General features: G+C 39.2%; 1 protein-coding gene across 1 annotated transcript; it reads left to right on the plus strand.

The window, feature by feature from the left end:
* The first annotated feature begins 40,911 nt into the window (after nt 1-40,911).
* gabrr2a (gamma-aminobutyric acid type A receptor subunit rho2a) lies at nt 40,912-118,688 on the plus strand. Its single transcript, XM_041812796.1, has 8 exons — nt 40,912-41,007; nt 83,835-83,902; nt 84,822-85,045; nt 93,579-93,661; nt 99,711-99,851; nt 102,856-103,008; nt 108,853-109,061; nt 112,485-118,688. Exons 1-8 carry the CDS (start codon nt 40,989-40,991, stop codon nt 112,815-112,817), a joined length of 1,230 nt encoding a protein of 409 aa, XP_041668730.1. The 5' UTR covers nt 40,912-40,988; the 3' UTR covers nt 112,818-118,688.
* The last annotated feature ends 7,342 nt before the right edge of the window (nt 118,689-126,030 follow it).

The raw sequence follows: 126,030 nt of genomic DNA on the forward strand, positions 1-126,030 counted from the left end.
AATCATCTCTCTAGATGCTGAAAAGGCATTTGATAGAGTACGCTGGACATTTTTATTCTCCACTCTTAAAAGATTTGGTTTTGGTGAATCATTTATCCACTGGGTTAGGGTTTTTTACACAGCACCAATGGCCACAGTCACAACTAATGGAATCACTTCACAACGTTTCACTGCACAGGGGCACTCGGCAAGGATGCCCACTCTCTCCGTCATTGTTCGCCATTTTTATTGAACCACTTGCAGCAGCCGTTCGTCAAGCACCAAACATCTCAGGAATCCAAACAAAAAACGTCCATCACAAAATAAGTCTTTATGCAGATGACATACTTTTGTTTCTTCAGAATCCCTCAACATCATTACCTAAAACCATCCATCTCATATACACATTTTCTAAAATATCAGATTACTCTATTAACTGGTCTAAATCCACTAGCCTACCACTCAGCTCCAATAGCCTGAGTGTGGCAGCCCAAACCCACCCACACTCTGCGCACTGCTAACATCACCTACGTAGGAATCCACATTTCCCCCAGGCTGTCAGAGTTGGTCAATCTCAACTTCAACCCTCTCCTCAAAACCAAAGTAAATGACCTACAGCGCTGGATGCACCTACCACTGTCACTCGCAGGCAGAATTGCTACAGTTAAAATGACCATACTACCCAAAATAAATGATCTGTTTTCAATTATTCTGATCCAACCCCCATCCTCTTGGTTCAAATGCCTCGACTCCCACATCATCAAATTTTACTGGAATAACAAGACACCAAGAATCAAACTGGAAACCCTGCAAAAACCTAAAACTCAAGGAGGTCTACAAGCACCCAATTTTTTCCACTACTTCATCGCCCATTAACTAAGGTATATTCATAAATAGAACAACCCCCTGGAATCAGACCACCCCTGGATAGATACCAAGCAAACATTGTGCAAGGAAATACATACATCAGACCTTCCGTTCATAAGCTCCTCCATCAAAACCCATCCCTGTTTCAAAAACCCATCCTCTGACAGCCTGGTGGAAATTTCACGAAATAGCCAAAACCACAAACTTTCCCACCAAACTAACTCCCATTTGGAATAACCCTGACATTGTAATAAATAGAAAACCCATCCATTTCCCGTCCTGGATCACCAAGGGCATCACACACCTGGATCACATTCTTCACAATGACACACTAGCCTCATTCCCTCAGTTGGTCCAGAAGTACGGCATTGGGGAAAATCACTTTCTAGAATACTTACAAATAAAATCTGCAATAACCTCAAAAATCACATAAACTCATCTAACCTACAAATCCCCCCATTAACCTTAGACCTATTCAACATCAAGACAAGGAAAAAACTGTTATCAAAAATATACAAAATAATATCTAAATCCAACATGACAATCTCCCTACCCACAACAAAATGGGAACAAGACCTGCAAATAACCCCCAGTGCCGGCTTCTGGACCAAAATCTGTAGCAACACCTTTCTCATGTCAACCAACAGTAATCTAAAACTTATACAATACAAAACAATTCATAGAATACACTACACGGGTGAAAAAATGCACAAAATGGGTTTCACTAAGTCAGACAACTGCTTACACTGCACACAAAAAACCACAGACACATATTTACATGCAACATGGAACTGCACCCCCATAAAACAATTCTGGCAAAACATCACAGACCACCTCTCCTCCATCATGGGCTGCCATGATGGAGGACCTCTGATTTCAACACAATCTGGACTCCTTCATCAACAACCTTAATCCATAACCTTAACAACATCTCATCCACCAGCTCTCTTTGCCTGTGCTCCAACCACAATAATCATTACAATAACCAAATAAGCTTTACTTCTTATAGACAGCTGCTAAAACACTCATAAAACAATCATCATACACTACACCAGGCCGTCAGTAACCCTCCACACACCTTGTTATTTATTTATTTATTTATTTTCTCTCTCCTCCCAGTCATTCATCTGTCCCTATCTGTAACATTTTTGTCATTGTTAAAATATCGACTCACTCAATCTTTATGATTTGATTTTTGCTATTTTTTATTGCTGTTGCTGTTGTTATCGATATCATTGTTATTACTACCTTTTTTCTTTTATCATTACTCCGACAATGCAAGTTGTTATTGTTGTCATCAGCATTACTGTTATTTTTCTGGTGATGGTGGTGGTGATAAAAAAATAATTTTTGTTGTTGCTATCATTTTCATTATTTGAATTATGACTAATTATTACCTCATGGTGATAAAGATTTGGATGATGCTGATGGTAACAATGATCTTAATGATGGTAATCAACTCAGGATTTTACAATTACATTTAGTTTTGTTTCAGTTTTCCATAGGGAGATTTAATACATAGTTTTACTCAACACACTACTCTCACATTATTAAGCAAATAAGGATCGTTATCATTTACTTATCTTGCTAGTTTTTTTTGTTGTTGTTGTTTTTTTTCTCTCTTTCTCTTATTATCTTAATCTAATCTGATATACAGAGCCTTTTCCCATATCATAGTTTCAGTTTGTATACTAAATTTTCCATTTATTTATTATTTATCTATTTAATTTAGAGATGCCCTAACCCTAACCCTAACCCCCCCCCCCTTTTTTTAAATTTTTTATTAACCAACTAATTAATAACCTTCTCGATTTATTTCATTTTCTTCCTTTCTTATAATGGCTGTCCTCATTCGTTAGTCACCTGTTTAATAGAATATTTACATTTCTATACTTTCTCTCTGTCCTCTCCCGACTCTGTTTTCTCTTTACCAACATGGAGACACATACATGCTGACACACACGCACACTCACACCCACACCTATACACGCATACACATACATACCATGCACATACTCACTGTCACAGAAACACCCTAAAACTGTAATGCCCACTTACCTACCAACCATGCTAGAAACTAACCTCAGATTATTTCCCTCAACAACCACTTAAATCAATTTGGGAATTTTTTTTTTTTTTTTTTTTTTAAGATTTATTTTTGGCCTTTTTGCCTTTATTTGATAGGACAGTGGATAGAGTCGGAAACAGGGGAGAGAGCTGGGAGAGACATGCAGGAAACAGTGCCACGGGCCGGATCCGAACCCGGGCCGCCTGCACATACGGCATGCGCCTCAACCACTCGACTACCGGCGCACCAATTTGGGAAATTTTAAGGATGTTTTGGAGAGGGGCAACACAATTACCAACAGAACCCCCCCCCCCCCCCGCCATGCTGCATCGAGGGGGAGCTTCCTCCCCTGGGTCTGGTGGCCCCCCTCAGTTGTACACATGTCAGAATGACTGGGTCTCAATGGTACCACCCGTAAGAACGGGGGAAGTATTTGCTCCCCAGAAAGATTCTTCCTCTGAATCCCCTCTCCCATCCCTTTTAACCGTCTCTCATGGACAGTACAACTCTATTCATATAACTCCAGCAATTCCATATCACACAACATGACCCCCTGTCAAAGCCAAACATCTCATACCACTATTCAAACACACACTGGCACCCTTTCACACAAGAACTCACACATCACATATAAACTTTTCCTCTCAGTGCCAACAACACTACCTGTTCTTCCACTTCAACATTACTTCTGTTTTGCTTTCCCCCTCTCACTCTCTTCCCTTGTTTGTTTGTTTGTTTGTTTTTGTTGTTTTCTTTTGTTTGTTTGTTTGTTTTTCTTCTTATTTTCTTTTGTTTCTTTCTCTTATCTTAATTAATAATTGTAACCTCTCTTGGCTCATGCCTTGTCTTTGTTTTTGATGCCTGTATTCATTTAAAAATCATCTAGTTATCATCTCAGCACAGAAACTGTTTGTCATCCTTTGAATCCTGTCCTTTTATGTTTGTATGGTTTGTTTGCTTTATTTTGTATAGCACTGACATCACCTGTTCTGTTTTCACACTTTGCAAAAAAAAAAAAAAAAAAAAAAAAAAAGGAAATGATGTCTTTGCTCTTCTCCCTGTGGGTTTGCGATTGTTACGCGATCATGGATTTAGTGGCTGCTGCTGTTGTAGCTTTTAGCCCGGATGTAGCTGTAGGAAAGCGGCAGTTTTATCAGAACTGGATCCAGGGGTGAGCGGAGATCAGTCCATTAATGTTTCTTCCACGGTTCCAGTAAGTGAAAAGTCTTATGGTGTCAAGATTCAGCGGTAGGATGAGAGCAGGGCTCGTATCTTCCTTCTGAGGTGACAGAAGAGTTGAATAGTGGTGGGCTTTCTTCAGCACTCCTGGGTTGGTAAGGTGGTGTCCAAGGAAGGGAAGACTTGTACTCGACCAGCCAATCAATGACTGCGCTGAAACTTTAGCTACAAATATGCTTCAAAATAGAAAGCAAACTTAAAAGAAAATATTAAAAAGTAAAATAAAAGGTAGTGGTGTAAATATTTCTGCCGTCTGCGCATTATTTACTGCGATATTAAAGCATGCTTTTTCACACATGGTTTTAACTGTGAATACAATTTGAATGGTATGATAACCATGTGTAAATGTAATCACAGTTATGATTGAAAACAGGTAACATGTCATCTCTAATTTGACCCCTGCAGCATTAGAGTTCAACAGGGTATGGATGGAAAATAATACTTTAAGCTCTGCATCATAAATTCAGCCTGATATAATAGAAAAATATTCCCACAGGATTTAGACGTTATTTGATCTCCTTAATTACACAGCTATTTGGCATCATTAAGTGATTCATCATTTCACACACTGTAATTATGTAAATGATGTCGGGAGGCTGCTCCCTCAAAGAGTCCTCTCAGGATAACAGGATTAGAGCCTCTTATTGAACGCAGCACACTCATTGATCAGCCAGTTTATGATCAGCACAGAGGGTCATTCAGGAGCACAAACCGCGGTCAGTTTGTCATCATGGGAGCTGTCATAACTAGATGAGTGCAGACTGCTGTGGATGCTATTGAACGCACTTGGAAAAAAAGGAAATAAATGGGCCAGCAGCGTTCTGGGAAAGGCAGTACAGCCGAGCAAAGAGGACGGAGAGAACCCGCATCCCAATCGAAAGCATGACTGCAAGCTGTCATTAGGGTGTCCAACCTCTGCTCTGCAGCTCAGCCTGGAGTCATGTCGGGATTGGGCACGGCGTAAACACATCGCTGATACATCTCTGAAGTTACTTTGACAGTTCTCTGGACTGATTCAGGCAGATAGCAACAACTTCAAATACAGCAGAGGACTCTGTTCACAACATTCTCTCAGGGTTCCCACGGGGCCTTGAAAAGTCCTGAAGTCTTAAATCAGACGTTTGAAATGTAAGACTTAAAATTCATTTTTTTCTGTTAGAGGTCTTTAGTTTTAGAAGGTACTTCCTTAATTTCAAAGGGACATACTCCTATAAAGTAATGTGAATTTGATAAAAATATGTTATGTAAAATAAGTGACTGCATAAATATTCACCCTTTTAAAGTGTCTGACCTAAATCTACAGAGGAGCAGACAGTTGGTGCTAGTAGTCTCACAGTTAGTGAGATGGAGATCACCTGAGGTCAGTGAATGTGTCTCAGTGATTGTAGTATAAAGACACCTGTGTCTGGAAGGTCTAGTCACTGGTACATCAGTATTCCTGGCTACCAGTACATCATGGAGACAAAAGAACACTCCAAGAAACTCACAGTAAAAGCTTGTTGAAAAGTCTAAGTCAGGGAATAGGTACAAAAAAACCCCCAAGGCACTGAACATCCCCCAGGTTCAGTTAAATCCAATATTAGGAAATAGAAGGAATATGGTAGACCTGGATCAGGCCATCCTCACAAACTGAAAGACTCTAAAATTGGCTGTGCATTTTCTCTTACGGCTTCTACCACATCTCTGGGAGTAAATTTACTCATCTAATTTGCATATTCTGACATCACCAGGCAGCCTCCACCACCATTGGCTGTGCATTTCTCCTATGGCTTCTACTCTAGGCTTCTACCATGTGTCTACCTCCACAGTGTTTGTCATTCATCAGCATCATTGTGTTGGGATGCTTCTCAGCTACCAGGCTTCAAAGGTAGAGGGTAAAATGAATGCAGCAAAGTAGAGGAAATAATTTAAATGTCTTATATTGATGTTTGTGGGGCAGAAAGTGGAAAAAAAAATGGGTTACAGAAGCAAAATGGGCAAAATAGTGGTAAAAATTGAGACTAGAGTTGAAAAAAAAAGGTTCGAATGTGGTGAAAATACGTGCAAAAAGTAGTGTTAATTTCATAGTCTAAAACCATGACTAAAAGTGTTTGTCGACAGCCTTTTTTCCATGACAAAAACTTGACTAAAACTAACAAAAATAGTTTTAGTCGATTAAAACTAGACTAGAACTAAAAAGGATAGAAATTACTAAAATGTGACTAAAACTTAAATGCATTTCATTTAAAGACTAAAACTAAGACTTAAATTAAAAACAGCCGCCAAAATTAACACTCATGAAAAGAGGCAAAAAAAAAAAAAAAAAAACCTGGCATAAAAAAGTGGTGGGTTGAAAAATAGAGGCAAAAAGGTTAAAAAAAAATAAAGTGGCAAAATGTATGAAAAAAGGAAAGAAAAGGTTGAATACGTGTAAAGAGATTTGGAAAAGTGGTTAAATTGAGGCAAAAATGGGTCAAAAGTTGTCAAACAGGCAAGAATGGGTAAAAACTGGCAAAAAAAGTAACAAAAACATGAGACTTAAGTTGTGAAAAGGGATTAAAAAGTAGTGAAAATAGGTGAAAGGCTGCAAAAAATTTGCTGAAAAATGTGGTAAGAAAGTAGTAATTGTGCGGCAAAAATGGGATACAAGAAGCAAAATTGGTTGAAAGAACAGAAATGGTGATTGAAAAGGCAGAAAAAGGTCACATTTGTGCAAGAGATTGTAAAGAGCAGTTAAAAAAATTGGTCAAAAGGGAAGGGTTGAAATGAGGCAAAAATGCGTGAAAAGTGGGAATAGTGGGTTATGGAGGCAAAATGGTCAAAAAGTGGCAAAAGAGTGAGACTAAAGTTGTGAAAAAGGGTTGAATAGTGGTGAAAATAGGTTAAAAAGGCAAAAAAAAAAAAAAAACATTGGCTAAAAGATGCAAAAATGGGTGGACTCCAGTGTTAATTTTGCCAACTAAGACTGTGACTGCAAATATTGTTGACAGCCTTTTTTGCATGAGTAAATGTAGCTTCATCAAGTTGACTAAAACTACACTAAAATGTAATTTAGTTTTTGTCAAACATTCAAAATCCATGGTTTTTCTCCTAGGTGGGTAAATCTGTCAAAATACAACACATCTGTATCTATTCTGCCTCTCAGCTGTAGAAAGCAGGGACCCCAGGTTTGGCAGAGAACACACTAGCATGATTTACGAGATTCAGGCGGCCTCCATCGCCATTGGCTGTGCGTTTTCTCTTACGGCTTCTACCACATCTCTGGGAATAAATTTACTCATCTAATTTGCATATTCTGACATCACCAGGCAGCCTCCACCACCATTGGCTGTGCATTTCTCCTATGGCTTCTACTCTAGGCTTCTACCATGTGTCTACCTCCGCAGTGTTTGTCATTCCCAATCTCTGTCACTGTTCGTGGTGTCTTGAACGCTCCGACTCCTCTCTTCAACCAGGCATGCATCTATCAAGTTCTAAAAACTCCAAAACTTTGAATAGAAACACACCCAAAAATGCTGCTGGGATTGAAGTTACTCATGTCCGCCATCTCCTGGTGTGAAGTAGTAATAACAGTAGAAAAGCACACGGAGAGCGCAGACCTCTGCCATTAGCCCTATCTCCTTATAGTAAAGAATCCTTTCAAAAATTCCTGGATCCAGACCAGAGCCAGCCCGAGGCATAAGTGACATAAGCGGCTGCTTGGGGTCCCGTCGCAATCAGGAGGCCCCCAAGAGCGAGGAAGTGAATGTTCACAAGCTGTTCAGAAGCAAACTATAGTGAAATCAGCCAGGCTGTGAAGGGGAATGAGGTGCTGAGAGTAAAAGTCAGGAAGAAACAGAGCCCCACCTCAGATTCAATAGTTCAAGTTGATGTTTTACATCGGAGGACTCGTATAACGCCGTTTTAGGCTGTTTCTCAAGTCTCTTCATTAAAACGATTATTTACGTAATGTTCTTGAACGCACCACACAACAATCGAACAGCGTCTCTGCACCGGAGAAGTGTTAACAGGGCATGCTAAACATGAACTGGAGTCCCATTAAACTCGTGATTTTCTTAAGTTTCTGTCACCAAATGACTCCACACAGAGTTTAGTCTCTTCTTAGCGGGAAGCTGAGCTGTGTAGGGTTTTAGTACGGACCGGGAGAAAGGACATAAAGAGGATAAAAGTTAGCAGACTCGTCGACATACCCTCCTGACAGCGCTGCAGACCACTGGGATAGATAAATAAGATCACAGATAAGACACGGTTGAATGAATTTAACCAGACTATAATTAATGAAGAAAACGAAGCTTGCATCAAGTCATAATATCTGACTGTAGGAGGGGATTTCATGTTAACCCTGATCATTAAAGAGCTGTAAAGTAAATGTCTATAGTATAAAACTAGCTGACTGTTACTGCAGTGGGGTTTATGGTTGAGGTTAAATGAACTACTAGCCTTCTGTATTGTGTTTTATGGCTCTAAATCCTTCTAAAATGTGATGTTATTTCAGAAAGAGGAGGATGTGTTTTAAAAGGGAGGGTGTAGGACATCAGCAGGTTTATTTCTGACACAGGTGAAAAAGTACTAGATTATTGTACTCAGGTAAAAGTAAAGTTACTTTGGATAAAATATACTTAAGTAAAAGTAAACGTAGTGATCTGTAAATCTCCTCAAGTAAAAGTAAAAAGTAAGTCATTTAAAATTTACTTAAAGTACTGAGTAGCTACTTTTGATACCTGAGGTGGTTATACAGTAAAATATGATCTTTTCTTAATGTGAAATAACTACAAGAGAATATGAATTTATAACCAGGTTGTTGTTATAAGGTGAGACTTATCCTAAAGTCAAATGCAGCAGCTGTTTTAGGGTGAAATGTGAAACCATTCTCTCTCTACTGACCGTCATGTGCTGTGAGAGTCAAACTTCAGGCCATTTTCTTGTTGGCTGAAAGCTAAAATTGCCTCATTTTGGCTTTTAGTGTTGCTTTTACTCAGTACTCAAAGCTTTTTAAAATGTAGTGAGGTACAATACTTCCCTCAAAATGTATTTATGTAAAAGTAAAAGTACTGATTTTGAAAAGTTCTCAAAAAAGTACAAGTACACAAAAAAGCTACTCAATTACAATAACTTGAGTAAATGTAATTAGTTGCTTTCCACCTCTGATTTCTGTGTTTTGTACATAAATGTAAGTTATAACCAATAACACATTAAAAAGATCGATTTTATTTTTTAGGTGGATGCATGCTGATGAGGAGGGTCTCCAAAAGAATGACTGGTAGATAAGAAAAAGAGGAAGAAGTCCATCTCCTTCTCAAGTGTCCACTCCTACAGACTTCAGGACCTTCAGGGACTCCAGCCATCTCCTAACAGACAGTCCAGAAAAGAGAGGGGAGACAGGGAACTTTCTTCATCTGTGTACATAAAGGTAAAACCCAGAACATCCCAGCAGACAGAGGAGTGGAGGACTTCCTGATCTCCCAGAGACAGTCACAGTCCTCTGCAGATCCACAACAGTCCAGCTGACAGCTCAGTGCATGCCAGTGGGCCCAGAGTCTAAATCTGATAGTCACTACCATTATGTACAGGGATGATCATCAGTGGACTAAATAGACAGTTCATACACACTGGTCAAATACATGAGTCTAGTTTAACTAATTTAAAGAATCAACTGAGACAAATCACTTCAGGTTTAACTAAAGTAATGTACATGACGTTATATGTTGAATTTCTCTCAATATCTAAAATGTGATTTGAAATAAAATGAACATAATGTCAAGTGCTGTTACCCCATTTTTCCTCCACTGGGGTTTAGATTAGTTGTACAGTGCTTAACAAATTTATTTGACCACCTGTCATATTTGTCTCAAAGACCATCCAGCATCATGAAGTGCTTTAATGTGGACTCTTTCATTTTCAGTCAGCGCTCCACGTTTAACCATTTTGAACAGGAATGAGGAATTTCAAACTGAATTCACCCAAATTTGAGCCGGCTCACTGGGCTTCTCTGAGACGTCAGAAATGAATCAAGCATAACATTCAACCACTAAAACTCATTTTTCTCTTCAGGAATGCAAGTAAATAACTATAATTTAAAATATAATCAAGAAATATTAATGTGCTTTACTATTTTTTCAGGTTTTTTTTGGTAAATCAGTAAATTTGACAATTCATGGATAACAATAATAATTATATTTTAACATTAAAAATATCATTTGGATAAAAGAGCTTTTACATATTAGTGTATTAACCATTGCAGAAACGTAAAAAATGATTTGGGTAATTACCAATGCTGTTAATTTAGGGCAGCTGTGGCATAAACCTTACTTTGGTTAGAGTGGTCTAATAAATTTTTTAAGCACTGTATTTTTGCAGATTATCTAGCATTGACTGCATCAGAAACAGTGATCAGCGGTTGGGGGGCCCCCAATCAAACTTTGCTTAAGGCCCCAAGTAAGCTTGGGCCGGCCCTGATCCAGACAGTGATCCAGATCACTCCCAAAATCTTGTCAGTTCTTCCTTATACCATTTCTGACATTTCCTGAAAATTTCATGAAAATCTGTCCATAACTTTTTGAGTTATGTTTCTAACAAACAAACTAACAAACCTTCCCGATCACACAACCTCCTTGGTGGAGGTAATAACAGCTTGACACACTTTCAGCTCTAAAACGAGGTAACTGTTAGCTTAGCCAGGACACTAGCACTAATACTACTGGTCAAACACACATGCACTGATAATAAACCACATCTGGGGAGGGCCCAATCACTCATATTTCAGCGACCCAGCCCAGCGGGCTTGTACCTAGGTCCCTAATGTAAACAAACAGTCTCCAGGATTAAGCCTAGCAGATAGTAGACATGGTTTAACAGTTTTACAGCTTCATAGTGAAAGCTAGCTTTGAGTTTGGACAAACCCAGAACAGTCAGACATCATCAACAGCCGAAGAATCAGAAAATACAAAAACAAGATGTCCAAAGTTTAAAGACAGCAGTTTGTGTCTTGTTTCCCCAGGGAAAGCCGGCATGTTCAGCTGTGTTTTCTGAAACCTGAGTGGAATTCTGAGATTGTTTGTGAAAAGTTGGAGGAGAAAACTTTGAAGCATCTGAAATGTGAAGCACTGTTTGATCCAGGTTTGTTTTTGATGAAAATTGGATGGCAGCCTGTCGTGTGTCAAAGATGATTGTATATCCAGTCTCAGATGAATCATATATGAGGTGAATGTGAAGGTGTGCTGCGTTCCCACAGTCACCATGACAAACCCTATTAGCAGCACGGTAACAGACAGCAGCGTGAGCTCTGCAGCTAAATCAAACAAAAGGCATCGTCCCTCTCTGGTACAAAGACACCAGACCAAACTTTTACATAATTCATCCTGTGGCGGTGTTGGCGACGGGCCGGATCATGTCGTGTCTGAATGAGGGGGAGCGGCAGCGGCGGGCACTTGGCAGGGAAATCCGGGATTAGCTGCGTTTAACTGAAGCTGCTCAGTGAATGATGGCTGAGTGGGTGATGAAGGGAGAAGGTTGTTGAGTCAGAGAATATTCGGTGAGTCATCACAGGAAACATCTGCATCCAGCTCCGCAGGTGCAGTTTTCACAGAGATGCCATCTGGATGCCGTGCTACCGAGGCAATGGGGAAAATGATTAAAGGGATAGTTCTGTGTTTTTGAAGCGGGGTTGGACAAGGTACGTGTCAGTTGTAAGTATATAAGTCACAAGAGGAGCCAGTTTAAGGAGACACCACCCAGAGCACATGGCTGTAATGACCACTGAGGGTACCAAGGTCAGGACTGTATCTCTAAAAATAACCCAACATTCCTGTGGCAACAGCAGAGATACGACAACACCAAGAGAAAGACTTGCTCCTTTGACAGCTGCATCATGGATAACAGTCAGAGGGCAACTGGAACCAAATCTAAGAACATTCCAGAGCACTCTGACCAACATGAGTGTTGATACGACAGAATAAATGTTTAATTCTGCACTCATCAGCACTCAGATATGCTTCATTAAAAACAACACAATGAAATATAATTTTAATCCTGTTTTAACTGTTTGTTGTCAGTTTATAATTCTGTGTATGAGTATGTGCCCCCTTCCTGATTTTTTGTTTTACATACAGTATGTCACACTTAAACATTTCAAATCATCCAACAAATGTTAGGCAACACCAGTGCTCAATTTGTAAATGTCCAGGTCCCGGAACGCAGACCGGGTGTTGTTCCAGCGGTAAGGGCGAAACAAAAAAGTCATGGAATACATCAAAAAACGAAAAAAATAAGTGCCATGTGTAAAAACGGGCCAAGAAGATCGTGTGACTGCAAACAACCTATTAACCTAAATGATTTTAAAAAATCAGCTGCAGAAAAGCACGTACAATCGCCCATCAACGGAGACCATCTTTCCCCCTCACTCTCTCTCTCAGTGGCAGCTGTCAGTCAAATCTGCCGTGTTTCAGCACCAAGGACAGCTCATTTAGCCTCTCTCAGCATAAACATTACTAAAATTTCACAACACACAGCTTATTCTGTTGAAATAATTATTTATGAAATTGTACCTGTCACTTAATTTAGTATTTAGTAGATATTACTGTTATCCAATCAGAGCTTGTCTGCTAAAACTAAACTTTTCTATCAGCTGATCGTGGATGACCCTCTGTCTCTGTCTCTGTCTTAGTGCCTTTTCATTCAAAGATCTGTGGACTGCTTCCACAGTTCACAGCACACATGCCTATGTTATATCTATGCCAAAACAGACAGCAGAAAGGCTGAAACTACAGCCCTGCACTGCTCACATGTCAGAATTCACATACTTCAGGCGTCACTGAATGATCTGCTGACAGCTTGTTTTATCTCATAATAATGCTATAAATGCATCCAAAAATAATGATAGTCAGCGAAAATTAAGAGCTCATATTCAAGCACGGCGGCCAAATTTATAATTATAACTTGGTCTTACCTTAATATAGCAATATGTGACACTTTGACACGGATGAACAGCTGCCTTTTTCTCTATGGGCTGTCCCGTTTGTCCTGCTGTGATTCAGGTACCCAGTGATAGCAGCCTGCTAGCGGGTGTTGCTAACTCTTCATCTCAGCTCTCAGCTGCCTGTACAGGTGACGGTAACTCAGTGTCCGCAGGTGTTGTTCCAGCAACTGCTGCTGATGACTCCTGAGTCGCAGCTGTTTTTATCTTTTACCTTCATAAATGTTCGTTTGTCCATTTTGTTAGCTGAAATTAACTCTTGCTGCTAGTGTTAACTTTGAAAACAGCACTTGATTATCTGTGATTGGTCGGTTGTTTACCGATATGATCCTTTTGCGCACAAGTCAGGATGTGATAGGCTACGTGGATATGATGCTTTTTTTGTTTAACCTGCCTACCCATAGGCTGCAACATACAGTCACACACAGTCAGTACTCCTCTACACACTAGACAACTAACTCACAATGTTATGTTTACACACTCGCCAGCAGAAATGTATTATGCACCCACCTCCCCTGGAGGTGCTGGATCCAATCAAATAAGTGCCGGTCATGATCTGAGAGGTGCCGGATCTTGATCCGCCGGGATCCGGCCCAAATTAAGCCCTGGGCAACGATAACCTGAATAGATAGGAAATGCAGTTTTAAATAATGATTTCATTTATAAAGGCAAATTCCTTCAATAGAAGCTGCCTCAAAGTGAAGTAGACTGAAAGATCTTAAAAAGAAGCATCATCTAAAGTAGATGAAAACAAAGTCAGACATCTACCAGTAACAAAGTCATTTCTAAGGCTTTAAGACTCCACAGTGCGAGCCATTGTCCACAAATGAGGAAAACTTGGAACAATGGTGAATCTTCCCAGAAGTGGAACCTACCAAAATGACTCCAAGAGCAAATGGACGACTCATCCAGGAGGTCCCAGAAGAACCCAGAATGACATCTAAAGACCTGCAGGCCTCACTGACTGCGTTAACCCTTTCAAGCTAGAAGTATGACTTCTGTCTGGATTTTTCCCCACGTTTTTTTTTTATTGTTCTAAACACATGATTAAAAAAAGACTTGAACTTCCATTTTTGTAACCCAAAATTTTCAAGGAGAAGAGATACTGTACTAATAATACAGTAATTATATAACATTACCATGTATTTTAACAAACTGATGAATAAATTGCCACTCATCAGTAATGCGGCAAGTGTCTGTCAGAGTGGAGGAAAAACTCAAAACGGAGGACCCAAAATGCAAATGACAAATGAACTGATTTAATAAAACAAAAGAACTCTAAATCCTAAAACTCAAAATGAGTTTTAAATGTTAAAATATGAAATAAAATTAGTGATAATGATGTTAAAAGTCAAAACTTTTAAAAATTTTAAATTGTGAGTTAAAATGTCTTAAAATCAGAATTGTGAATCTTAAAGCTCAAAATATTGTATGAGAAGTCAAAATTATGAGTTGAAATGTGCAAAGTATGAAATAAAAAGTCAAAATCCTAAGTTTGAGTCCTAATTGTGAGATGCTACATTGAAAATGTGAAATTAAAACACAAATTAATTTCTTTTCCCACATTCCTGAATTCTAATCTATATATTTTTAATCCTTTCTTTTTCATATTTTATGACTTAACAAGGATATCTTAAATCATCAAGGATAAATTTACATTTTGGGCCAGTTAAAACAGAAATGTGAGATAATCCTGTGGGCCAGATTTAACTGTTCCACGGGCCTGATTTGGCCCCTGGGCCTTCAGTTTGACACCCCTGCTTTAAAGGATTCTTTATGGTGATAGTAAAGTTTATAATGTTTTATTTATTCTTTTTGTCTGTATAAAGTCGTATTTATCATTATTATCAGTGGAAGCTCATTTTTCTGACATTAAAATATGGTAATGTTAACATTTAATGCATCAAATTTTCACATGCGTCAGACAAAAACAACATAAAATGAGTGATGGAGACGTTTGCAATTTATGTTGTACTGAAACGTGATTTCTACATTAACAAGACATTTCAGTTCTGCATTAAAATCATATTTCAGCCAAACAACGGTGACATTTTAAGAATGAGGAGGAGGCGAGAAGGATTCTGCCTGGCAGGAATCTAAAGAGGCATTCATCCATTTGTTATAAATGACAGCAGTCAAGCTGTATGTGTATTTTACCTGTGCAGTGAAAGTGATGGTTTTTCTGCACAACATGTTGAGAGGTTTGAATTAATAAAGCTTTCACCTTTTGTCACATTTGCTAATGTCCTTGGGATGGTCTCACAGCACATTGAGCTTTTAAAGGATATTTCTGCCCCATGGTTTCAGAAAAAATAAAACCTTCTCCCTTCAGTGTGCTCCGCTCTGCCTTTACAAGTAGATCTTTTTGACTTTTTTTTAAAGGTGTCCTGTCAAATCTGATGGATTGTGTTTTATTAAGCTTTTAGGTTCATTCATCATGGGGGGGGGGGCACCAGTCACCTGCTCTTAAAAGGCATCAGAGCATCGGATACAGTTAGCAAGCTCACCAAGGCTGAGAACCTCCTGGGTGTAGGGCTTGTTTTATGTGAAGTGACCCCATTTAACGGACTGTTGTTAAGTCCTGTGAGCATAATTTAGCTTCAACTTGTGAGTGTCACAATCTGACAGTAGTAGTTTTATTCCTCCGGTTACCTTAGAACAGTCATCTGTTTCACCGTGTCTCTGTTTGGATGGTACTTTGACGCACTTTTTACCCAGAGCAGCTCTTGGACTTCTACTATTGCGTGCTGTTGTAGAAGGAAGTAACATGGAAACGCCGTCATGCTTTCAAAGTCAACAGAGAGCGGTTAATCGTTCTCCTCTAGCAGGGGCAGGACTAAAGTGATTTAAAGACTCTCCGAGTGAGACTTTGACTCCAGGGACGGGAGGGAGGTCGGGATCAGGAGGTTGGATTGCATCAGGGTCAGACAGGAGCAGAGAAATCCACGTTTTTAACTGCTAAAGCCTACACCTCAGTGATACTATGAGTGTTGGAAAATTATTCAGAATAATTCCAACAATCACAAGTACAGTATCAATAAAAAGTAGTCACTATTGATTTTATAAATCAATTATGGTCAATCAGTCAATCACTCTTCAACAGAAGCACTCTCTGTGTTTGTTGTGTCTTTGCTTGTAAAAGAAGAAAAACAACAAACAAGATGCCATCGTGGGTCGGATTATGGTTGACAGTTATGGATGGATCAAGAGGACATGGACTGGCTCTCCTTCAGCTACAACTTAAGGCAAGCATGTGATAGCATAAATGAAATTAAACTAAATGTGTACACTAGTTCCCAAAGGGGAGAAACAGTAGGAACTCTTAAGAAAATTTATAATATGCTAGTCTTATCAAGTCGTGGTTGTGACTTGATAATAACACACTGCGAGTGTTTGTCGTTCCCGAAGTGCAACATCGGGCAAGAGTTTTGACAATGAACTGGAACGTTGCAGTTGGGTTTAAATCTGTCTGTGTTTGGCAGACACCAAACACTACACATCACCAGGCTTTAAAGGTAGAGGGTAACATGAATGCAGCAATATTTAGGAAAATCCTGGAGGACGATCTTACTCTGCAAGAGAACTACAGCTTAGCAAGACAATGACCTGAAGCTCACAGAGAAGCTACACAGAAATGGTTTAAAGACAACAAGGGGACCGTTCTGAGTGGTGGAGTCAAAGCCCAGACCTCAACCCAAGAAAGAACTTGTCATTAGACTTGAAAAGGGCTTTTCACACCTGATCCCTGTACAACCTGATAAAGCTTGAGCAGTTTAGCAAAGAAGAATGGAGTAAAATTCCAGAGTCCAGATGTTTGAGGCTGACTGGGACCTATCCACACAGACTCAGAGCTATTTATGCAGTCTCTTGAGATTACGTATTTTTACTCAGTTAACATTACTATGTAGAAATCTGGTTTCACTTTGACATTTAGGAGGGATTCTTGTAAAAACAAAACAAACAAACAAAAAGAAAAACATCCCGTTGACCAGGAATGAGTGATAAAATCCTAAAAGGGTAAAACATCCAATTGGCACTGTGAGTGTGAGTACATTTTTCTATTTCCTTAGATGTCTGCAGCCATATATTTCACTCTAGAGTACAGCGCCTTACCTGCTGAAAGACTGCCATTTACTACACTTACCTTGGCCTTAACATCAGCACCACAGGCAACTGTAGTAAAGCTGTAAATGGCCTTAGACACTAGGAAAGAGGGCTTTTTACACCATCAAAAGAAGGCTCAAATGAGAAGTTGCACTTCAAATCTAGATCAGAATATTGCAAAGTAGCTGCAACACCAATGCAAACAATTAAAGAAAGCTGCAAGTCACTGCAACACAAAAACATGTCACTGAAGACAAAAACACAACAGTGAAATACAACTACCCCACATCAGAAGACCAACAGACACAGTGAAATAAATAATAGGTCAAATAAATAAATAGATATAATGTTCAATTTACTTTCTCAACTTTATACACACGTACGATTGTCAGTCTCAAACACTGGTGACAGTCAACCCTCTCCAGATTCTGTTTGAGGCTACTCCACTGACTCTCATCTGTCTCCACATCAGTGTTAATTTTTTAGACTGAAAAACTAAAAATGTGTATTACCTTTAATCAATGAGGACGCTTAAACTAAAAGCAGCTAAAAATAGATCTGATCATGAAAATGCTGAAGAAAAGTAAGTTTAGTTTTCATCAAGAAGACTAAAACCAGAGTAAAATGTCTAAATCCATATTTCTCCACTCAGTATGTGCGGTACATCAGAGTTTTCATCAGTATAGATATCAGTATATATGCATTTATACTCATTTTAGAATTAGCCTGATTAAATAAATCTGAAGAAAATAAAGGTTGAGTCTAAAAGTAGACTGAAATGTTGACTAAAATGAAATATCTAAAGGTTAAAAATGTAATGCACATGTCATCTGTATATTCTCAAGACCAAAGCCCAAAACACACTGGCGCTGTCCGACTAGAATCCAAATCACCCCTATATTTTCTATGAAAAGCCCACAGCTGAAAAAGCAGCAGATTCACTGTGTCCTTCCTGCCACTACACCAGACTGTCGGCCTTTTTCTCATTCTGCAAGACCGAGCTGTAAAACACTGTTAAAAAATGAGTTGTTTCAACTTAAAAATCCAAAATAGCTGTTTCAGCTCTATTTTTCTGAGTTGGATAAACACATATTTTAAGTGTTTGTTATTGAACTCAGATTATTTGACAATTGTTGCCTAGACACTTTTGCACCATGAGTGAAGTTACCCACTGAGTTAGAGAGCCTGTAGGGACCAACATGAACATACAGCAGAAAGGATGGTGTACTGGATGTGTGGAAGAGTATTCTCTGGGTCAAAGTGCACCTTTCAGTCTTTGTCAATCAGATTAGCTGACTTTAGGTGGCACAGCTGTTGAAAATTGACATATGTGAAAAACATAACGGAAAACTGCAGAGGATGAAAAACATGCAGAATATATTTAAACTTGAGTCAAACTCAAAAAAACTATTTCCACTATTAAACATTTTAGATAATCATTTATGACAAATATTTGAGTATTTTTAACTTGTTCTGTTTTACAGTACATGAAACATACTGCCCAGTCTGTGAAAAATGAAACTTGGATCTTTATTAATAAATAGTTTCTCATCCTTATGTCAACTAGTCATCCTTACCTTGTTAATCAATAGTTACTCATTCCTCCCCTGGTTAAACAAAAGTTAGATACTCATTCACATAGCATAGGCTTCCATGTTAACTAAAAGTTAGTTTCTCATTCATTACCAGTGTTGGGTGTAATGCAGTGCAAATGAATGCACAACTGTAATAACATTACATTTGCCTGAAATGCAGTACTGCTGCTAACTTAGTAATCACATTGCATGTAAAATGGGAACAAGGAAAAAACAAATCAAGCGCCCCTTTTAATGTGCTCTCATGCAGGAATATAATATAATATAGGAGGAATATAATATGGGAGGAAAAGGGACACGGTGGAGCTGTTCAGTGAGGACATCTTTGGACACTTGGTTTTATGAACACTACTCTATAAAGGACAAGAATGTGAACACCAGAGAAACCAGGATAATCACTCAGAGCAGAATGAGCTGTTAGCCTTTCTCAGCCCCATGGACAGTGCCATGTTAGCACACATGCTATTTTAAGCACAAACATCAACAATCTCATCTTTTATGACACAAATCCTCACCAGTACACTGTATCTTACATTCATTACAATAAAAAGCATTTAAATCATCAAATTCATCGGTCTTCTAAATAATAATGAGGACCTCACATCAGCAGGAGAATAACAATAAAACGTGGGCTGACCTGTTTATTTGGCTTCAACAGCTCTCTATTGATCAGCTCCTTTCTCTCTTTCTTCACCTGACTGAGGATGTTCAGTTTTCATGCTGCTAACATGATCACCACTATTCTCAGCTGGCACTACTTCAGTCTGACACACAGATTTAACATAAAACTTATCAAAGTTGATCCTCTTTTTCACATCTCCTCTGTTCTTCCCGCTGTGCTAAACCAGACCGCAGGTATTTAAACTTAACTCCAGTGATGTGTGCAAATGTCCCGCTTCAGGTATCCTGACCTTTGTTTCCATAACAGGAAAGCATCAATATGTGATTCAACATAGACACATGGCATGACGCCGTTGGTAAAATATATATATTTCATATATATATAGTGCTTTATTAAATGTATTCGACCACCTGTCATATTTGTCCCCAAGACCATCCAGCATCATGAAGTGCTTTAATGCAGACTCGTTCATTTTCAGTCAGCTCTCCATGTTTTACCATTTTGAACAGGAATGAGGGATTTCAAACTGAATTCACCCAAATTTGAGCCAGCTCACTGGGCTTCTCTGAGAAGTCAGAAATGAAAAATGAATCAAGCATAACATTCAACCTCTAAAACTCATTTTTCTGTTCAGGAATGCAAGTAAATAACTATAATTTGACATATTGACCAAGAAATATTAATTTGCCTTGCTATTTTTTTCTTTTTTTTTTTTTTTTTTTGGTAAATCAGTAAATTTGAAAATTCATGGATAACAATAATAATTATATTTTAGCATTAAAAATATCATTTGGATTAAAGAGCTTTTACATATTGGTGTATTAACCATTGCAGAAACATAAAGAATGATTTGGGTGATTACCAGTGCTGTTAATTTAGGGCAGCTGTGGCATAAACCTTACTTTGGTTGGGGTGAGGGTGGTCTAATAAATTTGTTAAGCACTGTATCCATCTATCTATCTATCTATCTATCTATCTATCTATATATGTATATATATATATATATATATATGAAACATAAAATACTTTCCTGGTTGGCCAACATCTGTGATTATGTCTTGATCTGTGATCTTAATCCTGTTTTATCGCAGTAGTCGGTAAACACATATTCCAAGCTGCTTGATGGCAAAAACTCAGACACTATTATCCTCTCCCCAATGGCCACAGGAAGTTTATCCGTTTTTGATATCCATCTGCAAAAAGGTGCAGGTTATTTTGTTGTGTCACACCTTTAACTGTCTTAAAATCATGCTATTACATTAAATTACATGAATGTGGGAATATGTGAGGTTTAGCTACTGTGTTTTTCATCATCATTTAAGTTACAGAAAATCTCCAGGGACAAGCAGTAATACAAAAGTAATGTAACTAGTTACTTCTTTAGAAAGTAGCTAGTGAAGTGTAATAGATTACTTTTTTACCTTGTAACTATGCCAGCTTGTGTGTACACTGTGTTGATGAGATTCTTTATAGTCTGTCATGCATTCTCTGTCACTGAGTTTAGCTGGAGGACATTTTGACACGAAAGCAGAAAATCCTAAAAGTGATGCTGTGAGAAATAACCTCTGTAGGATGGAGGCTGCCTCCTTCTGCTGTGAAATGTTGAATGAATGTGCGTCAGAAAGGCTCTCTGGGCGCGTGCATAGAGTAAGAACTGCAGCTTTAAACTGCAGCAGCATGTCTGTGAGTGGAGTGAAACGTGATTCCTGTGATGAGGTTTTTATTTACAACAGCGGGAAATAATCTGCCCCTCATGTGCCACGCGCCCGGCTGCGACTAAATAATCCCTATGTGTGTGTGCATGCAGGCTGCAGATGCTCTCTCTCTCTCTCTGAGTGAGTGAGTGAGTGAGTGAGTGAGGAGGATAAGTGCAGACGGAGTGTGATCGCACACACACTCGTTGATGCCATGACCGTGGCTGCCTCCCTCCTCCTCTCTCGCCGCTGAGCACGATGCGCTGCCGGCTGCGCGCTGCTGGAATGATCCGACTGAGGGGTGCTTCTTTTCCGGGACTCACCTGTGGATTTACGCCGTCAGGATGCCTTATGTGACCAAAGCTCTGATTTTACTGCTCTGTCTGCTCGTTACCGGGGAATGCAGGAAGCACGGGCACCGAGTCAAAAGATGGACTGGGACCGTGGAGACCCAAAAACACGGAACGTAAGTGGAAGACTCATGAAATACAACAAATGTGCGGCTTTAGAGCAGGAAGAAGAACCGATATGATTCAGATGTTAAGATTCAGCAGGCTGGAGATCCAGGGGCCAAAAGAGAACTAAATCCTCCTCTTTACTGTTAAACCTTAACGATGGCAGGAGTACGGTGGTTGAATATGAACTGTTGACCACATGCACATCCTTCCTTTAAGGATTGACTGAAAATATTCACGTTCAGATTTGAAATTTATCATTTTTATAAAGATATTAATGGTTGAGAGAGAAAATTGAGTCAATATTGACATTTTGACAAAAATATATTTTATTAAAGACAAATGGATGAATTTACTTTACCGAAAGTCAAATGCTTCTCAAAAATGCACAATTATTGAAGAGTGCTTATTCTAATATATAAGAGAGCAAATTCCCTTTAGGATCACAAATAAACAAATCATAGGATTATTTTGACACCAGGTGTAACCAAAAGACCTGAAATCCTTTACGAGACTTCTGTTTTAGGGATGAATGTTTTATTTTAAACCAGAAAAAGAGAATATAACTCAATTAAAAGATTAGTCAGGCATGTTGCCGCTGATTTTGGACAATCTGTGACTGTAGTGACGGATGAATTCAGAATAGGGCTGGGCATCATGGTCCAAAATTTATGCCTAAGAATTTTGTACCTGAATAAAAAAACAATATATGGTAATAAATATTCTTTACAGAAATGTTTTTGCCACACTTCCAGAATGTAGGACTGCTCAATTTTAGAAATTTTAATGGAGCACAGTTACTTGCTGAATTTACAATATCTGCATGAGCCGACATGCTTTTATTGTACTGTACCATCTTAACACTTGAAAAACAAGAACTCAATGAATATAAATGGGTAAAAAATATATAAATATGTAAAATAATGACAATCAAAAAAACGTGTCACCAAAAGCAATGAAACATTTACTACATGCCAGAACCTGTGGACAGAATGCCGTTAACAGCTTTGCATTTTTTTTTTAAATCATGTTCATGTTGTTTTCATGAAGCAAAAATTGTGACTGAAACTGAAACTCGATGAATGCAGAATGATTAACATTATTCCAACCTTTCAAAACTAGAAGTCCTAAACTCCTAGTGTTGGGTTATTTTGTTTTTTTTTAATTTCTATTTATTATGAAAATTGCAGACAAACTTTTATGATGTCTAATTCAGCGGGTGGTCAGTAGGGGGTGCCAGATTATGGCCCACTACTCTCCACAAGGAGAACAACAGACAGTTCTCTGAATGGAATTTCTAAACTTTTTTTGAAACATAAATATATAAATCTCTAAAAAATATAGAAAAGATTATGATATAGTTAAATGTGCAATACGAAATATTGTGGATTTATAACATTAGTGTTTAAAGTTACTTCCTGGTCACATGTTTCTGTCTCAGACTAACAGACTCTGACTCAGGCTGTCCGCTGCCTGTTGTTATAAATTGCACATCCCTGACATCGTGCCAAATCCTCCTATCTCCAAAATTACTACATGTCAGAGAATGAAGAAAAAATGTAGTTTTTCAACACATTTATCGCTGAATGGCATTGATCAGTATTTTTTAGACGCTTTTTTTATTTAATATTTGTCCAAACCCAGTGACCGATACAAAAGGTGACTAATGGCACTGATTTGTGGAATAAAAAATGAAGTAATGAAAAAGGAGATATGAGGTTTTAGCTTGATGCCACTTCTCCTCTTCAACACAAGAGACTGATGCTCTAAAAATCACCTGCTAGACTATGTGGCCAAATTCTACAGTCGATGCACGCTGATAATCACAGCCAACATATCAGATGCAAATATCAGCAGAAATTTTTATATCAACCGATATCAGGCCGATAATATGGTGCAAACCTAGTGCATACGATGTTGTTTGTGTATGTTCTAGGGCTTTCCAGTGTAATCACATTAATCACTCTTAATTAATTAATGCATATATTATTAAATCGCAGTTAACCCTTATGCTTTCTTGTCCTGTCTTGGTCCACCCAATGTCAAAGTCTCTCTGCAGCTACAGTCATGTGAAATTAGTCCACCACTGCTTCTTAGGGCACTTTCACATTAGGCCCAGTTGTTTTGAACCGCGCTGTGGCACGATTCCTCCCCCTCCCCTTCCCCCTTTCACACTAGCAACATCAAACCATGCCAGGGTGCACTTGCATATTTACTCGGTCTGAAACAGCAGGTGGCGGTATGCACGTAGCTGGTTTACATACCCGCAAAGGAGGAGAGAGAAGAAGAAGCTGCCGTGGCAACCACTGGGGTCATGACCTGAGCGAAGATTATTTTTGTTTTAACCGGGCAAAAAGTCCATCCTGCAGCCATGGATGATTAAAATCACTTTTAAGATGCCACAACTTCGCTCTTCGTATCTGCACATCTACTACAGCTCAGAGGATTAAATGGGCTCCCGCTGCGCTGATACGGCGATTTTTGGGGTGACAGGAGACTTTTATTGCGTTTGCACCTCCTCTCACTGACTCCAACTAGTGTTCATCTGTAAGGTGAGTCACAACAGACCGTTTATTGACTGGATTCTGATGATTTCCGCCCTTTATTGAGAAAAAATGTGAACAAACTGCCGAGCTGTGGAAAGCAGTTAAGTTTTTATAATGGCGTCATAAAGCTGATAGGATGCTCTGTCCTGTATCCGAGCGCGGTTGCATTCACATCTCATCCGAACAGGGCCAGAGTCCACCTCCCCAAGTGGGCCCGGGCCCGGGTGCAGTTCGTTTGCATTCACACTACCCAAACAAACCGGGCATTGGGCTCAAGTGCACTTGGATCCGGGATCGGGCCCCTAGTGTGAAAGCCACCTTAATGTCTCATTTCACTTTCAAACTCACAGACAGCTCTGTCAGTCAAAAACATTATCAAACATTTACATTTTTACTGTTACTTTATTTTCATTTTAATCCATTACTAGTTCCTTTTTCTGTTGTCCATGTTAAAATCCCTCGACCCTGAGCTCAACACAGTAGAAAAATCCAAAACATATTGGCCAATGCAAATAACAGTGGTGTGGATGCTTACTCAGCATTCCCACTAATAAAAGTCTCCTGTCACCTCAAAAAATGCTGTATCTGCAGAGTGTGAGATGGACTTTTTGCTGGTTTAAAGAAGTAGTGAACACTTAAACATTTTTTTTTCAGCTGTACACTGAGGTATCTGGCTGAAATATTATAAAACACATCAATGCTGCTGTTATTTCTGACATTTGCGCCAAACTGATAAAAATCTGCATTTTACGTCTTTTACTCAGCTCAAACGCACATCTGCCGTGAAAAATCTTTTCTAAAAAAGGTGGGGCTTATGTAACATAGAAATAGGTTTCTACGTCACAAACTCTATATAAGCAGTGGAGCGTTATCGCCTCTAACTGACTTTACCATTCAGAAACCACTCCCATCCTCTACGGCACTACTTTGGCTCCGAGAGCTCTGGCTTTAGTAATGCCTGTGTTGGAGCAAACAGCGCAAACAGGTAGTGCTCAGGACCACCACGGTCCACCACCACTCCACAGCCTGCTTCAGGAGGCTCTGGAGGGGAAAAGCCCTCCACATCTAAAGGTCTGAGGCAGCAGTGCTGCGGGACTCTGTGTCAGTTTCTGGCAAGGGGAGTCACTGTCACTCCTAACCTGGCACGCCAGATGGATTTGTTCGCCAGTGAGAAACACAGAAACAGGCTTATCCATCTGCTTTGCAACGTTATGTCACTCCCGCTTCATCTGGGAAACCCCGACCTTTAAAAAAAAAAAAAAAGAAAAAACAACAAAAACGTCCGTTTCCCCTCTCTCCCTCAGTACCAAACTGCTCACTCTCTGTGCATTTTTTGAAATCCTGAAGTGGGTGGAGTTAGATTTGAGCTGGTGGTTCTTACACTTTAAAACAAAAATAGTCTTCGCTCAGGTCATGACCCGAGTGGTTGCCATGGTAGCTTCTTCTTCTCTCTCCTCCTTGGCGAGGTTGTAAACCAGCTACATATGCATGCAGCCACCTGCTGTTTCAGACTGAGTACATACTCAAGTGGACCCAGGCACGGACCAGTGTTGCTAGTGTGAAAGCAAGCCAGCAGGGGGAGGGGGAGGAATTGCGCAATGGCGCAGTTCAAAACAACTGGGCCTAATGTGAAAGCACCCTTAGAGCACAAGCTGCATCAGAAACATTTGCAACATCTAAGTTTATTGAAATGTTCAGATCTCTTAAATACTGTGTACTCCCAAATGATAAAATCTCCATAATATGATAATCAATAGTATCAAAAGGTACAGAAATTAATCACCAAAAATACAACCTTTAGTTGTATTTTTCACCAAAAGAGAGCAAAGTAAGAAATTCAGTAAACTGATGGAAAATTCTAGCAGGGTCTGGGGGGCTTGTTCCCCCTGGAGAAAAATGTCTACATTTTAAAGTCAAATACATCAAACTAGTGAACTTTGAGGGCAAAAATAAGAGGCCAAATATATAAAAGAAATTATCTTTAAAGGGATACTTCAACATTTTGGCAAATTTGCCCATTGCCGTAATTCCTATAGTCTCAGTAATAGGTCAGTTTCCTTTAGTTGTCGGTGCAAGCTGTTTCTAGATCTGGGGGGACCGTTAAACCAGCTGCACCGTGAACGCTATTTTAGCGGACGGAATTTTTGCTTTCCCTCATCAAACTCATCAAATACACAATCCAACAACTCCAAAACGCTCTCGTGGACAAGTTGTGACCTGCACATTCACCACGCTGTGAAATAATCATGGAACATTATGAGATGAAGATATTTTAAAATTAAATGCAAAGCAGGAACTACACTCCAGACATGGCTGCTGCCCTGTCACTCCGCCCAGTGGCTCACTCAAGAAATAGTTCAGAGTATTTGCTTCATGTGTCATAATGTTACATAATTATACATCATTATTTCATAGCATGGTGAATGTGCAGGTCACAACTTTTCCACGAGAGTGTTTTGGAGTTGTTGGATTGTGTATTTGATGAATTTGATGATAGAAAGCAAAAATTCCATCAGCTAAATTAGCGTTCACGGTGCAGCTGGTTTAAGAGTCCCCCCAGATCTGGAAACAGCTTGCACTGACAACTAAAGGAAACGAACCTATTACTAAGACTATAGGAATTATGGCAAATGTTGAAGTATCCCTTTTAACAATGTTGTGCTCTTGGAGCTGGCTAAACCAGAGAAACATCATTTTCAAATTCTACTGACGTATTTTAATTTCTACTGTTTCCTGATCTGTAATATTTGATACAGATATGGATGATAACAGTTTAAAAATATATATATATATAATTAGAAACATTGTTTAACCCTTTACTTAATGGGTGTTCAATTTTAGGTTCAAAATAAATCACTGATTAATAATTAAACACTAACTGGTCCAAAACTCAGAAACAGGTCATGTGACCTACATGATCATTGCTGATTTTAACTGATACCAAATTCCTACCAGAAAATTGCGTCACACCCTTTATTTCATTTTTCCTTTATTCCCTAATTTATGCTGGAATTGTTTTTATGGTTGATATTAAATTATCTGTTACATTTCTATTGTTTTAAATTATTTATTTGAATAATGTGTGACTTAATTTCTGGGTTAAGTTCTCATTCAATAAGGGTTTATGCTCATTTTATCCCTCTTTTTTTCTTTTTTTTAAGTGTTAAATAAAATCAATGAATCTGAGAAATTTCCTACAGATGCAGCTGGTTGAAATATAAAATATCTAACAAAGATGTACAATCACTGACTGACTGTTGAGTCCAGCTGTTGCTTCACATTGTTTACCTGACCTCTCTCCTTCTCTGTCTCCTTAAATGGGGATTTTGGTTGCAACAAGTCCTGATCATGTTTTAAATCAGCTAATTATTAATATTGATCTATGTTCCTTTTGAGTGACACGTCTAAATGACGCTCAGTCTTTGTAATCACACTCACACATTACAAACTAACAAAAACAAACTAACTAACTAACTAACTAACAAACCCTGCCGATCACATAACCTCCTTGGTAATAACTCATTAAATAAACGTACCATGCTAAGCAACAGACAGAGACAGTGGAAGTGCATGCATATAAAAGTGCAGTGTGCTTTCATATGCTGATTATACAGTACTAAATGGAGGAGGAATGTAAAGAAAGCCCCGTATTTATCCTTAGAACATATGCTTCCTCTAGTCTGTGTGCATCTTGCACCTTGCAAGCTTGGACATGCTCTCCTCTGTGTGTGTGTCTTTAGTTTACACACACACTGCGCAGCGTTCTACAGCACTGTGTCCATCTGACACACCGTCCACAGATCTTTTCTTCTTCTTTGGCAGTTTTGGCAGCGACTCACCGTGTGCTGCTGGTGATACAGCGCTGCCACAATTTCATTTTAAAATGACAAGCTCTTGGTGCTTAATTTAAGTTAATATGCAGGAAAATACCCTGCATTTACACACCAGCAACAAAGCAGTGGGTGCAAACTGGGGATGAGTTTGTTGCCCAAAGCGACATCCAACATGTGACAGCAGGAGCTGGGGATCGAACCTTCAACCTTCCAACTGAGGACAACCAACTTTACCTACAGAGCCCCAGGGTGATCAGAGTTTTATGAAACATTCAGTCTTTAATGAATTAATGACTACGTGGATATTTGACAATCAAGCCCCATCCCAATAGGCCGCAGTTCTAGTTGATGATTAGAAAATGAGTTTCCTAATAGGCTTCCAGGACTTCTACTCTTGTAGGTGGAATCAAACAGGTAAATTAAATATTATATTCAAAATATTAATTAAAATATTAAAATATTTATAATAATATAAAAGTATTATTCTCCATTTAGCACAAACATTTCAAATAGGTGATCTTGTGTTTAATAAGCATATTATTGTTCTAAGTTCTTACTACAGAACAGTGGGCCTGGTGTGTATTTCTTTTGAATCAGCATAAACTATTTCAATGTAAATGATGTTATCTTAAACTTTGTTTAAAATGATATCAGTATATCTTAAAAACTCTATGTATTGCCCATCCCTAATTTAGAGGACCTAAAATAACCATCTCACTCAGATTTTCCCCTCAATTCTAAACTAAAACAGGGTTAGAATAGTAGTAGTTGTTGGAATCACAGACAGTTGAAGATGAGCTCTGGATGTTTGGAGAAATGTGTTTCTAAAAGGTGTTAAAGCAAAATTTGGACATTTTTAGACCATCTGTTTTTTGGACTGATAAATTCATAACAAAGCATTTAAAGCCTAAACTTTGCATAGGGGATTTTTGCTGGAAAGGTGCAACAGGCTGTTTTTTTACACATGAAACAAGGTAAAAACATTTGATTTAACTGAAATCATCAAATGGAATGAGTGGAAATCATAAAATATGACTGAAATGGGTTCAAATGAGGCACATTTCTCTTTATAAAGTGGATTTTAAAGGCTTCTGAGAGTCTGGCAGACATCCACCCACGCACACATCCATACAAGCTCTGCAGGAGGCGGAGCTGCCTGCAGGACGGCTAGCAGCTCCTCCAGCAGCGTTCGGTGCTCCAGGACTCTTTGACAAACAGCTGGATACCAGAAAAATGCCTCTAGTGGCCGTGGGAGGTATGGCAGATGAATGTCAGCAGCATGAACCTAAAAATGAAGAAGGCTGGTGGTACTTTAAATGTCCAAGAGCATGCTAGTCTTCATCTGATCAACTCTAGGCTTCACTTCAGTGATGAGCTGGAGGGAGTAAACCTGCTGCTTTTGTATAGTGAGGAGCTCGTTGAAGGGGTTCAAGCATCTGATCAGGATCCTCATCAAAATGTTCCCAACATAGAAGGAGACCTGGGTCAGAGCTCATAGGAGGGATTATAAGGTCTGATCTGGCCAAGAAGCTAGGGATGCACCGATCTAATTCATCTCCAGTTTTTATAAACAGCTTAAACTCTTTATTGTGAAGTAAGCTGAATGGTGGTTCTCAACTGGTCAGACATCAGGACCCACCACCTCCTTAAGAGAAATCACGACCCACATTTTTGAAAATTTTCAACCGCCCAAATTTATCCAACAAAGACTTTGGCAGTTTGGACCCTGAATACAAAATCAATCAAAGAGCATGAACATTTTTAAAGAACATCATTACAGAAGCAAATCCATGCATGTTTTTAATTTGACCCCATTTTCCCAAGACAGCATGGGAATTTGATAATTTCATCAATAGCTTGGAAAATTCTGCTTGTTATCCAAATAAAGGAGGAAAATAAGTTGAAATCTTGAGACGGAAAAAGAAATTTATTCATCATCATAGGAAAACCTTTAGAATACATGAATGTATGTGCCCTTAGGGCTTCCATACAATAGACTTTGTGCTGGATTTTTGTAGGGCTGGGAAATTAATCACAAATTAGATTAAATCGCAATATTGCCTGCTGCAATTTTCAAATTGCAGAAGGTACAATATTTCTTTGACCTGAAATTTAAGATAAAATAGTTTAAAGCTGTTTAAAAACTTCTTGTGCAGCAGAGACCTTATGCATTACATATCATTCAATAGTGGCATATTTTTAGAATTGTGTACAAATAAAATCAAGTTTTCTTCATTTTTGTATGTTTTTTTTGTTAAAGATGAGAATTATATTAAAATTATCACTGCCTTTAATACAACAGTTCAAATCCAATTTGCAAAATGAGTTGAAATCAATGTCAATTAGATATTTTTTCTAAATTGTCCACCTCTGGTTTAATCTAATATTGTGTTGGTTATAGTCCAGAATGACTTATTGCTTGTTTTTGTTGGAAAATACATGAGATGAGGAACTTAAGAAATAACCGCATGTTGATTCACATTATTGGTAAAAAGAATCACAATTAGATTATTTTCCGAAATCGTCCAGCCCTAATTTTTTTCCCAGGTCAGTGTTGCCAGATTGGGCGGTTTTCCGGCCACTTGTGCAGGTAAAAATGGGCCTGGGCGGGTTGATATAATTTGGGCTGGTTTTCCTTAAGTTAGGCGGGTTTTTGACTGCATCTTAAAAGACTGGTTTACATTCTTAATTGTTTTGTTTAGTTAAGTAAAAGGACAGTTATGACAGAAAGGGAGTTCTCCCTGATGTCAGTGAACGTATCAAACTTACAGCAGCATTTCTGAAGCCTGTCAGTCACTCTGAGTATCCTGTAGAGTTTAATGGTGGGGGCTGTGATGTGATTGGGAGAGAGCGTGCGTGAGCGAGAGATAGTTGTGTGCACGCCGTGCCGTGTGCGTTTTTATGTGTGTGCGTGCGTGTCTGCAAGAGAACTAAACTCTCGGAGACCAATAAAGACGGCAAATTTAGTTGTTTTTTGGCATTGGCTACGGCCCACAGTAGCCTGCACTGAGTTAGCAAAAGCTTCTACAAAGCTGGAAAACGTCCTGTTGTATAGGAAGAGTGGGGTCCTGATAAAATAAACAAAAAGTTGAACGCTTCAGTTTTATATATTATAGCAAAACATTCTGGTGAGAGGAGTTATGAATTAGCCTTATGCTATTGTATTGCACACCCAGCTGCTACATACGCTGATGTAGACAGCTGTTAGGATCAGATGTTTCTGTGCTCTTCATCGGTGTGTTAAAGGAGCAACCCCCAGCGTCTAAAGGTGAGCTAATACAATCATGTCTGTCACCTGTAAATTATGATAGTTGTGATAAGTCTGTTTATCTCTCTGAAAGTGAAGTGTTTGTATAACCCTAACCAGTTGCTGTATTGATGATATGAAATATACATATTAATTTTATCTTGTTGAGCTTCGTAATTCTGCCGTTTTTTGAGGAATAGAGATGCAGGTGGTGGTCATGCACCTGAAATCAGTATGTTGTGATGGTTGACTGTTGTTGCTTGTTGATTTAGGAGTTATTTTTGGTGTGCTTAAGCTGTCACTGGACTTTTATGGAGTTTTATATGTTCGTCAAACGAAAAGGCACTAAATATTGATTATTGGCCGTTTTTTTGTCCATTCTGGCGGTTTTTGGAAAAGTTTTGGGCTGGAAACTATCAGCAGTATCTGGCAACACTGTCCCAGGTACACATTTTGTGACCCACTTGAAAAGCTCTGTGACCCATTTTGGGTCCCAACCCACCAGTTGAGAACCACTGGCCTAAAATTTGTATCACAGTAGTTTTTTTTTTGGCACTTTATAGTAATGGTATTTTTACACCAGGTCCATGTAAGGAACGGATATCAAAGCTGATGATGTAAACATTTCAGGTCCACTGACTGTGGAAGTTAGAGCTGATTCCTATAGGTTACTGATGTTTGTGGTGTAAGACTCCCACCATGTCAACATTTGCTCTCATGTTCAACCTTAAAAACAGATCAGAGACTTTGCCAAATATAAAACCAACCCTAGATACTTACATTTCTGTCAGGCATATTATTTTCTGAAGGCGATGTTAAACTGATGCATCAGTGCATCCCTAATGAGAGAGGGTTCGACACTAGAAGCTGCAAATGAAGCTCATCTCAGACCAAAGATTTGCAAACAGGACAAGACTGTTGCAGAATGTCCCTGCAACGGTTGCATCAATCAGAGCTACAGAGCTTTAATCAGGTGTGATCCAGCTCTTCAGGTCACATGACAGCTGGTTTTAGAACGCTGCAGGCAGATAAATGTGAAAAGGAAGTCTTGCTATTAAAGCCAACAGATATCTGTTCAGGGTAGAACATTCATACTCATACTGGTCATTTTGTAAATGACTACATCTGTCTTGTTTTTTGTTTTGAACTTTTCTCACAGAAGCCTATAAACACTTCTGTGTCCTCCATCATCCGTGCACAGTAGCAGCATGGGCAGCTCTTTATGATCTAAGACAGTGATACTCAACGTGTGGCTCTTGAGCCACATGTTGCTCTTTTGTGATGATTTGTGGCTCTTTTGTGTCTTATTTTAAATATTATTCTTTTAAACTTTGACCTAAGAAATTTATCATTGCAAGCAACATTAGCCAGTTTGTTTGCCACACTTATACAGTAGGTTTTAATGGTCAAACTTAATTGTCAACCTTTATTTTTTCCCTTTTTTACATTTTTGCCACTTTTTTGACCATTTTTTGCGACTTGTATCCCATTTTTGCCCCTTTTCATCAGTTTTAGCCACTTTTATCCTGCTTCTTTGCAATTTTTCACCCTTTTCAGCTGCCTTTTGCCATTAAATGCGACTTTTCCCCTATTTTCCCACCTTTTCACAGCTTTTTTGCCTGTTTTAGTCACTTTTCACCATTTGGATTGCAGCTCTTGCGATGGCATTTTTTAACAATTTGGCTCTTTGGTTAAGCAGGGTTGAGTAATACAGATCGAAGACATGAGAAGTTCAAGGCTCTTGGAGCTAAATTCCTCCATGAGACATTAACTATTCTCAGTCGATATTATTATATCACCATATGAGCATTTTTCTTTCTTATGTGATAAACTGTGCTGTCAACCTACGATGGTGATGATGACTGAATAATTCATGATATAAATGTTAGAGACAAAATAGCAAATGAGCATACCTGTTCTAAACCTACCTGCCCTACGTGAAAAAGGAATAACTGCCTGAGCCATCCTTAGCAGCAACAACTGAAATCAAGCATTTGTGATAACTGGCTATGAGTCTTTCTCATCACTGTGGAGGAATGTTGTCCCACTCTTTCTATCAGAATTGTCCAAATTCAGCCACATTGGAGGGTTTCCAGCATGAACAGCCTATTTAAGGTCATGCCACAGCATCTCAGGCAGATTTAAGTCTGGATTTTGACTAGACCACTCCAGAACCTTCATTCTGTTTGTTTAAGTTCAAACTCATTTCGAGCCCGGGGTCAGATTTGCTCCAATGAGCCTAACCTAAGAGCTTAACAGGGTCAACATTTTATCATAAACTGTCAACCTCATTTTCACCATTAGTAAAAATATACACAAAACTGATAATAAATCATTCTGAGATGATAAAAGTCAAAATGAGAAGTTTAAAGGTCAAAACATGAAATTTAAAGGCAAAATTATGTTTTTAAAAGGCAAATATTTGATAGAAAGTCAAAATCCCAAGTTCAAAATGTAAAAGTATGACTTAGAATTTAAAACTGTGAATCTTAAAGGTTAAAATATGATATGAAAAAAGTCAAAACATGAAAAAGGTCAAAATCATATTTACATCAGAATTGTGAGATGCAAAATTGAAAATATGAAATGACAACATTAATTTATGTTCCCACCTTCCTGACTTTTTATATTATTTTTATTCTTTACTTTTTCAGATTTTTATATACAGTGATATTTTAAATCAAGGTAAAGTTTACATGTTTATAATGGAGGAAATCTGCAGACCTTGAACTGATGGGCCAGTTATGATAGAAAGATCATATGATCTTGTGGGCCGGTTACAGCTGTACCACGGCCCGGATTTAGTCCCCGGGTCTTGAGTTTGACACCCCTGCTTTAAGCCATTCAGAGGTGGACTTGCTGGTGTGTTTTGGATTGTTGTCCAGCTTGATCTTGAGGCTATGAACTGCTGACTGGACATTCTCCTTCAGCACTTTTTGGTAGACAGCAGAATTCATGGATCCATCAATTACGACAAGTAGTCCAGGTCCTGAAGCAGCAAAGCAGCCCCAGACCATCACACTGCCACCACCATGTTTGACTGTTGGCGTGATGTTCCTTTTACGAAATTCTGTGTTCAGTTAACGCCAGATGTAACACCTTTCAAAAAGTTCAACTTTTGTCTTGTCACGCCACAGAATGTTTCTCCAAAAGTCTTGGAGATCATCAGGATGTTTCTTGGCAAATGTGAGACGAGCCTTTGTGTTCTTTTCTGTCAGCAGTGGTTTTGGCCTTGGAACTCTCCCATGATGCCATTGTTGCCCAGTCTCTTTCTGATTGTTGAGTCATGAACTCTGACCTTAACTGAGTCAATAAGGCCTGCAGGTCTTTAGATGTTGTTCTGCATTCTTTTGTGACCTCCTGGATGAGTCGTCTGTGCACTCATAGAGTATTTGATAAGCCGGCCACTCCTGGGAAGAATCATTACCATTCCAAGTTTCTCCATTTGTGGATAATAGCTCTCATCGTGGTTGACTGGAGTCCCAAAGCCTGAGAAATGGCTTTGTAACACCTTCTATACAAATAGATGTCAATGACTTTTTTCTCATCTGTTCTTGAGTTCTTTAGCTAGCAGCATGATGCTAGATGTTCAGCCTACTTCAGTTTGTCTGACAGCTTCTGTGTCTTAATATTGTCTGATGTTAAAATTTGTTTGATGATCTGAAACATTTAAGTTTGACAGAAGAAATCAGGAAGAAGAATGGTTTCACATCACATTAAAGTGTCAATATCAATATTAACCAAATTTTGAACAAATTTTGAAGTTAAAAAGTGATATTATGTCTCAGCCAACAAGTCCATACTCTACATCAGGGGTTTCAAACTCAAGGCCTGGGGACCAAATCTGGCCCATGGAACGATTATGTATGAAGATCATACCATATCATATTTGTATTACAACTGGCCCACCAGTATAAGGTCTGCAGATTTCCTCCAGTATAATAATATAAACTTCAACTTGATTATTTAAAAATATCCTTGTTAAGCCATAAAAATCTGAAAAGTAAAGAGTAAGAAAGATTTCATAAATAGTCAAGAATGTGGGGAAAGAAATTAATCTGTGTTTTTATTTCATATGTTCAAATTTGCATCTCAAGATTATGAATCAAACTTATGATTCTGACTTTTCATTTCATACTTTGGCCTTTTCAACTCATAATTTGGATTTTACATATCACATTTTTATCTTTTAGATTCACAATTTAAATTCTAAGTCATATTTGACCTTTTCAACACCTTACTTTGGCTTTTCAATCCCATATTTTGACTTTAAAAATCATGATTTCGAATGTTTTCTCACATTTCGACATTTTAAATTAATAATTTTAACTTTTTATATCATATTTTTACCTTTTAGATGCCCAATTTTAAATTTAAGACATATCTTAAATGTTTTCATCATTTTGAATTCTAGCTCGTATTTTGACATTTTCAAGCCCTAATTTTGGCTTTTTCATCCCATATTTTGACCTATCAGTCTCAAAATTTAAAATATGAAATCATATTTTGACTTTTGAACTCATGATTTCAAATTTGATCTCATGTTTTGACCCTTCAAACTTATGATTTCAACTTTTTCCTCATATGTTTGCTCTTTAAAACATTTAACATTTTTCTGTTTTTTAAATCATGTACTGATCTTTTGAACTAATAAATTGGAATTTTTTATCTCAGATTTGACTTATCCTTTTTTTGACATTTTCAAGTAACCCAAATGATTTATCATCAGTGCTGTTTTTTCATATTTTATTGAATTTTACTACTGGTGAAAATGAGGTTGACAGTTGTGGTTAAATGTTGACCTTGTTAGGCTCTCAGTTCAATCAGGAGAGACAAAAGAAGCGTGATCATTCATTTATTTTACAAAGAAAAAATATATAATATTTAAAGATGAATCAAAAGTCTTTGGTGTAAGACTCCATAGTGAACCCCGTCGGTCTAGAAAAAAGGGGTACAGCCCATCAGATCAGATAGGATACCCCGGAGTCTTGACACTGGTGGTGGTGAGTGATTAGGAGAGGGATGCGATACTTCTGAGGAGCTGAACTGACTTGAAGTTGAGAGTATTCTGAAGCGGTTGACGGGTGAGGTGGTGACAGGGATGGCGGAGGGATGCAGCGTTCAGCTGGGACGAATGACTGCAGAGGGAGAAGAACAGGTTTAAAAGAGGACAGCGACATGATGATTGGACACACGGGAATTGTTTTCTGAGTCTGATTGGACAATAGGTCGAGTAAGTAGACACCCTTAACAGCTGATCACCAGGTGAGAGTGACAAAGGCATAATGAGTGAAGGGGAAAAGTCTTCCTGCTTGAACTTTCGCTGAGCTCCATGTTAGACCTAAATCCAGAATCTGGCCTCTGCTGCGACTGACTTTGCACCCCCCTGAATGTTAACTAAACGTCACTGCTGAGCTGCCTTTCATGTTTAATTTGACTTAAAAAGCAGAACAGCACAGGTTGATTAAAAAGCAACTGCAGCTATCCTTTCTCCTTTTATGGTTATTTATTAGCACTGCTGCAAAGCATTGTGGGAAATGTCTACTGAGGTATTTGGCTAACTTACAAATGGATTCATATTCAGGTGTCAGACATGCTCAGAATCTCCCACACTGTTGCTTCATGGGTATAAATAGTATGCTGGTTGGTTTTAGATGCAGTAATTAATATTTAATTCATATCACATTTAAATAATTGTCATGGAAACAAACATTTTAGCCTTGCGTAAGTGGAAAACATCTAGAAACATGCAAAGTGGAAGGAAATCTGGTGCATCCTCATGGTTTTCAGCAGAGATGTTCTCTCTAACCTGGATGCACGTCAGTCTCACTGATCCTTGCAGGAAGTTTAGAGGTTTCCACTTAGAAATGACATGTTCACACAGAATGTGCTGTGTGCAAAGTTCATAAAACAGCAAATGGACACAAGGGCAGAGAGTGCAGAATATTTATCTGCTGGCAGAGAACACGCTGTGATAAATCAGAGCTGATCTAACCCAGCGTGGGGTCTAAACATCCACTGACATCACACAAGCACCACACAGCTATACTTCAGTCAGGACAGACTTTATTTTCACAAGTGATTATTTATGACAGTTTTAGAGAAAAATGAATGTGCGCTGTCTTTGGGGAACAGGCTCCATAGTGAATTCAGAGGCTGACGTCAGGAACAGGAACCCCCCCCCTTATGGAGAACAGACACTGGTGAAGAAGGTGGGAGGTCCAGTTTGCCCTCTGAGCTTGGAGGAATGAGGATCAGGAGAGCCACATCCATTAAGCCATATCCATTTCCTGAGAGGGGCGTGGTCAGGGGCGGAGTCAAACAGCTCAAATACTGGAGTGTTTTTTCAGCAACAAACTTCACAGGCATGGTTTGTGGACCTCTGAGACCAATATAAACTTGTCTTAATAGGGTAAAATATGTATTAATGATAATAAACTTCATTTGTATAGCACCTTTAAAAACAGAGGTTTATACAAAGTGCTTTGACAATAAGCAGAATCACAATTACAAAGGTGGCCGTGCGCTCCACTGTGCACTGCACAAAGATTTGTGTCAAAGGCGCAGTGTCATCCTGATGGACATGCTGCAGAGCCATGTGCGTCAGTCTTTTTTGAGTCACGGTGCTCCTTAACCCTGTTTTCAACTGCCTAAGTGTGGAGAATGACCTCTCAGAAGAGGCCACAGACACGCGCAGGCAGAGGCAAAGTTCTACTAACTTTACCACCTCTCTCAGCAGCTCCTTAGTTTGTGGATGCAGGCCACCCAGAAAACCTGCAGCACCAGTGGCTGTTTTTAATCCCCTTTTACTTTGTAAGATCCACAGAAGAGTGAGTTGCATGCAGGCAAGACTTGTCGATGCACTTTGACCTGATGTGATGACGTTTGTTGTCAGGTTGGAGAAAATAAATTATTTAAATCGAATAATATAATATTTAGAATATATTTCATTCACTTCTGACAGACACACTGTTGTTAATAAAAAGGCTAAATATTTTTAAGGTGTAATTGTTTACACATTGTGTGCTCATACTGCCTGCCAACAGGGGGTGCTGTAGCACCCTCAGCACCCATCTTCTTGTGCCTATGCCTTTAAGTTGTTATATCAGACGTATTTTTATTGCAAGCCTTGTGTCTGCTTAAATTTATTCTGAAATTTAAAATTTGTGATTTTTTTTTACATCTCTGCTGAAATTCTAAAGGAAAATAAGTGATATAAATAGTGAAATATATGTGATTTTAGTCAGTTTTACCACAGTTTAACAGATCTATTAAACTCCAATGGCATTAATCAGTTTTTATTTTTATTGTGAGCCTTGTCACTGCTGAAATTCACCAACACTGATTTTCTTATGAAGTTTCCTGTAAGAATTTGGTGGTACCACCATTACTCATGCAGTAATCTGAAACAAGCCATGCCTCGCCTTTTAAAGGAAGTTAGACTCTAAAGACAACCTCACCATGTGTTGTAGAATGAATATTTTGCATTTTAAAAACTTTTTAATGTGAAAGTAAACAATAGACTCTATGTGTTTATTTTCCATTATGAATATTTTAGTATGCATACATGTATTTTTTTTTTCAATAAATAGGCAAAGAACCATATATGGTCACTTTGTTGACCTTGATTTCACCATAATAATGAAAATATATAAAAGTGACAAAAGTAAAAAGACCATGGGATGCCCACCAATAATATTTAAGGGTTTTAATTTTATATTTACAAGTTTTTGAAAAATTGGCCTTTACAGGGTAAATGTCAAAGTGAAAACAAATTTCTACAAAATAACAAGAGAACCTGGATGCATCCGAGGACCTCCACTTCACACCAGAAGTTGGAAAATCACCGCCATATCTCGTCTTCTAATACGGAAGTCAATTGAACTGAACATCTTCATTGTTTTCTCCGTGTGTCGCCGCCATATTAATGTAGGCAAGCGCGCTAGGTATGGAAATACAAGTAGATGAAAAATTTGCGGGTTTTCAGGTTAACAAGCACAGCGATAACATTACATTTATTTTAATGAATTGATTTATGATCCAAATTCCCTTACCACTGAGCACAGGCATAATATGTGATGGGAGATTGGCTGGCTGGCCGGATGTCGGCGGCGCTGCCATGTTGCCAGAGACAAATCGCTACGTCATTCAATACAGTAGACAAGGATTGTGCAAGTTTTCGGAATAAAAAGCTCAAACGAAGAGATTGGATGGATTTTAATGAATCATTTATGATAAATGATTTTTTTTAAAATAACTGACAGTGAAACATAAATCATCATTTCAAAATGGTTCACTAAAATCCGTGTAATCTCATCGTTTGAGCTTTTTATTCCAAAAACATGCACAGTCCTTGTCTACTGTATTGAATGACGTAGCAGACTTGCCTCAACATAGTGGTGACATCAGCGTCCGGCCAGCCAATGTCCCATCGCATGTCTGTGGAAAGTGATACTTGAATTTGGATCATAAATCTATTTAGTAAAATTGATGTTATATAATCGCTGTGCTTGTTGGTCTGAAAAGTCACATATTTTTCGTCTACTTATATTTCCTTATGTGATGAACTTGCCTACATTAATATGGCAGCGATGCGAAAAGAAAACAACAAGAAGCCGTTCAGTTCAAGTGACTTCAGGTATTAGAAGACAAACTATGGCGGTGCTTGTCTGACTTCCAGTGTGACGTGGAGGACCTCTGATGCATCCAGGCTCCTCTCCAAAATAATGTTAATTAAATAAAAACAGTATTTGTACTTAGTCACTCCCCACCTCTGAGCTGAATATGTCCTGATATGGTCGGTTTTGACTTGACAGCTGGTAGCTGCATGATTTAAGATGCCAAGTGTACCCAAACGTTATTTCCCTCAACAAAACTTAGGCTAGTGGAAATGCCAAGTGCCTAGTAACTCTGCAGAACCACTAGCCACAGGGGCTGGTGAGCAAAGAAAGTTAATGCCAAGCCCAATTTAGACAAAGCCTTCATTCTTTTCCAGCTCCACCCACTTTTCAGAAGTTGCAATGGTAACTGGCAACACCTTGTGCAGCTTAGGCATTTGATCATTAAGCTGTTCTAGATATGTGAATACTGTGGAGGAGCCCTCACTCCATGCCAGCTCCACCCACTTTTCAGATGTTGCCGACATATTTGGGCAATTTAGACAGTGCTCTCTGTCTTTGTGTTTTAAATCTGTCTGAATATCGTGATGTTTATGTGGCAGTAAAATTACAGATTTGATCATGATAAAACAGTTTTAAAAAGATAAAGCATTTTCACAACCTCAGTATATGGAAATGTAGGGTGTGACTTGACCTGAATTCATGTTTATTTTATTGTTTGTTTATTAAAATAAAATAGAGGTGTGCAATAATAAGTTAGGTAACTGGACTCTGGGTCCTTGGAGTTGCTTAGAGTATACTTTTGTCTTCATGGTGTAATAGTAGCCAGGAATACTGATGAACCAGTGACTGGACCTTCCAGACACAGGTGTCTTTATAGTACAATCACTTCAGACACATTCACTGCACTCAGAGGATCCCCATCTCACTGTGAGACTCCTAACTGTTAACTTAGTGTTAACAGTTTTTACTCTCAGTTTTTACATGTTCAGTGTCCTCCAGTTTTGCTGCATTAATTTTTCTCTCCAAACCCACTCTTCTGGCAGGCCCTCTCCTCACATATGTTCATGTGATCTCTTCTAGCTCGTTGGCGAAGAAGCCTCCAGATGTGACCAAATCTCGCAAATTGAAGACAGAGCATCTGCTCAAAGTCGACGATCATGACTTCACTATGAGGCCGGCGTTTGGAGGTACGTGTGGAGTGCTTCAGTGAGAGCTGTGCAAATATTTGAATGTTCCACCACACACACACACTATTATTTATGGTCACAAACTCAGTCAAGTCAGCCCAAAGTTTGACTCCAGAAGAGCTTCAATGGAATAAAATATGAAAAGCTCCAAAAGTAATGTGGAAGAATTGAGTTTGGTTCACTTTCAGGCTGATAAATCAGATGATGAGGTTTCTGAGTTTGATGGACTTTTTTAACCAGGATAAGGCTGCTCATTTCTACGTATCTCCGCACTCCATCCAGCTGTGCCCCGAGGCATTAGGTTTTCATGTTTCCGTTCATCTGCCCATGTGTGGGTCCATCTGTACATACCATTCTCCGAAAACCGGACGTATTTCAGCAATGCCTGGAGGGACATTTTTCACATCTGGTTTATTTTTTCTCTGTAAGGGGCATCTTCCTGAGTTTAATTACTGGATGATCTCCTCTCACGCACGTTCATTTAGATAAACTGGATAACAGGCAGTCCTATACTCTGCAGACAGAAACAAAGAGATGTTTCTGAGATTTCATCTCTCTTGAAATGAACATAGGACCTCTCTGGCTTATTTTAACCTATGTATGCTGGCATTTCTTGTATAACAAGGACTTTGAAGATGATTCAGAGTGTAGTTTGGGGTAGGGACACAATTTTAAGGCGTGAAGTTTCTTCTTCAGTATGAAAGTCTGTCTATATAACAGGCAGGGAGACAAAAATGTGTTTTAGCAATACTCTGATGCATTAACGACAGTATCAATTAATATCATGCTAATGTTCAATTTCCTTGTGTAAAGCCCAATGGTGCCATCTTGTGGTAGACAGGAGCATTATTTTCTTCTCTCCAGTATTTTTACATGAACTTCCTGTCTAAACCGGAAGTAGCAGGAATCGGCTGTTTTGTAGTCCGTGGCTTCACAGTTCAGCTAAAATTCTTTCCTTTCTGCATCTTAGAGCAATGTTTGTTAGTATGAACAATGTTTGTGTTGACCTTCTGCTTTGCTGTGTTTGTTTCTGTTAAATTTATTTGATGCCAATCATAGCAGCATGCAGCTAACAGAAAAGCTAATGCTAACAAGCTAAGATGCTAGTGCCACATAGCTAATGGGCTAATGCTGTGTGTGATTTATTCAGACAAGCCTTATTTTATGAATGTGTTAAATATTCATGGAGCTGTGTCTGTATTGTTTGTATTGGGGACTGTTTAGCTGGTTGTATAGCTAGCATTTCAAGCTAGCGAGGTCTTCATATGATCACTCTGGTCAGCTTCCTTCATGGCCTCCCCCCCAACTCTGTGAGACAGTGGAATCAGAATCGGCCAATCAGCAGAGATCAGCCAACATCACAGAGACTGACATCACAGCATCTGACCAATGAGCAGTGGCCCAGAGCATCTCTAACTTCTCGTTTCCTCCAGAATTAGCAAAATGCAGTTATGTCTCTTTTGGTCCTAAAGAAATGGCCCTAAAATCCTAACTAGCCATGGCAGGCTGATGAAACTCACATTATAAAGGTGAATAGTACTGCTAAATATCCTGATAGGTTTTGTTTGTGTAGGATTTTGCTGAAATTTTAGAGTGAAAAATGGAGGAACCATATTTGGACATGCCCCTTTTTGGGGAGTAACATAGCACTTAAATATATTAAAACATGCGGCCAACAAAAAGTAAGTCAGATGTTGCCACAGGTTTGTAAAAAAAAAAATTGTCATCCAAAGGTATATTTGAGTAATTTATAGACATTTTCATTTTTAATCATTAAAATAGGTGTGATTTTTGGTCAGTCATATAACCTTATAACAGTTTTATATAATTATGTGGTTTAAATTAGTTTTTTTTACTGTCAGTCTGATTTCCACTAAAATTGATTTAAACATTGATTATTTGTGATTTTTTAGGTTTTCTGGTGGAATTAAAAGAAAAAATGTGACATTTATGTGATTCTCGTTAGTTTTACAACAGTATAACCGCTTTAAATGACATACATCCTTTTTTACTCTATTCTGTTTTTGTCTTATCACTGCTAGAATTCACTTGAATATCTGTGATTGTTAAAAGCTTCTCATTGGAATTCTAAGACAAAACTGGTGATACCGTATTCTGACGTCAGTCTGTCTTGCCTCTAAAGAGGTCAGAATCTAAAATCTGCATGGAGAAACACTACCAAAAGGCCATGTTTGCCGCTGTTAAAGATTATGCCAAATGTTCAAAGTGTAAAAATAAAAACCTTCTTGAGTCTTAAGCTACTTTTGTTTAACTCATACAGAAATGTCAGCAAGCATCTCGACCGGTCCATTCCTACAAATGGCCTGGCTTGGTTCAGTACAGCTTGGCCATGGTTTAGCACACTAAGCTACTGTACACCTACTTTCTGTGCGCTGCTGGGCTTGTCTGTCTACTCTGGCAGCAAACACATGGCTGATTAAGGTTAGTGAATATTCATCAACACAGATGACATCAAACCAAGCCTATCACTGAGAGAGTTTAAAGGTACTGGAAACTATGCAGGGAAATATTTACTGGGTCACTCTTGAAAACATATTTTTAATCTTCATGAGGTTTTCCTAGCTGACCAAAGGCTGAATAAAATCAGTGGTATGGAAGGATTTTGAGTTAGTCATCGCTGCAGGTATTAAAGAGGCTGAAGCAAAGAGAACTGAACACAGATGCAGACCCTATGGAGAGTAAGGCCTACGCCGAGCAGAGTTGTGGTGGACTTTGATGAGTGGGTAATCTACCTGTGACCAATTCAGTGAACTGTATTTAACACAGAACTACGTCGTGCAGAACAGCAAGGACCACTTGGAGCTGATAGCGAGAGCTCCATCTCTCTTCCTCATCGCTGGTTGTTAATGCTCTGGGTGTCCTGGCTAATTAGCAGCAGCAACGTAGGATAAGCCATCGATGAGAGGAGGACTGAACCGAACTATCCGCTGTGAAGCTTTTGTCTTTTTTTTTTTGGACTACTCTCAATAAACCTGGATGGTTGGATTTCCTGCTTTAGTGGAGGTTACAGTTAAAATCATCATGAGGACTGATATTGGACAGCTGACAGTAAGACTCATTTATCAGAGTTTTAACGTGGTGTCTAGTTAATGGAGCACAGCTGAGTTAAGTGTTTGGACTATTCATTGTCAGTAGAGGATGGTATTTGGCTAAGTTATGGTAGCGGCTAATGCTAACAGGCTAATGGTGCTAATGTAGACCTAACTGTTGTTATTAATGTGTATAATGTATGTGTATATTGTGTAACAGACTGCATGTATGTAAGGAAAAGCTCATAACTTTAATTTTGTGTGTTTAAACCACTTAAACAAAGACAAATCAGAGAACGTCTTTGTGCAGTCATTTCTCAGCTCTGCTCTTGTGTTTGTGTCTACCAGGCTGTAATAACAGGCTAACAGTGACTCTGGTTTATCTGGGCTCGTTTTCTACTGTCTTGGTTTTGGGTCAGGTTTGGAGATGAAAATGTGTCCCCAGTCCTGTTTTAGCGCAGACCAGCGTTGTAGTCGAGTCACCAAAGTCCTGAGTCCCTAGTGTTGAAGTCCGAGTCGAGTATGAGTCACCAAAGAAAAATCAGAGTCAAGTCCTCTTTACCTGAGTCCGAGTCCGAGTTGAGTCCCCATTACCCGTGTTCGAGTCCTAGACAAGTCTGTGGTACCTAAAACCTGGAGCCAAATTAAATTAAATCATCAAATATCTTTAAGCCATTCCAGCTTTCCAGGTTGGCTACACTGATGTGTTTCGTTAATGTATGTATTTCTTCAACTTTTTATTCTAAAGGGCTAGAGGAGCTGTTACACTCTTCATCAATAATATTAGTTATATTAACAGGATTATTTGTGTATTTAGGGTGGAAAAATGACACAACATGTTTTTAACTGAACTCATGCTTAACATCTATCTTGTACTAAATAATATAATATAAAAATGACTGGATTTATTCAGATTTCTCACTGAAACCTAAAATTCCAATTTTCTCTGTGGAACATTTGAACACATCATACAAAGGTCTTAAAGGGATACTTCAACATTTTGGCAAATTTGTCCATTGCCATAATTCCTATAGTCTTTGTTACAGGTTCGTTACCTTTAGTTGTCGGTGCAAGCTATTTTTAGATCGCCGTCATGAGTTCGGACCTGCTGTGCCAACTCAATGTGAGCAGACGGTATTCCGGCTTTCCCTCATCAAACTCATCAAATACACAATCCAACAACTCCAAAACTCCCCTTCAATCCCTTCAATACTCTAAAGTCTGAGTTGTCATTAAACATATCATAATTTTATTGTATGCCACCTTGTTTAGCTAACTTATCAGCGTCATCTTGCCAATGTTAATGCAGATTTCAACGTTGGATTGATATTTTTAACTATTGGTCAACATTCATTGTCATTTTGGCCGTTCAAAAGATGCTAGGTTTTTCTTCTTTCACTTCATTGCATCAACTTTGGTCCTGTACTGCTCCAACCTCCTGATGGCCATCCTCCAGGCCTGCGCCCTGTCTCCAGGCTAACCCTGCCACAATGCATGGGCTCACCCCAGGCTTCTTGATCAGTCCAACAGGTCCTGGGCACCCAGTATACAGTGAGACAGATCAGGCCCAGGAAAGCTTGCTAGCTAACTAGCTGCCATTCCTGTATCAGGCAGCCAATCTGTCACATCCTGGCCCTACTGAGCACATCAGCATTAGACACATGGTCTTGCCAACGATACCCTAAGGTGCATTGAAGGTGGGGCACATCCTAGGGTATATATAATATCTAATAATATCACATATTAGAAATAAAGTATATTTTATTGTCTTATATGAAAAAGAGCTACAAACTGGAGGGCTTCTGGTGTCCCTTTTAATCGCTGGTGCTCATGGAAGGGACAGAAAACTTATAATCAAAAATATTGGCAAAAATAATCCAGGTTCAGGCGCTCAAGATGGTTTCAATAATGTAAATGGCCTTTATTTTTATAGCCCAATGAAATAAAGGCCTTTAATATATTTCAAACCATCTGGAGTGCCTGGACCTGGATCATTTTGTCTTTTTTTTTAGGTTGTAAATTTTCCCTCCCTTCTGTTATTATATGATATTTATTGAATTTTAAGGCTTATTTTGCTCATTTATGCTTCCTGTATGTATAAAAATAGAACATTATACCTATCACTACATGTACTCAAATGCATCAAACTCTTGCTTATTTAGATTCTAGGACTGTCAGCATTAATGTGTTAACCACTAAGGTTTGAAATTAAGTACGTACTACTGCAGACTAAAAGCTGAATCACACAGTTTCAGATTTTTGTGTTTTGCTGCTGTTAAATGCAGCAGAAACGCTCAGAAAATTCAGACCTATGTCTAGGAATTTTCATGGAAATTTTAGGGAATTAATCTGAACATTTTGAGAGAATTTGCTTTGAAATGATCAAGTATTTTCATGGAACTTTGGGGTATATGTTGATAGTTTTTGGTGAAATCTGCTTTAATTTTATTTTGTATTTTCATCAGAATCTGGAATAATTGTTTGTATTTTGGGGTAATTTGTTTGGAAATTTCAGGGGGTTCTCATGGAATTTAGGAAAATGTTTATGTAAATTATTGGGAATTTGATCATCATTATTGTGGAATTTTTTTGAAAATTTTCAAGAATTTCCATAGAAATTTTAGGGATTTATTACTGGAATGTTTAGGCTTTTTCTTAAAGTGTCACAGAATTTTTTATTTTTTTTATTTATTTATTTATTTTTTAGAGTTATTGAAGGAATTTAGGGTATTTTCATGAAATACATAAAAAATATATTTAATAATTTTCACTGAAAATCTATAAAGTTTTAGGGAATTTGCTTTGATACTTGCATGTAAATTTGGGGGGGATGTTTTTGTGTATCACTGAAAGTTTTGGGGGGTGATCTGCTCTAAAAACTTTTTCTTTGCCTTTGTTGTGGGAATTTGGAAAAATCTGTTTGCATATTTAGGTGAATTTGCTTTTGAATTAAAAAAATATTTGTGAACATTTATTTATTTCAAATTTTTTAAGGGAATTTTGTGTGAATTTGTTTGTTTGGAGAAATATTCCATCATTTTCCTGGAAGTGTGGGGAATATTTATGTAAATCATTTGACAAGAAATTTGGGGGAATTTGCTTAAACAATTTCAGGGTTTTACATGGATTTTTGAGAAAATTTGAACACATTTTCAAATACTTTTTATGTAAAACTTAGAAATATGTTTTGAAAAACTTTCACAGAAATTTCAGGTAATTTCTTTGAAGTTTTAAGGAATTTGTGTGGATTTTTTTAAAGGAAAAATTCTAAAAAAATACAGCACTTTTAGTGTAAATTCTTTTAATGCTTGGCTGTAAGAAGTATGTGTGGTCCATAATCAAAATAATAACAATATTTAAACAAACAGCACCTTCAGAAGATTTTTTGACATAATTTTTTTTAACTACTTAGTTTTTGAACTAATCAGGTCCTACTTATTCCAACAAAAAGCTCAAGTCTCGGGAAGATGTAGTGGTGACCTTTTACCATCCTAACGTCTAAGTGTAGCTTAAGGCTAATTTGAACAGAAATCCTTCAGGAATGATTGTGTGCACAAGATTTTAAGTCACAGTGGATTTTTGAGTTTGAATCCCAAATATCTGACCACTTCATCCTTGAGTTCAAAATGTGTGTGAAATGTCATGCAAAGAATTACCACAACACCAGATGAGCTTGACCTTTGACCTATGACCTCCAAAATTAAATCATTGAGTCAGAGTGGACGTTTGTGCAAAGTTTGAAGAAAATCCCTGAAAGCCTTGTTGAGATATTGTGTTAACAATGACCGGGGCGGACAGAGTCTGAAAACATAAAAGCTCTGGTTATTGTTGGCGTGGAGGAATAAAAAGGTGACCTGTTATTGTTGCTGCCATTGAAAACATTGAATATGTCATAGCTATCAAGCTAATGAGCCCTCGCTGTCCATAGGCCATTAATTGTTCCCTATAATGTCAGACTGGGGACGGGAAGTGAACAACAGCAGTCAGAAATTATTGATGATGGAGGAAAGTTAGTCCGTGGAAGCTCTAGGTGGGCCTGTACTCTGAACTTACTGTTAGAAAACACTCAGTTTGATATCCAATACTGGTCTTAAAAGCATGATTTAATCCTCCTGTTTTAGTGTCATTTGGAGCAGCTCTGCATCCACTTAGAATTATAAAGTATTTCACATGATTGTGAATGTTTTTACAGGTTCTTTTAAGTTGAACCTTAATGGCATCTTGCTTTTTCTCCTCTCACTCCTGTGTGCCTTCTGTGTTTGCCCTGCCCTGCAGTCTCATGTCCTTATATGGGCATAAAAGGGGGCATTTCTGTATGTTAATTAGGAGAAACATGCATGTGCTTCCAGCTTAAGAGCATTCATCAACTTAAGAACACAGCAGAGAACAGTCCTGCAGTTTAAAAGCATCATGAATCCTGTTTCTCTTAGAGGCTTTTTTAAGAACAAATGTAAGAAAAATCACAAGCAGACATTGGTGATTGAAGCCCATTGTGCCTTTAAAGTTTATTAGATGTAAAATGAGGCTTTGATGACACTTTTGATGGGGTTAATTCTCCATAAGGACCCAGGTAGGAGGATAAACCTCTTTATAATAACGAACATGGAGCTGTGGAGACTCTGCTGGGACTTGAAGCGGCTCCTGAGCTATTTTTATCTCCTCCCCAACCGTGACCCCCCGCTGCATGATCTCTGAAGTATCATCGCTCTCAGCGAGGAGAGGCAACCTTCAGAGGAAGAAGATTTAAAGATTAATTCCCTGCTCGTTTGTTTCCGAGCTGAGGTGTGGGTGTATCACAGTGCCCAAACGTCTCTCTTAAAGCTCTGCTGACTTCTGAGCACACGTAATGATTTTCTTTGACAGCTCTAAAGAGAAACAAGAGGCTCGCACTTCTGAGCTTATCAGCAAAGACGGAGCCTTGGGCTACTTTCTGCAGCATCGCCATCATTAAACATCACTGTCTTGATGTTAAAGCCTTGAACAGATGCACAGACATGCAGCGTGAACAGAAAAACAGAGCAACATCAGTGAGTTAGGGAACCATTTCAAACCTTGAGCATCTGTCATATGGAGGAATTCATCATAAAATCAGAGGAGATTAGAGACATTGTGTCCCTGAATAAAAAAAGCTTTATATATAAATACGTCAGTGTAATTGCAGTGAAGCTGCTGATGGAGGAGGATAAATGTGGATGATGTAGGCTGGAGAAGCTTTAAAATGATGGATACTGTTAATGTACACAACACCACAGAGCTCTACGTATCAGAGATCAGCGATTATGAGGATGAAGGTGGAGGATCATAGGTTCTAATGTAGCATCATGTCCATAAAGAGTTAAAAGAGCACTTAACCAAATTTACACATGGAGCTCAGCCTTTCTCTATCACCTATCCTGTGGTGTAAGAAGAGCTTCTGAATGTCAGAGAACGAGAAAAAAAGTCATTTTGTGCTGCAAATGTCAAACTTTGACAAAGAAAAATTAGTAAAAATGTGGAGTTACATTTCAAGTCAGGTGTTTAAAGCCACAACATGTGGAACATTTTGCACTGAAATGTCTGTATTAAACAAAAATGATCACTCCGATGTTCTATATCTATATTTTGAGTGTTTGCATTACCTCAAATGTTTCCAGCACTTTTCAAAGCCAGAGATCCTTCATTTTTATTTCAAAAATAGATTATCAATGAGGCTTTTTGCCTTTAGAATGACAGGACAGCTGAGGAGAATTCAGAGTTTAACCAGCTCCCAGAAACACTTCATTTTTATAGTTGTAACAGGTTAAAGCCCCTGGTAACTTAAATCCACAAAAACCTCCCAACTATGATTCTTCAATCATCAAATGTACCTACAGTTCAACATCTTCACATATTAGAATTAATTTCTATTCACATTAGTGCAAATAAATAAATATACCTCCTGGCCCTGTGTGAAAAAGTGATTGCCCACTAAACCTAGTAACTGGTTTTGCCAGCCTTGGCGGCAACAACTGCAAGCATCTATGATAACTGGAAATGAGTCTTTCACATCACTGTGGAGGAATTTTGCCCCACTCTTCTTTCAAGAGTTTTTTTAGTTTAGCCACATTAGATTTCCAGTCTGTTTTATGTCTAGACTTTGACTAAGCCACTCCAAAACCTTCATTTTGTATTTTTAAAGCCATTCAGATGTGGACTTGCTGGTGTTTGAGATCATTGTCCTACTGCATAAATCAAGTCAGTTTAAGATTGTGAACTGATAGTCGGACATTCTGCTTCAGGATTTACTGGTAGAGACCAGAATTCATGGTTTCATCAGTTACAGGAAGTGGTCCAGATCCTGAAGCAGCAAAGCAGCCCTGCCAAACATGAGACAAGCCTTTGTGTTCTTTTAGGTTGGCGGTTTTGCTCTGCATGGATGCCATTGTTGCCCAGTCTCTTTCTTATTGTTGAATCATGAACTCTGACCTTGACTGAGTCAGTGAGGCCTGCAGGTCCTTAGATGCTGTTCTGATTGTTTTTGTGACCTCCTAGATGAGTCGTTGTTACCCTTGTTGAAGTTATTGTAGTTGGCTGGTCACTCCTGTGAAGGTTCACCACTGTTCTAAGATTTCTATATTTGTGGATAATGGCTCTCATTGTGGTTGGCTGGAGTCCCAAAGGCTTAGATGTCAATGACTTTGTTTTTTTTCTCGATGGCAGTATGATGTGTTGCTTTCTGAGACCTTTAAGCGTACACCCCTTTGTCAGACAGATTCTATTTAAATGATTTCTAGAATCGACAGGTCTGACAGTAATCAGACCTGGGTGTAGCTTGTAAAATTTAACCAAAAAAAAATCTGGATAATCACAGTTAACTCATGAAATATGAAAAACATCTTAGGTCATATATTTTGTCTGTTGCTATGTACAGCCCACACTTTAATACTCTTTTTATAATAATCTAGGTGAATCTTTCTATTCCTGACAGGTAAACATCTGTTGCTTTTAGAGTCTTAGACCTGATGTCTGTAGCTTCATGTGAAGCTTAAATAAGCCCTGGTCTGACGGCACTGCTGCTGAGTAATAACTTTACAACCATTCTCGGTCGTTCACGTGTCAGATGTGTGTTAGAGCGCGCTGAGGTGGGGGGGTTAATGTGTGGGGTGTATTATTGCTCTTAATCCAGGGTAAGATAACACATTAAGCTGGTTGTTAATCCACGCTGAAGGCAAAGAGAGAGAAAGCCCATCAGCCGGATCACTGGATGTATGTGCTCGGCTGCACATTCCCATGTTAGGATCGGTTAACTGTACGCCGCGCTCAGCTCTCTGTGCTGTTGGGAAAATGTGGGGGCTTAGCGGTGCCGCGGATTTACTGGAGGTCATAAAGTCAGAGGTAGGGTTGTTTCATGCAGCCTATTACATTATCATAACCTCTGCCCTGGCCTTAAAGGCACACAGCTTTATTTAACACAAGCAGACACATCTGAGGTCAGAGAATCAGACACAGGGTTTTAAAATAACAAATGTTCTTTCATTTAGCCTAAAAGCTTCAGTCAACATAATTTATTAAACCAAGAAGCACTGGGGGACAAAAAAGATGAAGGATTGATTCTTTTTACAGCTGAAAGCTCAGGGGTCCATTTTTAGGGTTTGCCTGAGCGTCATTGGGCAGGCGCCATCCTCATCAGAGCAAATCACCGCCTCTCCACTGCGGATACACGCCATTACCCAGCGAAAAGACTGAACTATCCCTTTGAGACGGCACCACAATTATGAGTCTGGTAAAAAAACATCATAAACTTTTTTTGTTTTCAGTTCAGGCCTAGAATCCTAGTAAAACACAATTTAAACTGTGATGCAGCCACCCACTAGTAGTCACTCTAGTTCTTAATGATTTAATAAACAGCTAGCTGTTAGCATGGACAGCATCAGAAGGGAATGGCGGGACTGAGCACTATTTTGATCTAGAAATCCCCAGATCATGTTGCATTGTGAACTTGTTTCACAGAATTTAAGCCGAACACAAACAGGAATGCACAGATCGTCTGGGAAACAAGAAGAAGTGGTTTAAATTATGTCGCTGGTTCTGCAGTTATGATAATTCATCACTTTTTGGCAGTTAGAAATTTGTCTCTGATAGTCAAAAACAGAGTTTTTCTCATCAGGGCACAAGAGTTTACCTGACTGTAGACTATAGATCAGTGTTTCTCAACCCTGCTCAACCAAAGAGCCAAATTGTTGAAAAAAGCCTGTGCAAGAGCCACAATCCAAATGGTGAAAAGTGGCAAAAATGGGTGCAAAGTAAAAAAAAATGAGTTACAGGTGGTGAAAAGCAGCAAAAAAAAGTGAAAAGGGACTAAAATGGGCAAAAAAGCTGTAAAAAGTTGGGAAAATGGGGACAAAGTGGAATTTAATGGCAAAATGCAGCTTAAATGGGTGAAAAATTGCAAAGACACAGGATAAAAGTAGCTAAAACTGATGAAAAAGTGCAGAAAAGGGATAAAAAGTGGAGACAATGGTTGAAAAGTTGCTACAAGAAGTGGAAGGGATGGGCTAAAAGCAACAGAAATTGATTAAAAGTGGAAAAAAAATGTAAAAAAGGGACAAAAATTGCAAATAAGGGCAATGGAAAAGTACAGAGAAAATTAATGGCTGACAATTAAGTCTGACCATTAAAAAGTTTGGGAAACAAACATTCCCTCTGTCACATTCATGACGGGCCAATCAGAGTGTCACAATAAAATGAGCTTGTTGAGACATGCGGGACTAACTTGAGCTCTAAAGGCTTCCGTAGAGTTTGAACGGTGGAATAGAATTAATGCTGAAGCCAGTCAGGAGACATGCAGAAAAACATCGTCTCTGCCAAGACAAGCTAAGGTTTGGCTCTTTGCTCTCATTTTAACATAAAATGTGGTTCAGTTCTGATTAAACTGCTGCTATGCTACAGCTACATCCAAGCTAGCAGCTACTGGAGCACCCATTCTATACACCAGGGCCATTCAATTACAATTTCAACTGGGCAAAATTTCAAAATTTAAGAAATGTAGTCTGGCCAGACATGTTCGGCACCAAGTATGCAGCTGGTAATGTCAAATTTTGAACCAATACAGATTAATTTGATGAAAAATATGCACTTTTTTATTCAAAATCTTCCTTTTAAATTTGGCACCGTGACAAAAGCACATCAAAAAGTTCATAAAAACAGAACTGTATTTGAACATAAGCTGAGGTATTAGAAATGTTTCTTCACTTGAATAAAAATAAAATAAAAAGAATGAAATAAAAAAAGAAATTCTGTAAATAATAATTTTGGTCACATCTTATCCAGGCATATCTTAAAGTAGACAAAAACTAAATTTGCACAGTTGTAGCTACACTTATAAAGGACATGTTTTATACTTGGTTTCTTGGGGCTACTTCTGTCAGCATCCTTAGCCACACTTCAAAACAACGCAGTGCGGTGTAGGTAGACTGCTAGGCTACAGGGAGCGTTGCATTAATGGTCTGAAATACTGTGGGAATTAATGAAAACTTGCTAAATAGGTTGTCCTCTGCATCTCTAGCATGACCACGGGCTGGGCCACTTGGGGGTTGGTTCTGGGCCGCATGTGGCCCCCGGGCCGCTGATTGAATGGGTGTACAATATAGAGTGGCTCTGTGCTCTTGTTATAATAAAGAAATGTCCGGTTATGGCAAAACTGTGGCTGTGGCTAAATACAAGCTAATCGCTCCACTAGCAGCCATTTTATATCAGCTAATGCTACTAAACTATTACAAACTTGTGCCTAAGCAGGTCAGCAGAAGACAAAACACATCTTTTCTGTCATGGAAAGCTTTCAGTGCTGCTTATTGCTCTGTATTTCATACAGAAGCGTGGTCTAGGTTAGATAAAACTGCTGCTTTAGCTACATCTGAGCTAAGGCCTTCATTACAACTAAGCCCCGCCCACAGCTTCCACACTGTTCTCCTCAAATGCGGCTGATCGGTCAGGCACAATGATTTCAGACTGGATGTGCCTAATGGCAGACATGGAGTCTGACAAACCCATCTGCTTTGCAGGGATACATTCTGTAACCACCAATATACACAAAATAATAATAAAAAAAAACATATACAGTGCTTAACAAGTTTATTAGACCACCCTAACCAAAGTAAGGTTTCTGCCACAGCTGCCCTAAATTAACAGCATTGGTAATTACCAAAATCATTTTTTATGTTTCTGCAATGGTTAATACACCAATATGTAGAAGCTCTTTAACCCAAATGATATTTTTAATGCTAAAATATAATTATTATTGTTATCCAAGAATTTTCAAATTTACTGATTTACAAAAAAACTGAAAAAAAAGCATATTAATATTTCTTGATTAATATGTCAAATTACATTAACTTACTTGCATTCCTAAAGAGAAAAATGAGTTTTAGTGGTTGAATGTTATGCTTGATTCATTTCTGACTTCTCAGAGAAGCCCAGTGAGCTGGCTCAGATTTGGGTGAATTCAATTTGAAAGTTTTTGAATTTGAATTTATTTATTTGATCAGGGACAATGCACAAAAAAAAAAAACATTAATCACATACAATGATAATATGTTATGTGCCAGGTTTTAGCAAAAATGCTAGTTTCCACCTGCAGTCCCTAGACAGGTTGATGTCACATTTACACAAATAAAAAAGCATTTATACTGATTGAACAATTCAGTTTCATAAAACAATCAGTCTTACAATGTTATTTAAAAAGGAGCCACACTGTCTCTCAGACACACCTACACATTACCACATGCACGCAGCCACGCACACATCCTCACACACACACCTACACACACACCCTCACACACACATGCACACAGCTCATCAGTGTGTACAGGTTTGTAGTGAAAGTAACCACTTCTTGGTCAGGCGTATAAACATGTTATAATTTGTGCATGTAATAATATCATTTGGAAGAGTGTTCCAAAGGCTCACTGCTCTGTAAGAGAATGATGATTGTCCAAATGAGGTTTTGCACCTTGGAACATGGCACTCTCCTCTGACTGTTGCCCGCGTGCTACGAGACACTCTGTCAGACGCGAGTGCAACAAAATCTTTTAATGGGGGGGGGGGCAACTACATTATGAATTATTTTAAATACAAAAGAAATTTGATTAAATTTGATCAAATTTTCAAAAGTCAAGATTTTATATTTGGTAAGTATATTACAATGATGATGTTAACGGGGCTTTTTATCATGAATTTTAAGTGCACTTTTATACCAACATTCCAGTGGTTTTAATGATGTTTTACACACCTGAGACCAACTTGACATGCAGTATAAAAGATGAGGAACAATCATTGTGTTTAAATAGGTATTTGATGCCTCAGTAGACAAGGAATCTCTAATGTGTTTGTAATTCCTAAGATTAATTTTTAATGTATTACCAATTTTTTTTTAATGGGGCTTTTAAAACGAAGATTTGAGTCCAGTAATAGACCTAAATATTTAGTCTCATTTACATTTTTAATTTTTTGTCCATTTACTACAATTTCTGGAATTTGTTGGGGTTTACATTTATTTGAGAAAAACATTGAGACAGTTTTATTAATATTTAGGGTGAGGCAGGACCTCTGCAGCCACTTTGCAACTTTATGCCTTTCTTTTGTCAGTTTGTCAGTAACCTCTAATTTTTCCCACAGGTAAAGATCACTGTGTCGTTGGCATAGATGATTACATCGACTTCAGTGCATACACTAGGGAGGTCATTTATATAGATGCTAAAAAGCAGGGATCCAAGAATGGACCCCTGAGGCACTCCCATAGAGATGGCTTTAAATGGGGATAGTGTGTTGTTCACCCAGACACTCTGATGTCAGTTACTCAGATAAGTTCTTATCCAGTTATGGGTGTGCTTGAAAAGGCTATAGTCATTTAACTTGTTGTACAATATCTGGTGACTGACGGTGTAAATGGCTTTACGTAGAACAAGGAAGACCGCCCCCACTACTCTTCCCCAATCTACATAAGTCCTAATCTTTTCTAAAAAATAGCAGCAGGCAGCGTCTGTCGAGTGTTTTTTTCGAAACCCAAATTGCATTGGGTGAAGAAGAGCTTTTGATTCGAAATAAGCAGTAAGTTGTTCTGCCACGACCTTTTCAAGCACTTTTGAGGCTGCTGGAAGGATACTGATGGGACGATAACTGTCAACATCTTGTTTGTCCCCAGATTTAAATATGGGGGTGACAATGGCAGGTTTTAGAGCAGTTGGAAAAACACCTTCACTCATAGATTTATTAATCATTGTGGTTATTGGAGAGGACATCCTTATATCTTTTTAGAGATGCATTATCAAATCCACGTGTCTTTTGCTTTACTGCTGTTCAGGGTTGTAATTATTTTTTCAACTTTACTTTCATTTGTAGGCAGTAGAGAAAAATCAGATTGATCACTCACTGTCAAAATGTGATGAACAGTCTGAAAATTCTGGGCCAGTTTCTGTACAGAGTTTAAAAAATAGTCATTAAAATTTGTTGCAATTGCCAGGGAATCATCAATTATACTTCCATTTATTTTAAGGTAAATATCTTCACATTTGACCTTTTCTTTTCCAAGTAATTTGTCAGTGGTTTTCCATGTTATTTTGGTATTGCCTTGGGCATTTTTTATAATTTCAAGAAAAATCCCTCATCCCTGTTCAAAATGATAAAACGTGGAGAGCTCACTGAAAATGAAAGAGTCCGCATTAAAGCACTTCATGATCCCTTTGTGACAAATATGACAGGTGGTCTAATAAATTTGTTAAGCACTGTGTCAATTAAGAGGACTTCGTTAAAAACACCAGGTTGCATAGATGTGCAGACCCCTAGGCCAGACCTTCATTAAAGCAACTTCTGATTTCATGATAGTGTTCAGTCTGAAGGCAGGGAAGCATCCCAACACAGCTAATCGTGTCCTCTCCTCCTTTTCAACTTTATTAAATCTATCAGATTTAGAAGGCATTTCCTGTACCCTCTTTGGGTCAACCCAGAGATTTTCAGCAGGATTGAAGTCTGGACTCTGGCTTATCCAGTGCAAAACTTGCATTTTCTTCTGGTGGAGCCATTCTTCTGTAAGTTGGGTGATATGGCCTAAAATTCTTTCTGCTAACTCGCCTCACTGCTCTGTTTACTTCCTTCATCCTCCCATGCTTCTCTCTCCTCCGCTGATCCAAAAGCTCCCATACGTTGAGGAGAGTTTTCAGGATGGGTGAGGGAAAGGGTGCTCCTCTGTAAGAGAGATGCATTCAGGGACAATGGGAAAAGTGAAACTCCAGTGAGAAATGCTTGCTGGCAGCTCAAAACTTCCACATAATTCATACTCGATGTTCAGGATTTAGTCATTTTTATACGTGGAGCGTGACATCAAGTATACTCGATAAATCACCCAGCCCTACTTTGGGTCATTGTCATACTGAAAGGTGAAATTCATGCTCAGCTTAGTAGCAGAAACCTGAATGTTTGGTGCCAAAACTGGTGGGTTCTTTAAATTGTTCTAATTGTGACGCAGGTGGCTGACTGGTTTAAGGTGCGCCCCCTGTACCTGGAAGGCCTGGGTTCAACTCTGGCCTATGGCCCTTTTCCACATGTCTCTGCATGCTCTCTCGTCCCTATTTCTGACTCTATCCACTATCCTCCTCTATTAATAAAGGCACAAAAAGCCCAAAAATAAACCTTAAATTGAAAAAAAAAAAGTTCATAATTCACTCCACCTTTACTAAACCCACAGTTCAGCTGAATAGAAAAACACGTTTTACTCATATTTTATTGGTAGAATAAACATGTATGATCATTATAACTGGTTTGTAGGAGGAAAATGGCAATCATCAATTCAAGCATCTATTACAGTCAGTGAGCCTGAATGGGTTATAAAAAACTTATATTTAAATTTATGTGAATTTAGGCCTAGAAGCCTTTAAGGTCTACCTTCAAAAGTAAGATGAGTAAAATATCAAGTATGCATGCTAAGTTCATTTCTCTCTTTAGAAGTCGAGGGGTGAGATCTCTGGGTCGACTGGATCTGCTGACTCTGACGTTTTAATAGTGAATAATAATAAAGTGAAACTACACGAGCAGCGTTATATCTCTGAAATAGATCTGAGGATGATTATTAAACACGCTGTCAGCGAGCCACAGTACAGGCTGACATCTCATCACTCTGGTACAAGGAGCCAATCACAGAGTGGCATGAGGACGATGGCTCTATAAATGAAAAATGCTTCCTTTGGAAATCAGATTGTCTAGAAGAAGCTGAATGACAGGATGAAAACACAAGACTGCAGATCTGCAGGAGGAGGAGGCAGATTAGATACTGCAGCAGTGTGGTGCTGCATATTCAGAGTGTGTAATTCACCAGCAGATTTTCTTATATATTTACTCAAGGAGAAAAATCATACATGCAAATACAGAGCATTTAAAAGTATTCAGACCCCCTTCACTTTACAGTTTTGCTGTGTTGCAGCCTGATTGCCAATTATTTTTCTCACATTAATGTACATTCAGTAACTACTGTAGATTTATGCAGATTTGGGGGGTTTTTGCCATTTTTTTGCAAATCCTCTCAAGCCCAGTCAGGTTGGATGGAAACCGTCAGTGGACCGCCTATTTCAGGTCTCTCCAGAGATGTTGAATAGGGTTCAAGTCAGGGCTGTGGTAAGGCTAGTCTAGAACATTCACAGAGTCGTCCCCCCTGTGTAGTCCTGACTGTGGTCTTAGGGTCATTGTCATGGAAGGCAAATGTTTGACCCAGTCTGAGGTCCTGAGTGTGGAACAGGTTTTCATTGAGGAAGTCTCTGTACTTCGCTCCATTCAGCTTTCCTTCAATCTGACCAGTGGGGGTGATCTGCTGCTGCACCCCCACAGCATGATGCTGCCACCACCATGCTTCACTGATGAATGGTGCTTGGTTTTCTCCAGATGTAACAGTCAGAATGGAGGCCAAACAGTTCAATCTTGGTTTCATCAGACCAGAAAATTTTTCACAGTCTGAGAGAAGAGCCTTTATTTTTGCAAACTTCAAGTAGACACTTAATGTTTTGCACTGACGAGAGGCTTCTGCCTCACCACTCTGCCGTAAAGCCCTGATGAGTGGAGGGCTGCAGTGATGGTTGTCCCTCAGGAACTTTGTTCCATCTCCACTCCCAATCTCTGAAGCTCAGTCAGAGTGACCATCAGGTGCTTGGTCTCCTCTCTTACTAAGGCCCTTCTCCCCGATTCTTGAGTATTGCGACCGGCTCTTGAAAAGTACTGCAGTTCCTTTAACCTCATGGCTTTTATAAAGAGGTGTGTGTCTTTCCAAATCATGTCCAGTCTATTCACTTATCCACAGGTGGACTCTAGTAAAGGTGTAGAAACATCTCAGCAACAATCAGAGGGACCTGAGCTAAATTTCAAGTGTTATTGCAAAGGGTCTGAATACTATGTCTATGTGGTATTTCAGTTTTTGTTTTTCAATTGCAAAAACTTTCTGAAATTCTGTTTCCACCTTGTCATGATGGGGTTCTGAGTGTAGCACATAACTGCTCACTGTGCTCTTAAAATCGGTTATTATCACATCAGCTAGTGTGTGTGATGGAAGGACTGGCAGGCTTTTTGTGGAAATCATTTTCAGCAAATGCAGCTTTGAGGAATTCTGACTCTTAAAGAAGTAAAAACTGCCACAGAGCTGTAAAGTTTTCTTTTTTTAAATTTTGAACTGGAAGTCTCAGTGCGTTGAGTCTTCTAAAGTGACTCCCCGCTGCACCGAGGGAGTTCTTCTCCATCGCCGGGCCTCAGATCTTTGATGAAAAGGTTAACGTAGCATTGATGCATCCCTCTGAAGAGCGGAGACAGCAAAAACATTTTTTTTATTCTGTTTAGAGGCTCTTGAAAACTCATGGTACAAATGAAGGGGCTGAACGCCATCCCCCGCACACTCCAAAACAATGTGGGACGGCAAACATCAGTGCTGCTTGATGTCAGACGTGAGCAGATTCAATAAGCATCAAAGGAGACGGTTTAAATGCATTGATTTAGAACCATCACAGCAGCCTTTACTCATCAAACGCTCTCCCTCTGATGTTTCTGCACAGCTGAGTGGTCAGTGCAAATGCAGAGGTCTGACTTATTTCATGTGTTGATACCCTCTGTCTCCCTGTCAGCCATCACTCTTCTTTCCGCTTTTTTTAGCTGAAGCTTAGTTGGATGATGGGTCAGTAGCACCCAAATACCATCTGGTGATGTCGGCTTAATGTTTAGGTGACTGTGTATGTGTAATTCAGCTGGTCTGCAGAGCTAGCATTAGCCTAGCCGCGGGGCAGGCCTGCCTCCAGTGGTGATGAGCAGATTAAGCTGGCAGCGGTTCCTCCTGTTTACAGCTTAGATTAGCACAGGCATCAATCTGTTACGCCATCAGACAGCTGTTACCCTGAAAATGACACTTTGTCCCCACCGGAAAACACGCTCAGGAAGGAGACGAGTCCAAAACTGGCTGTAAAAGTGCAGCAGTGGGGCTTTTTTAAAGGACAATTCTGCTATTATAAACATCACTTCCTATTTTTGTCCAGTGTGATTAGTTTTCATGGGGTTGAATGTTTATCCAGACAAATTATGATTGTATTTTATATTTTTTTTTAGTGTATTAACACCTTCAAAATCCACCAACATATCTGTAGGTGTTTATTTTAACTTTTCAGGTATTTACAGAATGCTTGTTCAGAACTATACCACGCCATACACCTGAAGGCTCTGATTCTCGCGATTCTGGCCCTGTAAACCCCTCCAGGATAAAACAGCAGCCACAATTAATTCCTTTTTAATAAACAAACAAACAGGAATCAAAGTGACACAACTGGCTGTTAGAAGCTCTCCCGTACTCTACTGATCAAAATATCACGCTTTCAGTGCATGAACCACGCCATCAAGCTACCTGAATACTCATGGCTAGGGATGGGATTGAAATTTTCAGGTATTTTTCTAATACCCGAAAATCAGTAACATTTTAGTTTAGTCTCACAGGCTCTGTGATGTAACGTCATTCTATATGGAAGCCCGTTTCAGTTTAAAAAAAAAAAAAGGAAAAGTAAAACAAAAAAAACCCCAAAACTGATAAGTCATAATTATGAGATACCATCTCATAATTATGACTTACTATCTCATAATTATGACGTAACAGGGTTTTGTTTTGTTTTGTTTTTTTTTAACTGGCGGAAGGGGGCTTTCATAATTTTAAGAGGCAACTTGTGAACATCAGTTCTTTCAAGGGGAACATAAACTAAAAGCACATTAGTATTGTCCATCAACAGAGTGTTGTACCTTCATCTGTTGGCTTGAGGAAAAAAAGCCTCCACCTGCAAGTTGCATGCAATCAAATTGCCTGCACTGGGAGTAATGGACACTCATTTCACTCTCTTCAGCTGATTCAAGACAGTTTTCTTCTTCATGTGCTCAGATAAATAGTGAAAAGTGCTCCCAAACTTTGTAGCAAGTCTTGTTTGTTAAAAGTAGTAATCCAGTGTAGAAATCTGTGGTGGCATCGGCAGAAATGGAGTTAATTCGCGATCTGTAGGACGGAGAATATGATGCGTTCAGGTAACCTCAGTAAATTAAACAATACTCTATATGTTATTATATTAGGGCTATCAAAGTTAACTCGTTAATATCGCATTAACTCGAATTACTTTTAACGCCACTAATTTTTTTGTTGCATGATTAATGCATGTGCGTTCTGTGTGACCTTCGACCCATCCCGTAGTTTGAAAGATCAGGAAGCGACGCCATTGTGATGCAGTGCAAGCAAGAAGAAATGGATAAAGGACAGAGGATTTTGAATGGTAGCTTTAGCTTTCAGATCATGTCAGATAAAACTGAAGTTATCTGCTCCTACTGTCGACATGAATTGAGTTACCAGGAGTTCCTAGAGTCTTAAATAGTTCTACAAGCACACCGCCATTGTAGAAAGCCGCCCCCTTAGCCATGCTGGATTGTTGACAGCAGAGACGTTCAGACAACTCTGCAAGCAGGGATGGACTCGCTATATCTGGCATACAGGGAATTACATACATATGGTGGACTGATGCATTTTTGGCCAGCATGATTTATTCATTTATTTACATCTGCTATGAACCTGCACTACAGCTGCGCTGACCCTTTATGACCATTGACTGGAGTCACGTCTCCGTTTACCCCCTCTCCCATCTCCACGCAGCTCCTGCTTGAAAGTGAAGTATTCGGAGAAAACAGAACTTACTAAAACGATTGATTGGAACTGTAAATAAACGCCAAAAAAAAAACAAAAAAAAAACAGACAGTCATGGTGTCAGTACTATTTTTTAATAAAAAGATGATAATTAATGGCAGACATTTCTTAAGTAAGTACTTGCTTTTTCTCTCGAGTAGGACAGATGTGTCCGCCTTACTCACCTCTGACCACATCAGAACAGTGAAACACCATTAGATGTGTCTGTGCCTTACTGCTGAGCTCTCACTGGAGACTTGACCTCTCCCAGTAATCTGTAATGTGATTCTCTAACTGTATTTAGTCTCTTTTTGTATCGTCCCGTTGTGAGTCCTCTTGGTGTAATGTTGGGATGTTTGTGTGAGCTTTTATTTCCTCCATGTGAGGCTGAAATATTCTGCTTTTGTGTGAAGGATCAGGGATGATCTTTAAGTGATTTAAACTTCACTGACCATGCTCTTTATGTCCATGTGTGATGATGAGATCTGTTGTTCTTTGTTCAGCTGCTTCTAGAAGTCTAAAGTTGGACTCTACATTGTGGAAGTGGTAGTGTGGTAGTTTGAGAAAAGGCAGAGGTTTTGAAAAAAACTCGGAGTATGATTGGATGAACGTTCTGTCTGTCACATCTCTACGGGCCAGTCAGAGCAACCAAACACGTGACGTAGCCGCTATCAAGCTGCGCATGCGCAGCTACTGAGGAATAACGCAAAACATGGCGACTATAGACATGTAAGTACTCGACTTTTGTGGTTTTTTAAAAGAAAACAACTCACTGCTGTTCTTTGTTCTTCTTTTAATGAAGAAATGTCATAAAGTTCTGATAAAACTGGCGCTTTAGCAGCAACCACACTAATCTCTTCCTCCATAACTGCACCAGCTCTTGCTGCTGCTTGTTTACGTCACGACTCTGCTGCACCTGAAAGTACCGCCCCTTGTCACTGATTGGTCCTGTCACTTTCTAACCGGGCCCAAATGGTTCAGACGGGAGCTTTGCAAGATGGATTTGCCAGTGAAAAACAAGGAACGGGTGTATCCATCTGCTTTGCAAGGTTAGTATCTCTGAGCTTAGTCTAGAGAATTTTTTGGACATTATCTGTCGTTTTGGGTTGTTGACATGACAAACATTTGCATAAAGAAAGCAATTTTGTCCACTTGTGTGGATAAGGTTATTTAAATCTTGAGAAATAGTCCTGCATGATACACTTAGAACACATAGAAAAGATTGTGATTAATTTGCAATTAATCTCAAGTTAACTATCAAATTTGTGAGATTAATCGCAATTAAATTTTTTAATCTATTTACAGCCCTATATAATATGTTTAAATGTCACGTAAAATTGGGAAAAAGTAGTTTTTAACAAGAAACTTCAATAAATATAGTTGCGAATATGAAGAATGTGCTCGTTTTAGAGGGATATAGAATAGATGTGAGTCTTTTAAACTCAAACACTTTTCAGAATAGACCACTTTGAGTGTAAATATTTGTCCGCATTTTGTCTTTCCACCAAACTATAGAAAAGTATCGATTGTGGTATCAATAGGGACTCTGGATCAATAAGGGTATCAATATTAATAAAAGTCAACGATCCCCATCCCTTCTCATGACTATGAAAAAATATAGTTTTGATGCAAAAGCAGCGTTAAAAATGGAGAAAAAGGTACAAGACTGTGTACATAATTTCTTACAAGGACAAAGGGACTACGTATCCCACAATCCATTGTCTTTCATTTTACTCTTTGTCAGTGTGAGCTTTCAAGCTCTCAAACCACACATGTACCTCTTTACTGCAGTGATTATAGTTAAACCAATTAAGTTATAATGTTGTAATTTCCATATTTATGGCTTCATATAGCAGCAGCAGCATGTACCAGAGACCCCACCAATCAGAGACATCACTGTGACACTCTATGATTGTGGGTATTGTAGTATTTTTAACTGAGGGTGCTAAGTTTTTCTTGAAACAAAGTTGATTTTGTATTACAGGAGTATTTACCATCTTTTCACACTCAGGTGGCTCATACTAGATCTAGCCTGGATGCTTCTGATAATGTGGCTAATCAAATCAAATCCAGTATGTAGAAATGAATGGTATTTTACTTCTGGACCCTCACTGCTGAGCAATGTTTGCTGCAATAATGTTTTGTTTTGTTTTGTTTTGTTTTTTTTCTGGGCAGTCATTAGCATTGCTTTATTGCAAAAGTCTGCCAGCCTTTAGATTGACATTTGACCAGCTGGGACCTTCATAAAGGTCTTCAAAACACTCAGTTACTTTTGGATGCATTTCTTTCAGATGCATAATACAAAAAAATTGTTTCCTATACTGTGAGCCTGCGTCTGTGTCACTCCTTAAAAATCACACTGGATCATCCATCCTGCGGGAGAGCTTCATAGAGGACCTGCTCATGTGTCAAATAGGAGAGACGGAGGACAAATTTTAGTTCAGTCTGTCTCAGACTGAACTGCCTCGGGTTCAAACTTAAGCCTTCACCTGTTTTACATAGTGTTTCCACATTTATGTGACTGATGCCTAACCTTGCATAGCACATGGATACACCCATTTCTGTGTCTCTCACTGGCGAATCCATCTTGCAAAGCTCTAATCTGAACCATTTGGGCCCAGTTAGAAAGTGACAGGACCAATCAGCGACGAGGGGCAGTACTTTAGGCGGAGTTGTGACATAGGCAAGCAGCAACAAGAGGCCGGTGAGATTATGACGAAAAACATTAACATGGATGCTGCTAAAACACTAGTTTTATCAGAACTTGACAACGTTTCTTCATTAAAAGAAGAACAAAGACCAGCAGTGAGTTCTTTTCTTTTAAAAAACCCACAAAAGTCATGTACTGACAAGTCTACAGTCACCATGGTTCGCGTTATGCAGTTCTCTACGGTTTACTTCTCGGTAGCGGCTACATCACGTGTTTTGTTGCTCTGATTGGCCCGTAAAGATGTGACATACAGAACGTTCATCCAGTCACCCTCCAAGATTTTTTTTTGAAGTCTCTGCCCTTTCCCGAAAGTTTAGAATTGAAGGTTTTCCAGATCGTGTCAGGCTTAACTGATGCCATTGTATCTGTAAATATACGGTGATGCCTTCTAGTGTCCAACACAAGGAAGTGCACTTTTTATGGATGGATTAAAAGCTGATAAACTACCTGAAGCCAGTGGGGAGAGGATAGTATTTTTCTTTTCTTTTCTTTTTTTTTTTTTTTGCCATTAAGCAACTTTGAATATATGTATTAACTGGAATTACTGGGATGAAAAAGGTCTAATATTGCATATCAAGAAATTATGTTGTTGCCAGGCACAGCAGTTAGCAGCAAGAAAGATGCACTCTTGAGTTATGTCTTGGAATTGTAGTGTAATTTCACAATTAAGTTGACAACACAAGTTGAAACCTGTGACAACAAAGAAGATGGATGGTCCAGGACACCTTTGAGAGAAAGAATGGGAAATTTCCATCAAGAAAATCCCTAAAAAGGTGAAAAAGAAGACCTCAGTCTCAACTACAACTCCTGGCTAGCTTAAAAACTAACAGTAACTGCCACAGAACTGAATGCTACCAACTGAGGTACTATGGTGGCGGCACGTACACACGCAGCGGCCTGGCGCTCCGTCGCTAGCACCAAAACAAAGCCCTACACTCATACCAGAACTGGCATTTTGTGTATAAGAGACTACCTCTTTGACTACTGCAAAGGAAGCATGCCCATAAAGTTTGCATCTTTCCCAACGGAGATTATCCAGAGAACGGGGCGCTTGAAAACTGAAAGGAGGAGGACGCGGGGGCAGCACGACACCTACAGCGGGGTGGGGAGGAGGCAGAGACAGCATTGTGTGAGAATGCAGAAGCGGGGCAAAAGGGCCAGGCTGCAGGCTAAGAGCGCCTGTGATGCCTGTATGTTGAAGCATTCAGGAGTGGCAGCCTTTTTATCGTACATATATGACCATGGTTACCATGGTTACTAAGAGTCCTTTTTGGAGTCTCCTGTTTGAAAACCAATTTACATGAAGTGTTACTGCTGTCTCTACCTGCAGGCCTGTTTGAATTTGTGACGCTTTGTAAAGACGTGCAGCAGTCGAAACAAACGGTTTGATTACATCTTTGTCTGATTGAATCTCAGAGTCAGAGGAGACAGAAATCCATCAGCTGTGTTTGTGTGAATCAAACATGGCTGCAGGCAGAATCACACACCACCATTCATAAATCTGACACTTTAATTTCCTGTTCCTCCAGAAAAATGCTCACCGCTCAGAAACAACCTGGTCTTTTTGTTTACCATGTCCTGGAGAAGTCTGGCACACAGATAATAAATCCAACAGCAGTTATTTATAGAAAAATGAATCATCCATTCTTCATTTTAACTGTTAGCAGATGTCTGCTGCAGACTACACCGTCTCTGTTCAAACATCACCTCCTTCTGTGGTTTGGGTTTAATTCATCAAACTTTAAATGAGATGCTGACGGTGCTTCTGCATCTGTTTGACTCTGTCATCAAACTAAATAAAAGTCTGTTTGGAGCTGAACTGGAGAGTTTAATCATGCTGAAGTTAAATATTCTACATGTTCAGTCAGGATTAATGGGAAACAGAAAAGCAGTTAGTATTCAGTTGAAGGCAGTAATCAGAAAATTGGATGTGAAATGGACATTTTTTCTTCCAATTAAAACATGTTAATCCTAAAAGCCAGGGGTTGTTTACACCTCAGAGGTCCTCAAAACATGCCTGTGAAGATTGTTGCTGAAAAAACACTCCAGTATTGGATTTTTGCATGTCTAAAAAACCCTCTTTTGTAGCCCTGGTCAGAATGAGCTGTTTCTGCGTCTGTGGTTTTATATGTTACTGAGCTGTCTGACTCTGCCCCTGACCCCGCCCCTCTCAGGAAATGGATGTGGCTTAATGGATGTGGCTCTTCTGCCAGCTGAGAGGAGGATCAGGAGAGGGGGGTGGAACTTTCTTCCAAACAAGGAGGGCTAACCAAATCTGGGGGTGGGGCTAACTCCCCACATGACATCATGAGAGGAAAATCTGAGAACAGCTTGTTTCAGCACACATTTTCTGAAAGGTGGAGAAAGAGAGGGTTGGAGGGAATGGATTTTCCCTGATTCTTGGGGGGATTGTGGACAGGCCAGGGGCTTGGGTGCCAGCGTTTGTGTTCTGTATATCATTACAGGAAGCGTGAACTCCTCAGCGATGGGCATGTGATTTCCAGGATGCTTTTCTGAGCACAACACCTGCACCAGGTCAAGCAAATCAATATTGCAATCAAACTGACTGCTTACAGCTGTTTTTTCATTTTACATTCTTTGATCCCAACATAAACAGCAGAAGTTAAAAAGACGCATCATTTCCTGTTTATTTGATTTCGTTTCAGAAATGAAAACTAGAAAATAAACAGTATTTTCATTATTTGATCTGGTTTTTAAAACAGAAATGTGAACAATGAGCCATTTTTCATTTATTTGTTATTCCATTATTAATCAAATATTAAATGAACGATTGATACATGGACTGGTTTAGTTAAAATTATTGAATAACGTTTAATTTGATGTAATTTAGATACAATTTACTTAAAAATCTATGTTAACTTTACTCAGTCTTTTAATTTGAGTTTATATGAAGCATACTTGTTTAGCTATAATGATTAAATGACATGTCATTTGATATAATTTACTTAAACTTTACCCCATTACTAAGGCCTAGAATAGTTTTTTTCAGTGTACGCCCCTGATAACAGAGATGTGAATCTTTAAGGATTTCATGTTTGGATTTAGATTCTGGGACAAGGTTGTAACAGTTATTACAGGACTTTTCATTAGTTTTTTCATTTTTTATTTCGTTTTCACTTTCTGTGTTCAATTTAAGTTTAGTTTAAATGAGTTTTTACTGCTGGTTTGTTAGTTGTTTTTATTTTGGAAAAAAGCTTCATTTTAGTTTAGTGTTAGTTTTAGTTTTTCAGATGCATGGTCAGGGCTGAGTGAACATTATACATTTTTAGACAGGCTACTCTTCACTTTTGATGTTTGACATAAAGCTACCACTCTGTGAGGTCTTAACCAATCAGATTAGGCCATTTTCACTCTCTAGACTTGGGTGTCGGTACCAGTCAGTGTGGTTGTGTCAAAGACTAAAACTAAGGATATTTTGTCTCTATTTTTATTTTAGTTAGTTTTGTAAGCACACTAAACAGTTTTAGCTATTTTTTTTTAAATTTATTATTATATTTTTATTTTTATTTTTTTATTTATTTATTTTTTTTGGTAAAGCTTAGTTTTGATTTAGTTTGAGTTAACTAAAATGATTTTTGAATTTTAGTTTTAGTTAACTATTATAACCTTGTTCTGGGGTTCACAATATGATTCAGAATTCATGGTACGTTCCCTATTTCCTATAAAGAGCTGATCATTTCTAACCTTGCAAAGCAGATGGATATGCCCATTTCCATGTTTAGCTTATCAAAGTAATAACAAAGAAAATGGTTATTTGTGCTTATATTGCTAAATATTGTAATGTGAATTTAACATGTAATACTTACAAATGCTCTCAGGATGGAATTAAGTTAGAAAGTTGATTACTGGGTATTTTTAAATTGCTAAAACCCAGTGACAATGATGAAAATAGACAGAAAAGACTCTTTGTTTTGTTTTTGGGGAGGGGGTAGGCTGAAAAAAAGCCAAAAAGGATTAGTGAGACATATCTGGGTTTCCTTACACATACATACAAAGCACACTCTAGAGCAGATCCCTCCATTTGTAGTCAGTCTCTATAATTTCATTCCAGTCTGTCTCCAGCACCGCTCCACATGTGGTATTAGCCAGGTCTATTTTTGGCACAGGTTGCTGCTAAAACATGTCAGTCTCTGTAGAACAGATCAATCCAAACAGCAGGAAAACGTCCAGGATCAATGTCATACTACAGCACAATGCTCTTATTTCTGATAGTCAATCATCTCTGTATCAACTTTACACCTCATCCTCTGACACAAGCAACAGGCTATCAGTCTGTCTGTGGGTCACATGACCAGCTGTGCTGGCTGTGATTGTAACGAAAATGTAATGAGCATGTGCACAAGTCTCCACTTTCAGAAGAGGAGCATATTGCACACTGTTTTTAAAATTTTACATTTCCAAGCACCCAAAATTCTGATGCCATGTAAGAAAGCAGCCAAAGCAAAAAAAGATCATCCTTTTTGACTGAAATCCTTAAAATGTGGCCCAACCGACTACAGATTGGGAGTGTGCACAGTGAAACAGCGTCATGTCTGAAATCAGTGTCAGTTCATTATAATTGGGTATTCAGTGTCTTAAATTGTCCTCCAGCTGGTGAACCTTTATCCTATTTAAAGAAACAGACCTGGTTTTCGCTCATATCTGCCTGAATCTTCCATTTCAAACACTGAAAATTAACATTTAAGGCATGTCAAGTGCTCCTCTGATTATAATCACGACTACCTGCTGAGATAAATCCAAGCTCCTCGGTCCGCTATGTCTGAGGATGATGAAGTGTTTCTTTTCTCAACAGAGAGAACCAACAGCAACATTTCTTCAGCGTTACACCAGTCCTGTTGTTGCTCTACACAATCATGATGCAACTTTGTCACCATGATATAGTTATCATGTCATGGTACATCATCTTCTAATCCCATTAAGATTTATCCGAGTATTATAAATGACATAGCAAACCCCACATGAGCATTAGAACTGAGGAGGCGGAGGAGGTTGTATTTATGTTTTAGACTTTTCTATAATCTGTAGTCTCCACTGTGATATTAGCATTTCATTCTGTTCTTTTAGAAGATTTCTCTCCCTTTAAAAAATATTTTATTGGGTTTTAAAAAAATAATGCAAAAATCTAACGAAAAACAGCACCATGATTTAGCAGGTACAATCTACAACAACCTTTCCCTCCACCTCCTGCTTCCTGATGTATTTCTAAGTGCCCAACAAGGAACGACAAGCTCTGCTTCTCCTTTTAGATTCATTTTTATTGATTCATTATATATCTTTATAGCAAAAGATGTTCAACCTTGAAACCAAAACAAACCAGCTGTTCTCTGATTGAACTTCACCATTTTCATTGTACAGGAATAATTTATAAAACATACACAATAACTCAGATTTATACAATTCTCTATTAAGATTTGAGCTTGATACATATAGATCAGATGTAATAGTCGTTACTTTATGATGCAGAAATGCTGAAATTTAACAGCTTTTCATGTAATGCCTTTTATCACTGTGGTCTCCATGGTTGTCTATCAGAAATCTCAGGATCCATCCTCTACTATGACAAGGAAGATTTATGAATCCTCCTGGAGATATGTCCAACTTTTGGGGCTTCTTGTGCAGCATGCAGGGATAGAGGACTTAAGGTCATGGTTTTCTCTTCCATGCCCCGTATTCTATAAACAGCTCAATGGCAACTGGCACTGTCCCATCCTGTTTGAAACATGCAGCCCGGACTATCAGGTGTGAAAACGACCTTAAAGCCCATAATGACCTGTCTCAAAACATACTTTTACAGTTGCTTGGATATAGTATTCAACTCATGTCTAAAAAGTTCATGTTGTTATTGCCATTTTTATAAATGTCCTTACTGAAATCTGTTTTATGTGCGCGCATTTATGTGGTTTTCTGTCATATACAGCACACTGGTCAGCTGTTGCTGTTAACAAATGGTTGGACCTGTACAATGCATCGTCATAAAAATTTTACTGGATGTGATCCCAACACTTTAAAAGCCAAAAGACAAAACTTTGGCATTTTGATAGTGCTTCTCTATTCAGAAATCACTTCCTGCCCCCATCTGTAGTTTCTTGCTGTGATGTGGTGCCATCTGTGAACAACCTATTGTGAACGTGGCCATGATTAGGGATGAGTATTGAAACCTGGTACCGACATGGTACTGCTACCAACACAGCCGATACCTACAGGACCGAATTACGACACAGATATCGATGCTTCATTTCCACTCCGTCACCCCGTATAAAAAGGCACGCTCACCACTTTTCTTACCCAAGGTTCTACTCGCATCTTTTAAAGATACTCCTGCAAATCATTTATGATACCCAGACAGCTTTTATTCTCCCACCGTCTTTCAACACATTTTCTCTCAGGAGTGAATTTCTTGCTGGAGTTTCGCTTTTTCCATTGTCCCTGAACGCATCTCTCACAGCAGAGCTCTCTCCCCCACCCATCCAGAAAACCCCTCTGCACATGCGCAGTTCTGTATCAGCGGAGAGAGAAGCAAGGGAGAAGAAGGTAAACAGAGCAGAGTGGCGAGTTAGCGATGAGTTAGCTGCGTTCAGAGACGGAGAACAAGAAACATCGCTGGATCTGCAGTGTTTAGCAGTCGTTCAACTTTGAAAAGGAAGAGGTCGAACCCATGTGGTATCCATTAAAATATGCTGCAAGATGACTATGAGATAACGGTGGCAGTAACACAACACGTCGCTAAAGACATGAGCCCAGTGTTGTTGAAAAGCCAGGATTTAAAAATCTCATAAAGACACTTCACCTAGAATACGTGATTTGCCTGGACATGAGCATTGTGCTAAAAACTCCCTGTCAGAGAGAAGACGGCCCAGCAGCAGTCAGATGTGATCCACATCTCCTCAACTATGGAGACTTATTTCAGCCTAACAGTTCAAAACACCGACAACGCGGAGTTAAAATGTTCCTGCCTCCAGACGAGCTTTTTCACCCATTATCACACAGGAGAGTTTCTTGAATAAGGTCTAAAGATGCTCTCATGTTATGAACATGTCAGAAACTGTTCCAGCGTCCATCAGCACAGATAACAGACTAATATAATCACAGCTGTGAGCCTGAATGGTGGACTAGACTGCAGGGTTTTGGCCTGAATGGTGGACGAGACTGCAGGGTTTTGGCCTGAATGGTGTACTGAACTGCAGGGTTTTGGCCTGAATGGTGGACTAGACTGCAGGGTTTTGGCCTGAATGGTGGACTGAACTGCAGGGTTTTGGCCTGAATGGTGGACTAGACTGCAGGGTTTTGGCCTGTATGGCGGACTAGACTGCAGGGTTTTGGCCTGAATGGTGGACTAGACTGCAGGGTTTTGGCCTGAATGGCGGACTAGACTGCAGGGTTTTGGCCATTGGCTGCATGCAGGATTGGTGAGTTTTATGTAGGTTTGCTTCACCCTTAATGAGGAAAACTGCTAAATTTGGCTTAATATTGATTTTTAGCCCTTCTGCATACAATTTCATTAAAAATCCAATTGAACAGTCTATTTTAATCACCAAACTAGTGTCATTTGGGGCTAAATTAAACATTATACAGCTGCTGAGAGGACATTTCCAAATATCGCAATATATATTGTGTGTCAGGATATAGCAAAAATACATCGAGATATCAATAGCTGGGTTTCCATAACACTTCGAAATGCGCAAAATCAAAATAGCGCAATAAAAAACTGGTAATGGAAACACCTGAATTTCAAAAACCCCTAAAATATCGCTAAAAAGTTTTTACGCTTTCATGAGGAGGTTTTTCAGGCATTTCGATATAGAAATATATTGCAAAAGTGCAATGGAAACACTTTTTCCGCATTTACAAGTCACAGGACATGACGTACGGTGTCACATGACCAGTCACTCCGAGACAACATGGCGCGGTACGTGTAGACAGACGAGACGAGACTTTTCTTAACATCATACTTCTACCCTTATCTGTGGCTTTTGCCCTATATACGAACTTTACCTCTGAACTGTCATCCGTTGCCTACGTCTTTTGTTCAAAATTATCAAGGCAACCGCCGTAGATGTAACCAAAACCGTACCAACACACAACATGTTTTGAGCGTCAAGCTTCCCTGCTGCGGATTCACACGAGATGAGATTTTATGAGAATTGCAAGGCCTATGCCCAAAGCTTCCTTCAATAGAAATGCATTCAAAGCACAATTGTACTTAATCGACATTTAAGAAATATTGTTATTTTGCAAAAAACTGTAATGGAGACCCAGTGAATTTTATTTTTTTCTAGTTTATTTCTAGTGTAAAAACCGGCTGTTTAACATGTGTCCAGACAGGACTTCTGGTGTTCCTGCAGCCAGCCTCAAGTGGACACTCGCCGAATTGCAATTTTTTGCACTTCTGCATTGGCTTCATTTTTCAGGACCGGAGGTTGCCGCTTGGTTCAGTTCAGCCTCGCTCAGCAGAGTGAGGAAACAACAACAGTCAGCTAGCAAAGAGAGTCCGTAAGGAGAAGCACAGTGCCACACTGCCTCCTGCTGGTCAAACTGAGGCATCCAGGATAAATCAAACTGAATCAAATAAGTTACAAAGCAAATACATTACCCGCCATAAGAGCTCAAACTACTGTGTTTTTTTTACAGGAAAATATCTCCTCAATTCAAAACACTAACAACATAAAATGTGATGACATATTTTGTGTGCATCACACCATGATAATTATAGGTGAAAGATAAATTTCCCAGCTTCCTAAACTGTGATAACTTTCTACAAATGTAATATGTAAATGAAAAATTATCACAAAATGTTGCACTGCAGGACCTGCAAAAAGAGTAGATAAATGGAAGATAGAACTCTTAAATGGCTGACATAAGAGAGGGACCGAGTGAAATTTGGCACACAGCGAGGGGGCGAGCAGAGGAGAAATGTCTGGAGGCGAGGAGCGACAGCAGTGTTTGTTTACAACACAGACGGAGTAAATTAGAACGGCAATTCTGGCGTGCAAAGCCAAAACTCTGCTGAAAATACTGGAGAAATAAATAACAGCAGGGCTCAAACTGAGAGGAAGCTCATTGAAACACGTTGACAGAAACACGTATTTAACTTGACATACTTTATCACTACCAGAGCCTGCTATCACTGCCTGCTCTGTTATGTTTGTAATAGTTAATGTGTACCTAATAAAGTGGTCAGTGTGCGTATCTCTGCTTCTCATCTCTCAGCAGCCTTTAGTAAAGCACTGTCACAAATTTAGTTGTTTGGTGACTGGCTGGACGTTAGTGATTTAGGTTGTTTTTAAATTTACACCTGAAAGAGAAGCAGGCTTGTTTGACTATTTCTTTAATACAAAGACATCATGGTGGACTTATAGAGGCAGCAGGGAGTAACCTCTTCTTGAGCCCTTTAGGTTGACAAAATTTGACAAAAATGACCTGCAGATTGCTCAAGAAATGGAGAAGGTTGACAAAGTACCTCCATGTTGCCCTGTAAGATAACTATATCTGACAAAGCTGTATCTTTGGGTGCCTACAGGTGGACAAAATATGACAAAGAACTTCTTTGGTGCCCTGTAAGTAGTCAAAATCTAAAAAGTACTCTCCTTTAAGCCCTCAAAGTGAAAAAAATTGAACAAGCTTTCCTCTTTGGTTTCCTGTAAGAAGACAGTATTTAACAAAATACCTCTATGGTGCTCTCTAAGTGGACCAGTTTTAACCAGGTACCCTCTTTGTTGCCCTGTAAAATCCTGAGTCCACCCCAGAGACAGACATCACATTTCTATTCTTTTATTTATAGTGGGGTTTTTTTTTGTCTCTTGAATCAGCTGCTCACCAAGAAACATCTGCTGCTCATCCTCGATGAATGAATTCATATAAAATGAATAAATTAGCGCCTGATGAGTTCACGGAGCGAGCAGAGGAGCATTTCTCCCTGATGTGAAGAATATCTCCAACAGGATATTATTTGGCAGAGAGGTGTCTTTAGTGGCCTTCAGGAGGACAACTGTTCTTCTTGAGAAAGTTGAGAGCATTTACACATTTTTAAAATATTTTACTCATCTTTTATTGAGTCCATTTTAACTTTTGCAATGGTCTGGTCTGGTTTGGTTATCTCAGCTTGGTTAACTAAACCACGCTGGGAGATATTGTTAGACTTTGCAGAGTGAGACTTGACATTGACTTGAATGATCTTGGTCGGGTTTTGTGAGTTAGAGCCACAGATTAAGCAAACACCGCATTGGAAGACCCTCAGCACCCTCTGCATTCAGAGTTTAGACTTCTGCCATCAGGAAGGAGGTTTACTTATGCCAAAAGAGCCAAATCTAACAGATACCTGAGGTCATTTGTTTGATCAGCTTTTGGAATTTAAATAAGCTGTAGGCACTGCTGCCATGACACTTTGGACTGTTTGAGCTGTGAACTGAACCTCAGTATCTATTTACCATGATGAAGTACTGTTTTTTAACGATGTGGCTTGTGTGGACTTCCGTTGCAATCAGAATTGCCGCTGACAATAAAGACGTCCAATCTAATCCATCTAAAATATAACATTAACTCTTTGGAGAGCTGTGAGTTGAGAAAATAACCTCCAAGTTGCCCTTGAAATGGAGAAATCTGACAAGCTGCCCTTTTTGGTGCCCAGAAGAGAGGCTGATAGTTGACGAAATTGCACCTCTGGGGGCCTCCAGGTGTGCAAAATTTGTCATATTAAATCTTTGGAGCCCTTTAACTTAACAATATTCGACAAAATGGAATCGGTGGCCTCAAGTCAGAAGCCCTTTAAGTGGAGAAATTGGACAAACTGGCCTCTTTGGTGCCTTTATGTGGATCATTTTTAACTAAGTGCCCTCTCTGGTGCCCTGTAACATCCTGATTCACTATCATGTAGTTTCTCTTATTGTTTGTCTCTTGAATCAGCTGCTCACTAAGAAACATCTGCTGCTCGTCCTCAGTGAATGAATTCATATGAAATAAATAAAACAGCATCTGATGAGTTCACGGAGCGAGCAGAGGAGCATCTCTCCCTGATGTGAGACGGAGGGAAACACTTGATGCATTGTTGCAGTGAAAGGGAAGAGTAATCCCAAACATGGAGAGGACTCCACTACGTCTCATTTGAAAAGCTTTGGTGACTTTAATCTAGCATTTAGCGTCTGTGCTAATCTCTGTGGATTATAGACTGTATACATAAGGGATGCAAAGTGGTTCAAATCTGCGTAAATCTTACCTCCACTCCAGCTCCATGCTTTATGAGCATGTTGATACAGTGTGTGTGTAAAGCTGCAGAGATTGGAGGTTATGACATGGATGGTTCATGTCATCAAACAATGACAGGAACCTCTGAGATATGATGTAAACAGGGCACTGGCACCTCCTAGAGGTCATAAACATTAGGATCAAAGCAGATCATTCACACAGACTGCCATCTTTTTTGTGTCACTTGTTCCACTTCCGGTGGATTTATGTAACATGTAGTGATCCCTCAATCATCGCCACTGCTAAAGCGAGACAGCACCTAATTCCTGGATTTCACACAAGTTGAAATCACACTTAGAAAGTGGGTCAAACATCACTCTGAAGCGTCACTAACATTACTCCATGATTTCACATGGAGCTACAGAAAATCTGTGATGCAAATGTGACAGTACGTGTAAGGCAGTGGGGATTGGACTCTAATGTAGAAAAATCACAGAGTGCCTCTCCATCTCTGATGCACATCTGCAGAAAGTTTCCTCCAACCACTGGATTGTTAAGGAAGGCTCTTTAACTGATAGGACTGTCTCTGCAGGGATCCTGTCACAGTTTTCAGGCAAAAAAAACTCAAAAGGGAGGACCCAAATGCAGATAAAACAAAACTGATTTAATAAACAAACAAAAGAACTACTTACAACTAAACCCTAGGAATCAAAACTCAAAAGTCCATAAAACAAAGCAAAGCCAAAAGAGGCACGAGGGAAGCACGAGGAGTAACTGACACGAGGAAGACATCTGCAATGAACCGACACAGACACAGGGAGACAGAGAACTTAAATGCACAGGGAGTGATTAACAACGGAGGACAGGTGTGGACAATCAGACACAGGTGGAACTGGTGAAGGTAATCACAGTGGAGGGAAACTGAGGCAGGAAGCAAAACTAGAATCACACACAAGGGAAGGCAAACTACAAAGTAAAACATGAAACATGGAACCTAACACAAGAAGCACACGAGGGCTGAATGACAAAACTAAACACTAGAAGCTGAACAAAGGAAACACAGGAGGACACAAAGAACCAAACACAAGGAGGGAAACTAAAACACAGGGAGGAAAACTGAACATGAAACACAGGAATAACTAGACATAAAATACAAGGAGTAACTAAACATAAAACACAGGGAATAACCTAAACATGAAGCACAGAGAATTAACTAGACAAATAATTTATATAGATGTGGACAACTAGTCGGTAACCTTCCATTTAAGAAATAAAAGCATACAAAGGTCACTGAGATAGCTTGGAACTTACAAAAGTAATTTAAATTAACTGATGAATATCAGCCGTTGCTTTTGAATTGTGGTTCAACAAAATAGTTTAAAAAAAAAGGACTAACAAAACTGTCCTGAAAAAAAATAAAGGTACCTATAGAGAAGATGTATAATAAAATGACCATAGGAACATGTTAAACTCAGGTGTGTCCATAGGAACATGTTAAACTCAGGTGTGTCCATTGGAACATGTTAAACTCAGGTGTGTCCATAGGAACATGTTAAACTCAGGTGTGTCCATTGGAACATGTTAAACTCAGGTGTGTCCATAGGGACATGTTAAACTCAGGTGTGTCCATAGGGACATGTTAAACTCAGGTGTGTCCATTGGAACATGTTAAACTCAGGTGTGTCCATAGGGACATGTTAAACTCAGGTGTGTCCATAGGGACATGTTAAACTCAGGTGTGTCCATAGGGACATGTTAAACTCAGGTGTGTCCATAGGGACATGTTAAACTCAGGTGTGTCCATAGGGACAAGTTAAGCTCAGGTGTGTCCATAGGAACATGTTAAACTTAGGTGTGTCCATTGGAACATGTTAAACTCAGGTGTGTCCATAAGGACAAGTTAAACTCAGGTGTGTCCATAGGAACATGTTAAACTCAGGTGTGTCCATGAGGACAAGTTAAGCTCAGGTGTGTCCATAGGAACATGTTAAACTCAGGTGTGTCCATAAGGACAAGTTAAGCTCAGGTGTGTCCATAGGAACATGTAAAACTTAGGTGTGTCCATAGGGACACGTTAAACTCAGGAGTGTCCATAGGGACAAGTTAAGCTCAGGTGTATCCATAGGAACATGTTCAACTCAGCTGTGTCCATAGGGACATGTTAAACTCAGGTGTGTCCATAGGGACATGTTAAACTCAGGTGTGTCCATAGGGACATGTTAAACTCAGGTGTGTCCATAAGGACAAGTTAAACTCAGGTGTGTCCATAGGAACATGTTAAACTTAGGTGTGTCCATAGGAACATGTTAAACTTAGGTGTGTCCATAGGGACATGTTAAACTCAGGTGTGTCCATAGGGAAAGGTTAGACTCAGGTGTGTCCATAGGGACATGTTCAAAAGCTGACAGCTATAAGACCATCTCCAAGCAGCTCCATGCTCCTTTGACTACAGTTGCATTATTCAGAAGTTTTAGGTCCTCAGGACAGTACAAGAACAACTTCCGAAGAGTTTAGAGCTCAACTCCAAGGTCAAGGTGCGTCAGTGTCAAAACGCATCATCCATCGCTGTTTGAGCCAAAGTGGACTTATTGGAAGACGGCCGAAGAAGACTCCGGTGTTGACAGCTAATAATAAAAAGCTAAGGATGCTCACAGTTAAACAGTTTAATTCATTTATCAAATTAGCTGGCGTGAGATTTGCACGTCGGTTAAAGTAATTACCTTTCATATTTCTTATAAACATGGCCATAAATCCTGATCTATAATGCTCATTTAAACTGTAATGCACCTCCCGCCACTAGAGGCCGCTGTAGCCTCAGTTCAATTTCTGAGCTTTCCCTGGTATTTTGCCGGAGATAAACATGAGAAGTTTAGCAGTTAGCAAGTTGTAGGAACAGCATGGTGTGACAGTTTTTTAAAATAATATATGGAAAGAAATTGGTTCGTAGGCTGTTGAGGGCTGAACTCATGTTTAACTACTCAACACTCAAGTGAAAAGCTGAAAAGAGGCCACTTATCAAAGCACAATTATCGAAGCACGATATTAAACTGCAAAAGAGAACGAAGGCTGGTGGAGATAGCTGCTAATGTTTAGGCTCATATCAGGCTTGGATCACGCCCACAGACACAGTCAATCTGTGAGGAATTCGACTGTTTTCCATGTATTTTCTCCTCTTTAGACTAGTTGATTAAACACAATTTAAACATGCATTTACCTGGATGGGGAAAAAGATGCCTGGGAATATCCCTAAAAAAAGCAAGACTGCAATTTGCCAAAATACATACTGACAAGCCACAGAGATTCTGGGAGAATTGTCCTCTGGACAGACAAGACAAAACTGTAGCTTTTTGGACAGTCCCATCAGCTCTATGTTCCCAGATGCAAAAATGAAGCATCCAAAGAAAAGAAGACTATAGCTACTGTGAAACATGTAGGAGGCTATGTTATGTTCTAGATGCTTTCTGGCACAGGGGGTCTGGAATCTGTGCAGGGTACAATGAAATCTTAAGACTATCAAGGCATTCTGGAGCCAGATGTGCTGCCTGATGTCTGAGAGCTTGGTCTCAGTCTCAGGTCATGGGTCCTCCAACAGGATAATGAGCCCAAACACAGAGCTAAAAAAAAAAGCCAAGAAACAGCTAACAACAAAAAATTGTAATGTTCTGAAGAGGCCTTCTATGAGCCCTGACCTAAATCCTAGTGAACATCTGTGGAAGGAGCTGGAACATGCAGTCTGGAGAAGGAACGCTTCAAACATGAGACAGCTGGAGCAGTTTGCTCATGAGGAGAGGGCCAAAATACCTGGGACAAGTGCAGACGTCTCACTGAGAGTTACAGAAATCGCTATATTGCAGTGATTGCTTCATAAGTTAATGGTACCATCATTTTTGTTCAGGCCAGTTTCATTCGTTTATTTTTCAAAATACAGTGCCATGAAAAAGTATTTGCCCCCTTTCTGATTCTTGATTTTTTTTGCATATTCATCACACTTAAATGTTTCAGGTCATCAAACCAAATTTAATATCTCACAAAGACAACCCAAGTAAATAGAAAATGCTGTTTCTAAATGGCGATTTTATTTATTAAGGGTAAAAAAATTCCAAACCTATCTGGCCCTGTATGAAAAAGTAATTTCCTTGAACCTAATAACTGGTTGTTCCACCCTTGGCAGCAATAACTGAAATCAAGCATTTGTGAGAACTGGTGATGAGTCTTTTCATCACTGTGGAGGAATGTTGTCCCACTCTTCTTCACAGAATTGTTTTAACCCAGCCATAACGGGGGGTTTCCAGCATGAACTGCCAGTTTAAGGTCACACCACAACATCTCAGTTGGATTTAAGTCCAGACTTCAACTTGGCCACTCCAAAACCTTCATTTTGATGTTTTTCTTGATTCTGTGACCTGCCAAGGGACAACAGACAAAAATTAGAATTTTTGCTAACTCTGGCGCATTTACAATATGTACTTAGTACGTTTGTTCATTGATGTGCACTGTCCCTTTTAAATAAATAAATAAAATAAATAAATTTGGTTTATTTTGAGCCATTCAGAGGTGGACTTGCTGGTATGTTTCTGGTCATTGTCCTGCTGCATAACCCAAGAGCTCTTGAGCTTGAAGGTCATGAACTGATGGTCGGACGTTGGCGTTCAGGATTTTCTGGTAGACAGCAGAATTCATGGTTCCATCAATCATAGCAAGTGGTCCAGGTCCTGAAGCATCAAAGCAGCCCCAGACCATCACACTGCCACCACCATGTTTGACTGTTGGCATGATGTTCTTTTTATCAAGTGCCCTCTGGACATGATCCAGAGGGTGATCCGTATCACTCCCAAAATCTAATCAATTCTTCCTTATGCCAATCTGTCCACAACTTTTGAGTTATGTTGCTAACAAACTAACTAACAAATGAACAAACCCACCCCATCACATAACCTCCTTGGCGAAGGTAATTATTCGACACTGCATTTTATATATACTTGGGTTGTCTTTCTGAAATACAAAAATTGGTTTGATGGTCTGAAACACTTAAGTGTGATAAATATGTAAAAACTCGGGAATCAGAAAGGGGGCAAATACTTTTTCACGGCATTGTGATTCTGTTGAACCACAATTCAAAAGCAATGTCTGATTTTATTCCGGAAATTTTCATATTTTTTTGATCTATTATTACTTTTGTCAGTTCCAAGTTATTTCAGTGAAGGTTGTGGAGTTTTTTATTTTGTCCATGTATCTCTGATGCCTTCAAGGTTGGGTCTTGTCTCATGGACTGAGGCTTTATTCCTGAAAGGTGGCTTGAAAACTTCAAACTTGACTTGTTGCTTTCTTACATGATGTCCTAGGTTTTCCCATGTCCCATCTAAATAAAGGCAAAAAAGCCCAGATTAAAACTTAAAGGGACAAAATGGTCACATGTAAGCAGTCTAACAATGAAGACTGATACCCCGGATATGCAGGATTAGCCCCAGGGTCTGCATGTAAACAGAGGATATAAGGGGACCTGAAATAGACCCTGGGGAACCCCTAAAAAAAGAGGAACAGAAGAGGAAGAAGCATCTCAGAGCATTACACAAATGATGTGTTTCTCAGACAGGAAATGAAGCATAACATTGCTGTGATGCTCTTACTTTGAAAGGTCAGACTGGGTACCATTGGATGACTGCGTCTGAGAGGAATCTAGTTCATTTTTAAAACTGATTTCATTTATAGAGGTTTTCACTCTATGAAACCTGTTTGGAAGAATATCTGACCACGGTGTGATACTTCACCTTTGATTTCTTATTTTAAAGCTCTGGCGGTGAACTATTTTCCTGTGTCTGAATTTGCTGAACTTTTCTTCCTTTTGTAATTCCTGTTTGGTGTGATAATAATGGCTGAGTGAGATCTGCTGCTGTCAGGTCACAGAAATGATCCGTGCTTTTTCACTGGTGAGGCCAGAAATAAATAAACTTGTATTCACAAGAAAAATGTCTGGAGCATGAAGCTTTATCTTCTGGGTTCACAAGCATACAAAACCACGGTGACCAAACATGTGAGAAAGAGAGAGAGAGCATACTGGTGCTTCAGATACGACAATCACGAGTAATCAGAAAAATACCCTAAAAACAACCAGCTAAATACTGGAAGCAGTGTCCTGTAGTGTTATTTCCTGTATCTGTATTATTACTACTGTGCTTTGTGCTGTAGTATAATATATCACTAAAGTGTTGTGATTCAGTATTCTCTAGACTGGACCAGACATCCAAACTTGCTCTTTTACAGATTCGAGAATTGTGGGTAAAACGTTCAGGTTAGATCACTCTCTGTTTTTACAGGGTCTGTGTTCCTGACCCTGAGCGTCACATTATCCCTAAATGCACACCACCCACCATGAACAGTCCATCTCAGAGTGACCCTGCTCTTTAATGGATTCAGAGCAGCTCATGCTCAACTGGACCATGATCATTTAAAAGATCCATACTGGTTTACTGCGTCACACAGACTGATGGAAGTGGGGCAGATGTCATCGAACTCTTTGTTTTGTCTACATCAAGTCCTGCAGAGTTCGTTTTTTTATTCAGAGGTAAAAGGATTATGAATTTATTTTAATCTCTTTGTGGAGGGAAAGGTAATGAATTTTCATCAGGCAGATTGGTGCACTGTGATTGGTTGGTGACCAGTCCAGGGTGGATCCTGCCTCTGACCCAAGGACAGATGGGATCAAGTCCAGCACACTGCATGATATGATGGATGGATGGATGGATGGATGGAAACGGGAACTGATAGCTGACCTTTTGATCCAAAATAAAATGTTGACATCAGTTTGATTGAGATGTTCCCTGAGATCTTGAAGGTAATTTCTTATAACAAGGGTTGATAATATACTCATTGTGATGTTTGTGCAGAGGTAGGACTCAGGTGCGGAGACGGAAGCAGTTTTAAACAGTTTATTGTGCAGGTAAGTGAAGAGGGGAGGGGGATTCCAAGAGTCCAGGAGGGAGTGAGAGAGTGCTGGAGCTGGCTGTGGTGATCTGAGCAGGAGGCACTGGAAGAAGGAGGAGAGGCACGTTAGCGACAAGCACAAGAGAAATACGGACACTGGAGATAACTAGAATCATCAAAAAAACACAAGAAAACTTCTCTGGAGGATCTTGAGAAGGAGCCTGGAGCAGACATTTACCGTGTGGTAAGGTAGACAAGACTCAGGCGCTGTAGAGAGCTGCAGCCGGTCTTAAGTAGTGCGCGTCAATTAGAGATTCGCTGCAGGTGTGACTCTCCACAGCACCAGGGGGGCAGGGCGACAGCCTCAGGAGAAGCAGAGGAAAGTTAGCAGCCAGCAACCAGCTCCGGAAACCGGAAGTTCGACACAATAAAATACTCAATACCAAAATAAACACCACACTCATGCCTTATACATGACCTTATATCATTGTTTCCACTTTAAATTGTCTTTTTAAATGACTGTTTAATTCCCTAGTAACACCAGAATGCCAAAGCTTCACTCTAGGATTGTGGGTAATGTGCTGCTCCTAACTTATCAGCTATGATGTGCACCTTAGCTTAAACTCTAACACCAGTCTGAGCAGAGGAAGACAGCCAACCAGATATGCAAATGCAGATATTTCTCTGAAGAATCACTGCTGATCCTGCTGATATTAGACTGCCTGCTTAGTTTAAACATGCTCATGATTGATTTGTTGTCTTGCAGGTCCTGCGATCCCCGTTGGAGTGGATGTTCAGGTGGAGAGCTTGGACAGTATCTCTGAGGTGGACATGGTGAGTACAGGATGTGATTATGTATATAACTGCATCAGCAGGTTAATGATGGATGGAATATTGTTCAAGTGTGATAGAAGCAGGGGAATGTAAACCCAAACTCCTATCTGTATCATTACTTTTTATCCTTTAAACAGAGAAATCATAGTAATAATAAAGCACCTGAATGCAGCTTTAATAAAAAAGAACAGCCTGCACATAACAAAAGAATGGAAGAATCCAACATTCTGCCCACCTGTGTTCCCTCCAGTGAAAGAAGCCTAAGTCAATATTATTCTCTGCTATAACCCAAAGCATCGAACACACACTGAAAACAGAGACGAATCTCTTTAGACTCCATGAAGCTGTTAGACGCTGTGTTTTCTAGAAATATGATTAAAACCAAAAACATCAAGCGGTTTGTCCCAGCTGGCCTGCCTGTTTGATCGTCTTCAGAGCCGACAGTCATCTCTGTCTGTTCCACTCCCCCGGCTCGTGTTCGTCTCCGTGGAAGTCCAAGGTCAGTTTGGAAGAGACTGGATGCCTTAGTCAATTATAAGTAAGAATTTTAACTCAGAGTGAGAACAGTTTTGTTCTCATCATTAAAAGATAAAGCATGCAGGGTTTCCATGAAGCTGTTTACACCCCAGTCTTCCACCGTGTTCACTGGCCAGCAGTCAGTTGTTGCCTTTTGAGCAACTTCTGTGGTTACTGGCACTCCAGCGTAGCGCTCTGCCAGCTTTGGAGAAGCAGTTTCCTGCTAGTGCCACCTTTCTGATGAGCTCATAGATAGGGACTCGAATTAAAAAAAACTTTGGTGTTACTTTGATTTACAGACATTGGGACTAATAAATGCTTATTTATGCATTTTCTTCCAACATAGTTTTTGTGCAGGGATAAATTGACTGTCCTTCCTTTCCTCCTCTGGTTTCTTCTCCAGGACTTCACCATGACTCTGTACCTGCGGCATTACTGGAAGGACGAGCGCCTATCCTTCACCAGCAGCACCAACAAGAGCATGACGTTTGACGGACGCCTGGTGAAGAAGATCTGGGTCCCTGACGTCTTCTTCGTCCACTCCAAGAGGTCGTTCATCCACGACACCACCACCGACAACATCATGCTGCGAGTGTTTCCTGATGGACATGTCCTCTACAGCCTCAGGTCTGTAAACGCATAGATACGCCTTATCAGACAGTCCTGATTAGGGGCGGGCAATTAAACACAAAATTATATTAAATCACAATTTACAAATCACAGAAGTTGTATTATATCTTTAACTTTAAATGTGTCAAAATACAATTTTGATATATTCTTTTTTGCAGCACCAGAGATTTTATGCACATTTTGCAAACATTCAAGTGTCATTACAGCAGACAATCTAAATATTTCTCACTAATCCCTGCTTGCATTAATGCTGATGCTCCACGCTGCTGCTGCTGGCAAAGCTCCGCCTCCTCCACCCCAGCCTCCTTCTTTATAGCTTAAAAACGTGTTACACCCTCACATTTAGAGTCATGCTATTATGGATTAGTAGCTTCTGAAATAATTTTATTGTTTTCAGTACACATTGTCATGAATTGATCTGTCCATATGGGGGTTTCTAGCCGTGCATTCTCTGTGAAGTCAATACATGCTGCTGACTAACCCAGGGAGCATCTATAGAGCAGATTCTTCTCTGCCAAGTGAAAATGTAGATCCATTTTGCAATAAAATGGTTAAATGTATGATAAGCGTGTTCCTGAATGAATCTAGGTTATAATATAGAATTATTTATTGCTTGAATTTGTTGAAAAATACATGAGTAACCTAATAATAATTGCATATTAAATTGCAATATTTGGGGTGAAAAAATCTCAATTCAATCATTCACAGTTCCAGTGAATCAACTTTCTCTAGATTACATTTAATGATATCAGCTCATGCACATTTAAAGCGTTGGCTTTAGCCCCTTGATCATCTTCATCCTAGTCCTATCAAGGAACGAGACACAGAATGCTGGACACAACTGCAGGACATGGCAAGGTTCAGGCAAAATCAGAGTTTTAATGGGAAAACAGGGTCGGTACACGGGTAGGCAGTTAAACTCCAGCAGAGGTACAAAAATCGGCAGGCTAAGGCAAAGGTCCAAAGAACAAAAACAAGGTCGAGACGAGAAAGCTAAGACTATGAAAACAAAGCGCTGGGACGAGGACTATGAAGTGCAACGAACTAGCGGAAAACAAGTGAAAACCGGGTGCTAACATACTGTGGCTAATGAGTGCTAATGGTAAACAGCTGTGGTGATACGTGACAGAGGAAGCAAAACTGACGTGCAGACAAAGGGGTGCGTGATCACCAAAATAAAACCGGAAGTACTGAAACCGAGATGTAAGTGTGCAGAAAGTGACAGAAATTAAAGAAAGCAGAGGAAGACGGAGAGAGTGACCAGACAGAAAGAGAGCACCAAGTGACAGACAGCAGACATGACAAGTCCCACAACATCAGTGTTACAAAATAAAGGCTTGGACCTTTTTAAGAAGAGGGGGTTCACATCTAGTGCCATACATTGTTTCAATTAGAAATAGTAAGTATTTTAAACAATGTCAGGAGAAATTTAGTGCTTTTTTGTGTATTTTAAACTGGGAGGAATTACACTTTGATGTTTTTGACTTTCATATTAATTCTAATTCATATCTGACCTTTTCTTAGCATGCTACATCCATTTACTATAATGTTATCCTGTGAGTGTTTTACCCTGTAAAGCAGGTGTTTTCCTACATGTCATTTGCTAACCCTGTAGATGACTTTAAAAGTGTCATATTCAGTATTCATATTCATGCAAATCAGTAGTTAGTACCTGTCTTCAATTATATCCTTATTTCACAGTCCTTCCATGGTGTTTTTTAAAATTTCCAAATAAATCCCTTCATTGCTGGAGTAAAGAGTTAGATCATGAGTCAGAACTATAACATTTTCCACCAATCTTCTCACAGGTGTGGGACAAGCATCTAGAAACACTGCCTGTTGGCTCAGAGGAGGAAACAACATGAATCCTCTGAGGCAATCAATGCTGTAGATCATCAGCGTTTTGAGAAATGCTGACGTGCCTATGTGAATTTAAAGAAACGTTTGTGGAATTACTAGAACGCATTTTGATATGATGGCTGTTAATTTCATAACAATCTCTAATTACTAAAGCAGCAGAAATTCACTGAGGATGTGCAAACACTACAGACCCTTTTTTAGGTGAACTAAATATGCAGGATGTTCTCACATGACTTTGTTTCTAACACAGGGCCGTTACTCTTTGCTGCATTGGTTGCTTTAGAGCAGACCCACCTCTGCAGAGATAGATAGAGGACAATAAGGAGTTGTTCATCATCTCTCAGCCCTTTGCCTCACTGGCTGTCGAAAAAGCTCAGTAGAAGTGAACTTAAAGGACAACTCTATCAGGTGGAGATAGAAGACATCTGTGCTGAGAAGCTCTGAGCCATGCTCAGAGAAAATCCTGAAATGAGAGCTGGGATCAGTCTAATACTGACCTGAACAGAATAAACATAAATAATGGATGGATGAATGGAGTTTCTCGACCTTTCTCTGATTATTTTTATTTGCTGTTGAAATTCTTATTCGAATGTTTCCCTACAAAAATACTCCAGATAAAAGCAGCACTTGACATTTCTGATCAGCTTCATCTGAAAATAATAAGCTTGTTTTCACATGCAGCACCCTCTCATCACAGAAAGGTTATTTTATGAAGAAAAAGCAGAATATTTACCGCTTACAGAGCAACACTCTCTCCTTTTATACCTAAGGAAAGGTTTTGATTCATATCAGGGAGCCAGCAGAAAAAAACAGTCATTGTTGCTTCAGTTTTTTGAGGACATTTTAAATTCACTTTTTTATTTCTTAGAATAATTTATCCTCACAGCGAAGCTGAAGCTAAAAATACTGGAGCACAGAAAAAGAAGGGCTTAAAGAGTGACTGAACACGGATTAATGGAGTTTATTTTTGCCTTTTGGCTGGTTGGTATCTTAATCCTGCTCTGATTTCTGAAAGCTGACAGTCTGTTTGCAGGTTCATGTGCCTTTTCTACAGTTTGATAATGATTAATCACTAATTATAAGTCAGAACGCTCAAATAAAGCCTGCTGGACCTTCCTGAAGCCTTCTAGGCTTCTATTACACCGACTAACGTCACGTCCTGCTGCTGCTCAGAGAAGTCTCTACATATGAACTCATCCACCTTCTGACTTTTTCACTTTTTCTTTAAAAATAAAGTGTAATTATTTTTTTATTCCTCTTCTTGTCAGACGAGTGTTTGCTGTTATTGACGCTGCAGAGGCTCCATGAAAAACAGACGAGTTTTCTGCTGCATTTGAAGTTCTGTTTGTAGTTCAGCTCCACTCCACGTCTCCAAATGACGTGGAAACTTCTGAAATATTTTTAGATTATGTCGGCATTTCATGTGTCATTTCTCCGTCTTTAATGAGCGCTGCTACACGGCACAGATCAACCTGCAGGCTCACCTGGATCAGAAAAGTTTCAGATTAAAAACCGCTCTAATCCAAGACAGAAAAAGAAAAAGCTGCTGTTTGTTTATCACCAACATGACAAGTAACCTGTGTGAAGCTCTAAAACAGGGGTGTCAACTCAATCACAGCAGGGGCTGGATTCTGAATTTAGGTCTAAGCTGAGAGCCTAACTGGGTCAACATTTAACCAGAAACTGCCATCATCATATCATCAGTAATAAATTATGAAAAAAAACTAAGCACTGATGATATGATGATTTTAAGATTAAAAAAGTCTAAATGATAAGTTTAAAGGCTCAAAATCTGACATTAAAACTAAAACTTATAAGATCAAAAGACCAGAATCCGAAATTAAAAGTCAAAAAATGTTTTTAAAAGGCAATTACATGAGATAAATTCAAAATCATGAGTTTTAAAGGTTCAAATATGAGATAGATGAAGAAATAAAGTTGTAAAAGTCAATTTATGAGATAAAATTGTAAATCATGAGTTTTATCAGTCAAAATATGAGATACAATTCAAAATATAAAGTTTTAAAGGTCCAAATTATTAAGAAACATTAAGAAATTCAAAATCATGAGTTTGAAGGGTCAGAATATGAGATAAAATCAGTTTTATCCATCAAAATATGAAAAACAAATCACATTTATACATTTTAAACTTCACAGTATGAGATAAAAAGTCAAAACCTTGAGTTTCAGAGGTCAAAATTTAAGATAAAATTGGAAATTATGTGTTTTAAAGGTTAAAATTTGAGAATACATTTAAAATCATGAGTTTCAAAGGTGAAAATATGATTTAAAATTTAAAATTGTGAATCTTAAAGGTCAAAATACCACTTAAAAAGTAATTTTAGTAATATATGTAGTATATATAATATATAGTAATGAATTTTTCTACTCTTTACTTTTTCAAATTTTTATGACTTAAGGATTTTTTAAATCATTGAGGTTTACATTTTTATACTGAAGAAATCTGCAGACCTCATTCTTATGGGCCAGTTAATAAAACATTTTAATGCTCTTGTGGGGCCGGGTGTAACTGTACCAGGGCCGGATTTGGCCCCAGGGCCTTAAGTTTGACACCCCTGCTCTAAAATGACACAGTTCACTTTACAGGGATTAAAACAGGAAAATTATGTTTATCAGTGAATTGAGGAATGACAAGTTTGTTGCAGTCAGATGAAAATATGTCAATAATAAGTGATGTCTACCAGGGCTTCAGCAGAAAACAGACCAGGCAGATGCAATCTTCAACCCATCAATAGTCTGCTGTTGGCTCATTTCAAATAATTACAGCTGTCAAGATTAACTGCATTAATTGTGAGTAACTAAGATCCACAATCAGTGTGGGTTTTTAAAATCCGGATTTGCCTCATGCTTTATCCCTTTCAGCTCACCAATCCATGTCAGTGTCTCTCTGCAGCCCCGGTGATGTAGAATCAGTCCACCACTGCTCCTTCATGTCTCATTTCACTTAAAAAAACTCACAGACAGCTCAGAGGACAGGTCAAAGGTCATCTGACCTTGTGTTATCCAACCCTTATTTTCTTTTTGGTTCATATCGAATTCCTTTCTCTGTGGTAAAATTTATAAAATAATCTTAGAAAGTCACAAAGCTCCTTATTTTCTTTCAAAATAAAAGCTGGTCTGTTTCCAAACAGGAAGTGAATATCCATTAAATACGATAGTCACAGAGTTACCTCCAGTTTCCACATACAGCGACCGCGCAGCGATCTGCCGATGAATCATCTTGCAGAGCAAATTGCTCTCTCTCTAGTCTATCAGAGCATTTCCACAGCCCGCTCTGCAGTTCTGCAGCAGTGCATGCCTGAAGCGCCACGCTGCTCCGCTTTGTTCGAGTTTAGAAAGCTCCAAACAGGAAGTCACAAGCGTAGAATATCTGGTCCTTTTAAAATACAACACAATGCATGGACTCCCAATCGTAAATCATCACTAAATCAAACTTACGTCTCATCCTGCAGTGAGAGCAAAGGGTCACACTCAGTGGGTCACAGAGCTACAACGGCGCCATTGACCTGGAAAGGTTAACTTTTGAGGACATTTAGCCAAAAAAATTAACATAAAAGCACAGATCCTTTAATCAAACATTAATCCTTTAACTTCCTAATCTACTCACCTACTGGTGGGAGCAATAATATCATGGACTTATACCAGAAAGGATGATAGATTAACCCCAGAAGGTAAGATAGTCCATTGTTGACATATTATTCCTGCGTGAACTCACAGTTCTCCTGTGATCTCTGCCCACTGATCAGGGCTGCGTGCTGCGGTGCAGCACTCTAGACACGCTTCAAGAGGGCGAGGTCACTCGCCTTCGGTCAGAGCAAATCCACAAACCTCACAGTCACCCTGATTGTCAGTAAACAGTCACAGATATCACTGCAATTAAAATACTGTCAGAAGGCTCTCTGTGTTGAAATGTCTCACCTCATATGTACAGTGTACTCATCAACTATCTTATATCTTATCTACCTCATGTAAATCAGTCCTCATCCTAGAATGTTTTATGCTTTTGAACATGCCTGCTCATGGGCATAGCACAGGGTGGGGGGAAGGGTACTGATCACCCGGACCCACTTTAGGGAGGGGCCCTTGGGAAGCCTGCAATTAAAAGTGAGCTTTTATTTATTTATTCTTAGAAATTATTGTCATTATTGAATCAAAAGCAACTAAACAAATTAGTCAACAGACTGAAATTTGCATCAAATAAAGTGAAATAAAATACTAGGGGGCCCTGCTCCTCCCTCACAAATGTCCAAATGCTGTAGTCCAAAAAATAATGCATGTGAATTTAACCATAGTAAAAAAAATATTGCTCATACCAAGGTTATAATAGTTTGAGATTTTTCATTAGTTTTTATTTTGATTTCATTTTCTCTTTCTGTGTTCATTTCAGTTTTGTTTTTATTAGTTTTGACTGCTGGTTTGTTAGTTTAGTTCAGTTTTTATTTTGCAAAAATGCTTCGTTTTAGTTTTGTTTCTATTAGTTTTAGTGTTAGTTTTAGATTTTTTTACGGATAGATGTCGGGGCTGAGTGAAAATCATACATTTTTAGACAGGCTACTCTTCACCTTTCATTTTTTTTATTTAATGATGATATTTGAATACAACTCCAGACATAAAACTACCTCTGTGTGAAGTCTTAACCAATCAGATCAGGCAATGTTACTCTCCCAAGACTTGTATAAGGTGCCAGTCAGTCTGGTTGTGTCAAAGACTAAAACTAAGGATATTTTGTCTCCATTTTATTTTATTTTAGTTCGTTTTGTAAGCGCACTATACTGTTTTAGTTAGTTTTGTTTTTGATTTAGTTTGAGTTAATTAAAATCATTTTTGAATTTTAGTTTTAGTTATTTAGTTCGTTTTAGATAACTATAACAACCTTGGCTCATACATTGGGAAATTATGGTTCAAAAATACATTTAAATGCATAGATATTTGTAAAAAATCATGCAACATTTGTTGCTTGGCTACAAAATGTACAAATTCTTTCTTGGGGCCCAAAATCCCTGGCTACACCCCTGTGCCTGCTCAACATTCTTGCACCCTTTGCTCATCTTGCAACCATACTACCAATGCACAAGGACCTGTACATACTAGAAATGTCCTATTTTCTTTAGAAATGAAACAGCAGTTTAAGACTGGAGCAGTGTATAAAAGTATTAAACATGTCTGCCATAGTCTGACTGTCTTGATAATGCTGAAAACTGAAGAGGAAAAGGAAACTCAAAGTTGAACATCTACTGTTCAGGATCTTCTTGTAATGTCTCAAAGATCTGCTAGTAGATCTCATCTACAGGTTGGTGAGCCCTGCTCTACAGTAATGCCATAAAAATCTTCAAACCTGAAAAAACAATTGAGGGCATTTGAATCTTAAGTAAAGACTCTTTCAATTGAACTTTCACACCATGAATTAATGTTTGCAGTGACACCCTGATTTAAAAACTAATTTAATTCTGCAAGCTGACATTGACCTGTGGACCTCTGATAGATTGTGAATCATCCCTGACGTCAGTGTTTGGTGCAGAATAAGCAAGGTTGGTAATGTACTCCAATCAGAGACAGAGAAAGTTGAGCATCCCTCCAGTTAATGCATGAAAAAGTCAGAGATCTAGTCTTAAACATGAACCACTCCTCCGACTTTTAACAGTTTTTCTGCAGTTGATGCTGTTGAAGTTTTTCTGCAATCTATAAATTTAGGATTGTTAGCCTCCACAACAATCCTCCTCAGGCAGATCAGCTGTTGTAGCCAAACCACTGAATGTTGGGCGACACAACCTCATAGAACACCTTTGGATATCTGAATTGCATAAGAACCGATATACACTCCTGTTAATCAATGTGTGACCTCACAAATGCACTTCTGGAAGAATGGTCAAAAATTCCCATAAACACACTCCTTAACCTTGTGGAAAGCCTTCCCAGAAGAGTTGAAGCTGTTATAGCTGCAAAGGGTGACGTCATATTAAACCCTATGGATTAAGAGTGGGATGTCATTTAAAGGCACATATCTTTGTTTTCTTATTCAGACCACAGAAGACAAGTCTTGGATAAAACACGCCAGATGATCCAGATTTAGCAGCTTCTCCAGCGCTCCATGATGGCTAAATGCATGTTTACCAGGATGACAGCTCTCCTTATTTGTGAGGCTGGATGACATTAATAAAGCTGTGTTTTTATTTACCAGCAGAATACAGCAGATCATGTCAGCTGACAGGGCGGTTTCTAATGCATGCCATTACACATCATGTCTGCACTGCAGTCAGTATAAAGACATCTCAGACTAGCTCTGTATGCAGTTTCAGCTGTAAAATACAAACCGTTCAGGATTATCACTTGATATCTGAATGCATAAGAACCGATATACACTCCTGTTAATGAACTCTGAAAACTGAGTGAAAGATCTCATTTGCAGTGAAAGCTGATGAGTTTGGATCAGTGGATTGTGTATTTTACATTTTTATAACACAAAATTATGAGCCTAAACCAACAAAATGCAAAAAAGGCACAAATCTTTGTTTTCTTATTCAGACCACAGAAGACAAGTGATAAAACACGTCAGATGATCCAGATTTAGCAGCTTCTCACCAGCGTTGGCTAAATGCATGTTTACCGGATGACAGCTCTCCTTATTTGTGTTTTTGTCGTTTGTGTGCAGAGTGACGGTGACGGCGGCATGTAACATGGACTTCAGCCGCTTCCCTCTGGACTCTCAGACGTGCTCGCTGGAGCTGGAGAGCTGTGAGTTCATCTTTTATTCATGATTTTATAACTTATCAACAGGAAAATGAGAAAATGTGTCGAAATATGAGCGACGAGGCTGCGGGATACGCTGAATATTTCAATAATTTACAAGAGTAGTAAAGTTAAGTATTAACATATGTTGTATTTATGATTAATTCATCACATCTTCCGAAAATGAGGGTCTGAGACTAGTTACTCTGGAATAAGTTAGGCAGTCTAAATCTTTGGGGATGAGCTCATATGTGTGAATTACCCAGTAGTTCCTCTATACTGAGACAGATACATGCTGTAAGCTGTTCACTGATTCCAAAGCCAAATAGAAACAAACTGAATGCCTAAATATTTGAACACAATAGATTGCAACTATGCTAAACTCCCAGCTTGTGAAGAGGAGCAAACACCAAGATACCCAGCAGGTAGACACAGCAGCTCCTCACAGCCTTTAAAACAGTGAAAGTTTGCAAGCTGACATTGACCTGGTGACCTCTGATTAATCATCCCCTATGGATTAAGAGTGGGATGTCATTTAATCAGGGGACATATTTAACCCTCCAGTTAAGACAAGTTTATATCGCCCCCAAAAACCATGCCTGACTTTTGAAGTTTGTTGCAGTTGATGCTGTTGAAGTTTTTCTGCAATCTATAAATTTAGGATTGTTAGCCTCCACAACAATCCTCCTCAGGCAGATCAGCTGTTGTAGCCAAACCACTGAATGTTGGGCGACACAACCTCATAGAACACCTTTGGTGTGAATTAGAGCGGAGACTGAGAGCCAGGCCCTCTCGTCCAACATCAGTGTGTGACCTCACAAATGCACTTCTGGAAGAATGGTCAAAAATTCCCATAAACACACTCCTTAACCTTGTGGAAAGCCTTCCCAGAAGAGTTGAAGCTGTTATAGCTGCAAAGGGTGACGTCATATTAAACCCTATGGATTAAGAGTGGGATGTCATTTAAAGGGGACATATTTAACCCTTTTAAGACAAGTTTATATCGGCCCCCCAAAAACATGCCTGTGAAGTTTGTTGCTGAAAAAAACACTCCAGTATTGGATTTTTGCATGTCCCCTCTGTTTCAGCCCTTCTCAGAAGAAGCTGTTTCTGTTTCTGTAAATGTTAATGAGCTGTCCGACTCCGCCCCTCTCAGAAAATGGATGGGGCACTTCTGATGTTACAGACACTTTTATCCAAAGTTTAGGTCTTGACTGGGATTTGAACCATCAATCTCCCAGATTAAAGTCCGCAGGGTAACCCACTGAGCTATCTGACATTTCAGATGATAGCTGAGAAGATCAGTAGAGGAGGCGGAACTTTCCTCCAAGTAGGGGAGGGCCAACCAAACCTGGGGGCAGGTGCTTACTCCCCATGTGAGATCACTAGGGTTAAAATCTGAGAACGGCTTGTTTCAGCACACATTTCTGAAAGGTGGAGAAAGAGAGGGGGAGAGGGAATGGATTTGCACCAAGAGCAGAAAATGGACCATGCATGGTCATTAAAATCACATGGCTCCTAAATAATGACAGATTCCCTCCTTAATGAAGAATAATGAGTCCTGCCTGGGATTTAGTCTCTTTTAAAATGTGGCTCCCTCGTGCAAAAACCACAGGAGCGTTAAAAGGGTGGGTCAGTTACCTGAAGAGATCCCAAGTGAGAGCGAGAGAAACATGGCCTTCTGTCTTTTTAACTTCTTTGTCTCTGAGACTTCAAAGATCGTCTCAGGAAACGCCAGGCTCACCAGAGGCCACATCACACACTTCCACTCTCATTTCAGATTCAACACAGCCTCTGATGTTTTAATCTCCACTGCCAACTAAGTACGGCTTCAAAACATCGACCACTTTCTGTGAGACTTTTGGGTATTTGGGGGGCTATCAGGCTAAAATATAAAAGCACTGAGACTCTACCAGCTCTGAAGGTAGAGGACGGCTAGCAGCAAGGGAAAGGACTTTTCATTGTTATCGTCATTTAGGAGCTAAGAAGCAGGAAGTTTATGGAAATATTCCTCAGATTGTTTTAGGGGAAAGACATGCCGGTTTAATCATCTGCAACCATCAGTTAAATCATGTTCCCTCTCACTGTGAAAGCACTGATACTAACAAAAGACTAAGGGGAATCTCCTCAGCTTTGTCACACTTCTGTTCATGAATCCATCTGTCAGATAACTGGATTATTCTGCATCATTTACATCCACTGAAACAGAGAATCACAGAATATTAAGCTGCCCTCAGAGCCTTTTTAACAATGAAATAAAGAAAACCAGTCATGAGCTACTGCTGTGGTTCTCAACTGGTGGGTCAGGACCCAAAAGCGGGTTGCAGAGCAGTTTTCAGTGGGTCACAATAAGGTGTCTGATGAAAAATAATGGCAAAAGTCCTGAAGTCCTTAGAGGACCTGGATCAATACCTGGTCAGATTTGTTATTTTTGGTTGAGGTTGAGAAATCTATGTTTTTTCAGTGTTTAATTATAGTTACCATTTCAATGATTGAAAAACTGTTGTTGAATCAGTGTAGTATAGATGATGATTTTTCAATGTTGAAATGCCCTACATTGAATTGACATTGTTTCAATGGTGGGTGTGTGTGGGTGTGTGTGGGGGTGTGTGTGTGTGTGTGGGGGTGTGTGTGTGTGTGTGTGGGGGGGGGGGGGGGGGGGGGGTTATATTGGGTTATTCAAAGTAAAAGTCCAATCAGTTGGGTTTTGTAGTGAGACAACTCGCATTTTCATACGCTGTTAATCTGAAGTGTAGTTGAATCAAGGTTGATTCATTGTCAGAACTGATTGGAAATTCAACGTTATTTTCATGTTGACCATAGCGAGCACTTTCAATGTGTTTTTCAATGTCTGACATCAATGTTGATTGCAATCTTCAGCCTGACAGTATCGCAATGTTGATTCAATGACTTTTTGCTATCTGGGTTCTGAGGCCGGACGAGTTGAGAACCACTGATCTACTGGACAATTCTCTTTGTCTATCATGACAGTAATTGTGTTAGTCTGGCAATCATGGAGCCATGACGAGGAGGACCTCTGGCCCCAACAACGAGGTCCAAACTCCTCATTAAGCTCCCATAATCAGTATATCTGGTTAAGTAGATCTCTATTGATATTCTGGTAGGGCTGGGCAATTAATCACAACTTGGATTAAATTGCAATATGGTCTGCTGCAATTTTCAAATCGCAGAAGGTGCAATATTTCTTTAACCTGAAATTTGTGCCAAAATACCAGTTTACACCTCTTTTTTTGCAGCAGAGATGTCGTGCATAACATATCATGCAATCATTCAATTGACATATTTTGGAATAGTCTGCGAAAAAATCCAACTTTCTTTATTTTTGTACATTTTTTCTTATTGAATATGAGAATGATATAAAAATACGCACTCCCTTCAATACAAAAGTTCATATCCAATTTGCAGTACAAGTCAAGATCAGCACAATAAGTTATCTGTTGGAAGTAACATAAGATGAGGAACTTCAGAAATAATCGAATATCAAATCGGAATCGCAATATTGGGGGGAAAAAACATTGCAATTAGATTATTTTTCCAAATCATTCAGCCCTCATTCTAAGACAATAATTCAGGGTTCCTGCAGATCCTTACAAAGGAGTTTTCAAATCCAAGGCCATAAAAAAATCTTAAAAAGTTTTATTTTACTAGGGAATGGTCTCTGACTTATACGTGAATTTTTCCAGTCTTTGTTGTCTTCCTACATTTATTTGGTTTAACCTTCTGAGACCCAGGCTTGGGGTTAAGAATTTTTTAGTTTCTCCCATTTATCCTGAATAAATGGGACCGGATAAGTTTAAACTTAAGCCAGTTTAAAACTACAATAAACCACCACCCAAATTTCTGTAATTTAAAAAAAATCTAAACCAAATGTTTTTAATGAAAAAATGTGATAGTTTAGATTCGACAAAGAACAAATGACATGGAGATGAATCCTTCAAAATAAAAGCCCACTGGGCTTTTTGGTACGTTTGTCTTCTAGGCACATATCCATGACCAACTGAAAATAGCTGAAACCTACCAGATGAGAACCACGGCTTTGGGTCATAGTTTCTGGGACTGACATATAACAGTTCTTTTATTTTAATTCTTAGCCAGTGAAAATAAACTGTCGAACCCCCTGAACTGTTACATTTTTGCAGACATCTGAAGCTTTAATCAAGAACAGACTTATGAGAATGTGTCTCACTGCTAATAATGGTTAATGATAGTTGGATTTTTGTAAAACTGATCAAACTTTAAGCCAGTCTTTAAAAATATTTGTATTATTATTTATTTTTGGACCTACTTAAATATCTGTAGAGATTAAAAAAGGGAAAGAAATAAAAGATACCATAAATACAGAAATATATTTTCTTCCTCAGCATATTTTCTGAACTTAATCAAGCTTCTGGGGGCCGGCTGGGAAGCTGTGGCCTGATGTGGCCCACGGGCCTCCAGTTGATGACCTTGACCTGAGCTGTCTTTGAACAGGAAGTAGTTTTCACCAGAAAATTATGCCTGCAAATGAGAACAAAAGGCTTATCTTCCTATACAACACAGTATTTTTTTCTATTATAATTTGAGTAATTTTGTCCAGTAAGACCAGCTATGAACTAAATTTCCACTCAAAGTTTTGGAGGTCTTAGACAATTCCCTTTAGAAGTAAAACCTCAAATTCTCCTCAAATGTTTCAGTGTACTTTTCTGAAAAAGCATCAAGATATACATAGAAATTTTACCAAAAATTCAAACAAGAAAATCCTTGAAAATGCAGTAAAAATTTAAAAGGACCTTCCCCGCAAATTTCTGATATAAATTTCAAAAATAATTCTTAGTTTTCAAAATCTTAATAATTCTTTATTTAGCTTTTACTTAGTGTTATTATTCAATTCTATTGTATTTTTTTTTTAACCACCTTTCCCCTTTGTTGTGTTGCTGCAATTCCAGAATTTCCCCTCTGGGGATCAATGAAGTCTTATCTTATCTTAAATTCTCCAAATTCCCATTAAATTACCCAATAATTTCAAATTTCAAAGCAAACTGCCTTCATCTGGTGGATAACTGTAGGGTTAAATAGCTGTAATAAATAAAAATGTAAGGTTTGTTAAATAAGAGTGGTTATTGTCCCAGAGGTAAACATTACACCTGGACTAAAGACGTTACAGAAAAATACAATACTGCAGGTATATATAAAAAAAAAGTAACATGATGAAAAAGTTCATTTTCCCTTGAATTAATTCAAGAAGTGAAACTTCCACATGTTCTAGATTTATCTCATACAAAGTCAAATATCTGTCTGGTGACAGTGGTGTTGCTGTGTCTGAGTGGCCAGCCAACTGGTCTGACCTGAACCCCATAGATCTCTGAGGAACTGTCAAGAGGAAGATGAGAGACACCAGACTCAATGATTCAGACGAGCTGATGGCTGCTATCAGAGCAGAGCAACCTAACGTAGGACTACAGACTGATCGGCTTCATGCCACGTTGTATAGATGCAGTAATTTGTGTAAAAGGAGCTCCGAACTGCCTCCTAAGTGCATAAATGAGCTTAATTTTCCAGAAGGTCAGCATTTCTGTATGATAAATCTTTTTTTTTTTTTGGACTGATGTTTTATGATATTCTAATATGTAACAATAGTGGATTTCTGTGAACTGTAAGCTTTAATCATCAACATTTAAACAAACAAACAAAAAAAAAAAAAACAGAAAAATTTTGAAATACTTCTCTTTGTATCAGAAGAATCTAGAATAGGAATCAGGTTTCACTTCTTGATTTAAATCACAGGAAAAAAAATGTAACTTTCATGATATTCTTATCCTCTGAGATGCACCTGTACATGGTAAAATACAACAATGCAATGTCATGTGTTAGTGTGATTTAAATTGTGATTTTTGCATTAAAGCTATGTGTGAATAAAAAGTGTGATACTAAACCCCTAGCTCTGCAACTTTACCCACAAAAAGCCATGAAAACTACATATTTACGTCAAAAATGATATTTCAAATGGTAAAGTCCCTTATCACTTACTGATGTGACGATGGTTTGTTATTTTCAGACGCCTACACGGATGAGGACTTGATGCTCTACTGGAAGAGCGGAGACGAGTCCCTCAGCACGGACGATCGCATCTCTTTATCGCAGTTTCTCATCCAGAAGTTCCACACCACGTCTCGGCTGGCTTTCTACAGCAGCACAGGTACACACATCAGGACATGAGGAGTGGATGGACTAAAGAATCAATAAGACAAAATAGCTTATTCAGCACTGTTAGGCATAAAACATGATTATTTCATGCCATTCAAACAAGATCTGCTGTCATCAGTGCCCATGAGTCCAGTCTTTTAGATACTAAAGATAGAAATAAAGCAGTCCAACCATGAGAACAGATGTTTTCACTTTTAGTTCAACAGCCTGAGATATTCACCAACAATTCAAAGCCAACACTGTACATGAAAACAGTCCAGCTGACTTTGTGTTGAGTATAAAAGCTCTACAATCACAACAGGAGTAGAGGAAGACGACAGCAGACATTTTTCCTTAGAGATAACAACCTAGAAGTCACTAAACCATGCAACTATTATCAATATTCCTCAAAAGGTGAAAAATACTATATCAAATAAATGCATTTATAAAAGATGAAGGCAGATTTGACTGGCCTTTGCACCTAGGTGTCTGTTTGAATGGGCTGATGCTGCAGTAATTAAGAGCAGAGTGTGTGAGTCTCCAGACATGTAGGGTAGGACTGGGCAGTATATCAAGATTTTGAGATACACTATAAGGACAAAAGTATCTGGTCGCCTGACCATTACACTAACAGGGACTGTAATGACATTGGATTCAAATATGAAGTATCATTTGGAGTTGGCAGCCCTTCTGCAGCTCTAACAGCCTCCACTCTTCCTAGAGAGGATTTTCACAATCTGGAGTGTTTCTGTGGGAATGTGTGTCCATTCATTCTGTAGAGCATTGATTTTCAAACGTTTCTTGACCAAGGCACACCTAAGATCGAGCCAAAATCTCAAGGCACACCATCTCCATCCTCATGCAAAATTTCCTCTTTAACATTTCTTCAGATTTTTTTTATTTTTGGGCTTTTTGCCTTTATTCCATAGAGTAGGACAGTGGATAGAGGCGGAAAGAGGAGAGAGAGAGTGGGGAGAGACATGCAGCAAAGGGCAACAGGCTGGGTATGAACCCGGGCCACCCAGGTAGTGCCTTAGACCACTAGGCCATCTGCACCCTCCCTTTAACATTTCTTTATTACCTCCACCAAGCAGGTTATGTAATCGGATGGGTTTGTTTGTTTGTTCGTTTCTTTGTTAGCAACATAACTCAAAAAGTCATGGACAGATTTTGATGAAATTTTCAGGAAATGTCAGAAATGGTATGAGAAAGAACTGATTAGATTTTGGGACTGATCTGGATCGCCGTCTGGATCCAGAAATTTTTTAAAGGATTCTGTGCTATTGGGAGATAGGGCTAATGGCAGAGGTCTGCACTGTTACCACTTTATACCAGGAGATGGCGGACATGAGTAACTTATTCAAAGTTTTGGAGTTTATAGAGTTTGAAAGACGCACGCCCGGTAGAGGAGACGAGTCAGAGCATAACAAAGAGAAAGACAGTGAATTGTAGCGAGAATACTCACAATGCTGGGAGGAACAGAGGAATATTCACCCTCTGCCATGACTTTCAGTCATCCGGTGAGACCATGGGTGCTTCCGCCATGACAGTCCACCCATAGTGAAGCCAATGGTTTGCCTCACCTGTCTCCACCCCAGGAGGGAGTAGTCAGCGAATTAGATTTTGGGAGTCATCCGCATCACTGTCTAAATCCAGGAATGTTTTTAAAGGATTCTTCACTATTGAGAAAAGGGCTAATGGTGGAGGTCTGCGCTCTCTGATTGCTTTTCTAGTTTTTAACTTTATTTGATGGATCGTTATAGTAAAAATGCATGATATTTGAAATCCACACCACACACCTAGACGATCCTGGCCTTTACCATTTGGCAACATCTGGAGCACAAATGCAGCATACAGTTGAGCTGTATCTGCTTTAGTCACAGTTTTTGATTAAAGCAATCTGCTGTTACACACAGTTTTACACACAATATTACACAATCTCCATTCCAGTTCATCCCAAAGGTTCTCGATGGAGGTCAAGTCTCAGTCAGGTTCTTCAACACTGAACTCATCAAACCATGTCTTTATAGTCCTTGCTTTGTTTACTGGGACACAGTCATGCTAGAAAAAGGTCTTCCCCTAACTGTTGTCACACGGTTGGAAGTGTAGCATTGTGCAGAATGTCTTGGTCTGCTGAAGATAATCTGAAAAACAGCCCCAAACCATGATCCCCCTCACCCATCTGACTGGTAAAGCAGATGGATACGCCTGTTTCCGTGTTTCTCACTGGTGAATCCATCTTGCAAAGCTACCACCTGAACCGTTTGGGCCCGGTTAGAAAGTGACAGGACCAATCAGCAACGAGGGGCAGTACTTTCAGGCGGGTGGAGTCGTGACATAAGTATCCAGCAACAAGAGGCCAGTGCCATTATGGCAGAAGAGATTAGCGTGGATGCTGCTAAAGCGCCAGTTTTATCAGAACTTGACAACATTTTTTTCGTTAAAAGAACAAAGAACAGCAGTGAGTTGTTTTCTTTTAAAAAACGACAAAAGTCAAGTACTTACATGTCTATAGTCGCCATGTTTTGCGTTATTCCTCAGTAGCCGTGCATGTGCAGCTCAATGGCAGCTACGTCATTGTTTTGTTGCTCTGATTGGCCCATAGAGATGTGACAGACAGAACATTCCCCCAATCACACTCCAAGTTTTTTTCAATGTGTGAAACACATCCATCTGTTTACATCATGACTCTGCTTCACTTGAAAATACTGCCCTATTGTTGCTGTGAAACACATCCATCTGGCGTGTCAGGTTAGGCTCAAATATCATTGATAAAAAAAAAACATGTATAAATGTATTTATAGAGGGGAAATGACAGTCATGACATTTAGCAGCTATTGTGGGGGGCTTAAATGGGTTAAAACTGTATTAGAAGAAGGGAGTTTACACACACGTTTATGCTATAATCAAAACTTTTGTTCATAGAAGTCTTAAAAACCTCAAAGTTGGGTTGCTTGGTGATTTGCATTGTTGGATTGTCTCCTCCCATCTGATTGGACGTCTCCTTTCGTTTCCAGGCTGGTACAATCGCCTCTACATCAACTTCACACTGCGACGCCACATCTTCTTCTTCCTGCTGCAGACATATTTCCCCGCCACGCTCATGGTGATGCTTTCCTGGGTGTCGTTCTGGATTGACCGGCGAGCGGTGCCAGCCAGGGTCTCCCTGGGTAAGAAAATAAATAAATAAATAAATAAATAAATAAAGAGCTCACGTCAATGGAGCTTTGAAGGGACCGTGTGAGCCAGAGGAGAGTGTTTTTGTGAGACGATGAAAGCTGGCTGTGACACAGCTCCTCCACAGGGAAACACGCACACAACCCGCCTATTCTAACTCTCACTCTTCTTTGAATTACACTCGGCATCCAGGCTGTTGGTACTCTTGTCAGCCCGATGTCTGTCTCCTTCCGACGCTCTGATCCTTTCATGTCTCGTCTCTGATTAAATTCCGCTGTTAGGATGAGATGCTTTTATACTCATTGTGACAATTTCTACATCTAGGGGGCATTTTGTTTGGATTTTGTCTCCTCTTTTGTGCGTTTATATTCTTATTGCATTATTAAACATTGTTGGAGATGCATGCCTTAAAGCTTGATGTGCAGTGCTGTGAAAAACTATTTCCCCCCTTCCTGATTTCTGTTTTCTGGCATTTTTGCCACACTTAAATGGTTCAGATCATCAAACAACTTTTAACATCACACAACAATAATCTGAGTAAATGCCAAATGTTGTTTTAAATGATGATTGAGAAAAAGCCATCCAAACCTATCTGGCTCTATGGGGAAAGTCATTGCCACTCTTGTTAAATCATGAATGAACTGTGATTATAAACCATATCAACCACATACAAACCAGACCTGCTGAATGAAGAAATCCCTTAACTAGAACCTGTCTGACAGAGAAGTAGGCTAAAAGATCTCCAACACATCATGGAACCATCTAAAGAAACTCAAGAACAGATGAGAAACAAAGTCACTGACATCTATCTGTCTTGAAAGGGTAACAAAGCCGTTTCTAAGGCTTTGGGACTCCAGCCAACCATGGTGAGAGCCATTATCCACAAATGTAGAAAAACTCTGAACAGTAGTGATCCTTCTCAGGTTGCTGGCCAGCCTACAAAAATGACTCCAAGAGCGCATGAAGGACTCATCCAGAAGGTCACAGAAGAACCCTAAAGATCTGCAGGACTTAAAGGGATACTTCAACATTTTGGCAAATTTGCCCATTGCCATAATTCCTATAGTCTTAGTAATAAGTCAGTTTCCTTTAGTTGTCGGTGCAAGGTGTTTCTAGATCTGGGGGGACCGTTATACCAGCTGCACTGCTCACGCTATGTTAGCAGACGGTATTTTTGCTTTCCCTCATCAAACTCATCAAATACACAATCCAACAACTCCAAAACGCTCTCATGGACAGGTTGTGACCTGCACATTCAGCCTATTACTAAGACTATAGGACTTATGGCAATGGGCAAATTTGCCAAAATGTTGAAGTATCCCTTTAAATCCGATTGAGATGTTGTGGCATGACCTTAAACAGGCCATTCATGCTCGAAAACTCCCCAGTGTGGCAAAATTAAAACTCAGTTGCAAAGAAGAGTGGCAGAGCAGAAACATGGAGGCAGAGCAGAGAGCTGAAGTGCTGCTACTGAGGAGACTTACTCACCGCAGAGCTTCAACTTTGACCTCAGGTTGGTCAGAACCAACTGATAAAAGAAAGGGTTGTTAAAAGGTTAGAAATGTAGGAAGAAGCCAGACTGTTAAATAAGTCAGTAAAATGTTTTATAACAATCCTGTAACACACACAGAGAGCCAGTGAAGAAAGGCTAAAATGGGTTAAATCTGCTTAGATTTTCAATTTTTTAAGACAACCTTAAGTGTTATGACCAAGCTGTAGACAATCAGGGGAGATTCTTGGTGCCCAAATAAAGTAAATTTTAATAACTAAGCAATGAAAAACTTACAAAGCCTCATATTCATGCAAAGATAAAAAGGACTAAATCTCTGATAAATACTTCAGCTGGAAGAAGCTAGATCTCACATCTGAGTTCATCTGCAGGTCCATTTGCAATTCTTTGTCCAAGTTAAGGTTCAGATTTTTCACAAGGGTTTAAGGTCACATGTTTTACCCTTTAAGACAAGTTTATATTGTTCTCAGAGGTCCCCAAACATGCCTGTAAAGTTTGAAAAAAAAACACTCCAGTTTTGGATTATTGCACATCTAAAAAACCCTTCTGTTTCAGCCCTGCTCAGAACGAGCTGTTTCTGTGTCTGTGGCTTTAAATGTGAACTAGCTGTCTGCCCCCGCCCCTGACTCCGCCCCTCTCAGGAAATGGATGAGGCTTAATGGATGTGACTCTCCTGATCCTTTTCTCAGGAGAGGAAGGCAGAACTTTCTTCCAAGCGGGGAGGGCCAACTGAACCTGGGGGCAGAGCTAACTCCCCACATGACATCATGAGACAAAAATTCGAGAACAGCTTGTTTCAGCACATATACATAATATGTGATGTGCGAAGGTCTCAAGCAGGAAGGGGTCCATACTTGGGTTGGTGCACCTGCCATATGGTCCACATATGACATCCTCTGTCTGACTCACTGAGCTTGAGAAAACCTAAAGACACCCAAAGTCTACAAGGTCCAAAGAGTTAGAGACTTTGAGTATCTTTCAGTATATAATAAATATCATAAAAATGGTATACAGGTTTTGAAAACCTCTCGTTTTGTTGTCAGTTTTGTTTTGTTTTTTTTGTTTGTTTGTTTTTTTTAAGTTTGATTGAAACATCCCAGAGGTTTATCCAGATTAGAAAAGAAAAGGATTACCTGATATCATCCAGTTTTGTTAACCTTTTTAATCTTTGGAACAACCTGTTTTCAACCTTTGATCCAATCTTACATCTTTAATCCAATCAGATTATGTCTGAATAAGAGGGCTGAGGTCACAAATGCAACACCAGAGTCTAAGAAGAAGAAGAAACTCTGAGCTGCGGAGATTTAGTGTAATGGAGCGGACTGCTGTGACACGAGGATATAAACTATAAAAACAAACTGTTTTTAAGAGAAATCAAAGAAATGAAAAGCCACAGGCTCACAGACATCAGCGCTGTTTGGTTGGATTATATTACTTTATGTCTGCAGAACACCACTGACTCAGCATATTCAGAGTTTAGAGGAACTGGAGGTAAGCTTATATTGGTCTGTAGCAGTATGCACCGGTATTGCAAGATTTGTTTTGCATTTGTAAACAAATTAACCTTTAATGAATGGGGGACCTTATTCTTTTCTTGTTTACTTTAATTGATTTATATTTGAAACCTATAATTCTGCAGCTATCATATGTGCAGTCATAACCTGTCATGTCAGGACATTTCAAAGCTGCCTAGACTTGTAAAACCAGGACTAGTATGCTCACTCTTACTCAGTTCAGCAGAAGTTGACCCATCATGGACAAAGAGAGAGCAACACACTGTGATTCTTTGATAAAATTTGGAAATTTGAAATTTACAGCGATAAAGAGTCTGAAAAAGTCTTACATTGAGTAGGATCGCTGTCTGCATGTAAAGGACAGAAACACAATTTTCATTAAGTAAAAGAGGTTTCCCTCATCGATCTAATCAGCAGTGACTAGGATGGCATCTGCTGGCACAGCCATGTCTGATTTTATAACTGGAGTAATGTTTCTTAATGAGGAAAAAGGAAAAGCCAGGAGCTAGTTCTGAATATTTCTATCTGATCTGGTGGATTTTAATCATCTTAAAAGAGAAAATAAAACTTTCTTTGCAGCTCAAACAGACAGCACGGTGCACCACTTGTCTACCTTGATGCACTCTCCCTCTCTCACTATGCCTACTGTAGTAGTCTATTAGAAGGGGAAACTATATAGACAAAAGTATTTGGCCACACTTGTTTATGATTGAATTTAGGTGTTTCAATCCGATCCGTTGCCACAGGTGTATAAATTTAAGCACCTGGCCATGCAGTCACTATTTGCAAACATTTGTGATCCTAAATGGGTCGTTCTGAAGAGATCAGTTCCAGCGTGGTGCTGTGATGATGCCACCTTTGCAATCAGACTGTACGTGCAAATTATTCTCTGGGGGATATTTCACAGTCAACTGTAAGTGATATTAGAAAGTGGAAGCATTCAGGAACAACCGCAACTCAACTATCATTTGGCCGGAAGACATGCTCTCGGAAGAGTCGTAGTTGTACCAGACTTCTTCCATTTGAGGCCACTGTGCTCTTGGGATTTTTTAGTGCAGCAGGGAGTTTATGTAGCCTTCCTCAGATCTGTGCCTTGCATCAATGGCAGATCCTTTGACCACATAGCTTGGGCTTTGCTCTGTTATGCACTGCCAGCTTTGAAGCCATCTTTAGAGAGTTGTATGCCTTTCCTGATCATGTCTAATCATGGTTACTTTCTGAATGCGCTGTAACTGTTTCAAGGAGCAAGGGGTCACTGGAAATGTAGGGGTAAAAGTTAGAAATGGGACTGAGCCTTGAGCAAAATGGCATCCCTTCTTGCAAATTTTTTGCAAGCTATGCAGGAAGATTTTCATTAACCTCTAGAAAAGCTTGATGCTTGATGCAAATGTACAATATGTAGGGGTAGAGCTAAGTGGTGGGGTTTGGGGTGGATTAGGACTGAGCAAACACATGGGGAGAGCTAGTGAGGAGTCCAGACAGCACCAGAATGGAGATTTAAACCTGCAACCAGATTGTACAGTACGGTGGCCCGAGAAGTCTCAAACGAATGCAAATTCAAAACGATGTGCAAAAAGAAAAAACACAATGACATTTGAGAAAATCACAAATACAAAAACTTGCTGCAGCGCATGAATACAAACACTCAGCGCCACGCAAAGATACATAAACTCGGCACAGCGCAGAGGCAACCAGATTCCACAACAGCACAAAAATACAACAACTTGGTGCAGCAGATGCAAATAAAAACTCACAACACAATGGAAGTGAGGCCGTTATTAGGGACAGACCTGCTAAGCCTGCTAACAGCTCCACTAGCAATAAAGTTAAGTACAACACCGCTACTCAAAATAATTTCTGTACTCACAGTATGTAATTTGTAGTGTGTTTTTTGTGATTTTTAATAACTGTAACCTTCTGTACAGTTTAATATGTATGTAAACACCTATCTAAATCAAATTGATCGAGTCTATTCATTCGTCTGACAGCTTATGTCATGCATATCGGACCCCAAACGTAGCTGTCTGCGCTGTTTGCCGGTTAAAAATTACTTCTAAAACTTATCGATTAAAAATTAAAATGTGCACGAAGTGGAGCTGACAGACGAACGAGCAGTGTTTACTTCCTTTATTTACTCGATCCAAGCGTGTCTTCAGTAAGTTTGAGTTGTAGCACGTAACTTTATTGCTAACGGAGCCGTTAGCAGACTATCAGGTCCGTCCCTAATAACGGCCCCACTTCCGTTGTGATGTGTTTTTATTTGCATCTGCTGCACCAAGTTGTATATTTGTGCTGTTGTGGAATCTGCTTGCCTCCGTGCCGAGTTTATGTATCCTTGCGCGGCGCTGAGTGTTTGTATTCATGTGCTGCAGCAAGTTTTTGTATTTGTGTTTTTCTCAAATGTCATCGTGTTTTTCTTTTTGCAAAGCGTTTTGAATTTGCATTCGTGTGAGACTTCTCGGGCCACCTTAGTACAGGACTGTTGCTTCTTTACATGAGTGCCTGTTTGCATTAGATCCACCCTTCCTAGCTGCATGTGACCAAACTGACTGTCTCTTCCAGCTGTAAATCTTTTCTGTGTGCAAGCTTCACAGGATGGTTGTTATTTCAGATCTGCTAGAGCTTGTTGCATCATATTCTATAAGAGCTCATGTTATTGCTTCACTTCCATTTCTCTAACGTCCAGCACTCGGCCAGCTTTCTCATCCAGAGCAGCTCATTATTCTCTCTCTACACACTGGCAGTAAACTGAGGCTCAAATAGCCTTTCAGTCTGCTGAAGCTGAGCCAGGCGTTGTGTATTTCTGTGTCCAGGCATCACCACCGTGCTGACCATGTCCACCATCATCACCGGAGTGAACGCCTCCATGCCTCGGGTGTCTTACATCAAAGCCGTGGACATTTACCTGTGGGTCAGCTTCGTCTTCGTCTTCTTGTCGGTGTTGGAGTACGCCGCTGTCAACTACCTGTCCACTGTGCAGGACCGGCGGGAGCGTAAGCTGAGGGAGCGGGCGCGATCGCAGGTTTGTCTTTGACCTTATATTTTTCAGAAAACTCAAAGCTGTATGTTGATAAAAGAGGTTTCTCTCTCTCTGAGTCACACATGTCCCTTTTCAACTTCACAAACATCTGTCAGCCTACAACCATGAAAAAGTGAAATACAAAAGCCAACAAGACAGCTTGTACCGATCACTTAAGTGTATGGTTTGAGAAAATTGGTCCAATTTTACATCCATCATCTCATCACTGAAACGTCTTCCACAATTCACATAAAAATGCCTGCTGTATTACAGTGCTGGCTGTGGTGTGGGATGGAAATAGAAACCCACAAGATGCACTATTTCAAAATAAAGCGGATGCAAACTAGCAGAGTAAAATAAAAAGTTCTTGGTTCAGCACTCTTATTGAAGTCACTGTAAGTGAAGTCCAAAATGTGTCTAAACACACCAGTTATGTTGGCTGTAAAAATGTGAAAACACTGAGATCCATGTGTGACTGACCATAACAGAGAATCGTGACTGTCTCTACAAAAATGCCTTATGCCATACGGACATGTGAAACTAAACCTTATTATTGGATTTAACAACAAAGAGATTCCCTCTCTTTAGCTCATAAACACACAGTGTCTAAGATCTGCTGTTAGTAATAAAAAGTTTAGACTTTTTTCTCGTCATTTAAACTTCAATCTTGATGGCAATTATTTTCTCCTTCGAAGGTGTTCCTAATTCTCTTCCGTAAAATAGACACAGTACGGCTTAGCAAAGGGTCAGTTATAAAATTTCAAGTTGAGCATCCAACAAACATTTGGGCAGACAGTGCTGTAAAATAAAAAGTTAAATAATAGTAAAATAATCAAATACATTATATGTTAGAGAACATTGGAACATGGTTATTTTAAAAAGTCTGGATGCTTTTGACAATATCAGAAATGCCGATATTTACAAACTAATTTTGGCTGATACAGATTAAGTGAACCCCCAGCTCAGAGCTAACTCCGCCCACTTCAGACTTTTGAAAAATGTTCAAAAAATGGTCAGTTTGGTACTGAGAGGAGGAAGGGGGGAAGGATGGGTTTTCCTGATGAGGTGGGGACAGTGACTCCCCTCCCCACAAAGTGACACAAAGTCCCGCAGCACTGCTGGCTCGCATTTGGCTCCAGCACCCGTGTTACTAAAGCTGGTGCTCTTGGAGCTGAGGCAGTAAAGGAGAGGATGGAAGTGGTCTTTGAATGGATGGGAGTGTTCTCTGAATGGATGGGAGTGTTCTCTGAATGGATGGGAGTGTTCTCTGAATGGATGGGAGTGGTCTCTGAGTGGATGGGAGTGGTCTCTGAGTGGATGGGAGTGGTCTCTGAGTGGATGGGAGTGTTCTCTGAATGGATGGGAGTGTTCTCTGAATGGATGGGAGTGGTCTCTGAGTGGATGGGAGTGTTCTCTGAATGGATGGGAGTGTTCTCTGAATGGATGGGAGTGGTCTCTGAGTGGATGGAAGTTGTCTGTGAATGGATGGGAGTGGTCTCTGAGTGGATGGAAGTTGTCTGTGAATGGATGGGAGTGGTCTCTGAATGGATGGGAGTGTTCTCTGAATGGATGGGAGTGTTCTCTGAATGGATGGGAGTGGTCTCTGAGTGGATGGAAGTTGTCTGTGAATGGATGGGAGTGGTCTCTGAGTGGATGGAAGTTGTCTGTGAGTGGATGGGAGTGGTCTCTGAGTGGATGGGAGTTGTCTGTGAATGGATGGGAGTGGTCTCTGAGTGGATGGGAGTGGTCTCTTAGTTGATGGCAGTGTTCTCTGAATGGATGGGAGTGGTCTCTGAGTGGATGGAAGTTGTCTGTGAATGGATGGGAGTGGTCTCTGAGTGGATGGGAGTTGTCTGTGAACGGATGGGAGTGGTCTCTGAGTTGATGGGAGTGGTCTCTGAGTGGATAGGAGTGATCTCTGACTTGATCGGAGTGGTCTCTGAGTGGATGGGAGTGGTCTCTGAGTGGATGGAAGTTGTGTCTTAGTCGATGGGAGTGGTGTCTGGATGGATGGGAGTGGTCTCTGAGTGGGGGGGGGGGTCTCTGAATGGTGAAGTTGGTTGGAGGCAGTAACCTTTGACCTTTTATATAAAGTTTGTGACATTTTTACGTCACAAAAGCCCTGCCTTTTCAGAAAAGATTTTCATGGCAGATGTCTGTTTGAGCTTATTAAAGCCATAAAATGAAGATTTTTATCAGTTTGGGTGAAATGTCAGAAATAACAGCAGCATTGATGTGTTTTATCATAGTTCAGTCAGATTCTTCAGTGTTCAGCTGAAAAAAATGTTAGTGTTCACTACCCCATTGATATTTAGAACTGACAGGCAGATTTTAAAGACAAAATATGGGCTGTAAATATCAGACATTTTCTTATCTGTTGATACCAATAATTCGTCAATAATAATCGTCAGTTCATAATGTGACAGAAAAGAAAAGCAAATTCTCTATGAGGAATCGTTAAAACTATTCTTGGCCACCATGTGCCATCAAAGCTAAAACTAATCTAAAATAATTATTATAATAATTATTATGATTACAACTTATAGTGTCCTAAAAAAGAACATGTTATTAAGCTTTTTGCAATAAAATTCTGTGATGTTATTTTCATGAGGGAAATCATTTTATGTGCATTTTTAAAGAAAGAATATAACCATAAACTGAACAAGCTTTAACTCCAGTTTATTATTGTTTATATTAACAGCTAGTGTAAATATGACAGTAAGCTTATAGCAGATTATATAATCACATTTAATCTTCTGTTAAATAGAAATAAATGACTCATCTAAACCCCGAGTGCTTATCCTTTCCTACACAGTATTTTTTTTATATTAAAACAAAATTTTCATAACAATATAACAACTCAAAAATAAATTATACGTAGCCTTCAACCAAAAGTGCCATTATTTTTTAATTATTATGTCACCAAATTGTTAAAGTCCACCCAGCCAATTTATTTTGTGATTATTTTGTTGTCCTCATGGCTGTTTTATAGCAAAGTTTTGGCCATCAGCTATAATAGTCTAAATGTCACTTCAGGCCTGGAGAAGGGCCTGACAGTGAAGGTCCACAGCCAGACTGTTTTTTTTGTGTGACACTGAGAGTGTTTTTGTCTGTTAGTTTTTGAGCTAAAAAGAAATCTGAAACACAAATAGGCTGGACTTTTCAAAGGAAACATCTGTGACCTTTGTCACTGTTTGTCTCGATTTCACTAAAACAGAGTGAGTGCAGGTCGTGTGTCATTAATGATGAGCTGATACTGAACCAAAGGTGTTATAGAGTCACATTCCTGTTCCCTCACCTGCACCCTGATCAAAGCAAATGTGTACTTAATGTTTCTTAAACCAGTTTTGCTTGAAAAGAATACAAATTTTAAACTCGTACTGTCTAATCATTATCTTCTTATTGTATGTTTTCTCCTTGAACCAGTCCCTGCCCTGCACCTGTGGGATCTCCCAAACACGGACCATGACCATGTTGGACGGTACTTACAGCGAGGCTGACACCAACAGCCTGGCCGGCTACACGGAGGAGCCGATGCCGGAGGAAGAGCAGGAGGAGCTTCACGAGGTTCCTGAGAAACCGGAGCACATGGTGGTGCATCTATCAGTGAGCAGCGAGTCCACCAACACGAAGAAGAAGAAGAGCTTGCGTGCACTCAACATCATCCAGAACACACATGCTATTGACAAATACTCACGGATGATTTTCCCTGGCTCCTACATCTTCTTTAACTTGATCTACTGGTCCGTCTACTGCTGAGAGACGATCTGATCCAGACGGTGGCCAGAGGGATTATCACTGTTTTTATGCTGCATCAACGTGGGATTCTTCTGGGTTTCTGAAAGGGGTGCTGTCTGTCTGGGGACGGTATATCATTGGGTTTAAAGCTTAGGCAGAACCATAGGGGATTCAGCGCTGAGACTTTGGGATTAATGAAGCTCTTTTATTGTTTTGTTTCGTCCTCATGCAGCAATTTGAATGTTCTTTAGCGTATTTATTTCAAACTGAACAGAAATCATTTGGATGGTGTATTTCAGCTAGCTCTAGTCGTCACAGGGTGTTTCCACACCTACAGATCGTTGCTTTGTTTCTCCCTTGGTCTTGGCCTGTTCTGTATTGACACTGAAATATAGTCAAGATTGCCAAAGCACACTGCAATACAGGGCTGTCCTTACACCGTCACATCACAGCCTGCTTTTCTACTGCATGGGTCAACAAATCCCATGTGTTCTGGTCGCACTCTTCAAACTGGGATGGCTTCAGAGCACTAGTTAGCAAATTAGTTAACCATAACCGAGGAGGTCAAATCTCATCACCATCATCATCACCACTCACAAAAATACTCAAAAAACTTCTGTAGCAGCGCATGAATGAGAGGGGTTAACGCTCTGCTGGGTTCAGGCCTGTTTCAGACTGGGTGTGTGGTGGCTGCGTGACAGCTTAAGTTTGTCACAAGTCAGGGCTTTCTGATTGCCTGGGTGAATGCTATGTCTTGCACCAAGAATCTAAAGAATACAGAGTAGAGGGCTGCATTGGGATTGGGTCCCACCAGGTCCCATGGGACCCAACACATATCCCACGGGAGCCGGCAGTTTGAACTTAGCTGCGGGTGGGAATTGGCGGCTGAAAAAAACACTGGGGGATCAGGATGTAGCCTAGCGACAGGATGATGGAGTCAACAAATGATGTAGAAAAGAAGCTCAAACAAGGTCTATACAACAAAAAAAGAAAACAAGGCAAGTCTGGCAAGTTTTGTTTCTGCAGACAAGCTCTGATGGAATGACAGATTAATATCTACTAATGAATACTAAATGGCAAGACAAGTACAGTTTCATAAATAATTATTTCAACTGAAAAAGCGGGGTTTTGTGTTGTGAAAGGTAGTAATGTTTATGCTGAGAATGGCTAAATAAGCTGTCTCTGGTGCTGAAACGTGGCAGATTTGACTGACAGCTGCCGCTCAGAGAGAGAGTGAGGGAGAGAGATGCTCTCCGTCGATGGGCTATTGTAGGTGCATGAATCTCTATTAATATCCTATAAAATGACGTGTTTTCTCCTGCGGGACGGGAGAAGACACAAAATCAATACATCTCTATTATTGTGCGGGCATGGATTCTCAGGGTTTTGCGGGTGCGGGCGGGAGTGGACATACACATTGCGGGTGCGGGTGGGGGTGTGACACACACGTTGCGGGTGCAGGCGGGAGTAAAACACACACGTTACGGGTGCTGGTAATGGTCAGAAATTCAGTGGGAGCGGGCAGGAGTGGGATGAAGAAAACAGTCCCGTGCAGGGCTCTGATACAGAGTTCTCAATACTTTGAGCTGCAACACCAGGCATTTCTTCGAAGCGACACATGCTTACATCAACCGAAAACCACAGAAAAACAGATAATAATTCAAATTCAAAGTTTCTGTCCTGTTGGACCCTTCCACAGCACAGTGACACCATTTAAATCACCAGAAAAGTCCCAGCCAGAACTTAGCTTAGATGCTGTTTGCGTCTCGGTATATCTAAAACAGAGGATGATCCTTTTTTCTTATACAGCAGACAGTTTAATATATTACCCATGTGTTTGGGTCAATAATGCTAATAATGGGAAGTGAAGGGCAAGAAATGATTTGTCATTAAAGCATCTTTGTTTAGAGCTAATTAGCTAAAATGAGCTATTTCATGTTATCTAATGATATTGTGAGGACCACTGACAGCAGTCAGTCAGTGTTCTGGTGCTGTTGGTTATGACAATTATATTTTTAACAAAGAGAAAAAAATCCACCACACACTGAAATAGACTTTACTAAAACTTCTTTATGAGCGAACAATACGTTTCACCTCTAGTTTCGCTGGTTGGCTCATGATAAAGTTTAAGTCTATTCAGATTGCATGTGATGATTTGTAATAGTCAGGAGTTTGTAGAGGACCCAGGAGCAGAGCTGGAGACAGAGAAGCAGTTTTAAAGGTTTTATTAGAGGACACAGGAGTGAGCGAGGGATCCAGTGAGACGTTAGGGCTTGAGGTGTGAGGAGAGGTGGTGGAGGCTGGAGAGTGAGTCCCGTGAGAGAGTGTGGCAGCGTGGCAGTGGTTGGGCAGAGCACTGATGGCACGTGGAGGCACTGGAAGAGTCGAGGAGAGATCAGGTTAGTCAAAGCACAGGAGCACTCTTGCAATAATGTTTCTCAAATAAGTGTGAGAGTCTCAAGAGGGCCAAGATACCACTGGTAGAGTGGTAATAATCTGGCGCTGGAGTTGTCTCAGAGCGAGGCTTAAGTGAGTGTAGTGATTGCTGTGATTACGTGCAGGTGCAAAGGTGCCGGTGACAATCAGTGCTGGTGCGCGCCAAACCTCCGTGAAGAGAACAGAAAAAACTCTCGGCAGGAAATAGTCCACAGGAACTAGTCAAAATAAAACTGAAAAATGTGCAATCACCACATGTAGTATTTTTTTCTCTTGGTTCACTTTGGACCTGCTACTGACCGGCACCTGACTACCTGGGCTGTGCACGGGGATCTCTGTTTAACAGTTATATTTTGATCGAGTTAACATAATATTTGATGGATTAGGAGAAGTCCATTCAGTACTATTGTACCGTTTCCTTAAGCAGTGTTTCCCAACATTTTTTCTTGGAGCCCCCATAGACCTGCATAAATAGAAAACTGATGCATTGTTGTCAAAAATCCCTAATGAATTTACTTTTTGCCTTGACAAACCCTAACAAAATAGGTCTACACAGGGGTTTAAGTTTAAACCACTTAGTAAGTGTTTTACACTGATTTTAGTTCATATGTGGAAATCTAGTTTTTAACTTTACTTACTGGTATTTTTGATTTATTGAAAAAGTTTATTTTTTTTATCAGTGGTAGTACAAATGTTCTCACTGAGGTAAAAGTGATGAAGAAAGACAGGGCTGTGACAGCAGGGAGCCAACACACCGGAGCAGAAACGGGACGCAGCGGTCATTCAGCCAACATACACCCAGTCTGAAACAGCTGTTATGGTTTAAAGAGAGGCCTTGTTATGATGACTGTGAGTTTAATGTCTTTGAGATTGTTTACATCAGCTGTTGAAAATGAAGGTCTTCATGAACATTTCTATGTTTATTTTTCTTTAAAACATATCCAATGAGTTAATTTTGATATGAAACAAACAGAGACATTGGTGAGCACTCGTCCCATTTTCAACATCTGTTGTAACTACGATCTACTTCCTGTGGATTTTATGAAGTACAGGAGAGGTTTGGTGAGTAAGTGTGGGAACAAAGCTTCGCCAAAAGATGGCGCTATTTCCTCCTGGCTTTCGATATGGTAACTGTCTAGATCACCACAGTAGCTTCTATTAGTCCTGTACGATGAAGTCCCAGACCACCTCTGCTTGCTTGTTGGGTATTTTGTTCATGTCACAACAAACCAGGCCAAGAGGAAAACATCTCTTTGTTTCAGGACAAATGATAAAGTGTGAAAACACCCTCAGTCTTATTGGCTTTTATTGCTATTCTTGAAAGTTTTTGTTCTTGAAATAAGGAGAGTCTTGTCGGGGGAAATCTTCACGATGCTGGAGTTAAACCACTGTTTAATGGGAAGAAGGAGTGTTTTCAACTTTCAGCCAACAAGAAGTTCCAAAACTGTTTGCACCAAGCAGCAACCTCTGGTGAAGAAAAATGATGCAAAAGTGCAACAACCTGCAGTTCCCCCAGTGTCCACTAGAGGCTGGCTTTAAAAGTCAAGGAATCCCCATTAGGTCCCAAACTAAAAGTCAACTTTTTACCATAGAAATAAACATGTTTACAGTCTGGTATTTAAGAAAAAAAGGTATTGTTGTTCATCAATTGTCACATCATTCACACACTACTCTAAGTGGATGTAATGCTCCGAACTGTTTGCTTTTTGCTAGTAAACAACAAAGAAGAAGCAGAACACACAAAGAAGAAAGGATACATTCAATAACTAGCAAGACTAGCGAGAAGACACATCTGCTTTCTCCCCCTCCTCAGCTTCTCTGTTGTTTTTAAAAAGCCTCTGGATGCTGGATGTGAAAGCAAAGAGGGCTGAAGACATTACAGATGCTAAAACATTGTAGAGGCTAAGAGTGGATGTAGGGCAGTACAGGTGCCCAGTTTCAAGCCTCGCCACAATGTCCCTCGGTGTGTTTACGCCAAACAGTTGGCGGTCCGTTCCTGGCTCATGCCAGCTTGGGTAACCCCCCTTAAATCTGCTGTTATTTAACAACTGTGACCACATGTGATTTAGAACTGCTGCTGGTGCTGGATGAAGTTTGGGCCATCACAGCTACGTTTTTTCAGAAAAAAGTCCCAAGGATATTTGAAAAACCAAAAATGTGAAATCCAAGGTAATACTTAAGTCAACAAACCTTTGGGACAAATAAATGCTGAGAATTTGATGACAATCCATCAAGTCTGAACCAAAGCAAACTTTCCCTAGAGTCCCAGTACAACTGAGAATCAAGCATTTCATTATGACGGCGTTTACGTGTCTGTCAGAGAGAAACGAGCATCTGATACTTCAAGCTCTATCAAAGCAGTTTTCATGCCCGAATTTCTACTTTCATCATTTTTATTCAACGATTGACTGTTATACAACAATCAAACAACAATTTTAACTCAAGACTTGTCAAAATTAAAATGTAAGGTAACTGTGAACAAATGTGGTTTTCTTATACTTTTTTTTTTTTAATCAAAGCTTTTAAAAGCTCCACAAAAGTTTGATGATGAGTCCCCTGTTTGCAGATGATGTTTTGTCAGAGAACTCCAGATGGGGGGCAGGAAGTGATTTCTGAAGTGCTATGACATTGTAAAAGTTTTGTGTTGTTTCAGCTGTGTCTACCTGTCAGACTGGAAAGACAATCTTGAGCTACTTTCAAGCCCTGAAATTTGTTAAACATTAAGAAAAAAGTAAAAAACCTTTAAGGAGAAACGCAGAGTAAAAACCCAAATCTAAAGTCAGACAGTGCTCATATACAGTCTGTTTCCACCAAGCGGTCCAGTCTGGTTCAGTCCAGTATGTCACAGTGAACTGTGATCTTGCTTGTGTTTCCATCCAGACTCATTCATGTCAGGGAAAATCTGTCTCTCTTTAGAGATGTGGATCACATGGCTCAGCTCAGTAATAAGAGCCAGGCTCTTTATTTGGTACCAGTTTGGTGTTCTGAATGTGGATTAATTAATGTTAAAAAGGAACAAAAGAAACTGGAACTTAAACAGACACTAACTCTTGTTCATAAAAGAGCCTGCTTGTTTGCAAATGAAACATCTCTTTCCTTACAAGGTTTATTTTCATAATAGTTCATCAGCAATCCCGGTGAAAACGAGGGAGAAAAGCTGTTAAAGACCCTGTAAAGTGAATCCAAAGTTTGTCTAAACACTCTAGAAATGTTGGAATCTGGTTGCTGTAAACATGTGAAAACACTGAGATCTACATGTGACTTAATTCTGGATTTAGACAGTTGGAAAGTTTTTTGACTCTTTCCTGGCCCCGCCCCCTAACACGGCAATATAAAGCCACAGAGCAGTTCATGTCAGTCCAGTCTGTTGTTAGCTGATGTCACTGCCTTTATTGAAAGTTAACAGTCAGTTAAATCCTGTTTTTTGTTCATCGTGAGGTAAATTTACCAAATCTGTCAGCCACAGTGGTCTATGGATCATTTAAAGCATCAGAACAGAGATTTGAGACAGAAAACAGACTTTGTCTCTTCTCTGGACCAGAGCCAGGCAGCTGCTCTGATCACGAGGTAAACATTCTGATTGTAACAGTTTTTGAATCTAAGAGGATCACATTTCTCCTGAGTGGGCGTGGCTTCAGCTAATTCATCAGACACGCCCATACCCTCCTGGAGCAGGTTTTACTGCCTTTTTTTTTTCATAATTTTGAAGGTTAATTTAAGAAACTTAGAGATGTTTTATTTGACTGAAATTTGATTTAGAGGTTCATAACACAGTGACCTGTCATACAACAAACCTAAATACAGATTTATTTTCACTTTACAGGGTCTTTAAAGGACTCAGCTAGCCTCTTGGCTCAGTACAAGACTCCTCAAGACTGTTGTCTCTTTATCTAGTAGGAGGTCAGCAGGACTGAGTCATTAGTGATATCCATCACCTCCACACCAGGTAAATCCAAGAGTACCTGGATGCAGACGAGGACCTCCACTTCATACTGGAAGTCGGACGAGCGCCGCCATAGCTAATCTTCTAACAGCCGAATATATATATATATATATATATATATATATATATATATATATAATTTATTAGACCACCTGTCATATTTGTCTCAAACACAATCCAGCATCATGAAGTGCTTTAATGTGGACTCTTTCATTTTCAGTCAGCTCTCCACGTTTTACCATTTTGAACAGGAATGAGGGATTTCAAACTGAATTCATCCAAATCTGAGCTGGCTCACTGGGCTTCTCTAAGAAGTCAGAAGTGAATCAAGCATAACATTCAACCACTAAAACTCATTTTTCTGTTCAGGAATGCAAGTAAATAACTATAATTTGACATTAATCAAGAAATATTAATGTGCTTTACTAATTTTTCAGTTTCTTTGTAAATCAGTAAATTTGAAAATTCATGGATAACAATAATAATTCTATTTTAGCAGTAAAAATATTTGGGTTAAAGAGCTTCTACATATTGGTGTATTAACCATTGCAGAAACATAAAAATGATTTTGGTAATTACCAATAGTGTTACTTTAAGGCAGATGTGGCATAAACCTTACTTTGGTTAGGGCTAGGGTGGTCTAATAAATGTGTTAAGTACTGTATGTATATTTTTTTTAAATAAAAATATAATTTAATATAATATACAATATTAAATTATATATATATATATATATATATAATTATATATGTTGTATTAATTATATTTTATTTTTAATCATCTTTTTTGTCAGAAAACTTGCGTATTCTTTGTCTACTTGTATTTCCTTATGTGGCGGGCTTGGCGCTATTAACATGGCAGCGACACATGAAGAAAACAACGAAGAAGACGTTCGGTTCAAGTGACCTCCGGCATTAGAAGATGAGAAAAGGCAGCGCTCGTCCAACTTCTGGTATGAAGTTGAGGTCCTCACCTGCATCCTGGTCCCTCTTGGTAAATCAGTTAATCCATGGTAAAATTCCCTTTTTTCTAAAGTGCAGAGATCAGCCAATGGATCTAGAAATGCAGATCCACTTAGAGTTTTAATGGAATAATTTTACTTCTTTCACATTGACTCCTAACTGCTGTTTTCACTTCTGGCCCCCACATCTGATGTCAGTCCATTTAAAACCTGGTCCTTTTAGATGGATGGGTGACCCACAGAGCTGAAAGTGAGTACAGCTCAGAAAACCTCAGCCCATAGCTAAAGCCTGATTTAAAATTCTTCGTTGAGTTGGATTCAGGGCAATGTAGACTAAAGAATAAACCTGGTGACAACATGAAATAAGTCATTAAGACTAAACTTTAAGAAAAAATGAAGTCTTGGATATAAATCAGTTTGATAAGATTGAACTTTAAAAGCAGAAACTGAGACATTTATCTGACACATAGTCTGCAAGTCAGAGGGGACAGCGCCAAATATTTTGGCTTCACTTTTAAGAGCTGTCACATCGTCCATCTTTTTGTTTTCTACCATCCAAACTTTGAAGTTCTACTCCAGTTCTAAGACTCTTAAACACAATGGTGATTAAACACGCCATCCTCTGATGACAACATTTCTTTGGTGTTATGAAGTGGTTGGTCCTCAACAGAAATCAGTTCAAAAGGAAACCAGATGTATTTTTTTGAATTTTTATTCACTGCCAAACAGTTTATTTATGCATTCCCTTTAGCAGAGCACTGCCATTGATCTTAAGAGCAAAAACAAAAATGTGAACAAGTTAAATAAGCTTTAAGGATGTGGATAAGCAGCCTACGTCATCCTCCAGGTTCTTAAGAGTCAAGATTTTTTTTTCTAATGTGAAGAAAAATGTGTTTATTTCTATGAATCGTTCTACCAAGACCATAATATTATCTGCCTGTGTTGACATGTATTTTGACCTTTTTTGTTTTGCACCTCAGGGCCATAGCACTTACATGATACATCAGGAAGTATAATTTAACATAGGCATGTCAATATTTTCACAATGGTGTAAAATTACTCCTGTAAATTTCTGGGGTCATTTATGTGTATTAAAGTGAAACAAAGTCAAATATGTGAAGCCAAATCATGTTCAAATTTATTTTGTACGGAAGCCCTCAGTGGACATATTGTAAATCCATCTATTTTACTTTGGTTTTATGTAATAACATGTTTTTGCATATTTGTAACACTTAAATGTAAATATTAGATGAGGATAACCTGAGTAAATACAAAATGCAGTTTTTAAATGATGATTTTATTTATGAAGGGGGGGAAAAAACACCCAAATCTACCTGGCCCTATGTGAAACAGTAACTTCCCCCGGTATTCATGAATTCACTGTGATTAACCACATTTTTTGGACAGCTGAGTTCAATTTCACTAGCCACACCCAGGCCTGATTACTGCCAGACCTGTTGAACCAAGAAATCACTTAAACAGACCCTGTATGAGAAAGCAAAGGGCTTTGGGACTCTGTAGAGAGAGTCATTATCCACAAATGGAGAAAACATGAAAAAAAAAAACAAAAAAAAAAAAACAAAACAAAAGTCTCTGTTTCCTGTGCATATTTCCAGTTTAAACAACAACAGAACAGAAGGTTTACTGCCTCCTGTTTTAAGGCATCTATTAGCTGTTGTCCTGTACACCAACAGTCAAAGCATGATGAGACGATTCTGTTTTTGGATGAAATTAATGTCAAGTAAACAGCCCCCTTATGTCATTTTCTCTGCAAAAAAAAAACACTCTGTTTCTCTGCTGTAAAGGAAAAACTCGTTTCTGAGCAAAAATTTTACTGACCCTGAATAAACAACTACAACTTAAAACCACAAGAAAAACAGAATTCCAGATGTTGAAAAACAACCACAAAAAACTAGTTAAAAATTGAAAATTACGTAAATAAAATAAAAGAATGTCCTCTAAGGGCTTCCGTACTTTTATTGTATTTTGAGACCTCAAAAACTGTATTTACAAATATTCCGTCAGTTCAGTCACATATGAAGCATACAGTACGGTTGTGCTAAAGAATGTATTGTAACAATGTATTTATATGCTTTTTAAAATATATATTTATTTTGAATGTGTTCCCATTTATACATCAACTAAACAACTATTTCTCAAAGCGATGGGACCATTGCTCAACTGAAAGTACGATCTGTTTTCAGTGATTTTATTAATACAATTATCACCCACTCTTCCAAAGTATGCAAACTGGTTCCTTCTTGGATGAGGTCCATGAAACATGAAGCCTGTTTTAGAGATGTCATGTTGGCGTGTGTCACTGTAAGCAAACTTGATTAATGGCAAAGAAACAGAAATGTTGGATGAATGTGATTCAGTGGTTTGATGTAAAACAGTTCACGATCCCAGCTGTAATAAACTGACTTTTTCTTTGAGACAAGCTGTGGACGAATTATTCTCAGTAATCACCTCATAAGGCTGAAACAGTTGGGACTGATGAGGGCCAAATCTGGCAACTTGGGTCGGAAAGCAGAAATTTGTATGAGGTCATTTGCATTCTAGAGAACCGGGGAAGGGGGAGAGGGGGTGGGGCTATGTGCTGGATGACTCATCATTAGGGATGAACGATACTGGATATTTGCCGATATCAAATACGCTGATATTTATAGACTCAATTTAGCCGATATCGATACAATATTCAAATATGTTTTACATAACTAAAAATTCTGTCCTTTTAACACAATTTAAGGTTTGAGGATGAAAAAAGAAACAAACTTTTTTTCTTAAAACACACTTTAACCCATTAAAGCCTGAAAACACAAACTATAGCCAGAAAATTATTTTTTTGGAACTGAAATGTTTATTTCACTTTCTACTGAAATCCAAATTTCCATAAAATTTAACATATACAGTACTTAACGGATTTATTAGACCACCTGTCATATTTGTCTCAAAGACAATCCAGCATCATGAAGTGCTTTAATCTGAACTTTTTCATTTTCAGTCAGCTCTCGATGTTTTACCATTTTGAACAGGAATGAGGGATTTCAAACTGAATTCACCCAAGTTTGAGCCAGCTCACTGGGCTTCTCTGAGAAGTCAGAAATGAATCAAGCATAACATTCAACCACTAAAACTCATTTTTCTGTTCAGGAATACAAGTAAATAACTATAATTTGACATATTAATCAAGAAATATTAATGTGCTTTACTATTTTTTCAGTTTTTTTGTAAATCAGTAAATTTGAAAATTCATGGATAACAATAATAATTCTATTTTAGCATTAAAAATATTTGGGTTAAAGAGCTTCTACATATTGGTGTATTAACCATTGCAGAAACATAAAAATGATTTTGGTAATTACCAATGCTGTTAATTTAGGGCAGCTGTGGCATAAACATTACTTTGGTTGGGGTTAGGGTGGTCTAATAAAATTGTTAAGCACTGTATATTTTTTGTATCTCATTTGATACATTAGGTGTTTTTGGTAACTAAAAATCCACTTGAGGGCATTTTTATCATTTTTCACATTGCATTCATAAGTTTTTAGTAATTTATGATCATATTGATTAGATGGAGGTATCATAAAGGTATGTATCAAATATGATACAACAGGCTTTAACGGGTTAAAATTTAAAGAATGAGAATGAATAAAGAAAAAGATCTCGACTTACGTAGGTCTGTTGGTTCAGCCTAAAACTCAACTAATTTATTAGTATATAAGGCCAAATTTTACAGTTGATATGCACAGCCAAAATATCAGATGTAAATATCAGCAAAAACTTTGATATCTGCCGATACCAATATCTGGCCAATAATATGGTGCATCCCTACGCATCATGAATGGCACTAATCTTAGTTTTCCCAAGTTGGGGCACCTCTAAATTTCTAAAAAATATAAAAATAGAAATGTGTTTCTGATTTGTTTGGGAAAAAATGGCAACAACTTAAATTTTAGAAGTGAATTTGACTCATTCAGTAAGAAAGAACTCAATGCACTTAAGACACATTCACCAGAGTCCAGAAAGTCTGTCTGTTGTCACATGACAGACCCTGTGCTATTTAATATATCACAACACAATCATCTTCAACCAAAACAAACCAGTGCTTTGCCACATCTCAACATGAGCATAAGAGCTGCATTGCTCTCCTAGAGTCATTTACAAAATCAGTAGTATCACCCTGCAGATCACTGTTAAACCTACTTCATATTTACTGTATGGAAACAACGTCAAATAAAAATGGAGTGAGAATTAACATATTTTTCTGCAAGCTAACTGGTTTTCTGTGAAAGGGACAGAGTGTAGCAGAGGTAGGGTTAATAAGAGTCAGCACCCGTTGTTTACATGTGAAGTGCTAATCAAGAAAATCTCAGAATTAATGAGTGAACTAATCTTCACTTTTACTCTCTAACCTGTCTGCACCAGTAAACCGATGGGAGCAAATCTCCTCTGTCAGTTGTTCTTATGTAATTGGTCTCTCCTGTTGACTGCTGAATAAAGAACAAAAACAGAAGAGAAAGAACAGAAGCTGAGTCTCTAATGAGAGCAGAGTTCAGTCAGAGGCCACGCGCTAAACCAGTCCAGCTATCTGACGATGATTCAGCCTGTGGCGGGGTGGTAAAGATTTCAAGGTTTCAGTGTAGCCGGTCATTATCAGGACAATGAGTCTGTGAAACTCGGGACAAATTTAATCTAGGGCTCTGCTTAGACAAAGATTCATGATGAGATGAGAAGAAACTCGGATGGAAAACATCCTGAAAGCCTGTCAGTTCACACCATGTCAACAGAGGTAGATCATGTATGGATCAATACTGATTACATACACAGTCTATCAATTCAAAGTGTTTTTTATTATTACTGCACATTTCCATCTCTAAAAGAAGGACAGTGCTGCACATTCACTGCTTTTTCTGGATCTTTGATGTCATGCTGATGTGTAACATAGGACCATATTTCTTCATTATCCCTAGTTTCCACTTACGATTATAGACAACCAGAAGTCCAATCATTCTGATGGGAATGTCTGTGATACAAATGAAAAACCCTCCCCTCCATAGTATTTAAAGACCCTGTAAAGTGAAGATTAATCTGCATTTAGGTTTGTTGTATGACAGCTCACTGTTTTATAACCCCTAAATCAAATTTCAGTCAATTATAACATTTCCAAGTTTATAAAATGAAGCTTTAACATCATGAAGCATCAGCAGTAAAATCTGCTCCAGGATGGTGTGGGCGTGTCTGATGAATGTGATGAAGAGAAATGCAATCCTCTCAGATTTTAAAAAATGTTACAATCTGAATGCAGGACAGCACTCACACTATTATCCTGCCTTTTGACCTTTTGTTGACCTCAGAAGAAGAGACAAAGTCTGTTTTCTGGCTCAAATCTCTGTTATGACACTTTAAATGATCCATAGACCACTGTGGCTGATAGTTGTGGTAAATTTACCTCACAATGAACAAAAAACAGCATTTAACTGACTGTTATATTTCAATAAAGGTAGTGACATCAGCTACCAACAGACTGGACTGACATGAACTGCTCTGTGTTTTTAGATTGTAGTGTTAGGGTGCGGGGGCATTCCCACTGTGGGCTGATGACATCATGAGCCCACATATTGGCCCTGCCCTAATTTAACCCAGCCATGAAAGAGGTTAAAAAGCTTTCTAACAGTCTAAATCCAGAATTCAGTCACATGTAGATCTCAGTGTTTTCACATGTTTACAGCAACCAGATTCCAACATATCTAGGGCCAGATACTAAAGGTTTGTGTGTATAAAAACATGTGCAAACTCATTGCACACCAAAAAAAATACAAACTGATTTACTAACAGTGCGCGCTTAGGGTTGCATCTTTCAAAGGTGCAAAATAGTGTGGCTGCATCCAGTT

Source organism: Cheilinus undulatus, linkage group 18 (assembly GCF_018320785.1).
Source record: "Cheilinus undulatus linkage group 18, ASM1832078v1, whole genome shotgun sequence".
Taxonomy (NCBI): domain Eukaryota; kingdom Metazoa; phylum Chordata; class Actinopteri; order Labriformes; family Labridae; genus Cheilinus; species Cheilinus undulatus.

What these genes read in the sequence shown, in the direction of transcription:
- gabrr2a (XM_041812796.1), top strand. An exon ending in CATGTCCTCTACAGCCTCAG is followed by an intron (nt 85,046 to 93,578) that starts GTCTGTAAACGC and finishes GTTTGTGTGCAG; the next exon opens with AGTGACGGTGACGGCGGCAT. An exon ending in CTCGCTGGAGCTGGAGAGCT is followed by an intron (nt 93,662 to 99,710) that starts GTGAGTTCATCT and finishes TGTTATTTTCAG; the next exon opens with ACGCCTACACGGATGAGGAC.